This window comes from Ceratotherium simum, chromosome 37, assembly GCF_057802395.1.
Source record: "Ceratotherium simum simum isolate JZ-2026a chromosome 37, ASM5780239v1, whole genome shotgun sequence".
Lineage (NCBI taxonomy): Eukaryota > Metazoa > Chordata > Mammalia > Perissodactyla > Rhinocerotidae > Ceratotherium > Ceratotherium simum.
Window position 1 is genome coordinate 16,619,266 of NC_141936.1, and position 144,179 is coordinate 16,763,444.

Sequence of the window (144,179 nt, forward strand, 5' to 3'; positions counted from 1 at the left end):
CACACAGATAATGTTGTTTCCCTTCTGAACTTCACTGTCTGAGTTTGAGATACTGAATCATGAAATTCCATGGGACAACTGTAAGATGGAGACAAGAGACAAAGCTGGAGAGTAGAGAGATTCAGCCTTGCTTCCTCAAAGATCCTGGGTGAGGTGGGTGAATAAGAGGTGAGTGTCTGAACATTCCTTTAGAACTCACTAGGTCAATTGCCAATATAGATGGAGTGTGCGTGCTAATAGGAAATAATTAGAAAGCAAAAAACAACTCCTCTGATAAAACTGCTGTTTCAAGTCTCTTTACAAAGGGAGAATTCTTTTCATTTCTTAATTACAAATGTGTTCTACTGCAAATGTTTCTGAAACAGGTCATACCTCGTCGTATAGTGAAACTAAGGGGCAAACATCTGGATGTCAGATTCTTCACAAAAGCAAATTTGGTAGGAGAGGTCCCTGCAATGCTGGGGAAAAGAAAGATTAACGGGAGCCTCGGTGGGTTGCTTTAGTATTTCAGAGAGTAGCCCCTGCTTGCAAAATAGGGCTAACAATAGAACTTGACTGTAATGGGCAGAATAATGCCCCTTCAAAAAAGATGTGCACACCCTAATCCCCAGAATTTGGGAATATGTTACCTCAGATGTCAAAAGGGACTTTACAGCTGTGATTTGAGAAGAGAAGATTATCCTGGATTATCTGGGTGGACCCAGTTTAATCACAGGAGTCTTTAAAAGTGGAAGAGGAAGGCAGAAGTGTAGGGCAGAGAGATGCAATGGCTGAAGACACAGGACAGAGTAAAAGCCTGAAGATAGAGGAAGAGGGCAAGAACCAAAGAATGTGGGTGGCCTCTAGAAACTGGGAACAGTCCTAAACCAATAGCCAACAAGGACATGGAGACCTCAGTCCTACAACTTAAGACATTCAATTCTGCCAAAACCCGAACGAGCAAGGAAATGTATTCTCCCCTAGAGCCTGCAGAAAAGAACGCAACTCTGCAGACACTGTGATTTTAGCCCCATGAGATCTGACTCAGGCTTCTGACCTGCAGAACCATAAGATGATAAATCTGTGTTGTTTAAGCTAAGTTTGTGGTAATTCATCATGGCTGTAATAGAAAACTAATATCCTTACTCATAGGATTATTATAAGGATTCAGTTCATTAATATATGTTGAGAGGACTGGAAATGCATCTGGTACACAGTAAATAAGCCCTGTGCATGTGTTTGCTATTTTTGCACCCCTACAATCTGGGAATTCTTCATTTATAGATGGAAAAACATGGCCCAGCTGAAAAAAATGGCTTAAGGAATGTCTCCACATATTGTTTATTTCCAAATAAATCCCTTTTAATGATCACATGTGCCATATAATAAGCTACAGGTTCCTGATGCCAGAGCGCCAAAGGAAGGTGATAAATGAACAATATTTTTAACACCATCTGGAAAACTGAACAAAATGCCCATTGACCTTTGAAAATCTAACATTCTATTTTTTTCATTCCAGTAAAGTAATTTCTTCTGGACTTACTTTAGTACATTTAGCATCGAAATAAGATTTGATCCATATGCCAACCCCCCAGAACAAATCTATTTCATGATAAGTATTCATGTTACTGTTGCCAGGATATCTTTTCCCCCTCCTTTTCTGTTTATTAACACTGCATGCCGAGCACTTGCATTGCCAACACCCAACCAGCACTAGCACAAGAGTTGCCAAGTGTTTGCTGATTGAGGTGGAATCACTGTAAGAAATATCAGGATTTTTTTTACCCTACTTATCTTTGTAATCAGCTCCCATATTTATTAACTAAACTTTAGGATCAAGAAACTTGCAGGTAGTAAGGGAAACCAAGATCTTTAGTATCAGACTGTAGTATCAGTCCTATCAGTAGGGAGATTAATAAAACACATGCCTAAACATAACTGGCAATATAGGGCAATATATTATAAGATGGGAGTCTCAAGGTGTGGGATATATACTCTGTGGCATGCAGGTGATTTCAGGCTGTCCAAGAACAGAGCGCTAAATAACATTGAATTAGAAAGCCACTTTTTTTCCCATCCTTCTGACTACCTTCAGAAGAAAGCCTCAGTTTCATACTAGGGTGCCCTTAACATCCTTCTCATACTTGGCTTGTCTCTCTCTGCAGCCTCAAGAGAAGGAGCCCCAGGCTGAGAGACCCCAGCCTGCCCCGTGTCTAGCTAGAACTTAATTACATTGTTTAGCTCCTGTTGTGTTTATTTCCATGGATACCTTCTGTTTATGGCAAGTGAGATGCTTTTCTATTTTCAGTAATGGTATAAAATCTTCTTTTAAAATTACTTCTTTTAAATTTTTAAAAAGTGAGTCTAATTTAAACTTTTTAAAAAAGTAAATGCGGCCCCAGATGGTTCATGGATATGGCAACAATTACAAAACTGTTACAAGAATAACAAGTTTAGGAAATACCGAAATAAAATGGAGTGTGTGGTAGAGGCATAAATATAATATTTGAGAGGAAGGAGACACAATTGTCAACCAATTGGTCAACTTCTGAGAGGCCATCATAGAGGAAGTGGAATTTGGCGCTGAGCAGTGAGAGAGGAATAGAGTTTACCATGGTTGAGAATATGGCGGGTAGACACAGGGGTGGGAAGCTTGAACCAAAGCAGATATGGCCTCAGAAGGCAGTGAGCAGAGCACTCCCACTGAAGTAAATGTGTGTGTAGGGAAGTAGTGACAGATGCACCTTGATGAGGTTATGGAAAACATTTCAAGTTGATTCCTCCTTTGGATCAAGTCCAAAAGTCAAGAGTTTCTTGCTTCTCTCCAGGAGCTGACCCAGAGCTGGCTCCCAGGTGCCCCTTGACAACACCATATAAGGAAGCCCTTCCTATACTTTGGGATCTTATGTCACTACGCTGCTGTGGTTGTCACAATTGCTAGGGGCTCTCCTACACCCCCTAGAGCTTCTGCTGCATAGCTCATCAACAAAGGCCACATAGCCTCTGATGTGTTAATATCAATACTCTATTTATATACCATTTTGAGCAATTGCAATGTGATGCAGCAGGTAGCTCACTCCCTCATGTTCAAGAGCCCACAACTCTGGAAGATGCTGTCCACTGAGTTCAACGTGAGTACTCATGGTCTGTTTAAAATTTGTGAGTTAAAACAAAAATCCTCTTCTATACCTAGGAACCCCCAAATAGCCATTCTAAAGTTAATCATATATGCTCCTCTGCCTCTACCTAACAGTAACAGGAGGGCTGAAGTTCATGAGGTAGAGACATGGAGACAGCTGGTGGTTTTAGGAGACATTAAGTTTCATAGATTTTAAATTTCCTCAGTTTAAAGAATATACTCCTGAACGCAAGCATTAAAACTTAGATCTGATCTTTTTAGCTTACAACATTAATGATGGGACTTCCTCTGTCCACCTGCAGAGCCACCTGCAGTTTTTCTGATTATCATAGGCATGAATACTCCATTTCCTAATGCTGAGAAGGGGTCAGAGTAACCCCAGCAGGGAAGAAATGGGAGGTGAGCTGGTTTAGTGTCCTGGAAAAGTAGGACCTTGCTGACTGGGTTGATTGGAAGGACAAGAGGAAGTTTTTGAAACCAAAGAAGTATTTCTTGTCACCTGCTGTTGTGCCTGACACCATCACCTGTCATTGGTGACTAAAGTCTTTGGATTCAGGCATTACATCTACACCATTAGTTTCCTTGGTAAAGTATCACAACGGGTCATTGACATCTTAGGATGAATCAGAAACCCCTTAGACTCATAATGAGGGACAAGGTACATGAGGTTTGATAGAAAAGAGACTTAAGAGAGAATCAGTACAAGAGAAAAGCAGATTTTAGTGGGCTGATTTTGAGTGCTTGGTGAAGAAGACGCAGGAGTGATGTACAAAATATTGTATAATAGTATATTATGGACACTGAAAATATTCCAACCCAATCAGAATAGACACAGACCTTGAACAAGTGGTAGGGCTACAGTGGTACATTCTGACTGAGCATCAGTAATGAGAAGAAGGGCTATCATCTAGGAGGGCACCCCGAGGACAAACTCTGAGAGCTCATGTAATATTCACTCATTCAACATAGAGAACACTTATTGAGTTCCTACTGTGTGTAATGTGCTGTAGCAAGTGTGGGGAGGATTTTAGAAAGGACTGCCTTTTATATGTAGCCATTGTGCATTGCCATAACAAATAATGGTTAGGGTGCTTTTGTTTAACCCCATATTCCATAGTGTATTTTAACAGTAAAAAAAAGAAGCAGTAATGTGATATCACTGTAGGAATCTGGCAACAGTTCGTGGATCCACTGCATCCTGTCTCAGCAGTATGCACATTTGCGGTCGGTAACAGTAGTAACTCATTCTCTCTGGGGTTTTATTTTGCCTGAGCTGCCTGACACTCAGCCCATTAAGTCATGAGCCTTGTGGAGATCCAGTAAGCAGAAAGACTCATCTGACCTCACACGATGAAAAAAGTGATAACCTGGCCTCCTCAGACAAATTCTTTTGTCTTAAGCTCTCATCTTTCCATCTATTTATTGAAAGTTGTAAAATTAACAGGCAAATGCCCTTTGAGGCTGTCATTTGGGGCTAGTGGCTTCAGAAAAGCTGGTGTAGAAATGTGACAAATAACACGAAGGTTAAAAATTATCAACCATGGTGGAATGATACACGAGAATTGTCATTAAAATGTCACATTTTTCCCAATGGATGATTAAAAGCATGTTGTCCTTTTGGAACACTGGAGAAATGATGAGATGTGGAATTTTCTGCTCAGCCACTGCTCAGTCAGCTGAGAAAAAAATCATTTCAATTGAGCCACTAGGTTGCAGAAGGCGAAGGAGGAATCTTTTAGGCCACAAGGTTATGTAGTGGATATCCACTATTTTTGCATGTCTAGCATCTGCTACCGATTCTTTTGGTAAAGGCATCTAGTTTTCCTTGGGACTATCCCTTCCCTGCTCTCACATCCAAGGTCCTTTATCTCCTGACTCCAAAGATGGGCATATGATTCAGGCCATTTCTTCAAAAGGTTGCATTCGCTTGGGCACAGGGATGGCTATAGAGATGGGCAATGAGTCAAGTGAGATCTATAAGAAGCAATAAGACTCAACTTTGAGTCTTTCTTTAGAACAGTAGAAGGGGAGTCTTCCTTCTGCTGGGGTTACTCAGTGGATAGGATGGCAGCCTAGCATCATTGCCAAACATTCTGCCACCACAAGGAGAACCCAAAGTTTGGGTGAATATGAAGAAGCCCTAAAGACAACTTTTGAATACCTGGACTGAACCCTTGGAGTTAGTCACTTGAACTAAACACCCTTTTTACTTAAACTAATTTGAAAGGATTTTCTAAATGATTCAGGTTATTTCTCCCATGGGCCTTTGTATGTGGTTACTCTGGGTAACAGATTGAAAGTCTTCGTTCCTTGGTAAAGGAATTTCAGATTTCAAAATCTGAGGGATGGGTGCATTCCCAATGGCCCTGAAGTTTCTCCTTAGGCAATAGCCAATTGTTCTGGTCCTGAGCAGGATTCAGTGCCACGAGGAGGAAGACAAGCAGACTGAAATGCCAGTCATAAGAGTGGCCCATCCTGAAGAAGGAAAGTCTAACTATTCACACAGAAACAGCAAGACTAATTCAGCAAAGCCATCGGTGGTTTTTTCCAGTCTTTGGAGCAGCGCACAACAGTCAACTATTTTGAAGATTACTCCTTATCATATTGTCTTTCCAATTTAATTTCATATCCTACCCTTTTCATGGCCAAACTCTATCCTGAAGAGCAAGAAATAAGACCATCACTATCCATCAAATTATCTGGTATTTTGAGAAATCTTTAAAAGCATGAAAGAAAATTAGAGATACGAGAGAAAGAATGTATTGTCCTAGAGCTGTTAATTGAGTGTCTGACTGAAAGGAAAAAGTTTCCATGTAAACATGGTCTTTTTAAAGACTAATTTCTATCAAGATGATGAGTGACCATAAGAAGTTGAAATATCCATTCTGATGGACTGGAGGGCCATCAGTTACAAATTTAAATCTCTCTATGGTATCAACTCTCTGCTAAAATAAAAACAACATCCGAATGTTTTCTATTGTTGTTTTCTTTTCAATTTATCTGGCTTTAGGATTAGACCATCACAGAATTAGAGATGAGACCACTGGGATGACCAAGGAAGCAGTAAAACAGTAAAGTGTGAATTCTGGAGGTAGGTTAACTGAACTTGGCCTAGCCAATTACCAATTGTGTGGACTTAGGGCTCAATAAATGCTTATCAGTACTGCTTCTATTATTGTTATCAGTTCAAATCCCTCACACAGGAAGCTGATATCCCAAGGTGGTTTAAGAGTCTTAGCTCAGAGTTATCCTGATGAGTTATGGATCCAAGTCTGGAACTCAGGCACCTAGACTCAAAGACCTGTGCATTTCTCACCTTCAAACTGTCAAGTGATAGTTCTAGTTGTATCATATCTTTAAACTACAGTAAAGGAAGCTTCAAATAGTCCTTAAAAAGAAAAGGTTAATTTTAAAAGTTGTGAGAAATAAAAATACGGGTGGTAATTTAAATCTGTTACATTGTAGAGTCAACAGATAAGAATGTTTAAATCTACAATTAGTATAATAAAAAACTCCATGCCGTGCACCAAGGAGATAATCCAAATTTTGAATTCCCTCAGAATATTTGGGAAAACTGTCTCAGGCTGACTGATAAGAAAAACTCCTTTGCTAAAATTATGAAGGCAAATTTCCCTGGAACAAAGAAATTACAGAAAGGATAACAATACAGAAGGCAGGTAAAAATCTTAATTAAGCCAAGTTTTTACACGCTGTTCTAGATGTGGCTTTGTTATCTAATTTGGTTTCTTAGGAGCTCTCCACCAAGGCTTACCTTCCCCACAGAGAACTTTATTCTCACATTTCCCACTTTTTCTCTTCCTCATTCCTCTCCGCCATTCCTTGCACCAAACCTACAAATGAGGTGTCCTATTTTCTCTGGACTCTGTTGAGTGATAACTGTTCAAGCTGATCTACTGCTCTAGGTTAATTGTGTGACAAGGAGCTGGTGGCTCAGCATGTCATCCTCTCGTGCATATCTACCTTGTACATAAATCTTTGAGAAGCTCAAGGTCTTAACCTAAAGGAAGGAGAGATGAGATAAACTCTAGATAGGTATGAAGGGGAGGATGAAGACACAGTAGCTGGTGGCAAAGCTCTTGAACAGTAAAAATCTGTCACCCAGATAAAGTGGACAGCTGCTTGGAGCTTGGAGCTTGCTTGGAAGTTGGGCAAGATAGTTCTACCTTCAAGTTAATCCCAGAACTTATATATTCTTTCTTATATCCACAAACCGAGTTCAATTTAAAACTAGGCTTCTATTTATAAAAGATATTCTTACATGGAGCCTAATTACTCTCAGCAAAAATTACACCAAGCTCAGCTGATTGGCTACGAGTATGTATAACATTTTTATTCTTTTCCAAAACAGATGAATATTTTCTTTAAAATCTCTCAGATTTGTTTAAAAGTGTTCAGAAGCAACAGTGAATGTTCTCTTCCAACACTGTCATTGGGATTCAGATATATGAATGCACGTCAGAAACCAGTCAGCTGAGGACCAGAAGTGTGTGGATCCCTGCCCCATCATACTTACATGGAATTAAGGAAAGTTTATATAAAAGAACAATAGTTTAGTTTGCCTAATTTTAGCGTATTTGCAAACGTGCATTGAAAATTAAGTTCCCAGTTTTGGCAAGTGCATCCAAGGTTAAAATTGGACAATGACATTTAGTATAGACTTTCAAGCTGGTGCATGATGGTATTTTTTTAATAACTTCTTTTATAAGCAGATTAATAAAATGAAAACTTTATAGTTAAATGAAGATCCAATTTTCCCCTTTCACATTATTGGGATCTTTAACACACAGAAAAACCAGTCTGCCCCACCAAGATAAGGACAATGCTGTCTTGAGAAGTTACGAATGAACTTGGAAAATATTTTCTATGCTCACGAGAGGGACACACACAGCAAGACTAATTCGTAAAGTATAACTTAGATGTTAACTCACCATGGAACACTGGCTGTGGATCCATTGCCAAGGGAATGCTTTAGTATGTTGGCTCAGAAAAACTATTTAATTCCCCAATTTAACCAATAGGCATAATAGCTCTGAGAAAATCCCTGCTCTGTATAAAAAGATGGTAACAAGGAATTAATTGGATTTTGTGAAATATGTAAGAAATATCCATTTAAGTTAGCATTCTGGGGGCCAAAACTCTCAGACATGGCCAGACAATTATATTTGTTGGAGTTAGATGGAAACTCAAGTTTATTTAAGAGAAAATACTAGTGTCCTAAAGAGGATTCTCCTCTCTCTTGGGCTAATGGAAAACCTTTCATTCCTGAGTAAATATTTCTCTTGTATGCCTATTAGGGTCTCGTAAATATTTATGATCAATTCCTTTGGTTGTTTAAACACAATGATAGTTTATTTCAGAAATCTAGAACTGTATATGGGTTTCTATAAAAACTTTTGATCAGAGAAGTTTTGTAGCATGCTTTCAATGATTGAGACGTCAAATTTAGTTCTAAAAAAGAATTGTAGGAAAGTAAAATTATAATTTATAATTTCCCACTCAACTCTATATGTGCCTAGCTATAGAGAGCAAGAATTCAATCCAATGAGGAGATGCTCCAGATGATCTGAGCCCCATCCTGGGTAATTTGTGGGTCTTTAGACCTGGAAAGACTTGGTTAATTCTGGGGTTGAATAAAAGGTATGGATCTGCTCCAAAGATAACCAGATGACTTGGAACATCTAGCTCAGTGTGAGTCCATGGGCCCCGCTCATGTGAGAAAAATCCAGCCACCCAGTTCGGCACCATTGGCCAGAACAAGGCTGGCCTCCCCTGGGTTTGATCTGGGTTAGAACCTCAGGAGTTTGCTCAGAATTTAACCATCCATGTAAGTAAGGCAGAGTTTCAGCTCCTCTGAGTCCTCAGTGTCAGCTCACACCATGGGTACTGTGCATGGCAGGCACCTTCTGGTCTTATTTGTTTGAAATCTCCAGCATTTAAAGCATACACACAGATGGGGCTACTCTTCTGAGGAAACACAGATTCATCCTCAGTGGCAAAATTGCCTAATCATCTTCCACACACACCTGTGAATATCTATGAACATGTGCCCTCAGCTTGTGTTTCAGTCAGAATTTGTTTTTCCCCATTTGTCCCTCTCTTAAGATCCATTCTCTTAAAATCACTTCTCTTTCATCTCTGGCTCTAAAGCAGCTGACCCCTATGAGCTACATCACTATTCTCTTGTTGGGTTGGCTTCCAATTGGGGTTCACCCCAAGGGGAGGGAGATTTTAAAGCAGGAGAAAGAGGGGTCAGGGCTGAAACAACCCCTGTTTCAGCACTGTGGTTCAGGAGAGTGGTGGTTCACAACTCCACTCCTACTGGGCTCAGGCCCAGGGATGGTAATGGCCTCCCTCTGTTGCCAGCCTCTGAGAACTCATCATCCTTTGCTTGTTTATTTAACCTTACTCTCACCTGTTAAAAAATACCTGCATGTAAGTCTCTTCAGTTGAAGAACCATCTGAATGGAATTTTTTTTCTCCTGACAGGAATCTGTTACACTTACTGAAGTAGATTCTTTCATTTCATGCAAGGATCATCAAACAAATGACTTCGGAACCACAATTATGTGAAATAGCCAAGAATAATGTAAAAGAAAACGGTAGGTTTTATGAAAATAGGAGAGTGCATGCTCCCTAAAATCCGTTCACAGTCAACTTTTTTCTAAAGGAATATAAATCTGGCCGGCCCAGTGGTGTAGTGGTTAAGTGTGCTTGCTCCGCTTCATCGGCCCGGGGTTCGCCGGTTCGGATCCCGGGTGTGCGGACACACCGCTTGTCAAGCCATGCTGTGGTGGCGTCCCATATAAAATAGAGGAAGATGGGCATGGATGTTAGCCTAGGGCCAATCTTCCTAAGCAAAAAGAGGAGGATTGGCATCGGATGTTAGGTCAGGGCTAGTCTTCCTCACAAAAATAAATAAATAAATAAATAAATAAATAAATAAATAAATAAATAAATAAATAAATAAATAAAATAAAAGAAGATAAATCTGAGTGGATACAGCTTGAGACCATGGAATTGAGACGTGTGAAAGCTACATTAAGGGATTTGCTCTCGTATTAATACGGAGTTTTAGAAGCCCAAAATTATTTAAAACATGAGGTGAGGTTAGAGATAGTTTACCATTAAAACCAAATTCTAGCTTAATTAATATTGAACTTTTCTGTTCTATAAGCCTTGCAATAAAAAACATCAATTAATTTTACTCTAGAGAAGAAAGAATAGAAAGAAAAAATACATGTAGAAGAAATGGAAGTATCAGTCTCTTATAAGTGGCCAACAGCATTGCTTTAAATCACCCCCATGCATATCTACCTCATCAGCATAAAGATTATTTTGGGTTCTCAGGAAAATGAGGACCATTATTGATCAATTGTAGCTACATTCACCAAATTAAAAATGATTAATTATCCAGCAGTCGCATGCGTTAAAGAGACATGAAATGATGGAGCACAGCTCATAAAATGTATTAAAGTTGACCCCTCAAGTCTCCACTAGTGGCTGTACTGAATTCGTTAAACAACAGCATCAGGCTCTAACATCCCTGGATCCGTAGATGTAGTTTTCTGCAGATAGGATAGGATTTAGTCTGCAGATTAGTTGGATTTAGGCTGTAGTATCCATTGGAGGAACTCCTACAATAAGCCTTGTGGGGCCAAGGTAAAACGAAGTGGCCTTCTCAAGTACTGTGACTCACCCATCAGTATTTCTCTCTAGTGGATCATTTCTATCATCACACAAACACCTTGTAATATCTCCCATCTTAAAAAAAAAATCTTCCTTGACCTAAAATTCCCCTTCAATTACTGCCCAACTCTCTATTCCCTTTCATAACAAAATTTCTTAAAAGAACATCTCTGTATGATATCACCACCTTTCCTGCACTTCTCTTTGAACCAACACTAATCACGGTTTTATCCCCACAACTACACTGAAATCACTCTTGTCAAGTTTACTGTTATAGCCATGTCACCAAATCCAACAGTTCATTTTCCAGTTATTTCGTTCAGCCTAAGAAGCAACCACTGATATAGTTTATCTGTCCCTCCTTCTTGCAGCTTTCTTTACTCGGTTTCTAGGCTTCTTTCATCTTCACTGTATGTACCTCCTGAAAATCCTTTGTTGAATATTCCTCATCTTCCCAATTTCCACATGTTGGAGTGCCCTAGGAAGCACTTCTCTAATTTATACTCATTCTTTACATAATTTTATCCAGTCTGATGGCTCTAAATATCATCAAGATGCTCCCAATTATCTATTCCCAACTCCAAATGCTCCCCATAACCAATTAGTATCCACTCCCAGTTGGATGGGTAATGGACATCTCAAACTTAACATGACCAAAGCAGAGTTCTTGATTGTTCCCCCAAAAACTTCCATTCTATCTCAGCACACCCTACTTCAAAAATTGACATATCCACTCACCCACTAGTTTAAGCCCCAAACCTTAAAGACATCATTCTCTCTCACTCACCTCACAAAAAATTGTGTTGTGCACTGCTATAGAACCAGTACCTAGAATATAGCCTGACATGTTGTAGTGTCATAATAACTGAGTTCTAGCTTCTAAATCTGTCCTTTTTTACTGCGTTTACATGGGTAGTTCACTTCTCTTTTGGTCTCAGCCTGATCACCTGTGAAATGAGAAAGACACTTGAGAAATTTTAGTATTATATATTAGTAGCATTAGTAGTATGAGAATGTATTAGTAGCATTTCTCTTGGTTACAAATAACAGGTAACAAATCAACATGCTTAAGAAAAAGAGACGACTTTACTGGAATAATATGGTATCTCATGAACCCAATATTAGTTTAAGGCTGAAAAAAGGACCTAGAAAGCCATCCAGAAGACAAGTCATCTTCTGTGTCTCAACTGTGCTTCTCTACACAGGTCTGCTTCAATCTTTTCCTTCTGCAGACCAGCTTGTCTGCTTCTCCTTCCTTCAAGAAACTGGGCAAGAATGGCTATTTCAGTACCAAATATAGTTAGTAGGATACCTAATCTAATTGTAATCCATCTTTCATTCCGTCAATTGACAGAGAAAGAGCTTCATGTAATACAAATGTAACTATGGTGTTGAATGAGTTGGACTTCGACGCTATAAGCAGAAAGGAACTTTATGCTATCTCACCACGGCTACCTTTAGCCCACTTTATAAACCATGCTTTCCCGCCACCCCGGAAGAAAACTAGAACTGGGCACTTTCAGATGTTAAAAAGCTCAACCTAATCTAACATGAAAACTTAAATCTCACCTCTAATTAAAGTTTTCCCCTGCTCTTACTTAGGATTGACTCAGGCTTGAAAACCTGCTCTAATGTGGAAGTAGAGGACTGGCTGGCTTCTTCTCTCCTCCTGTCTTTCCTTCCTCTCTTGTCTCTTAGCCGCTATTTCTTGTTTCCAGCTCCAGAAGTGAGAAAGAATTAGTGGAAAAGAGAACAATCTTCTTGATCTTGTAGTATGGCTTTGAAGGTGCTGTGTGTCCTTTCTCTCACAGGGTGCTTTCTGGGTTCTTTAATTATCTGACCTACCCCCAGCGTAGGAACTACCCACAGCCTTCCCCTCAGATTCTGGATCCTAGTGGTCCAGCCATCCAGGTGCCCACCTAGATTAGTCATTGTTATCCAGAGAAACAAAATCAACAGGCTATGTTTGTTTTATATAGACACATATATAGACATATAGATATTTCTTATAAGGAATTGGCTTGTGCAATAATGGAGGCTGAGAAGTCCCAAGATCTGCATTCAGTAAGCTGGAGACCCAGGAGAGGCAGTGGTGTAACTCTAATCTGAGTGTGAAGGCCTGAGAACTAGGAAAGACTATGGTGTAAGTTCCAGTCTGAAGGCCAGCAGCCTTGAGACCCAAGAAGAGCCAGTTTTTCGCTTCAAGTCTGAAAGCAGAAAAAGACTGATGTCCAGCTCAAGAAGTCAGGCAGAAGGAGTTCTGTCTTATTCAGTCTTTTTGCTCTATTCAGGTCTTCAAGACCCACCCACATTGGGTAGGACAACTGCTTACCTTAGCCTGCCAATTAAAACGTTAATCTCACCCAGAAACACCTTTACACATACACTCAGAATAACGTTTGACCAAATGTCTAAGCTCCTCATGGCCCAGACACACAAAATTAACCAATACAGCCTCTTAGGTGGAGACTCCTTAATGATAACTAAGGTCCTGCTTTCATCATTGGTCCATGTGTTTGAAAGAAAACTCCTATGTCCTTGGCTTTGTTGTTGATGACTCTGCAGCTTGCACCCACTGAATCCCTTTCCACATGCCATGTATTGAGGTAGTTCCAGAAAGTCTTTCCTGCTCAGATGTCTCCAGATGAGACCAGGCACCTATCCCTGGACCCACCCTTAGGGACACATGTTTTTCTAAGTAGTTCTGCTGATGCACCCTTCATTTGAGGAGGAGAGAAGAAACACACAGCGCGTCAATAAGAACTCTCTTCAGTGATGTTTCCATCATCAATCTTCTTTTGAAATGAATCTTACACTTTTCTTTTAGTAAAGCCTGGAGCTGAATGATGGGCTAATGGTTACAGAACCAGTTTTAGGTGACCCTCTTGAAAAGTGCTGCATTGACAATCTAGTACCCAATTTTAGAATATAGGGATTAGCCTGTTACCATAGTTCTCCACTTTGGTTCCACAGCCGAAACTCTAAGACCCAAAGGATCTCGTTTTAATATCCTGTTACAGACGTGGCTTTTCCTTTGGGCTAGATGTTCCATTCTTATTGAAAGAGAATTATGAGTTGGAAATTCACTCTAAAAATTTCCTTCTGTCCCTGTTTGCTTACATTATGGGGTTCTTGTGAGGATACAATGGGATAAATGACGTAGACTGTAAAAAAGAAAACACCTTTTACTCTGGTTCAAAACTAGTTTCCAAGTTCCAAATACAAAACTAAGAGTAATCTTCTTCCCTCTAAGTGAGCCCTTACACAGAATATATAGATCATAGATAACAGAATGAAAGAGAACAATCTCTAATGCCACCAGTGTTGCTCCAGAAGTCAGAGAGAGGCAGAATTGTAGTTTTCACCACTCTGGGGAGAAAACACATGGCTTAATGAGAAGGAGTGGGAGCTACTAGTTATCACCCCAGAAGTCTGCGGGTTCAGCAGAGGCAACAGCAATGTCATAGACTGCAACCTAAATTCTATGACTCCGGGCTGCTGCCTGAGTAAGGAGCCAATTTCTCTTTCCTTTTTGGAGTAACTGAGTATAGCCTTGGCTCATATAAAGGGCAACTACACTTGCATAAACTAAGAAATACAACCCCCTCATTTTATACCACCATAACCAATTATACCCTTACAGTTCAATCATGGTATTTTCATTTATATTCCAGTCACCACACTATAGCAAAGTTGTATCACATTCCTGATAATATGAGGTCTATAGTCTTCAGGGAACTTAGGGGACAACTTGGTGTCTAAAGGAAGAAAGTTTCATTCCAAAGTAGCATCTTCTTAGAGACCTAGTCTTCAAAAAAGGAGATTTTCCAGAGAACCCTACCAAGCTGACATGTAGATAGTTAATATTACTGCGGCACATTTTTAGTTACTAGGTTGTCTTATCCATAAGTAGCTAATCCTAATTCCTCAGAGTCAGTAGGTTCAGTGTTCAGCTTAACAATTGAAAGCAGATACTTTCCATACTTCCATGCCTTCATATGGGTTACTCATTTTTCCTGAAATACCCTTCCTTCCACCCATTGCATACTCCCTGTTCTTTGTACATTTTGCTGCTATTTGTCCTTTTGTAGATTCCTATGAAGATTCCTGTTCAAAGAAGCCCTCCTTGACGACCTCTCTTTCATATGAATTTGGTGCGTCTGCTGGGTACTCCTAGACCAGCTTGTGCATATACCTTTCATAGTGCTTACCACTCTGTACTTTTACCAATGGTTTGTCTAACTCCTTTATGCTTGTTCTGCTCAGGTAGAATCATCTTCTTCATCTCTGATTCCATAGTGATTAACACAGGGCCCAGCAAACATAAAGCAGTCATGTTTGTTGACGAATGAATGAATGAGCTATGCAGAAGAACTGAAATCAGAATCCAGCATTTCTCAGAAGTCCAATGCTCTTTTAATTCTTTTATGATAAACTATCTCAAAAATTACATATTTTCTTAAGCATCAGTATAGTCAAAATATATCTTGATTATTAAAAAGACAATTCTGGGAAATGTTGCATTTTTTAGTTCCTAGGTGTACATGCCCATGCTCTTCAAGTGTTCTCTCTGTGGGTTGAACATAGAATCGTAATCTAAAAATATCTCAACAGGCTGGAGTAAGGGCTGAATCTAAGAGGATGAAATTTGATGGAGATAAATTTAAGCTTTTGTACAAGTACATGATGGAGGAGGGACATAACTCAGCAAGCGCACAGCTGAAAAAAACTTAAAAGTTTCTTTAAAGGTAACTTTGGGCTTTGTGTAAATCTGGAGTATGATTTGGCCCCTAAAACATCTATTGCGATCTTCAGTTGTATTAATAAAAATGTTGTTTCTAAAATGAGGAAGATAAAATTTCTATTCTACTGTGTTCTGATTAGACTACATCTTGGAGTAATGGTCCTCAGACTGGAATATAATTACCCCTGGAAATATGCAAAGACTTGAAAGGGAACAAGCACATGGATATTTTAAATGGAATCTGTTTCCAGATTGTCATCACCCCTATTTATTCTTTTCTAAACCTGATCTCCCTGAGAAGGTGACTATGGTCAAGATTTTTCTCTACTGCCCCCACCCTCCATCATCATTTGCCCATGGTATAAAAGGAAGACCTAGCTCTCACTCACCTACAGTCTTGGTGTGTTGCCCAAAGGTTTCAACCATTTCAGAGAAAGAAAAAAGCAAGATATGAAAAGGACAATTAGGCAAATAACTCAATAAAGGGTAGTTCATTCAAATACCCTCCCCATCTAACTCATTTAAACAGTACTTATAATAAATGTTTACCTTTTTGTTTGTCAATCGTTTATCAAAATTTGTAATAATATGTTTATGCTTTGATAAGTGGTATACCGATATTATTATTGTACTGTATATTCATAAAAATTTTTAACACATAAATCCTTATCATCACAAGAAATGAAAAATTAAATTGATTTTATTATTACAGAGAAAAATTGGTGTTGTTAATGTATGACATTAGGTAAAACAGTATACTACATTAGGATAAAATTCTTTGGTGGAAATTAAATAAAATTATGACTTCAAGGAGAAATGAGTGAGTCTAAATCATCAACAATATACAAATGTATGTGTGTATTTTCAAAATGGATAATGGTGGGTATTAAATCATTTTGATGTTTATATTCCTTTGGATACATTAAAAAGAATGATGTAACACTTTTATTTCTAAAATCATTGTCTCCAATATACTGGAAATTGCATCCACTGCAACTATTTATACTTATGATGAAAAAGTTTTAGATGCCCACCTAAAAATGTTCAAAAGAGTACATAGTTTTCAAAGTTCATTTAGGGAGTACATGAGCAAAACTAACCATTGCCCTGGTGAATCACATTTAATCCTGAGCATAGCACTTCAAAACAGGTAGAGCAAAACTAAAAGATGTTCAAGGAAGAATCACAGGATGCCAGAAGGGCTTGAAATCATCTCTATGAGATGATTTCAAAAAAACCCCGCAAAATAATAAGTACTTATCTATGGGAAGAAAATAATCTATAGGCAAATAACAATGATCTTTAGCTCCTTGAGAAGCTGTGTTCACAGCTGGCAGGGAAGGTCAAGCACTAATGGGTGAAAAATACAAATGTTTCAGCTCCTATTTTAATTTCCTTTAGAGTAGAGGGCCTTCTGTTTACCACTGTATACACACTGCCCTGATGCAATCCTTGGCAAATAATAGGTACATGATTCATCATTAAATGAATGAGTGAACCTAGTATGAGAAACAATTTTTCAGCATTAAATATGCCCAAATATTAAATGGTCTGCCACAGGAGTTCCCTTCAGGGGAGGTGTTCAATTTTAAGTTTAAATGGAATTAACACAATAGAGTGCTGTTTGCTGAGATAGATCCTTAGAGCCACTTCCAACTTTCCTCTTCTGGGATTCATGATATGATTTCTTCTATATTAGGAAGAACTCTATGTTGGGAACCTAAATCATTACCAGAAAAAAGAATTTTACTTTTACCTATATACATTTAAGAGACAGAGATTTTTTTCTCTGCCCAACATTAATAAGAATAATTTTTGTGTAAATAAAAGTGACTTTAATATTGCTTGGGAATGTTGAGTTTGAGATGGACATTGCTAATTTAATTGGGACAACTTCAATAGCCAGAATCAATTAGAACCTTAACGAGAATCAGGTGGCTGTGTTAATTTCTTTCTAATCATGTCTGTGACTTACTAATTCAATAATTATGGCCAATATACTGAATTTTCCATCAGGGCTATCTTAACCGGATCCAATTTTGGAAGGCATCTGGATGCATCTTGAAATAAGCAGCAAAAATTAAATCAAAAGAGGACTGCCAGTGCTATTTATTTCCAGAGGATTTAGAAATTCTTCTTTCATTTTTATACTGGAAAATTCTCCTAAACCTGTTTATTAATAAATTGTTTTATTTTCTCTAGTGAACAACAAGGTGAGACAAATATTTAGGTGATATAGTTCAAGGTGATAAAGTCCACACAACAACCCCGATCCTTCGAAATTTCAGTTGCCTCTATCCATCCTTGTCCATCCACTCTGATTTCTTCCCATCTATTTTTAACCTTGGCTCACTGCGTCCCTGAACTTCTATAACCCAAGGTGGGGAACCTGCATGCGGGTAAAGTGATGATTATTCATCTGATACCACGGACAGCTCCTCCTCCTTTCCTGGATAAAGAACCAACAATAAAATTCATTTTGTTGCTCCCTCTTCTAAAAAGCTTCTAACAAGTAAAGTTAGGTCTTCAACCAAGCCAAGGTAGAACCTGGATCTTCAAGAGTCCTGTATCTTTAGTGAACACTTCAATAGGAGGCCACAAGAACTCTATAAAAAGCTTTGGCAGCTGCAGACGAGTTGGCAATCTCTCCAGGTATCTTTCTGAAGGCTCCATTTCGAAAGTCAGTACTTCAATACATGTCATAATTTCTCTCACTCTATGATATATTGCCATTAATACTTTTTTTCATTTAAAAGAAGAGATATTGGAGCTCTTCCTACTCTGCCTTTGTAAAAAAGCGACGTATTGTGAATCTAGAAGTCTAGGTCCATGACCTAGTTTTACTGCTGACATATTATATTTCTCTGACTTTTCTGGACCTCAGTTCTATACAACTTTTATAACAGAATAATAGCCATTATGTACTTTCTACACAGAAATATTATATCCCTGATACCTATAATAATATGAATAATATAATGCAAAGTCACAGAAAAGGAATGGCCAACTAATTTTATTTTCTTGACCTCTTCTCTCCTTTTTCTTTTCCATCTTTCCACTCTTTTCAGCAAATCCTGCCATTTAAAGTTTATATTTAAAATTGTCTTTTTATTTTTTTCTCCACAAAGATTATTAGTGGTCTCTTAACTTAGTCAATTGTTCCTTCCCCATAGCAGGGCAAAACTATAGAGTTCCTTTGTTTTATCCCTTAAACCTACTGATAATTCCCCTGCCACAATCATCCTCTGTTCTGAGTATCTACTTGCCCACCTGTCTTGTAGCTCTTCTTTTCATACTCTTTTTTGAACTTTCCTGCCATATCAGCACAAAATGAGACAGGGAACAAAAACCCTGAAGCCCAGATCACCATGGCCCCACATTCCAATCTCTGAGAGCACAAGAGCTGTTACGCTCCTCTTGAAGATTGTTTGGTCAGTTTGTTGTTGTTTAATTATTTCATGTGCTTATCTGGATCAAAGTCAAGTTGTTGAAATGTGTGGTCACTTTTCTATCTCAATACTGGCTTTGTTCTCATCTCTCTCCCTTCCCTGTTCTGTCTTCCATTATCCTTTCTTGAAAGGGAGCGTGTTGAAGGTGAAAGGACACAGCTAGTGTAGAGCCAGAACAACAGTATTTGAACCCTGTCTCCACTGCTTACCTGATAAGTGACCTTGGACAAGCTATTTACCTTTCCTGAGCCTGTTTCCTTATCTGTATAATGGTGATAATAATAGCTAACTTAAAATAAAATAGCATGAGTGAAGACATCTATAGAAATTAGAAGTTGACTAATAAATGACAGTTAGCTTTGAGCCAAGTATTATTCTGTTTTGTCAAGTAGAGCGTTATGGAACAATATGATGTCTAGTAAAAATAATCATTTCTATTATAGAGGCTATGTGGTTATAATGTCTCTAAACACTCTCCTTATAGATGGTATCTCATGGGTAAAACATGAAACAATGGTATGTGACAATATAATAAAACAAGAGAGTAAATCCGGAAAAACATTTGATGCTTTACTACATAATTTTCACTACTTATGTTCCAAAAAAGAAAAATATTATTTAAAAAGAAAGTAATTTTGAAATACATAGTAAACAATACCGATAATTTACCCATATTTTAAAAGATATTAATCCTCAGGATTTTTCTCTTTCGTTAGCACTTACAAAAATATATTACCATAGAAGATATTCTGGACATATTAGTACTCAACTATTCTGAGTTAATTGCCAGTATTATCCTTTGAGAAATAAAATGGGATGTGTGTAATCAGACTGCAATGCTATTAGTTAATTAAATTTCCCCTTTCTTTGTAGAATAGTCAGCATTAATAGTATTCAATGACCATTTCCACTAAGTAACACATTTATTAATAACATAAGTTTATGCATTTTTTAAAATCAGTACTCTGAGACTTCTGGACATAAGATATTTACTATACACTTATACAAAATGTTTCCACGGAGCAGAGCTTCTTGAAAATTTGCTCCTATTCAGTAAAACAATTTTCACCATTTAATGTTACATGATTACAGTTTGAAGTACACCCACATTTCACACACACTTTACAAATAATTGGATTATCAGTCTGTGAACAGCATATGCAATTCCAGATGTGGGCAAAAGCAGTTACGCATTTATCACAAGAGAATATGTGTGTATGTGTGTACCACACATATGATTTCTGGAGGAATAATGCAGAAGACAAATAAATAGATGGAGAAGAGAAATCCTCTCAAATGAAGGGAGATACAATGTTGAATTTGGATGTTCATATAAGTCTATTGCAGCTGTCTAGGTCAAAATTATACATCCTTATAAAGATACTTAAAGAAAGAAGAACGAGTTCATTCATTCATCCATTCATTCATTATTTGCCACCAACAGCCAACGCATGCATAATCATTCCGCATTATCATTCATCATTCGGTCCTCAAAATACCACACTGTGGTAAGTTACAAAGGCACTATCACCTCCACCTAAATAAATTTACAAAGAAGAAAACTCAGAATTCTGGAATGATAAAAACTTTAACAATAGAGCAGGAAAATTTTCCCACCATATCATGCCTCCTGAGTTGCCTCCAAGATAAACAGAGCAGAAATATACAACTCAACATTTTCAAGTATAAGGACAATGTTGGGAAATATTCTGCTCTTCTATTTTTATTTTAGTTATGGACACTTAGGGAAGCATTTAATAACCTTTGCCTGGAAGATCTTACAAAATTTTATTTAAAAAAATAAAGAAAAATCAATGGAAAATGAGTCAGATCCAGAAAAAGTGGAAAAGATGTGTATATTCTCAACTGGAAAAAAGTAGAGGAAATTGGTGCCAAGGATTCCCTCGGCTTCCTTGTGAAGGGAATGAGCCCTTTCGTTCATGGCAGGAATAGATGCGATGATCTACCTAGAGAAAAATGACGCAATATATCCGCCACTGCCTATGAGGAGTCTTCCATAAAAACCTAATGGGATCCCTTGGAAGAGTCCCACTGAATAATTACCAATATATTCCCTTTTCTGAAATATCCACCACAACTTAAAAACAGTCCAAAAAAAATCTCTGTACCGCCAAAGTTGCCCTCAACTCTCACTTTGTCTCCGCTGCTGTACACACTTTCAGAATCATTTTTTCATTCTCATTTGCCCATAAACTTCTTAACTGCATAGTTTCACATTAAAGTACCCCAATTGTTCAACTTATTCCTTTAATTGTCCTTATTACAAAAATAATAGATATTAATTATGGAGAATTTGGAAATTAGGGAAACGTACAAAGAATAAAATTAAAAAAACCCACAATCCTACCACGTATATAAACTACTATTAACTGTCGATGGGTTTAAGTTATATTTTTCTGCCACCTTAGAAGGCAGCCATAATAAAACACAAAAAACTTGATTTGGACTTCAAATTTGTCTCATTTCTCAATAGAATAGTATACTTTTATAAAGTACATAAATGAATGAATCTAATCTACGTGTATAAGCAGGAATATATCAAAAACGTTTTGTTGAGGATAAAAAGCAAGTTCAGACAAGATCAGGCGCGTTCAGGGTGGTATGGGGCCAGCCTGGTGGTGTAGTGGTTAAGTTCGCATGCTCCGCTTCGGCAGCCCAGGGCTTGCAGATTCAGATCCCAGGTGCGGACCTACACATCATTCATCAGGCCATGCTGTGGCAGCATCCCACACACAAAAAAAATAGAAGAAGGTTGCCACAGATGTTAGCTCAGCGACAAGCTTCCTCAAGCAAATAAAAAGAGGAAGATTGGCAACAGATGTTAGCTCAGGGCCAATCTTCCTCACCAAAAAAATAAAAAAAGAAGAAGAAAGCAAGTTCAAAAAATATATTCAGTATGATGCCATTTATGTAAAATATTAAAAAGGATATTACTTAATATCACTGCATATTATCTATGGACACATAATAAGTTAAAAAATAAAAAGACAAACACATAGGAAGATAATGATGGCCTCTGGGGAAGAATGGATGAGAACAGAGGGTTGAGGCTTGAACTGTATTGGAAATATTTCACTTCTTTAACAAGTGATGGAAGTGCTTGTTATCTTGATGGTGGTGATGGTTTCATTGGCGTCTATGTGTGTCAAAACTTAACAAATGGTACACTTTAAATATGTACAGTTATATGTAATATCTGTCAACTATAACTCAATAAAGCTGTCCAAAAACAAAACTGAAAAATGATATAAAGAAAACATGGTAAAAGATAATATAATAGATCTCCATTGTGATGCGTGGTTGTCTGCGATACCTTTCTCAATACTTCTTGGTATGTCTTAAATATTTTGTAAATAAGTAGAAAAAATACTATTTTGTCTAGAAAGCAGAAATAAGTATAAAATGATAAAAGCGTCTTCATTTTTTTAATCTAAAAGAACTACCACTTTACAAAATGTTGAATTTGCACATAGCGGGTGATGGCAGATAAAAATGCTATTTCTAAAAGGAAAACTACGGGACAATGTCAGGAAGCCTGAAGAAAAGTAGTGTTTGTGCTTCTCTGTCAACATCATAAGAAATCCTTTTGAGGTCCCATTTTATTCTATAAAAGAGAATCTTTGCCTATTTTTGTCAAGGAAAGAGGTACCTTATACATATGTTTCTATATACATTAAATATTTAACTTGGAAATTTCCCTTGACATTCAACAAAACTTGTCAGATATCATCTAAACTCAGCGGCTTGTTACCTTTGTCTGGCAGTCTTACTGGCTCCTCCCTTGATATCCCTTCCTTCGCATCTTTTCCCCATCTGATCTTTTATGTCTATCCGCACCAGAGAAATCTCCCTACAGATTCCTATTTCCCATCTGTGAAATGGAATATTGTGAATAACTACTGCTAGGATTGTTGTATGATTAAATAAATTAATACATGTGAAGAACTTAGAGCAGTGCCCATGACATAGCAAGCACATGATAAATGCTATTTATTATACATATTATCATTTTTTGAAAAATAATACTATATATAAATATATAAAAATATTATTATTGTGTTAAATTAAATATCTCCCATATCACATTCCCCTTCCTTCCTCTGAAGAAACATTCAGTAGATGCTCAATGTCTTGAAGATCAAGTCCAACCTTCGGATTCCTCCATCCCGTCCACTGCTTTAGTGGTTTTTACCACTCTTCTTAGCAAAGATTGCTATAGCCAAGTCTATTCTATTTTCCTTCTACTTTTTCTCATCTAACCTTTCTAAAACCTCGTCCATCAACCTTCTCAGGCCACCACAGGCCTTAGGATCACTTTATCTCCTACCTCTAAAATCCACTTGCTTCTAATATCTGAACTTCTCGCATTGACATTTGGGACACACATATAAAAGAGAGAAGCGAAATAATTCTAAATTCTAATTTAGCAATTCTAAATCCAGTCTTAGAAAATTATCTTGTTTCAACGTTGTTCTCAAAAGTTTGGATATCATTGTGAGTGGAAATTATTTTTTCCAAATCAACTTGCCAAATTCAATGGCTTAGATATTTCACTACTACAAATACAATGAAAATCGTGAGTTCCTGACAGTTAGCTGGAAAGGAAGAAGAAGTCATTATCTCCCCCTCACACCTCAGAGGGCTGTGAGGTGGGCTACTGGGATTCGGGTCACAAGCCTGCAGAGGCTGTGGATTCTCTTCCGTCTCCTGGTTGTTTACGTGCCGTTAAACAGCTGTGCTTCCAAAAAGGGGTCCGTTTTGCCAAATCCTCTTGGGCTCCCAGCAGAGGGGCACCACAGTATTGAGAAGAGCGTACCTTTCATCTCACTTGTACTTCAAAAACCAAACACAAAACCTAAACAAATATGCTTAAATATTTAACAGTGACACTGAGGATGCTTAGGAAGGCAATACTGACCGATCAATATCCATGGTTCTCAAAACCAAAATAAAAGGCACAAAAAATAAAATAAAAACGCCCACTAGAATCATCTGGGAGCTTTATAAAAATATCAGTGTCTGAGACCCACCTCCACAACATCTCTGATCTAGATAGCAGAGGAAAAATAAACCCTGAGCTTCCTTACAATAACTTTACTATCAATTAAAAAAATTAAAACCTGAGTTTATTTACAGTAACTTTACTACCAAGCTTATCAGTTAAAAATCATAGCTTAAAAGACCCCTGGTTTTTACTTGAACAATGTAGAATTCGCCACACCCAGAATTTCTTAATCTGGAATTGTAATGTCTGCAGAGCATGCCAGCGCTTCCAGCCACTTTGGCCACATAAGCGTTTCCCAGTGGCCTCTCTGGCCAGCATCATCCTAGCTCCCGAGGTTTTCTCTATTAATCATACCAGACCCAAAAGAAAAATGGATGTGCTAGGAGGAGAGATGCATGGCTTTCTAAAAGCTCCAAGAGGGAAAGAGGGTTTTATTGGGCCAAGCGAAAAGAAGAAAAGTTTATACCTACACACTCCAGACACGTCACGAGTCTGAAACAGTAAGACAATCTTTATCCAATGATTAGGAAACTAATAACTGCCAAATGTTTATCACGTGCCATGCAGTGGCACATATTAAAATCTTCATATAACCTTCATAAAAGCTATGTGAAGTACATATTCTTAACTCTCACTTTATAAATGAAAAAAATACTGAAAATCAGAGAATTTGTCACTCATTCAAGGTTCCATAGATAGAAATTGGTAGTCAGGAAGAAAAAGAGTACTGCCTGATTTAGATGTCCCTTCTATTTTTTTAACACTGTGTTTTATTCCCAAAGAAAAGACAATTTTCCCCTTAATTATACTCTTGGAAGCCCAGGATTACATCTAGGATTGAATTTACACTTAGTGTTTTCTGTGCACCATCCATCCATTATGAAAGCCAGAAAGCATTTCCATCTGTGATGCCATGGATGTGTGAAGCTCTGGTCTTTTAAGAGAACCTACCTTGAGGAGGGCGTGTTGTTGACTGAGCCCCAGCTGCCACCCAACTGTATCCACCACTGGCTTTACATCAAGGCCGTGTTTCCCCCCAAGCTACATCCAGCCAATGACTGAGCATGATGGGGACATTAGTGCTGGCTCATTCCTGTCTAAAGTGAGACTTCCAACGGGCAATGCTTACTCAGGGACTACACATCAATATGACCCAAACTTCCTCAGAACTATGCTGCAGTCTGGAAGTCCCGCTATCTGATCCACCTTCTTTCTCTCCTTTCACAGAACTGCACCATGGTCTGCCTACTCGTGCTCCTCAGCCTTTATTCCATACAGGCATTTCTCCTAACAAAGCCCTTGGCATTTAATTCCATCATGGAGGCTGCTTCTCAGAGGACCTGAACCAACACTTCCTCTCTTTCAATATCTCTCTCTCTCTCCTTATCCCTCTCCCTCCTCTTCTCCATCTCCCTCTCTCTCTATCTCTCTTCCACTAATTGAGCTCTACGTTTTTCAGTTCAAACTGTGTTCTTCTCTATATCTTCATTTCAGCCTCTCCGGTCCAGGCCCTGAACTATTCTAATAGGCTCCTGCCTGGTCTTCTGCCACTAATGTCCCTCAACATTAGTGTGTAGCCAGTTATTTTTCTCAAATGAAAAACTGGTCCTATTGCATTAATACATAAGCCCCTTTGATGGCTTCTCATCTTCTCAGGATAAGACTAAAGTCTTTGCACGACTTCTAAGTCTCTTCTTCACCTGGCCCTGCCTTCCTCACCACCAGTCTCTTGGCACCTAAGCTCCAATCAGACTGAATTACTGTTTCCTGTTGCTTCATGCCTCTGGATGTGGAATATGGGTTTTCCCTCTGCCTAAAATCCCCACATCCATCCACGTGCCATAGAACATAACTTGGCTTTTAAATAGTGAGAGTAAGTGATTTTGTCATAGCCTGTTTCCGTGATGTTATTTTTTTAAAGTTTGCATAGTAAGGCTAAGAAATTGTTTTCCTGATTCGTACTAACTGAACCAATGCTTCTTTAAGAAATTTATCCCATGGTCACAATCAAAGATGTGCAAGAGGGGGGCCAGCCTGGTGGCACAAGCGGTTAAGTGTGCACGCTCCGCTGCAGCGGCCCTGCGGTTCGCCGGTTTGGATCCCGGGCGTGCACCAACACACCGCTTGTCAAGACATGCTGTGGCGGGGTCCCATATAAAGTGGAGAAAGATGGGCATGGATGTTAGCCCAGGGCCAGTCTTCCCCAGCAAAAAGAGGAGGACTGGCAGATGTTAGCTCAGGGCCGATCTTCCTCACAAAAAAAGAAAAAATAAATAAATAAAAATTTAAAAAAAATTGTGCAAGAGGATTTATACACAAGGCCCACTCACCATAGTGTTAATTACAATAAAAAAATTGTGAAATAACCTAAAAATTCAACAAAAGGAGATTGATAAAATAAATAACCGGCCACCCACAAAATGGAAATATATGTAGCTGCTAAATATGAAACCGAAAAAGAATAATGTTTTAGAAAACTGTTTACATTATATTAAGTGAAAATATAGATTTTAAACACTCCATGCCCTTGATGGTCCAATTTTAAAGAACCTAGGTATCCATATCTGTGGATGTATATGTAACAACTGAATGGATTTACATCTTCCAAGGAAAGGAGAAAGTACAAGTATCTCTGCTTTCTTTTTTAAATTTTTCTATATTTTTCAATTTCTCTCTCATAAATGTGTTCTAGTTTATAGTCAGAAAAAAATAGCCAAGCTAAATATTATTTTCAAAACTTCTTAAAGAAATTTTCTGCTAATGATCACAGCAACATGCCATTAATAGCATTCATCATAAACCTTTTAGCAAAATTCATTTTTATACAGAGGAGAATTTTCTCAACAGAAAAAGGAAAAAATATCCCCAAACATTCTCAGACTAAAGAATAAGCTATGAAAGCACCTGGAACGATTGGAGGTGTGCAGTAGAGGAGAAGATATTTTTTAGGTTTTATAACACTAGTAAAATTCAAAAACTACCCACACGCTAAAGAATAAATGTGTAATAATAATACCTGAAGAACAAAACAAATATTGCTTTATAAATTAAAAACAAGTCTTTGAGTTTAAGCTTATATATTATCTAAGTTTGACATTAGATAACACATTATGAATAATTATTCACAGGTAATCACATTTAATTAATAAATGAATATTTATTGAGAAAATCAGTATTCTTTCCTATGATCAAATTGATAGTCTTTCCCCTTTCAGGGAGAAATAACAACAAAAATATATTGTTAACTGGTAACACAACTTATTGGAAAAGTAATTTTCATTTTCTTTTTGTTGTGGATTATTTTCCCTTACTCTGAGCAAACTAAAGCAATTGCTTAGATTTTGCTTTTCTTTCTTTTGCATGATTGACAAAAGCATGGTTTTTTCATTTTCAAAGTAATAAAACAGGATCCATAAAGTAAACTTCCTCACAGCACAGTAATGTCTCTAAGATGTGAACAGCTTTTTACATGTCTGGATCCAATTTAATCCCAACATCTAGCCAAGGTGCACTTCGCAGAATCTCAGAAGTAAATGTATGGTTAAAAAGAAGTGGAAATTATCTAGACCTGTGGTTCCTAATCTTTGTGGGGCTTCATTGTTGAGTCATTGGGTTTCTTGGCACTCTTCTCTGACCTGTGTTTCCTCTCTCACTCCCTTCTGCAAAATGGTATAGGAATGTCATTCCTTTAATCAATGGAAATTAAATACATTGGAATATCAGATGCCCCTTGTGTTAGAGCAGAATTAGCTAACATCCCCTGATCAGATGCCAATATCAACCAGGGGAGGCTCGCAGCATCGCACGCAGAGGGTGCTGGCTCCCTGGCTATGACGCTAGAAAGAGCTGACTTTGGAAGAACCCCTTAGACACAAAACTAAGCCAAGTCATATTTAAAAATCCTGTGAGAAGATTGGAAAATAATGTTATGACAAGGGGCTGCCTCTCAGAAACTTCCCAAGCCATGGAAATTTATCATCACTTTGACGATGCTGATTAAATCAGCAAAAATTTCTCTTTTCTTCCTTCCACAATGGACCATCAACACTGGACTGCTGAGAAAGCCCCATTTTATTGTTCCTTCCCCCTACAAATTCTGCTAGTGTGCTTGAGAACAGCAGCTTGAGTCTCTTAAAAATCACAGGTCGTTTTTGTATCTATACTGCTGAACAAAATGTATAAGGCTCCTGATTTCACACTTGCTTGCAGTTTCCAACTCCTCAAAATAGAAGCAGAAGATGGAAGGAGTGGACAGAGGAACTTGATATGCTCTGGAGTTCTGGGATTTCAGAGGAATATTGAAAAGGCTTTTACACTTTTCTTTGGAAAATAAAGAATTTTCTATTTCATTGAAAATAAATGAACAAACAAATAACTACAATTAAACCTATGGTATTCGAAAACTGCAAGGCTCCTAGGATAGTATTTAAAGGTAATAAAATATTACTGCCAAGGCTTTATCAGTGGGGTATTTAATTTTATATTAACCCTTTTAATAAAGACAGAAAAACATGTGTAGATCTATTTACAAAGTATATATACAACGTTTTATATATATATTTACATACACACACACACACGCACACGTATAACTTTTTACTAAGCCTGATCATAGTTTGCAAAGGGTAAACTTCAGATGTCCAAGGTTCTCAATGTTGTCCTCCTGTAATAATACGTCAGAATGGTTTCAGTTGTCTGTTGCTACATAGCAAAACACTCCAAAATTTAGTGGCTCAAAATTATAGCCATGTTATTTGCTGATGATCTTGTGGGTTAGGCAATTGGGCAAGGATCCACGGGGAAGCATGCCTGTACTCCACAATATCTGGGGCTTCTGCCAGGATGGATCTGACGGCTAGTAGCTGGCTGGGAGGGCTGGATCTCTCTCTTCTTGTGGTATTGGCTGGAATGGCTCAACTGGTGCTGGAGGATCCAAGATGGTCTCACTCACAGATTGATGCCTTGGTGTTGACAGTCACGTAGGGTAACTCAGTTATCCCCCATATGTCTTTTCTCTCTTTCTGTGGACAGTTATCATTCAATAATCTAACCAGGTGACTGTCATCTAAGAGGACAAAAATGGAAACTTTCAAGATCTCTTAAGGTCTAAATCTGGATCTGGTAAAATATTACTTCCATCATATTCTACTAGCCAAACAAATCAAAGACCAGCCAAGTTTGAGGGATGGAAGGAATTGTTGGTGGTCATTATTTTTTTCCCCTTGAAATGGAGAGCAGAGAAAAAAATTAGTGTGAGGTTCTGTTGAGATATACTTTCTGTTGTTTTTTTAGGATACTTAGCTTATCATTGACCAATTCATCGGTGTATAAAATATATCATGATATATGACCAGGATAAAACAGAGGAGACTCGGATCTAGTCACTAGGTGACACTTCTGAAAATTAACGTTGCTGCTTTGAGTCAGCAATTTCAGCCACCTTTCTTTTCGTTTTGTGTGATTTGCATTTCTTCCCAAAGAGTGAAATATAACAAGGCGATATTAAAATAGCAGGAGACAAAAATCATTAGCAGGAGAAATGACCAAGAAAGTAGCCACTGAAAGCACCTAATACCTTGGTCTCGTTTCATAAGGCAACAGCGTATTACCTGCCATCCTTGAGGAAGAAAAATTGAGGGAGGAAAATTGGCCAGAACTCCTATCAGGCTCTCCTTGAGGTAACAATACATTATCCCTTTCTTCTAATACTCCTCGGCTGCTGAGAAATACCCTGGTGACACTTGGCTAGGGCTCAGCATTGTAATTTTCACAGTGGGAACAACATTGCTTGCTTTCTTGGATATCTGCAGTGGTCTCTTCCCTGTGGAGATGCTGGCTACTTCACGGGTCTGCTGATAAGCCCTGTACTCTCTCATTGAAGAAAGTTCTCCCATTATAATTTTTACCACCTGCCTCTGATAGTCAAGCTGAGACTGGCTCAGTAGGGAGCCTGACACAATATTTAAACAGCTCAGCCAAACTGCCCCCACCTACCTTGCTGACCGCCACTTGCCTTGTTCCCATCCTCAAAGCCAAGTCCAATCCCCTATCTCAGCCCTCAGTGAGAGAATTACCCAGGAGATAAGAATAACGGTGAAATTTGACTAATTTAACAGAAATACATTTTCTGTAAGGTCAGACATGTATATTTTCATTGGTAGCATTGATCCAAGCAAAATGGAGAACCGGCTAATGCACTTAAGAAATGAGGGAAGATTTCGATTCAGATTTCTACATGTGTTTAGCTTTTCCTGAGAACTACCAATGCACAAAGTCTGGATTGGTACAATTTCTGTTTCGCTAAAACAGCTCTGTGATGCATACTTGACAATATTATAAAATCATTTATTCAGCACTTGCTTTGTGCAGAGGACTGTGCTAGATATTATGTGGGTAGATGTATGCAGTCTAGTTAGAGAGTGTTTCACTGCTGTAATAAATTACACACATTGAGTGGCTTAAAACAACTCAAATTTATTATCCTGCAATTCTGGAAATCAGAAAATCAACACAGGTCTCACGGGGCTAAAATCAAGGTGTTGGCAGCAGGGCTGTGTTCCTATCTGGATGTTCTGGAAGAGAATTTGTTCTTCTGCCTTTTTCAACTTCTAGAGGCTGCCTACACTCTGTGGCTCTTAGCCCCCTTCCTCCATCTTTAAAGTCAGCAACATTGCATCTTCTTTCAACCTGTCTTCCTTAGTTACATCTCCCTCTCACTTCAGCTGCAAAAGGTTTTCCACTTTTAAAGACTCATGTGATTAGGTTGAACTCACCTGAATAATTCAAAACAATCACCCCATTTCAAGATCCTTAACCTTAATCACATCTACAAACTCCCTTTTGCCATATAAGGTAACATATTCTCAGGTTCCCATAATTTGGGTATGGACATCTTTAGAAGGCTGTTATTCTGCCTTCCACAGAGACATGTGATAGAGAGAGACCAGAGACTAATCTTCATATGAAATAGTGTTGAGTCCTCATATTTCTTTGAAGTTATTAATATTGAATGGGAATGAAAAAGCATCAATTTTTTTTAGCATTTCTAAATCTGACATCCATAGTTTGCCACTTAATATTTGATCTGAGAGGATGAAAAAATGTCATGAGTTTGTTTTATTCAAACCCATTTCAATATACCCAAGAAATCAGTTTGTTCAACTTTCTAATTTTCCCATGAACCCATCTAGTATGAGTTGAATTGTGTCCCCTCAAAGTTCATATGTTGAAGTCCTAACCCCTAGTACCCCAGAATGTGACCTTATTTGAAACAGAGTCATAACAGATGTAATTAGCTAAACTAAAATGAGGTCATCCTGGAGTAGGGTGAGCCTCTAATCCAATATGACTAATGTCATTATGAAAAGGAGATATGTGGACACAGACACACACAGGGAGAGTGCCATATGAGCATGAAGGCAGAGATCAGGGCGATGCATCTGCAAGTCAAGAAATGCTAAAGATTGCCAGTAAACCACCAGATGCTAGGGGAGAGGCATGCAACAGATTCTCCCTCACAGTCCTCAGAAGGAACCAACACTGCTGACATCTTGATCTCAAACTTCCAGCCTCCAGATCTGTGAGACAATAGATTTCTGTTGTTAAGGCCACCCAGTTTGTGGTATTTTGTTACGGCAGCCCTAGCAAATTAAGATACCATCCAACTCAGACAAACCACTCAGGAGGTGCATGCCCAGCCGGTCTTTGTTGGACTGTGCTAGGGTTGACAAATTGCCTCCCCCAGAAAAGAATATGAGCAAATGGGCCCAAGGTAAAGTTATCTTTTGTCTGTGTGCGTGTGTGTGTGTGTATATGTGTGTGTGTGTATATATATGTGTAGGTATATATATGCAAGTTAATATTTTCAATATTTCAAATATTAAAACCTGCACTTGACTAGAAGTTAAAAAATGTATGTAACAAAGACCAAGGGATTTACTAAAGTCGATAAACCCAAAATTTGAAAATCTCTTGTCTGTTGGCCCTTCAACTTCAATAATGAAATGAAATTCAATCAATGACCTCATATTGACTGTGAATTGGGCTCTTACACTAACTAAAATGTAATTAAGTTAGGGTTTTATATATGTATGTACATATACACACACGTACACATATATGTACACACATATATATGATGAATCTTTATCTTAACATTTTTATTGTCTACCCACACATGTATTAGGACATGTATCTGATTCATATCTGTATGCCCAAGGATTCGTTTGCGAGAGTACCAATTAATACTTCTATCAAAGATAATGTGATGTGAAACTTTTTTATCCTTAGCAATGGCAGGTGTAAAGAATTCATCCCAATTTCTTGTCAAGAAAATCAATTCATTTTTTAAGAAATTTGGAGTTAATGTGTTTCATAGACCTTTAGTTAAAAAGAATAGTCATTTTAAATAAATATATATATATATATAAAGAACTTTATATATATAGAATTGTTTCATAAGGCCTTACATGGGAAAAATAAAATGGGGCAGGGATAATAAGCCAAGGACCCAGCTAAGGCATGCTCAGAATCCTGACCCACAGACACTAGGAGATGATAATTTTTTTTAAAAATGACTAAGTTTGTGGTAATTTGTTACACAGCAATAGATAATTAACACAAGCAGTAAGCCTTTTGAGTAGGATGACCGTACATGTTTTTTTCTCACCTTTGATCTGCAGTATACAGTCTGTTACTTGGCACACAGTTAATATTAGTAGAAAGGGAGCAAGTAAGGGCATATTATGTGCTATGATCAAGAAAAGTTATAATCTAGCTGAGGAGATGTGACTGAAATATATGAAGCAATTTGGAAATAATTCTATGCTAATTTGTGGCCTTGGGTGTTTGAAGTTGGAGCCTGAGCTACACCTGGAAGTTGTGAGGGAAATGCAGGGGGATGAAAGGGAGGTGGAAAACCTTCTGAAGCTGAGATGGGGAGCAATGAACCTGCCATGCCCAGAACTAATAATGAGCCTGGCCCGAGAGAAGGACATGGTTGGGTTGGGAGTTGGTGTGAAAAAGCCACCTTGAAGAACTCAAAGGTGGTGGCTGTGAGGGCTGGAATATGTCTGTTATTCAGGGAAAAGAGACTCAGGTGGTCAAGACTGCAGGGCCCAGGGTGGTCTACGTGCACACAGTGAGTGGGATAGTGAAGAAGGTTGCTGTGGAAACCAGCTGCCCATCCCTGGGGGATATAGCACTGATGGACACCTTCCTATTGCCATCTGTTCTTCACACAGCAGCCAGTCATCCTTTTAGAATGTGAGTCAGAGATTGTCACACTCCTCAGAGCATGTCACTCTCCTCTTTCAGAACCTTGTGCTGGCTCCATATTTAATTAACTGAAAAGTCAAGAGCATAAATCACCTGTGAGATCCTGTCACGTCTGCCCCATCCCTACCCTCTCCAACCTCATCACCTGCCACTCTCCCTCTTACTTTGCTCCTGGCATGCAAATCTCCTTTCTGCTCCTCAGACATGCCAGACACACCCCGTTTTAGGGCCTCCAGTGTCTAGAATGCTCTTGCCGCAGAAAACCACTGGCCTAACTTTCCCACCTCTATAAAATATTAGCTCTTATGTCATCTTCTCATGGAAGTTTATCAGGACCACCCTATTTAACACTGCAAACTGCCCAATGTCTTGCATTCCCTATCGCTCTTACCCTTTCTATTTGTTAAAGTTATTGATTACATTTATTGTCTGGACATTCCACTAGAAAGTAAGCTCCATGAAGGCAAGATTTGTTTTGTTTTTTGCTTTATTCTCAGATACATCCAAACTGCCAAGAAAAGAGCCTGACATGGAGTGAGTGCTCAATAAACATTTGTGGAATTGAATTAAATTGAATCCCTAAAGGGTGAGTTTAAGAAAGGCCATGGTATACTCTGTGTCTAAGGGGATGGAGCCGTGAAGAAGGCTCTAGGCCATTTGAGTGCAGAGCTCATTTGTCCTGGCTGACTTCTGCAAGACCTTGTTCCTGGTGAGAGGTGTCAGGAGGCTGTAACACTGGGCTGTGAGAAAGAGAGAGAGAGTTTGAAAATTACTAGGCTCTCTCCAGAGCAGGCAGACTCCACAGTGCAAATGATGGTTCTCCTGTGCCAGTGCTGTCTTACCTCCTCCACAGAGGGCTGGCTAGACAAGAAAGGAGATCTCAGGTGGTGGATGGATGGTCTTTCCAGCACACTGCTTTCAGCAGCAGTGCAGACTCCTGAAGTCCCTCAGAGTCCACCCAAAAGAGGCCCCCAACAAGGCACAGCATCAGGCTAACTTCATTCTTTTCCCTTTTATTTCATAACTCTCTTTAAGTCCCCTTTTCTTGAGCTTAATGTGGCAAAGGAAAGGGTGAGCATCACTGAGGCTCTATGGGGGCACCATGAGTTCTGGGGAAAGGAAGAGAACACCTTTACTATTCCACCTTTTTTTTCCAACATAATCTCCAGTACAACATATATTTATATCCAATTCTTGCCTTTTTTATATTTCACTTTTTTATCTCACACACAGCCCCCTCCTTTCACAAGGCTGCAACTAAGATTGTGGTCAGCCTGAGTTCTCATCTGAAGACTCGAGTGGATAAGGATCCACTTCCAAGCTTATTGAAGTGGTTGTTAGCAGGATTCAGTTCTCTGTAGGTTTTTGGACTGGGGGCCTCAGTTCCTTACTGGCTGTCAGCTGGAGGCCATCTCTGTCTCTTGTCATGTAGTCCTATCTATGAGGTAATTCACTACATGGCAGCTTGTTTTAGCAAAGCCAGCAATGGAGAAAGTTTGCTAACAAGACAGAAATTAACAACTGTGTATAATGTAATTATGGAAGTGACATTCCATCACCTTTGCCACATTTTATTGGTTAGAATCAAGCCATAGGTCCAGCCCACACTCTGGGTGAAGGGACTAGACAAGAGCGTGAATACCAAGAGGCAGGAGTCATTAGTCCATCTCAGAGTCTGTTTGCCATACAGTCTAGACTGAGATAGAGACTGACTTTACTCAACAAGACACTCAAATAGGGTGAAACTGCAAGTGTGACAAGGCTCATGAAGAAGAAGTCCATGGTGCTATGGTATTTTCTTAGAGGGGGATGTGAATTGGATAAATTAGAAGAAAAGCTTTTTCTGAGAAAGAAACAATTGAACAAGGAACTGAAGTTGGAGTAGGAGTTAAGTAGTTATTTTTCAAATTGTGTCTTCTTTTTGCTCCCTTCCTCTCTGCCTCTGAGTCACTCACTTAAATCATAAAGTTATTCAGGGAACCAAAGGTATGAGGAACATTGTATTGTACATCAGATGAGCTCACTCTGGAAATGCGAAGAGCATACATCATCTCCTTAACAGTAATCAACTGTTCCTTCAGAAGGAAAGGGAGCTAAACAGCTACCATTTCCAACATTCTCATTTGTGAAAACATCACCTTGGTGATAACAAAGCAGAAAAGAAGCTTTAAATAGAACGTATTGATTGAAAAATTCTTGAAAGCAAAAAAGTTCATGACTTTTTTTACAGTTGCAGTAAAGAATTAACTAAATACTGGGATGAGGGACCTGCCCAAATTGAGCAGTCCTGGCCACTGAACTCAAGTATTTTGCCTTTTTCTTCCTGTTTTCCCCTTACACACTGGCCTGAAAAATGTAACTAAACAATACCTCATTTAATTCATCTAACACTGAATTGAGAAATTCAGGTTACATGAATTTATATACATATAAAAATGTAAAATATTCTTTAGTAAATGGAGCCTATAAAACATAATTTCACTGTTTTATGAAGCTATGAGGACATGTTAGGAAAACCATTTATTATTCTTTTTTACCATTTATTATTCTCTTAAACTGTTTATCATGTCTTTTATAAGACAGTGAGGGAGCAGTTGCCCAATTTGCTCTTGTTTGTTATGTGTCCTTTCCTGACATCAGCTATCCTCTCTCCATGTTGCTTCTACAAATCTTCCTTCCACTTTCCTCCGACCTCTCTCAATTTATTGCAATCTAAGAAGATCAGAAGTTCCCTAAGAAGAAACTAGACAGCTCAGTTTATGGAGTTGGTAGCTAATATCATGCAAATACTAAGTCAATACTATGGTTCTCAAGAGGATTTCATTCCTCTCTGGGAGAAAATTTTACGGGCTATGTTATAGATCTGGTCACTTCTCACAACAGCCTTCATTTATTTTTGTCTTTAAAACTATATTTCAGATAGATGAAACTGACAAAGATTAACCACGAAAAGAACAAATCATTACATCATTGTATTTAAAGTTGAGGTGATAGACATTCCCGCTCTCTGAAGCAAACTGCATGGATTTTATGATGGTCATTTTTTTTTTCTCTCTCTCAAAGACTTTCATATTTCCAAATATGCATATAATCCAGAAGGTAAGAAGTCTGTCAACCGGATCTTGTGCAATATAGTAACTTGAGATTTTGATTTCCATTATAGATGATATCAAAGGTTCACAAGATAATTTCATTCTAATTATTCCTAATTTTGATGGAACTAGAAACAGTGAATGTAAGAACTTGCTATTATTTTAAAAGTAAAAATTTTTCTTGCCTTGATTGCTCATAATTGAGAGTAATGTTTGAGATTGTATGTATAGATGTTTTAAAACATTCATTTTGTTCACTTTTTGCTTTTGGGCAGGATGGTGTAATTTGCAGTAATACAATGCTATATAGAAAAACTAGAAAAGCCAGATAAAATACAAAAATTTTTGCAGTAGAGACATCAGAGAGCTGATAAATCAATGATGAATAGAGGGGCTAAGATTCTGGAGAAGGAGAACCACAAACAAGTAAGCTGCTTTTTCTCTGGTTCTATTTGCTGACTCTGGACCCAGACAAGAGTCTGAGAATTCAGATTTGTTATGGGCAAGGGATCAGAGAACCCAGAATAGCTTTTGACAGTCACATGAGGCTGAGTGACAAAATTAGAAGTTTGATAAACCTGACAGAGATGATTTCCCTTTCAAGACATTTGTTGAATTCCAAAGTTTTATCTGATGGGATGCTAAAAAGCTAAGCCAAAATCCAGGAAAAGCAGGACACATTTTTTGGGGTCTTATGGGGCTTAGAAGATTAAGACTAGAGTTCAGGATCTACCAGGGGTAAAGAGAGTTCACTGAGCACACCAGACTCTCCATGAAAACCCCGGAGGAACAGGAACAAACCAGAGGTAGACTAGACTCACCAAAATGGCAATTCAGTCTTGAGTCAACTCAGATCCAAAATGAGTTAAAGTGGTCAGCCCCATACTATCTCCCTAGCAGGAGAAGGTGTAAACCCTTCAGGGAGGGAATATACCATGATCTGGAGCCTCTACAACATATCATACAAAATATTTGGATTTTAATAGGAAGTTACTAGGTATGCAAAAAGATAGTATCTTATAACAAAAATATAGAGAAAAACCCAGAAAACAGAAATGACTCCCCAGACCCAGATGACCATGATATTAGAATTTCAGACAAATATCTTAAAATAAATGTGAATAATTTGTTTGTGAAAACAGATGAAGGGATGGAGAACATAGATTAAAATGATGAAGAATTTCACTAGAGAAGTGGAATCTATTAATCATATAGAAATTCCAGAACTAAAGAAAAATGAAATAGTTGAAATTAGAACTTCAGTATATGAGTTTAACACAGATTAGACATAGCAGAATATAGAGTCAATAAACTGGAAAATATGTCAATAGAAAATATCTAACTGAAACATGAAGATAAAAAGTAATGAAAATACAAAAAAGAGTGTTAAGATACATGTGAACATAGCAAAACAGCCTAAAATTTATGTAACTAGAAGGAGAGAGGAGAAATATGGGACATATTTGAAGATGTAATGGCCAAGAATTATCCAAAACTGATTTAAAACATCAACCAACAACTCAAGAAGTTCTGAAAGCCCCAGGCAGGATAAATAAAAACAAATCATATCTAATCAAATTATAACAAAACTACTGAAAATCCAAGAAAAAAAGAATGTTTTAAAGTCAGCCAAGAAAAGAAAATTACCTTCAAAGAAGCAAGAATTAACTTGACTGATAACTTTTCACCAGAAAATATTGAGGTAAGGAAACAATGGAATTATGTTCACAAAGAGCTTAAAGAAAATAAGTACCAATCTGGAGTTCTATACCCAATGAAACTATCCTATAAAAATGGAGACACCAAAAGCATAGACAATAAAAGAAAAAAAGATAAACTGGATTTCATCAAAATTAAAAAGTTTTCTGCATCAAAGGACACTCTCAAGAGAGTGAAAACGCAATCCACAAAATGTGATAAAATGTTTGCAAATTATGTATCTGATAAGGGATTAATATAAAGGCTATATAAAGAACTCAACAACTGAAAAAACAAACAACCCTATTAAAAAGTGGGCAACACACTTGAATAGACATTTTTATGGAGGAGATATACAAATAGCCAATAAGTACATGAAAAGATGCTCAACATTATTATCATCAGGGAAATGCAAATCAAAACCACAATGAGATACCGTTTCATATCCACTAGGATGGCAGTTATTGAAAAATTAACAAATAAGTGCTGATGAGGATGTGGAGACATTGAAACACTTGTGCATTGCTGATGGGAATGTAAAATGGTTCAGCCACTAAGAAAAACAATATGGCAGCTCCTCAAACACATTAAACATAGAATTACTCTATGATCTAATAATTTCATTTCTGGGTATATACACCCAAAAGAATTGAAAGCAGGAACTCAAACAGGTATCTGTACACCAATGTGCATAGCGGCATTATTCCCAATAGTCAAACAGTGGAAACAACCCAAATATAAATTGATGGATGACTAGATAAACAAAATGTGGTATATCCTTACAATGGAATCATATTCAGCCTTAAAAGAAATGAAATTCTGATATATGTTACAAAATGAATGAACCTTGAAGACATTATAATAAGTAAAATAAGCCAGACACAAAAGGACAAATATTGTGTGATTCCACTTATATGTCAAATTCATAGGTTTGGAAAGTAGAATAACGGTTACCAGGGGCTGGGGGAGGGAGAATGGAGATTTATTGTTTAATGAGTACAGAGTTTTAGTTTGAGATGATTAAAGACAAACTAGACAGACAGTAACTCTTAGCAAAGTAGAAATATAACTTCAAGTTATATTTATATTTAAGGAATTAACTTCCTTAATCTGATAAAATTTATTTACAAATCAGCTATTGTAAACATCATCCTTAATGCTAAATATTGGGAGTTTCCTCTCTAAGTTCAGAAACAAACAGATCAAAGGCATTTGCTATCACTACATGTACACGGCACTGTGTTGAAGGTCTAGTGTGATAAAGCAAGAAAAGAAAATACATATATAAATATATGAACAAAAAAAGTAAGAAATAAAGCTATCACTATTAGTTTTAATAAGGAATTTAGTGAGATTATTGAATATGGGGTCAGTATAAAAAAAAGCATTTTTATAACTCAGAAAAAAAAACAAAATCTAAATTCCTAAAGAGATATTCAGAATAGCATCAACTGGCATCAAACACCAAGGAATAAATCTAACAAAATGTGTAGATCCTCTACCCTGAAAACTACAAAACATTGATGAGAGAAATTTCAAAAGATTTAAACAAATAGAGTGATACACCACATTCTTATATAGGAAAGCTCAATATTCTAAAGATATCAATAACCACCAAAGTGATCTATGAACTCAATGCAATGTCAATCAAAACCCCAACAGTTTATTCTGGAAAATTGACATGATATTAAGATTTATATGAAATACAGAAGACCAAGATTAGCCAAGGAAATGATTGTAGATTAATTCAAGTCCCAATTCTTTACTCTCCATAGTACTATTATATATCTACACTCTTCTGCTAACCTCACATGGACAGAATGTACTTTCTGGACTTTTGATTTTGGTGCTTGACTATGTGACTTGCATAAGACAATGAGATATTAGGGGTTGTCATGCAAACAGAAACATGAACTGAGTTTGTGTGGATGAGTTTGATCTCTAGCACCTTGCTATTACCATGAAAACAAACTTTAGGCAGCTTCTACCCCTTCAGCCTGGGTTCCTATGGAGCAGGGCCATCCTAGCCCACCTACCTACCTGCAGCCTGAAGGAAAGCCATCATATCCAAACCACAGACCCAAGAGCATGAGAATAAATGCTTATTGTTGAATACCACAGAATGTTAGGGTGGTTTGTTATTCAGTACTGTTGTGGAAATAGCTGACTAAAACACACCAAAAAAAAAAATTAAAGAACAAAACTAAAGGCCTCACACCACCAAATATCAAGACCTAATAACATTCGTAGTAATTAAGACAGATAGGTTGGCACAAGGAGAGACAAATAGACTAATGAAAGAAAGTAATTTAGAGAAAGAACCATATGTAAATAATCAACTAATTTGTGACAAAGATGGCACTGAAGTGCAGTGGGGAAAGAATAGTCTCTTCTGTATATCAGACGTCCATACAGAAAATAACGGATCTTGGCCTCTGTTTCAAACCATAGACAAAGAAATTTCAAGTGGATTTAATATCTAAATGTGAAAGGAAAAGCAAATATCTTGAAAGAAAACACAAAAATATATCAACATAAATTTTGGTAAGAAAAGATTTCTTAAACAATACACACAAATTTCTAACTATGGAGGAAACAATTGATAAGTTGAACTGCATTAAAAGCAAGAACTTCTGATTATCAAAAGATACCACTAAGAAAAGGTAAAGACAAGACACAGAGTAGGAGAATATACTTGCAATACATATAGCTAACAAAAACTTTTATCCAGAGTATATAAAGCACTAAAAATTAATAAGAAAACAGATGTCCAATATAAAATGAGTAAAAGGTTTGAACAATCACTTTAAAAGTAAGATATCCAAATCACCAGTAAATATACGAAAAAATACTTAACTTCTTTAATCATCCAGGGAAAGGAAATTTTAAGGCCAGAATGCAACCCATTCAAAAGAATAGCTAAAATTAAAAAGGCAAAGAGCCAGGAGCCAGCCCAGTGGCATACTGGTTAAGTCCACACGGTCCGCTTCAGTGGCCCAGGGTTCACAGATTCAGATCCCGGGTGCAGAGTGACACACTGCTTATGAAGCCATGCTGTGGGAGGCATCCCACATATAAAGTAAAGGAAGCTCAGGGCCAATCTTCCTCAGCAAGAAAAAAAAAGGCAAAGAACCAGAGCCATGCTAGAGCTGGACATCAGCATCTTTTCCCAACTCTGCATTTAGTGACATCATGTTGGTAGCTGTAAATCAGTCATGGTGGGAGTATTTACACCACAACAATTGGCAAACACTACAAATCAGGGCTTTTTTTCTCTCCGAAGAGCTGATTTATCAGCACACCACTGTGTAGTGTTTCCAAGGATATAGACAGATTCAAACTTTCCTATGGTGCTGATGTATGTGTAAATTAATAATTATTTTGGAAAACCAGCAGTATCTCCCCAACGTGAACATGTGCAGTGCCACTCCTAGGTCTATATCCAACAGAAATGCACATGTAGGTTCACAAAAGGACGTGAACAAGAGTATTCGTAGCAGCACTGTTTATAACAGTGCCAAAATGGGAACAATCTCAGTGCGTCCCAAAAAAATGGATTTTTTTTAAATGGTAGTATATTCACACAATGGAATACTAAACAGAAATTAAAAAAAAAACACACCTGTATGCGTTAACATAGAGGAATCTGCCAAATATAGTTTTGAGTGAAAAAAGCCAAACACAGAAGTGTATATATTCTATGATTCCACTCATATAAAGTTCAAAAACAGGAACAACTAGTCTGTGGTCTTAGAAGTCAGGAAAGTGGTTAGCCTGCACACTGAAAAACTGACTAGAAGGGGCACGATGTGGGATCCTGGAGTGCTAGTAATATGTTATTCTTGATTCTGGGTGCTGGTCACTTAGATAGATTCACTTAGTAAAAATTCAACGAGCACTTTACTGCACATTATAATTCAATTAGAAATTTGACCTTAAAAAGTAAGAAGCCAGACACCAAGGAATAGATACCGTGTGATTCCCTTTATTTAAAGTCCACAGATGAACAAAATGAATCTATGGTGAAAGAAGTCAAAATGGTGCTGATTGGAAGGCGAGTATTGCCTGGAAGGTGGAAGAAGGGAGTGTCTGGTGCTGGAAATGATCTACGTCTTGACCTTAGTGGTTCCATGGGTGTGTACATTTGTGAAAAATCATTGTGTCATAAAGTGAAGATTGTGTACTTCGCTGTTCTAAGTTGTAATTCAATAAAAGATGTTGAGTTACTCTGGGGAATTAGCCTGGTCAGTCTCATTTATCTTATTGAAAAGGCATTGCTTCCTGCTTTGCACATTCTTCCTGCTCAAGAACTAAAAATTTCTGGTTCATTTCTCTGCTCACTGATTGGGACTCAAAATGATGGGAATTCAATGAAAAAATATAAACGGATTGTGTTTACAGGTAAAAATAGTGAGTGACAGTTTATTGACTACACAGTCAATAAATATAGGGACTAAATAAATATGATAACTATACTAAAATCTACGAAGTAATACTAACATGATAAAAAGCCCTCAAAGAGTTTACAATCTAGTCTGAGAAACAATGCACTGAAATGTATAAAACATTTAGAAAACAGCGTAAGAGCAAATTAATACAGTGCCATGAAACTAGCTTTTTCTGAAGTACAGCCAACTCTAAAATATGATTTTCAGTCATGAAGAACATACATCTCTCTTACTCCTCCCACTTTCATTTCTACTATGAATTCTACCTTCTTTGAGGAATATATAAAGGTACCTGTAATAAACATGTTAAAATCCAAGTGCATTTCTGCTTTTTAGAGTGATTTTTCAATCACATGACTTAAATGTCTTTTTGAGTATAAAAAATCTTTAAAAGGCTGAGTTAAAGCTATCATAAAACCTGTAAAGCAAAGCTCTAAATCATTAAGCTGGGAAGAAGCTGGGTTTTATTGCTCATAAAAAGCTAAGGGAAAAAGAAAAGGAGCCAAGAAACTCCTCTTAAAATGAAAAAGCATTTAGGAGAAGTGGAGAAACGGGATAATGGGAGCCAGAGGGGAGCAAGAGAGTTGCATGGATAAAATCAGTTATGTCTACCATGGCCACATGTCCTGGTTGCCTGACACAGCCCTGGTTACCTACTGCTGTCCCAAAGTCCTGTCATGTTTAGCATTTTTCCTTGATGTTTTTGTTTGTATTGCAATAAACTAGGATGAGTTTCAAGTTTTGAGTTTGAACTAGAGTTCAAAGTAGAGCTCTATTTTAAATTTGTAGCTTCTGCTAAGGTCTCGTCCAGCAGTGTGTGAGAGACGTGTGCGATGAGAAGGATGTTCACTTGAACGTGTGGTTAAATCTGAAAGACAACCAGAGATAAGCCATCTCTCCTCTCCTGTCCCCACCCAGACACAATATGACTAACACCTCCCACTCAAGGATGCTCACTGGTGCAATGAGGTTTTCCCAGATGACATCAACTGGTGATGGATGGTAGTGGGACAGGTATTGGATGCTGCTTTCTCTGCCAGTCCTTGGTTGTACCAGTCGGCTATGCTGAGGCCTGTTCTGTAAACTGTGAAATTCAAGAAACTACCAGGCTGCCAGTTAGTGAGGTTGGGGGTTCAGTGGGCAATGTGGGAAATTACAGCTTAAGTGAACACAAAATAAATGTAGGAAGTAGAGCCTGGGTACATCTGCCATAGAGTGTACACCATTGTCTGTTCTTCTGGGTTAGTTTTTTTAGTTTGCTTTATGGTATAAATCAACAACTATTTTATTGTTTGATTTTCTTTCAGTATTTTGCATTAAACCCTTTTAGCAGTTAATGAACTCAAAAAAAGTGCATGTTTAATGAATTAAACCACTTTCCATTTCTTAAGTAAGGTTATGGTGAATGTGTAACTTGTATAAAATGTTTTCCAATATTGACCACCCATCTTGGTGGCCACACAGATAGCATGGGCCACATAACCACTACAAGACTCAAATCTGTTATATGTCAGCATCTACTCAGAAAGCTATTTGTATTCATTTAAGAAAAGTCTGCCCCAAAATGATGACTTAATAAATGTATTTGTAGATACTGGAATATATCACTCTGTGAAGCATGACTTTTCCTTTAAATCAAATGACAGTGCTTTCTAAGCTAATTTCACTTATTTTCAATATCAGATTTTCTTTGCATCTAAAAGACAGCAAAGTGATAGCTGCTAATGTCTTGGCTCCATTGACAGAAGAACGTTGCAAACAATGAAATGGAGTCAGTTTTATATAACGTCATTGGATGCTTCAAATGGAAAATCAATGAAGTCAACTCCAATAATGTCCAATTTTTTTCCATCTAATTCATGGAATCAAAGTTAAAGTTTTGGAAGTTGAGTCAAAGATAAAACATCCAGCACTATTGTGAATGCTATCATAAATTTAGTTTAAAAATTCAACATTGAAGGCAAAGTTTTATAAGTGATATACTTTTTAGAGTGTGTGATTTATTTTTTTATAGTGATAATATACATACAATTTTGGTGGAGCATGATGTCATGGTAAATATGGTATTCTTATTAAATTAAGAAATCTATAGAGCAGAAATGTGTTTGGAATTGGTTGTGTGATACACAGAAATGTTAACTTGAGTCAAACAAGCTACAGTATTCTACCAATAGGAACGGAAGCTATAGATGTCAAAATATACAAATATTTTTCCATATAAACAGTTAAAGCAACTGACTTCCAAATATTTTGTGATGAAATATGCTGAATTTTAAAAATATTTCTCTTTTTTAATCAATCATAATTTGGATTTTAAAAGTTTGAACATTGGAAGAATTTCTTTGTAAATCAACCTATCTTACAATGATATTGAGCATTTTCTAAATGAGTTATGTAAATTTTGGTTGTATTTTGTTCAAAATAAGTTGTAAATCTTTAATCAAACCATCCAAAGAATCGTCCACGAAAAAAGCTCAGCTTCCAGAGAATTTCAATTTTTGAAAACAAAGCTTATAAACAGGAAGTCATTGACATTTATCCTGACAAAATTTGAACGGATTAAACAACGATAACTCAAAGAGTGGTCAAAATTAAAGATTAAAGATTAAGTAACTATGCTTTGAAATATCTCAACCAACAGGAAACTCTTTTGATGGAGCTACTTGTAATTTAACATATTTATTTCCTGAACCACAATGGAATAAAATTCAGAAGGCCTCTGTTTTGTAACATCTAAATTTGACAAAACCTCAGAAAAAATCATAAATAGAGAATCTATTTAATGACTTCTGTCTTGTAAAAATATTTGCTGAAGAAAAGCCATCTAACTAGAGTCAAAATGACAGTATCATATGTGCAAATGTTTGAGTGGAAATATTTACACATTTTAATACAAAAAATTACAATTGAGAATAACCTCCATTTAACAGGATTTTCTCTGTACTTACCAGATACTTTAGCAACTGTGGACAGTTTTTTTCTCATTTGAAAATTGAGTTAATTATGGTATCAGCAAATAACATTTATTAACCATAAGGTGAAACTTCAAAGTTTCAATCTTATGAAAAAAATAGAAACAAAACATATTGAAAAAAATACATTCTTCAGAAAATACAAGTAACACAAATGGTAGAAACAGATAAAGCTAATAAATTATTAAAGTACATAAAAATTTACCAAGAAAAATTATTCTGCTTATGTTGTTTTTTAATGTGCAGATAATCGATGTGTAGAGTTTTTAAAAAATTTTTCTCTAACGTGCACAAATATCTATTTTACTTTTTAAAAGAATTTTATTTTTGAAAATAAGTTTTGAATAGACTATTTTATTAGTCAATAGCAAAATTAATTTTGGGGTCCATAAATAAGTAAGCCAAAAATTATATAATTTCAATTATTTTTAGCACATCTTTTCACTCTTAAAAGTGAAGGCTGCTATGGAGAATCACCAGCCACCATTAATGGATAAAGTCCTGTTCTAGCTCATTACCTAGAGTTGCCCAGGTGTGAAGCAGTTTGACAGCAAATCAATACCGGCAGTTAAGGGCTTCTGGGTTTTTTTTTTTTTTTTTTTTTGACAGGGGCTTGTATTTAAAACCCTCTGATACATAACAGACCAAAAAATGGAAACATAATTTTTATTATACAGAGTTGAAGACTGTTACTTGCCACAAAGCTGTAATGGGCCTAATTTGATTGAGCTATAAAAGCTAGCTTTGCAAGCAGAGTTTAGGAGTTTGACAGGGGAAGAGAAGGTCGTTGACCACAGAATCCTTTAGAACAATAATAACTAACATATATGGAGCATTTCTTCTGTGCTCTATGCTTTATAAGCATTATTTCATTTTTCCCTTGCCACAACACTATTAGATAGGAACTATTATTAATCCCATTTGATTTATGAGGAAAACAGAGGCTCAAAGAGCAGGAGATGACACAGCTGTAACTGGCAAAGCTTAGATTCCAAGGCCTGCAGCCCTTCTGAGGACCTTGGACTGTAATTACTACTGACAGGAGGCCACACATACAAGTTGTTCAAAACAGACATGGCCTCTGAGTAGAATCGTTTTTACTTTGCTCTAGATAGTTACTTTTCATTATACTTGATTGCTCTTATTTAAAAAGAAATTTACAGGGGCCGGCCCATGGCTTAGCGGTTAAGTGCGTGCCCCCGGCTACTGGTGGCCTGGGTTCGGATCCTGGGCACGCACCTACTCACCGCTTGTCCGGCCACTCTGAGGCAGCGTCCCACATACAGCAACTGGAAGGATGTGCAGCTATGACATACAACTATCTCCTGGGGCTTTGGGGAGAAAAAGGAGGAAAAAAAGGAGGAGGATTAGCAATAGATGTTAGCTCAGGGCCTGTCTCTCAGCAAAAAGAGGAGGATTAGCACGGATGTTAGCTCAGGGCTGATCTTCCTCAAAAAAAAAAAAAAAGAAATTTACAAAACAAAACATCTTGCAGTTATAAGTGTGAACTGTTTAGACAACTAGATTTCCACCATATTGCTTCCCACCAGCACTCTTCCCCCCTCTCGCTGCATCACTCTGCCCCCATCTGGTGGCAGCATACGTGCACAGCAGGGAAGAAAAAGATTTTTAAAAACTACATTTGATGATAAACTTGTGAAATATCTGTCCTTTTCATTATTAATTAGGACACTAAGGACTCCCCACAGTTTAAAATATCATATTTTGACATAAAAGATTTTAAGAAACTAAGTCCATTAAAATAAATAAATGCAGCCTGTTTCACTTTAGTAAAAGCAAGTTTATCAACTTAAATTGTGCTACATCTAAAGAAAACATTATTAAGAAAATATGGGCCAAGTTGAATCACTGAGAAGATGATTCATAGTATTATAACCAATTCTAATCATTAAACATAGATTCTTTATAAAAAATTAAGATTCAGATCCAAAATTGAGCTAACTGTTTTGATACTTAATGTTGTACTTACATCGTAAAAAAAAGAATAAAAGAGAAAACAAAGAAACAAACTGTGGTAAAAACAAAAATGCCCAATTTGAAAAATATTCTATTTTATATGAATACAGATGGGGAAGAACATGTCTCAGCTCTCTTATAATAAGGTGCTTTAGGTCTATACACACGAGAATTAGGGTCAGCTGCTTACAAAGCAGGACAAAAGTAGGATAGGGTTGAAAGTTCCTTCCAATGATGGAAGGAACCACGAAAACTCTGGAGTACACTAACAGATCAAACATGAGGATTTCCAAATGAAACATAGAAACTGAATCAGACTGCAATATGAGTATAATAGAAAACTACAAACAATATTGTTAATAAAAATATGTGCCTCTCACCTCCGCCAACACCTGGCACCTTGTACTTTATGCAGATATTTAGAGCCTCCTCTAATGCTCCACATTCTCTCTTACTTCTGGTCTCCCCTAATGTGTTTTCTTATCTTTCATCTCCAGAGTTTTGTGCATGCCATCCATGTGCCTGAAACACTGCTGCTTCCAACTCTTGACCTGCTAGGTATAGCTCATCCTTTAGTGTAAGCTTAGCCATCCTGTTTCACAAGCCCTCCTTAATCACCTAAGACAGAGTGAGATACTTCAGCGATGAGCTTCCCTAGCATCTGTGCATACCCTATCAGAGCATAAAAAGATCACACGGTAATGTTTGTTTACCTGAGAGTATCTCCCACTAGGTTAAGGATTTCTTGAAAGCAGAGCATGCAATGTGTTCGTGAGTAATCAGAGCACCCAGCATGGCATCTCATCTAAAATAGTATATAATCATGCTTCATATTGACTGAGCACCTACTAGGTGTCAAGTTCTATGCATTTTCCAAACATTAAGAGATTTAATCCTCACAACAGCTCTGTGAAGTTATTATCCCCAAAGACATAGAGGGCTTTGACAAGTGGCCCAAGGATCCACAGATGGCAAAGGGGTAGGGCTGGGATTCAGAGCCCGCAGTCTTCGTCACTGCAGGATACTGCCCGCTCCCTGTGCGTCCATTCAGATGTTCATCATCATCTTTGAAGGACGATTATTGTGATCCCTCTTCATGAAAGAGAGAAACACGCAGGACAACAGTTAACTTTAGGGATATCAGGCAATTATTTAGAATGAAGTATAATGCAACCTCAAGGATGAGCCAGGGATAATCCAAAGCAAGACCTTTGTTCCCTTAGTGGCCCAATGAGACTTTATTTGCGTGGGGGTGGCAGTTAGAAAAAGTGACTATGGAATCGTAGCTCCAAATCCAAAGAGGATGTGGGGATCAAATTCAGCATCAATTCGTCTAGGAGATCCTGGAATCCCCTTTGCAACACTCCATCAGAATATATCCAGGGCCAGAGCACTCACCATCACCCAGAGAAGTCTAGAATTTTTTCATAGTTTGTTAGAAGTCTTGCTAGATTCATCTTGCCTTTGTTGAGTTGAAATCTATCTTCATGTTGGTCTTATTTATTTCCTGAGGTGAATAGAACAAGCCATAACTGTCTTCCACACAACTTCTCTTCCAATGTCTGAAGGTAGCTGTGATGGCCATTTCTATACCTTCTCTCCAAGCTGAATATCCTCAATGCCTTCAACTGCTCCTCATGTGATATGATTGTCAGGATCCTCATTATCCTTAATTCTCCTCTGGACATAGCTATTAGGAGTTAGAATTAAGGTGAAACATAGAGCCAAGCTCAACCGACTAATGAAAAGCCAGTTCCCACTAATTCACCTAATATTTCTTGATCTCTAGGTAGAGACTCCTTCACTGCATTAAGAAGGACCAAGCATTGCTAGAATGAAGTAGTAATGACAAGAAAATGTCCATACCATTCTCGTGTGCATTCACCATGAAATTACTCAGGACTTCTTGTATTTGAGGATGACCTTGAGATCAGTCATAGCAAGCCCATCTTACACAGCCACCAACAGGGATTTAGGAAGAAATTAAAAATGTATTCAATGACATGAAAAATTCTCATGATGTAACATTAAAAAGGGATGCAAAATTATAGATAATGGATGATAATTATATATGTGTGTGTTTCATGTATAGACAAATATTTTAAAAAAATCTTATAGAAGGATATGAAGACCCATCATTTCATAATTTTCTGCATTTTCTAAGTTCTCTAGAGTGACGATGTGTTGCTCCTAATATCAGCTTAGGGAAAAAAACTTTAAAAATTCTTAAATTAAATGTTATTGCCTAAATTCTAAGATAATCTGAATAAAGTTTACTATAAAGCAGAGATAATTAAGTGTGTGTGAGACACAGAGAGAGAAACAGAGACAGAGATGGCAATTTAAATGGGCAAAGTCCTTTACTAGGATTTTTTATAAAAATATTTTTATATAAAAATATACATTTTTTTTTTTGCTGAGGAAGATTGTCCCTGAGCTACCATCTGTGCCCATCTTCCTCCCTTTAGTATGTGGCGCGCTGCCACAGCATGGCTTGATGTGCAGTGTATCCATAAGTGCCCGGGATTTGAACCTGCGAACTCTGCACCACTGAAGCGGAACACGCGGACTTAACCACTACACCACCCGGCTCGCCCCCTAAAAATATTTTTATATAAGGTAATTTGATGTATCTGCCAAATGAGGAAAGTCTAGAGGCAAGGAGCATATCTAAGGGTCCTCAGCAACATTTAAGCTCATAACAGAGGGTACAGGAATGAAAACGAAGAGGTGAATGAGTAGCAGTTTGAGGAAGAAGACTGCATAGATACTCTGTTTGGGTGTGGAAAACAAATTCAAGAAAAAAAATTTTAATGAGCCCATGCTTTAAAACCTGCAGGGCTGAGTGATTAAGAACACTAGAGGGAAGAAAAGACGGGGAGGGAAACTGATGGAGGAGAGTAGGAGAAAGTTTATTTTTAGATACATTTAACGACAAAACGCTCAAATGAAAATGTCCACCAGACACATGGGGCTGTGGGAACAGACGTCAAGAGAGGTCAGGATTAGAGATGCAGTTTGGGAAGGCAACAGTTGATGCTGCCAAGGAGGTGCAGAGAGCTCGGGGCACTGGGCTTCAGGTTCTGTCCGAGCTCAGGGAGCGGAAGAAAAAGGTGCTGTGGAGAGAATGGGAGAGGCCAGCCTCCGAGTAGAGGGAAAACCATAAAACAACCCAGAGGAGAAATTGCACATGTGAAATGTGCCAAGAAATCAGGGTAGAGGGTCCTGAGTTGAGCCATCAATGTGTCACTGCGCTTGGCGCTTGGCAAAAATAGCTTCAGTAGGGGGTGTAGCCGTCAGTCCTAGGGCAGAAAGGAATGAGGGAATGTGGGGAGGAGACAGAGGGACTGACATCTCCTCTGGCTCCCAACCTTATAAAAGTTTTTAATGTCATTGAAGTAAAATAAATAGAGCAAAGATCAGACCTGCTACATTTTAACTGGGTCAACTTAATTGCTAACAAAAATTTTAAAAGCAAATTAAAAGCTGCATAAGAGAATAGTGGTAAAGTTGAGTCACAAATGGAGAATCCTAGAGTGATGGAAAGGCCTTTTTACCTTTGCTTTTGGGTTGTCTGATTATTTTTAGATACGTATATGGGTTGATTCAAATAGTTGTCAGTGAACCCACTTTATCAAAATGATTTTTTAATTATTTTAAGTAAAATTCAATTACTGATAAAATCCCAAACAGGTTATAAAGAAGCATTTAGGCATGTCAGATTTTTTGTAGTGCATTAAAAGTAAGTCTTAACAAATGAGTCTCGTGGTACAGTCTGAACTGCCCTTTCATTCAATAAATAATTACTGCGAGCTTGCTGTGTGCCAAGCATTGGGGATATAACACTGAACTACTGAAGAAAACAAGCTCTTGTTCTAGTGAGCTTTAGACTTGAGGCTGGGGGTGAGGGCAGCTGTGAATAAACAATAAACAAGTAACATGCCAGGTCGTAATCACCGCTCTGAAGAAGATCAAGCTGAGTGAGGAGGACAGAGAGTGATGGGGCTATATTTTTAGGGAAGTCAGAGAAAGCCTCAAGTGAGATTTGAGCAGAGATACGAAGAGAGTGAAGAGGTGGGCAAACCATGCAAAACACTCCAGGCAGAAGGCACAGCTGCTGGAAAAGCCCTGAGATGACAAGCAAAGAGACCAGTGTAATTGGAGCAGAGTGTGTGTGGGAGTCAGGGCAGAGGTGGGGAGAAGAGAGTTGTAGAGAATGAGCTGAGTGGCACTGGGAGGTGGGAGATCGTGGAGAAGTTGGCAGGATCTTTGTCTTTAACCCCGAGTGAGATAGACATCCATCCCATAAAAGATTTTGAGAGGAAGAGTGGCTGGACTTAGCTCTAAAAGGATCTTCCTGGCTGCTGTATGAACAATCCACTGTATGTAAGGGAGGGGCAAGGATGGGACCAGGAAGACCAGCTAGGAGGCTACAGCTGAGATCTGGGCAAAGGAGGACGGTGTCTTGGGCCAGGGTTATAGTAGCTGTGGTGATGAGAAGTAGTTGGATTTTGGCTACCGTAGGAAGGTAAAACCAACTGGATTAGCTAATAAACTGGATTGTAGATGTGAGACAGAGAGCAGTCATGGATGCCTTCAACATTTGAAAATGGAGTTGTTATTCACCTGAATTTGGAAGATTGAGGAATAACAGGTTTTGGAAAGCGTGGTGTATTAGTGTCCTGTGACCACTGTAACAAAAGATCAGAAACCAGGTGGCTTAAAAACATCGGAAATTTATTCTTTCATAGTTTTGGAAGGCAGAAGGCTGAAATCAAGGTGTTGGTAGGGCCACGCTCTCTCCAGAGGCTTTAGGGGAGAATCCTTCCTTGCTTCTGGCAGCTTCTGATGGCTCCTGTTGGTCCTTGGCTTGTGGCAGCATCACTCCAATACCTACTTTCATCTTCCCATGGCCTTTTCCCTGTGCCTCTTCTCTTCTGTCTCTTATAAGGACACCTGTCATTGGATCTAGTGCCCATCCTAATCCAGGATGATGTCATCTTGAAGTCTTTACTTTAATTACATTTTTAAAGTCTTTTATTCCAAATGAGGTGACTTTCTGAGGTTCTGGATAGTTATAACTTTGGGGAGGGGGCACCAATAAACTCCTACAGATGGGAAATAGAGTTCTACTTAGACATGCAACATCTAGGATACCTCTTATATATCCTAGTAGAGAAGCAAAGTGGGTTGTTGAATTTATGTTTCCAGTTCAAAAGAAAAGTCTAGAATGGGAAAAAAATTAGGAGTCACCACTGTATAAGGGTTATATTATGATAAATTGTTACCAAAATATCTAGAACATGTATTTACCAGCCTGAAATACAAGTCAGAAGTCCATTTTTCTAACATCTCAATATAAAAATATTTTCTTAGAAAGGGCCTGAAAAATAGAAGCAAAACAAATTTATAATAAATAAGAAATATGATATTTGAAAGCCTCTATACTTGAGGATAACACTTTATGAAACTAGATTCTTTGCGTCTTTGTTTGGAGCCATTAAAGAAGGAAAAGGACACTGTGAAATCAGCAATGTACATACTCTTGTGCCAAGAATCGCATATTACATAGCGTAATAAATTCTCTGATACTCCATTGCCATCAAGTCGTGTTCTAGATTCATATTGTTCACATTTCATCTCCTGTCACTGATCTCTTAAGAGAAACAAATTAAAGCTGAGAGACAATCTCAAATCTCAGCCCTTCAGGCACAAAAATTGTCTCTACTAAGAATATCTAGGAAGTTGAAAAACAAAACCTTCTCTCTTTAATAGGAAAACTGTCAGAGAATAAAAGAGGAAAAGCATGTTTGTATAAGAATCAAAATAAACACAATTATTATCAGCTTGAATTTTAACTGCTGAGTTTTGCAAAATGTAATGTCATGCAGAAAAACTTTTTGAAATGTATTCTATGCTATTATGTAAGGTTTAGACTAACTCCACTTGACCTAACATAGAAATAACCAGTAAATTCTTTCAACCAGTCTTGTCAACTATTCTGATTAATCAAATAACCTAGTTTTCATCATGTTACCATGGAAATCACCCATGAGTTTACATTTCAAAGTATCTGAACGGTATAATGTCAGACAACACTAAAGCTTATGCTAGTGTAATTTGACTCTCTTTAGTAATATTGTTAAGTCTTTTAGTATCTTATAGTGGCTCAAGAGTACCACTGTGAACATCATTCATCGTTGTGTTAATGAAATATGAGAACAGATAATGATTATAGTTCAGAGGATGCCAATTCAATACAGCTTTCTGCATGTTGTGTGAGACACACATCATGATCTCAAAATGAATCGTCTCACTGAAAGAGGTTTGTTCTGTTTCTGGAGAAAGGGATTCTGGAAAGAGTAGCTGACTCCTTCCCATGCTTCTTGAGCCTAATTACAGCTCCAACCCATCTTCTTTTCCTGCTGGGACCAAAAAGTAGATGGGCTAGTTGAAAACCTGATGGAATAGAAGAGGTCCCGAGGATCTGAATGCCATGAAACTAGAAGAACTTGGCCCCAGAAGATCCCTGGACTTTGCAGTGGAGGTGAACATTCACAGAATAAAGGTGCCAGGTCATCCTTTCCAATGAACAACTGCCTTGAATTTTCTCTATTCCCAGTACTAAGAGAAGGAGGAGTCTAGGAAACAGAGAAAACAGGCTTCCTTTTGATGCCTCTACAGGAAGCCAGACAGTCACTGTAGAGGTGCCTCTCTTCTGATATCTGATACATTGAATCTTTTTAGTTCGAATTGAACCTGGACTATCAACTAAGAGTCATACACCTGAAGGATCTTGGCAGCCATGAAGAAGAAGAACAAATAAAACAGTTGAACTTGAAACACTTCAAATAGAGCTGTTGGAGGAGACAGACAATGACTTAAATAACAACATAATAAGAATAATTGAGACAAATTGAGATAAGAACAAAGTGATTTTTCTGTAATATAAAAAACAAACAAAAAAACATGATTTTGAAATTTGGAATTTTTTTAAATCAATAAATAAATTGAAGGAGATGGTTGCTGTAAGACTTGAATCTTTTGTTTCAAAGATCAAATGGTGCAAAACTATGGAGACAAGAAAAAGATTAGTGATTGCCAGGGATAAGGGAATGAAATAACAGAGCACAAACGATGTTTAGGGCAATGCAAACACTCTGCTTATTATAATGATGGATATATGTCATTATACATTTGCCCAAATCCATAGAATTTACAACACCAAGAGTGAACTATGGGGTAAACTATGGACTTTGGGTGATTATGATGTGTCAATGTAGGTTCATCCTTGTTAAAAAGTGTAATATTCTGGTAAGCGATGTTGATAATGGGCAAGGCTGTGCATGTGGGGGGGAGGCAGAGGGTACATGGAAAATCCACGTCCCTTCCTCTCAATTTTGTTGTAAACCTAAAACTGCTCTAAAAAACTTGTCTTAAAGAAATCAAATGAAAGACAGATACAGATATAAATCATTAAGGAATATTTAAGTGACCTTGAGGAGAGATCCAAGAGACCTATTATATGAGCAACTCTGATCTCAAAAGGAGAAAAAGGAACAGATGTAAGAAACACAGTAATTAACAACAGAAGTATATTCTCTCATCTGAAGAAAGATATATTTTCTTCATTTTCTCAAACATAAAATAATCTTGGTTTTCAGCAGAGTTTGCAGGTTCTAAAACATGAGCTCTCACAAGGAAACCAGAACTGTAGGTGCTAGTTCTGGACATATATTAATTATTTATGTGGGACACAGTAGAGACGTTGATACTATGGATTTCATTCTTAGATTTGGTGAAAATCCGAGGGTATCTAGTGTAGAGATGGGAGAGAAGTCTGGGCCTCGTTTTGACAGTGACCTCAAAGTTTCTCAGTGGTCCAGAAAGGGCAAGGCCAGCGAAAGGCAACTTCTTGCGAAGATTCTGCAGATTTGAAAGAAAATATGCAATATTCATGTTCAAAATTTATGTTGTTCTTTACGTTCATTCTTCCAATGTTCAGGTACTCCACAGCTGCGGATGACTATATTAAGTTAAATTTATAAAAGCAATATATTTTAGCCTTTTTGTATTGCCTACAGCATATATATCTTATCTGATATAGAATTTTTTAAAAATGAAATTGTATCTTGCTGTTGAAATACATACAGAAAATAGATTTTATCTTTTTCTCTAATACAGTTTAAACCGTATTATGCTTGACCTAGCTACATTAAAAAAAATCATATTGTATTGATGCTGCATAAAGGATTAAACAGTGGATCATTTTTCTTGAGTGAACACTGATCAGGTTTTGAGGGAGTGTTTTTTTCTCTCTGTTCTGTATTATCGTGGAGAGACTTTTTCAAGATAAACAGTTTCATAAAACTTTCCATCTAAGGAAAAAAAAGACTTCCAAAATGCCTTTGAAAAATAATGTTGTGGAGATTAAGCCATGTGTTTCAGGAAAAGAAATCTTTACTAATCCTTTGAACAAGGAGAAAATATAAATTAAAAATAATTAAAAACTGCCCTATGAATCAGAATTTAGAATTAGGACTAGATGAAGGTTCTCAGGCCTGGTGAGTTTCTCAGCACAGTTAGTGTTTTCTCACCTGGTTTTGAAAGGCAACTGTTCCAGATTAACTCTATTCTTTTTCTTGTCACCTAAGGGAAATATACTGCACTAGGGAAAGAGAACATTCCAGAGCTCCATTCTTAGTCAACTAGGTATGCTAGTGACCACTGGAGTTTCTTCTGCACCCCCGGGGAGGCACCCATGACACAATTGTGCACCAAAGTCACAGAATTCATGATGGGGCTCCTGGGCTCCTGAGGTCTGGTCACTATGGTCTGGTTGCTATAAGCAAGAAAGGCCACACCAACTGGCCAGTGAACTTTTGGACGAATTACTTAACTTATCACCAAAATCTCACTTTTTAAAAAACTTTTTAAAAGAAATTACAACATTTAAACCTACTTATTGCAGAAGATTAAAAACTACTTAAAAGCACAAAGGAGAAAATATATACAACTTCTAATCCTATTCTCCAAAGACAATCGCTTTGAACGTTCTGGTAATATATACTTCTAGTATTTTTATACAGATAACTATAGGTTTTATTAACAAAATTGAGGTCACACTGTACATATTATCCTGTAACCTTGTTCTTCTCATTTGCCAATAAATCTTAAACATTCTTCCATGTCGTTTACTTTTCAACAACACACCATTTTAAGTTGCTGTGGAGCGTAATTTTTGGCGAAGTGTTTTAAGCAGCTATCTATAAAATATATATTTTGAAGCAACTCCCCGTTTTGCTATTATAAATAACGCTAAAGTGAATATCCTTGTAGGTATATTTCACGTCATATTCATGACAACTCTGCTATTTGACCAAACCACTCCCCTCTTCAGCCCCTTAATGTGGTCCTCACATCACATATTTCTTAGTTCCTTTGACGTTCACACCATCAGATTTTACCATACCGTTATTAGTCAGGATTCTTAGTTGCCAGCAGAGGAAGTAAAATCTGGCTAACTTAGGCCACAAAGTGAATTTATAAATAGCTTACAGAATTCCCAAGAAGACAAGGGAACTTCTCAGAGGCACAGTTCTGGCCCACGAACCTACTGCTGCCCCGACCACTAAACACAGAACCCACAGCTTCCTCCCCCAGCCTCACCGAGACTGGGAACTGGACACTGGTGCCACTGGAGACTAGAAGTATGTGCTGTCATCACCGTTTCTAGAATGGATGCAGCATCCCCGTGCTTCTTCATTTCACCAACTTGCAATGCAAAGTCTCTAGCAGGTGTGTCTGATGATCAGGGCATAGGCTATGGGCACATATTCCAGTTTGTAGGAAAGCTGGACAGCAGGTATCTTGGAGGTAGACTCTACCTTATAATTGGGAGAGCACCCAAGCTAACAAGGGGCCTCATATACTGGTCAGCCTTGTTACTGTCTTCTACTGAGCCCCCAGCCACTATTCCTCACCAATTGACTGACTTAAGATTTCGCACAGTCTTCTTTTCCACTTCTTTTCCTGTCACTACTTTTGGTGTTATCAGTATCCACATGGATCTAACACCTTGACTGCTAGGTTTCTTGGTCGTCTAACTTCCAAAGATCTATTCCTCCACCACACCTCAGCCACCACTTCTGCAGCCATTCCCTTGATCCTGTCATTATTGCTGTCATCTCTGAAACCCTGACCCCTTCTTGCTGTGTCTTTACATGGTGGAAGGGGTAAGGGAACTCTCTGGGGTCTCTTTTACAAGGGCACTGATCTCATTCATGAGGGCTTTGCCTCATGACCTAATCACCTCCCAAAGTCCCCATCTCCAAATACTATCACGTTGGGGATTAGGTTTCAACATATGAATTTTGGGGGGACACACAAACATTCAGTCTATAGCACCAACTAGCTTAAAAAAAATAAAACCTCTCTCCAAGGATCTGACCTAGTCATTCTTCTCTCTTCTGTCTACATATTCTACAACATTTGTCACATATCTTTAAACAACATTTATATAACAATGACTTCTAACTTTGTATCTCCAGGCCAGAATTCTTCCTATAATTCTTGAGTCATATATTCAATTTCTCTTCAATATCTACGCATGTATGTCTAGTAGACATTTCAAATGTAATAGGGCCAAAACAAAACTCTTAATCCTCTCTCTCCTGCCTCTGCAACCTGCTCTTCCTCTAAAATTGCCATCACACAGCTGCTCAAGTTAAATATTTAGTGTTATCCTAAATTCCTTTAGTTTCCTCCATTACAGTAGTCCACTCTCCATTGGCCTAGTACTATTGTAATAGCTTCCTAGCTGATGTCTCTGCTTCCTCTCTTGCTCCCCCTATGATGCATTCTGTACGCAATATCAAAAATAATCTTTTAAAAGTGAAAGTCAAATAATGTCATTCTCATGCTCAAAAATTATCAATGGTTTTTCAATGTATTTTTAATAAGCTTCAAGTTGCTGATCCTGGCTTAAAAAATCCTACATGATCTAGGCCCTACCTACCTCCCAACCCTTGTCTCACAACACTCTTCTTGTTCGCCACACATTGACCATCCTTCTTCTTACACTTGGGCCTTTTTCTAGCTGTTCCCTCTTCCTAAAATGCTACTTCCATATCTGCACAAGGCTGGTGCTCTCTGATCATTCAGATCTCTGCTTTAAGTAGAGCTGTTTTGGATGTCATCTCACTCAGAAGGATTCCCCGATATATTTCATCTAAAGCAGTCTCTTAGCAGTCCCTTCCAACCACACTATTTACATTACTGCATAGCATGGACTATTGTTTGATATTTTCCTTTTTGTTTGTTTGTTTATTGTGTGTCTCCTGCTCCCACTAGACTATAACATCCATGAGAGGAGGTTCTTGTTTGTTTCACTTACCACTGGGTCCCCAGGGCCCAGAACAGTATTTGGCACGGATGAAGGACTCAGCAAATGTCTACTGAATAAATGACCATTTTCTCAAGAAAATTTCTCAATAAGTAGAATTAAAAGGTCAAAGACAATAATAGCGCCTCTTAGGAAATCTTCATTTCAGAGAATCTGGTCGCTTTCAGCAAACCAGAATTTTGTCTGAACTTCCAACAGGAGTGTTGGGCAATGTGAGGAAGGAAGATGATGATGAATGTCCCTGATACACAAAGCACTACCACAACATGCCATTACCTAATGCACACGTTCTCTCCCTTCTAATGCCTAAGCATGACTCTTGGCTAGAAGATTGATGGGACCCCAACCACTTGTTTTAAAACATCCAGGGAAGATGCCTTCCAGCTTGCTCTGCAGCGTCCTTTTCCATGGCCCTTTAGTTCCTGAATTAAATGCAATATGTTTCTCCCTTATAGGCACAGAAAATGAAGGTAAGCATAAAAAGTTAGAAATATTCTTACATGAAAAAAAAAATCACCAAAAAGAAAGAAAAGGGGAAGAATTCTACAGCAATCATTCTTGCATTCATTCTACTAACATTTTTGAAGACCTACTCTGTGTCAGATGCTGGTCTAGAACTTGGCAGTAAAGAAAACAAAGTCAACTGCTCTCATATCATTTACTTGACTTTAAACACTGGATTTTGACAAATCATGCCTTTTCAACCTAAATTACATAGTTCCTTCCTCCAGAGAAGGACTTCCTCTTCCCGTAATCTGTAACACCCTTGTCCTACTGAGGCAACAAGACCTAAAGCTATCATTGACTGTCTACATTACCCATTAGACATGTGCTGCGGATTAAGAAATGAGATCTAAACCTTCAATGACTTTAAAATGCTTTTGTTCTATTCCCTGAGGACAGAGAGATTTCTCATGCTCTACTGTATTCTGTACCACACGGCCTAGTGTCATGTGGAGTTAGCGTTCACCATATTGCACTGAATTGTTAGGTGCACATTTTTAAAGCACACTAGGATCTTTGATATAAATATATCTCTTAGAATTGATGGTGTCATAAATACAAATTGTGTTCTTTTCTTTCTTAGTGGTACATAAAATAAATAGTGCATCTTACAACCAATGATGTCTTAGATTCAATGAAATGCTGTAATAATGCTGAGTGATTCGCATTTTAAAAGTCCCGGCAACTGGATGCTAACAGAGTGAATAGGTGATACTCTTGAGCTAAGGGGCAGGAAAGTGAGCATGAGAAATCTCTCTTGCTATAGTTAGTTCTGCTCTCTGCACCTGAATGTCGACATAACGTGTTCCAACAGGCTTCCTCCCTTTCGTGCTTTCTTCCGGGAAACGACACATCTGTATGAGTCCAAGCCATGGATCCATACTAGCGCCATGACCTTGGCATAACTTTATGGTGCCTTTATTTTCCTCTTATATGAAATGTGGCAACTACTCCATAGAACTGCACTTAAAATTAAATGAAGTAAATCCTGTAAAGTACTTATCAGCGCTTGGCAGAGGAAATTGTCAATAATTCATTTTTTGTTCCCTTTTTCGTTCCTGGAGCTTATCAAGTTCTGCCCTCATCTTTTCTACATCCCCTCTTAGAAATAGAAGATATGCTGTGAGAAACCATCTCTTCTGCACCATGTAATGGAAAGGCTGGGCTCCAAAGTCAGAGAAACTGAATCCAAATAGAGGCTCTAGTCTCGGGTTTCTCATGCCTCGCAGTATTGACATTTTGGGCCGGATAAATCTTTGTCGTAGGGAAACTGTTGACATGGCAGGATTTTTAGCAGCATTCCTGGCCTCTACCCATAAAATACCAGTAGCCCTGTGACAACCAAATATGTCTCCATAATTGCCAAATGCCTCCTGGGAGCAAAATTGCCCCCCTCCCTCCATTGCCAGCCACTGTTCTAGCATTTGTCAGCTGGTCGCTTGGGTATTTCTCCTGCCTTTAAAACAGAAATGATAATGTTACATCAAACAATTCCGAGGACAGGCAGGGAAATCTATTTCAGTTCTCTAAGGCTGCTGTAAACCTAATGGGGATTCTGTTTCTAATTTTCTAACTGCAAGTGTAGTTGTGTATTTTGAGGGATAGTTAGTGCTTCCATGAAGGAGAAATGAAGCATAGCTAAAAAAAATTATCACACTGCAGGCATCTGGGAGCAAGTTGTCCTTAACAAGGAGTGTGGGGTCTTCTAGCAGATACTGAGTAACCCAGTTGGTGAAGCAAACACCTTCCAAAGGTCAGGCTCAGAGCCACACCAGCACAAGATTGTGTTGAGGGCAGATCTGAAAATCTATAAGCCCTAAATTTGCTACCTCGAAGGTTACAAATCGGCAGTGTTGAAGGACAATCATAGAATGGTAATTTTGTCATATTTGCCTATAGAGGGATAGGTAGATACATACATATATATTATGTATATTTATGTGTGCATATATATATTATGTACAAAGACGTGTGAATAGGGCTGATTTGGGCAAAATGGTGGCCATCAGCCTTCTTCTATCTCTCCTTCGAGGATTCCTCTCCCCACTGGGATGCCTCCTCCCTGCCTCTGGAGCCCACTGTCTCTGCTCACCTTGACTCCAATGCCCTCTTTCTCTGCACACTTCACCACAGAACTTCCTGTGGTACTTCTATTAGATCAACCTCCTATCTCAAAAGGATCTGATAAGGCTCAATGAGTTGCCCTGTACCCTTCCCCAAGCAGTAAACTCCTCTTAAAATCACACCGTTATTCAACCAACAGAAGAGAGCTTTTCATATATGATTTGTTCCAGAGTGGAAAGGAAATTACTTTGAAAATCAAAAGACCAGGATTTACCAATACTTCTCTATAATTCTTGTGTGTGAAATGTTGAAGAAGCGAAGATACTCTGTAAAGGCTCTTCTAGCTCAAGAACTAAGAGAGAAACTTGCACTTCCTCCTGAAAGGATTAAGCCATTACCAGAGCTATGATTAACTCTTATCTCTGAATTCACGCACACATAATATGGGGATTCATTTTAAAGCGACACTTTTTTTTTTAATCCAGCTATGTTGTCTGGTTAAAGCTGTGAAACTGCAATAAACCTGTGAAACTTCAATAAACCTATGTCTTCTAGGCCAAATAGCTGGAAGGATGAATATTTCCAGTCTTTCTCTGGATGTTTTTGACATTAGAACAACTCCTGACTTTGTACGTAATAATACACATTGGACACATTTACTAAGCACTCGACTCTGTCTCAGACATGGAGCTAAGAGTTTTAAATGCATTGTCTCATCTAACTCTCATTTGACTGTAAATGCCACTGCCTGACATCCTTTACAAAGAAATTATTCTATTTATATTTGTTTCTAAATTTCAGAATTTGCTTTTGCCCTGACATTACTTTTATCAAATCATCCATTTATTACACTATATAAAAACAAAGAGTAGGCAATTTGATGAACACTGATTAGTTTAAAGAATGCTTCATCTGTACCCTCCCTAACCTTTCCTCTGCTGATGTATTGTAATCTATGGCCTTTATAAATATTGCAATTACCATATGCAGATTTCTCATTCATATTTGTTTGGGGAAAATAAGAAGAATTTAACAGGATATATTTTTGCTGGAAATAGAAAATAAAAGATTGAGGTTTAAATCTGGCTTTGTCACTTTTCTTTAAGTGTTTTTGCTCCAAGAGGTTTAAAGAGGTTGACAACCCATTAATTTCATAAGATAATAAAGGAGTAACACACCCCAGACCAGTCTTACAAGAAATGAAGGTAGGAGAAGACAGATGATGGCCTGTCATGTGGTATGATAGGATGAGGGGCAGAAAGAAGGTTCCCCACCCCACATGACAATGTCTACTATTCTTTCTTACGCACCCATCAAAGGCTTAAATCCCTCCATTAAAATCCAATTTTCCTAGCAAGAGCAATAACATATTTTATCCATTCTAAGATATTTTTTGTATTTTCCCGTTTCTAAAATCTGAATATATTTTATAATCAAAGTCAATGTGTACATTTAATAGGAGTAATCCACCACCCTCTGCCCCAATAAAAAGCTATAAAATCAGTGACACTTTTTATAATTAATGGCATTTTAGTATCAAGGAAATATGGAATTTAAAGTGCATTGGATACTAGTTTAACAGAGAGAGCAAGATTGATCCACACCTTCAGGATAGGTTACAGGAGCAGAGGCTGGGGTTTACAGGAAAAAAAAAAAGGAAAATAGCGGAATGATATCACACTTTACCTGTGCTTCAGTGAATAGAATCTTAATCTAAAAATTTCTTGAAATTCTACATCTCTCATTGGCATATAGGTAAGTTTGGCCTTCTGGCACATTTTAGTGATTTGATGTAAAACATCTAAATGCTGTCTTCAGACACTGTGAAATGTAGAGAAGAGGAAAAGAGAGAAAGCAAAAAACAAAATAGGGCAGAGACTCAACTGACATTACCCAAGGAATCTTTAAAACTTGTAGTAAAACCAGCTGCTTCTTAATATGTGTCTCCCTTTCTCGAACCTTATCTCCCAATTTCCAAAAATTTCATTGTTCCTGAGTGGACTGATAGGGAAGTTTTCTTAACCTTTTGTAGACTGAGAACCCTATAGAGTCCCTCCTCACCTCCAAAGCTAAGACACGAGCTCAGGATGCATTTCTAACCTGGGGTCCATGGAGGAGCTTCCAGAAGGTTTGTGAACCAGGGAACACTCATAAATAACCTTTAAAACTTTCTTTCTATTACTTTGGAAATTATCTTCATAGGTAAGAGAGCTTAATGTCATTTTTTGCAACTGTGTTATTATTTTCTAAGAAGAATTAAAATGTGATAATGATGCTGAATGAGGAAATGTATAGCTGCCATCCTTTCCGTAGAGTAGGAATTTTTAAAAATCTCATCATTCTGATTTTGACACGTGTCTGTTTGCCTTGATGCTAGACAATGTCAAAGAAAAAAGATACGACAAAGCTTATGTATATTAAGGTTTATTTTCATTCTGAAATATCATGAGTGGAAGGGGTCTTACCTTTCCACAAAGCATAAAGCCAGTAAAGTCAAAGGAATATCATATGTCTTCCAATCTGGAAATACATCTGGCCATGTGGCTCTTTCTTGGGAGAAGACTCAGTTTTCAGCAAAGCCTGGATATGTCCCAACGTAGAGCTTTATATATTCAGGATGGAAGAAAGGGCTGGTGTAAAGCCCAACTATTCTTCTAACCAAGAGGCTACTCTGAGAGAGGGGGTTGGAGATGACAAACCTATTGATGGAGCAAGAGCCTGTAGAGGCTGAAGTCAAAGGGCTGTAGAGAGCTGCAGATATCCAAAAAACCGAAAGACTCTTGAAAGTCCTTCAGTTCAGACATCAGTAAATGTGAAATAAGGATTCACAATCTTTGTCCAGCTGACATAAATTCAAGAAATGAGGACTTTGCAGAGACAACCTCACAGACTTCTGGACAAAGGAAATCCATGCATTTACTCAAATGTTTACTGAGTACTTACCATGTGCCTGGTACCACTCTAGGCACTAGGGATATAGCATTGAACAATTTAGATAGGATTCTTCCTGATGGCACTTGCATTCTAGTCGAGGATCTGACGTGATGACAAATATTTAAAATTTTGTTCTTCTTCCCTTCCTATTCTCTGTTGACAAAGCAAGCTTGGGGGCATTATTTCCTGTCCTTGATTTTCATAGAAATGGAATCATTTAGCAAATACTCTAGCTTCTTCCATTTATCATTATGTCTGGGACAGTTGTCCAGTGGATGTTACAATAGTTTGTTCTCTTTTATTGTTGTGTAGTTTCCTATTATGTGAATACACCACCATTTATGTATCTATTATATTATTGTGGACATCTGGGTTATTTCAATTTTTCACTTTACTGAATAAGGCTGCTATGAACATTCTTTTGGTTCTCACTAGAATTTAATAGTAATGTTTTGGCTTCATTGTATTCTTTATAGTTATTTTTTATTTAAGGCAAGTAGTGCTGGTTTTCTATTTGAAATAGTGATAAAACTTTTCCTTTTAAATTTAATTAATTTGCAAAAAGACTAAATCTATAGAAAAATATTAAATAAATATTTATACTTTAAGGGATGTATTTGTTCAACTTCATGAGGGAAGCAGCCAAAAGACTGAAGTTTGAGGAACTGTTCTAAGACAATAATAATTGGTAGCTAGAAACAGAAAGGTTTAGGGAATAAATACTAAGGGAATTTAGCAAACAACAGGATTACAAGGGGTTGGTGTGAACACGAGGCGTTCAGATTTCACCAGAGTGTGAATACCTCAAGGAAAAGAATGATGCCTTGTTCACATTGATGCACCCAACACCTGGAAAAAGTAGCTGGACCCAAAACTTTTTCCATAAGCACTGGCACCTAAGGAACAGATTTCTTTAGGGAGAAATCATGGAGTCTACTCCAGGTAGGGGGAGCATTGTGAAAAAGGGAACACGGCAGAAAAGAACAAGTAATGTTCACAGAACAGGAAAGAGAACAAACCAACACGAGAAGATCCTTATAGGGTAATAGAAAAGGATAAAAGTGAGAAGGGAGGGGTGGGTCCAGACTCGGGACTGGGGAGGCAGGAAGTTGAGTGGAGACCCCACCTCCGTGGACTTCAGTCAGACAGTTAATTTTGTAGACTACACACATGAATGTTTTCCTCACTATGGGAACTTGAAAAACATGAAGTAGCTTATCAGTGGAAAGCAACTCAAAGGAAGCCTCTGAAATTTCCATAGCGAGTGGGGGCCTCCTCAGCTTATCACGTTCCTCTTTATCAGAAGGGATTTCTGCAGAGTCCCAGACTGCAGTTTGCACTCTGTTCTTCAGGAGCGGGAATGTTTTCAAAATGAAGTACAAACTCGTCGCCTGACTCACATGTTCCAGACAAGAAATTTAGTCTCTGTGTTCTCTTTTTTATAGCCCATGCACATTTCATATTTCATCTAAATGGGAAAGTTCTCCAAGAAGAGGCCCCCTCCCGTGACACAGCTGACATTGGTTTAGAAGGGACTAATTAAGTTTAAAGTTAGTCAGAAGTATCTGAGGCTTTGGACCGTGAAATATCTTTTCATCAAAAACATATTGTACAAAACCAGAGAAGCTGCGAAATTCTGCATCTCTTATTAGGAGTGTGCTTCATGGTGTAAACAGAAATCTTCATCTCCCAGCAGTGAGTGTTCTTAAGGGCCTTACAAGTCATAACCAGCTCTGTCATCTCTGTGAAGTGTAAACTTGAAAATATAACACATAACTATAGTAATAAGCCCTGTAACCTAATAAGACGACAGCTCATAAACGCATCAATGTTTAGGAGCAGCCCAGTCTAACACTCTGATTCAGGGTGTGCTCAGAGCAAGGTATTGCCTCACAGGTAGGCTGTGTATTAGAACCGTGGCCCAAAGCAGCTGCAGGTAACAGCTGTAAGGCAGAGCCTGCAGGGTTTCGATTTCGGAATGCTAAGTTTCTCCCACTCTGAATTATACGACCCCAGGCGAGACATTTCACTTACCCACAACTTTCGTTGTACAGATAAGGAAACTGAGGCGCAGGAGACGCTCCAAGTATCCTAGTTTTAATACAGTAGTCCCCCCTTATCCATGAGGGGTGCGTTTCAAGACCCCCAGTGGATGCCTGAAACCATGGATAGTACTGAACCCTGCAGATACTATATCTTTTCCTATACACACATGCCTATGATAAAGTTTAATTTATAAATTAAGCACAGTAAGAAATTAACAACAACAATAAAATAGAACAATTATAACAATACACTGTAATAAAAGTCACCATAGATCTTAGCAACCTCAGCATATGATTTTTTTTCATTCCTTATTAAGTCAAGAACTTCCACATTTCACTTAAAGGAAGGACTGGATGACTTCTCTTTGGCATATCGGAATTGCCAGAAGTGCTACTCTTGCACTTTGGAGCCATTATTACGCAAAATAGAGTTATTTGAACATAAACACTGCGATACCCTGACAGTCGATCTGATAACCCAGGCAGCTACTAAGTGATTAATAGGTGGGTAGGTTATATAGAGCATGGATCTGCTGGACAAAGGCATGAGTTCATGTCCCAAGAGGAATGGAGCAGGTAGTCTTGAGAGTTCATCAGGCTACTCAGAACAGTGAGCAATCCAAAATTTCTGAATTGTTTATTTCTGGGATTTTTCGATTTAATATTTTCAGACCATGGATAAGAGGGGACTACTGTATTTCAGTTTCTAGACCTTCTGGTGTAGTGAGGAAGTAGTCATCTCTGAGGGTATCTCCTTTTACTCAGCAAACATAAATCTTGCAGAGGTATATTTATGAGTAACAATAATTATCACTGTCATTTCATATTTCACACAGAACGATGGTGTTCCCTGCACATGAGTAGTGAGACATGCATTTGGAGCTGATTTTTCAAACAGTGCATAAAAGCTGTGCACAGGTCCAGCCTTACTCTTTGCCACCATTCATCTGTAAATAGTACAAATGTAAATAAGTGAAAAAATTATCCTAGGATAAAAATAAGTTTGGGGAAATTTGCATATTATTTTCTGCTTCTTGAAGATTTTTCTCTGGGTATCCGTATAGTAAAAGCTCCAAAAAATACTAAAGTAAAAAACGGTTTAATTCCACGTCCCCTCAATTTCTTTGACCAGGACCCTTTCTTCTCTTTTGCTGTAGTCCTTGCTCCATCCCCAAAAAGATTAATTATTAGGGAAAATTCCGGATTGAATCACACAGGCAAAAATATTCTGGATTCTTCCTCAGAACTGTGAAGTAACTAAATGCAGAAATTGCAAAAGAAGAAATGCAAACAACTGATAAAGATATGAAAATGTATTCGACCTTCCTGGTACTCTGAGTAGCACATATTACAAGAATATTGAGACACCATTATTTATTCTATTGGCAAAGATTTAAGAAAATGCTAAGGATCATGATTAAGGAGAGTGTAAACTGATATTACCTCAAAGATGGGCCAATTTGGGCATACAAATAAATGCCTCCAAAAATGCATGTTTCATTTAACTTAGAAATTCCACTTTTTGGAATGCATCCTAAGGAACTAATTAGGCAAATACACAAAGATGTACATACAAGTTGTTTATCGTAGTGTAATTTATAACAGTGAGAAACGGAAATAGTGAAAAATAGAAAACCATTTAAATGTTCATTTAAAGACAATTAATGATATGGACCATATGTTCCATTAAAAGTTACTATAGAGATACATATTTACTGGAGGGAAAGTGTTTAGGATGCATTATTTTTTTTTTTTTAATTTTATTTGTTTATTTTTTCCCCCCAAAGCCCCAGTAGATAGTTGTATGTCATAGCTGCACATCCTTCTAGTTGCTGTATGTGGGATGCGGCCTCAGCATGGCCAGAGAAGCGGTGGGTCAGTGCGCGCCTGGGATCCGAACCTGGGCCACCAGCAGCAGAGCGCGCGCACTTAACCGCTAAGCCAGGGGCCTGGCCCAGGATGCATTATTTAATAACAGGAAGCAGATTCAAAACATTATGAGTGCTTTGATAATATTTTTGTAAATGTGTGTGATGATGTACACTCTACCATTAACAGTAGTTATTTCTGGGTGCTAGAATTACAGCTGACTCTTGCTTAAATTATGTGACTCTTCTAATTTTCCTAAAGTAAAAGGTATTACTTATGTAGTAAAATAGAAATGAAATTTTTATAAGAGAGGCAAATCCTATCTGGAAGTAGGAGCAATACTGAAAGATTCCTTAAGAGTTTTTCAGCTCAAAGTCGTTGAAAATTTTCTGTGACCCTCTGAATTGTACCACATAGAATAAAAGCAGTAAAATTATTTTTTTTTAATTTTTTGTTACAAGTTTCTTGAGATTTCTTTTGAAAATATCACTACAAAATAAATTTAAGAAGCTTTTTAGAAACTAGCTAGAGCTTGAAGAATCCTTGGACCGACTCTCTTATTTTACACAAGAGGAAGGCTCCAAGATAGAGAAATTATCACAAAGCTAGTTAATTGCAGGACCGGAGTGAAAACTGCCCAAGTATCCTCAACTACATCCCTGCAGACCAAAGCAATTCATATATATAATAAAACACACTCAATGTTAAAAGAAGTATTCTTATGAGAACCATTCAGAACAAGAATTGAATAGGCTTGCAATGAAAATGTCTTAAGATATCAATAACAGCGTCAATTTCTGCTCACCTCTAAGTCATTTCAGCTATATATTGTCTTGTTTTGTTTTTTAAGACAACTTTCTTTTCAAGAGTAAAAGATAGCATTGCTCATTGTATAGAATTTTAAAAATACAGTTAAACATCAAAAAAGAACATTAAAATTACTCAAAATTCCATTTGAGGTTTTTCTATGTATTATAGTATATATATTTATTTTAGAAAAATAGGATTATATTCCACCAACTGTTTGTAACTTGACTAATTTACTAATTTACTATTGGTAAGTTCATCTTTTTGGTTTTGATTTATAAGAACTCTTTACATCTAATGAGAGTGACACTTGGTCATGTTGTGAATGTTTTTCCCAGTTTATTGTTTAGCTTTCTACTTTATTGTGGTTTTTTTTTCCACTTTATTTTTATGTAGTAAAATCTCTCATTCTTTTCCTTTAGAGTTTCTGCCTGTTTTCTCAAGGCCATTATCAATATACTTTACATTGAACTCCATGCTTCTTTGTATTTTCTGATATTATCATTAATGTCAACCAAAATCACTCAAACAATTTGAGGTTCAGATATCACAATGGCCCTGATCTTATAATGGGAATGATCAATAGTTTTTCAAATATAAAGTGAAAACTTTCCAGTCTAGTGATTGTGAGGGGACTGGGGACTGAGGGATGAAGTGAGCTGGAGTTAAGAAATACAGTCAAAGTCTAGATAATCAGTGAAAAATAACTAACGCACAAATATATGCTGTATTATGTGTGATACTAAGCATCGAGAGTGATACTAAGACATTTAGTTAAAAAATCTAATACTTTCAACTATTCAAATGTTTTTTTCAATATAAACAATAACTCTATTTACATGTTCAGTTTTTTTCAATTTTATTTTGCCTCTTGGCACTTTATAAACACAGGGGGTTACGTCCATTAACTTAGGAATACTTGTCAGCGATCAACATGTAAACTGGGCCTGGGTTTATACATCTGTCTTCAACTCATAGTTGGACTGAGTCATATGTGTGCCCCAGGAAGTCTAATTGAAATGATTAAAATATGTGTTCAGCATTTAGGGAAGGAGGTTGGGTGGTGTCTCAAGTAAGGACAGAGAAGGAGAGTCACAGGAGGCATCTCTGCTGTTTCCACCCTCCTCTACTGTCCAGAACAATTATGATTTGGCCCCACACTTGCATCACCCAGTGCAGTTCACTATATCCAACCTCCTTGACTAGCAATTTATTCTGTTTGCTCTTTGTAGAGTCTACCTCCCACACTAAGTGTGTAAACTACTCCATCTGAGAGAAGTTCTGCTAAACACAATTTTCTCCAGGGATTTTCGGAACCCTTATAAACCAGAGCTATTTGATCAACCCATTTGAATGAAAAAGAATTTAATTTAATTCTATTTCAAGCTAGAACAATATTTCAATTTGTTAATTTCATGGAGACTGATACATTCATTAGGAGCCGTTAGCACTTCATAGCTTGTTTTCTTACCCGATAGAAGGATAATACGCTTTAGAGATCTTTTTGTTTCTAGCACTTTAAACACCTTTTGAGTTGTATCACGTCCTAAAATAGTCAGTTAGCTAGACCATTAAAAAAAAGGAAGGAAAAAACATTTTCACGGACACTAATTTGCTGAAGGTTTATGTACATCATCCTTTTCGGGTTAGTTGCTCCCCTCTCTTCCCGTCTTTGTGTATTTGTGTCTCCTATGGAGGGGAAATGGGGGAGCAACGTTCAGGGCTCTTTCTTCATTGACTCTTGCTGGTTTCCAGAGCTACTTTCTGATTCGGCTTCCTCCAGAGACAGGAATCAATTCCCCTTGCTCAAAGTTACACAACTCTTTCTTAACTCACTTTCTCTCTCAGCGACGTTCAAATATGATTATTTTAGCTGTGTCTTATGTGGTTACAAAAAAATGTGCTCTCAATGTTTGTAGAGAAAGTTTTCAATAACAAAGGAAGTAGTTTCTTTTACTCCACATGTGATTTTAATCCTCTCAGAGTGTGGCTTTTAAGAGGAAAATGAGTTTAGTGAATCAGAATCAGTGAATGCGCCATCCTGGGTAGGTCAAGTTTGACTCATTAATCTCACAATGGTCCTGTCACTAGGATATTTTCATCCTTATTCACACCTTCTACATCATTCAGAGTCTCCAAAATACTCTTTGCATTGCTGTAACAGCTGAATCATTGAAAAGCAATTAATATTTTACAAATAGAGATTTCACATTTCTTTCACTGGATTATGCCTACTCCTATGACATATCTCTGTCCCATATTAACTCCAAAAGCTCAGAAAGATAACTTATAAGACACAGACATTCCATCAAAACCAAAACACGGAAGAAAAATAAAGTAGAAATATTCTAGGACAGAACATCCTGGTTACTGAAACTTTCTTGCTGTTTTTTTAAATGAAACCTTTCATAACTCTTCTATCGGTAAGACCAACTTAACCATATCATCTGGCTGATCTTGTATTTTTCAGGGCTGAATGTAACCTTGCCCTTCCATTTCTGAAGCCTGTGGGGTTTTCTAGAAATCTGGCCCAAAAAAATCAGTCAAGAAAAGAAAAAACATCCAGCCAAAGGAGATAATGCCCAAGATCACCTCTCTGGCTAGCTTTACCCAAAAGGAAAGTAAGTAATACTTGGATTAAAATAATTAATCTCAGGGCCGGCCTGGTGGTGCAGCGGTTAAGTGTGTGTGCTCTGCTGTGGCGACCTGAGGGTTCGCAGGTTCGGATCCCAGGCACGCACCAAGGCACTGCTTATCAAGCCATGCTGTGGTGGGGTCCCATATAAAGTAGGGGAAGATGGGCACGGATGTTAGCCCAGGGCCAATCTTCAGCGGCAAAAAGAGGAGGATTGGCATCAGATGCTAGCTCAGGGCTGGTCTTCCTCACACACACAAAAAATAATAACAATAAAATAAAATAAGATAATCTTTACTCAGAAAGAAAAAATGAATTTTAAATCTTCCAAAATTAGATTTAATGTTTAACCAAAAGACTATGAGTTTACAAGTCAGCAGACCTGTGTCCTCTCAATTGTTTAGCTGTATGACCTTCAACAAGAAATTCAATCTTTCTGGGTCTCAGTTTCCTTCTTTGTAAAAGAGGAAAATTAATGAATACTCCATAGGGTTAGTATGAGGTATCTGTTACCTGTCAGATAGATAACAGTATCTATGTAACACCACGTAACAAACCATCCCAACATCATTTCTCACAAATCTTTGGGATGGTTGGGTGGTCTCACATGGGCTTGTTCTTGTGGCTGTATTCATCTGGTGAGACAGCTGGAGCTGGAGAGTCTGGGATGGCTTCATCCAGATGTCTAAGGCCCTGACGGGGATGGTTGGAAGGCTGGACCTCTTTCTTCACATGGCCTCTCATGAATCAGTAGATTAGCCCATCTTTCTTTAACATGGCATCTAAGTCCCAAGAAAGTGGAGGCAGAAGCTTCAAGGCATCTTGAGGCTTAGGATCTGGAGCTCTCACAACATCATATCAGCCACATTCTATTGGTCAAAGCAAGTTACACAGCCAGCCAGGATTCAAGACAGAGAAATAGTATCTACCTCTCAATGGGAAGAATGACAGCATCCTACTGCAAAGAGTGTGAACACAAGGAATTGTTATTCATTGGAGCCATTATTATAATGACCTACCTCGTGCCTTGTGGTCTAGAAGCCCTATTTTCAAATTGTGTAAAGTTTAACAGAGTCTTTTTTAATCCTGTTGATTGGAAGCTGTGGTAAATTATTACAGTAATGGCACCCTACAAATCACAGCTCCCCGTATCCATGCCTTTGTGTATTCCCCTTCCTTGTTGACTCTGAGCATGGCCATATGACTTGTTTTGGCCACAGGCATATCAGCAAATAGAACACAAGCAGAAATTTGATAAAGGTTTGCTTATCAAGTCTTGTTCTCTTGGGCTACCACCATGAGACTGCCATGCCATAAAGAAATGAGGGATGAAAGATCATGTAGCAAGAGGAGTTCAGCTGAGCCCGGGTTGCAAAAGTTCCACCAGCTGAAAGCAGCTACAGGAGTGAATCCAGGTACGACCAGAAGGACCACCAGTCAACCCACAGCACCATAAAAATAATAAAATTTACTTGTTTTAAGCCATTGAGTTTGGAGATATCTTGTAACACAACAACAGATAACTGAAACACAAACCAAAAATATTCTAGCTATGGGCCAGCCTGGTGTCATAGCAGTTAAGTTTGTGTGCTTCACTTTGGTGGCCCGGGGTTTGGATCCCGGCTGCGGACCGATGCACTGCTTGTCAAGCCATGCTGTGGCGGCATCTCATATAAAGTAGAGGAAGATGGGCATGGATGTTAGCCCAGGGCCAATCTTCCTCAGCAAAAAGAGGATTGGCAACGGATGTTAGCTCAGGGCTAATCTTCCTCACCAAAAAAAAAAAGTTTTAGCTAAAGGGTAGCCTATAATCACTGATAAACGCTAGCATTACTACAAAATCACTACTCATTTCATGATTTTAAACATATCGTAGAATCATATAACTTCAGCACTTGACACATTTAGAGATAATATAATCTAGTGGTCTTCAAAATATCTTTTAACTATAGAACTCTTTTTGAAAACTTCTTACTCAGGCATTTAAAATAAAGAACTGTCTGGGGCTGGCCTGGTGGTGCAAGCAGTTAAGTGTGCACACTCCGCTGCGGCAGCCCGGGGTTCGCAGGTTCGGATCCTGGGCACGCACCGACGCACCACTTGTCAAGCCATGCTGTGGTGGCGTCCCACATAAAGTGGAGGAAGACAGGCATGGACGTTAGCCCAGGGCTAGTCTTCCTCAGCAAAAGAGGAGGATTGTCAGATGTTAGCCCAGGGCTGATCTTCCTCAAAAAATAATAATAATAATAATAAATAATAATAAAATAAAGAGGTATCTTGTTAGGTTAAATTCAATTTACTGGTTCAGGTTTATAGTATGTGCTTATAAAACCATTTAATGAAAACACAATTTCCTTTTCTTTAACACAAAAATATAAATCCAGTTTTATAGATGACAGTAAAAGAATTCTTGCAGTTTAAGCTTACAATTAACTGACATTTGTTCTTTTGGCAGTATGGTATAAAGAAAATCCTTATTCAAGACAGGTAAGTAGTTGTTAACATTAAAGGTCATTTCATTATTTTCCTTGCAAGCTCAAGATATTGAGCAGTCAGGAGAAGCATTATAACTTGTTCCTACTCAGAAAAACATGAACCCATCAGGACAAGTGAATCCTTGACTGATGGCCTCCCTGAGTTTATATTTAAAATATATTACATTTGGCTATGTAAAGATTGCCATCTTTAAAGAGTTTAAAACCTATGTAAAAATAAAATTCAAATCAAATATTTGTGGAGCCCTTGAAGAACCTCGATGGTTCATTTGGAATTCATTTTGGTAACTACTGTAACACTTGCAAACTGGTTTTGCTTTGTTGCTGATTTTGTTCAAAACCAAGGGAAGCTGATTAGACATTTTAAAAGAATGATTTCTTCCATGTTTCAGGTGTCAGTGCATCCTCTAAACTATTTGTTGGGCTATTTAAATAATGTTTCTGCTATTTTCCTTTTTTATTTTTCAAGAATTAAAAAAATAAAAACAGGAAAGGAACTGTCTAGCAAAAGAAATGTCAATGTTAAAACTGAATTACAGGGCCGGCCCCGTGGCTTAGCGGTTAAGTGCGGGCGCTCCGCTGCTGGCGGCCCGGGTTCGGACCCCGGCACGTACCAGCCCACCGCTTCTCCGGCCATGCTGAGGCCGCGTCCCACATACAGCAACTAGAAGGATGTGCAGCTATGACATACAACTATCTACTCGGGCTTTGGGGGAAAAAATAAATAAATAAAAGGTTTAAAAAAAAATAAACTGAATTGCATTTTTCAGCTCCTTTGTGTGAACTGGTGACATACTTGAGGTTTCAGCGGGGTGTCTGGCCTTCATCAGTCCAACCAGTGAGAACGTGCTCCGTTGAAGCCTTCGGCTTACCGTCACCACTGTTTTTGCCAGGGCTGACGGTTTAGCAACAGGAAGCTATGTGCTCTTCATCCAATTTTAATGAACCCTTTACTTCCAAAAGGGAAGCCTAACAACAGAGAAGTCTTCAAGGAAGCCAGGTAATTCAACCATTTGACTAGCTTTTGGAAGGAATGAAAGTGTTCCGCTAAGGGCGTGGAATAATCAATGTGATCATTGCTCTGCTGCTGCAATACAGGGCCCAGAGCACAACGGGAAGAACTAGATCAATTTCCACTCCAAGACACATTCAACAGTGAGATACATGACAAAAAGTATGGAAGAAATGTGCATCCAGAATCTAAGAAATCTGGAATTTTTAAATTACTCCTGCCTGGGTAGTTGGGAGGGTAGAAGGAAAGGCAGAATGGAAGATGTCAGGAGTTGTTCATTGATTCATTCATTCATTTAGTCATTCAACAAATATTTACTGGGCTTCCATCTGTGTGCAGCCATGGGGCTCAGCACTGAGGACACAGCTGTGTATAAGACAGACATGGTCCCCAACCTCTTGGGGAGCTACATACACAAAAGGACAAGAAGTGGCAAGAGCAAGAAGGAAACATCTAGAAGAGAACTGTCAAAACTCTGAGACCAGCCCTGGATGACATCTGGACCTGACTAATTGAGACACATTTCTAATTCCTATTTCATTCCTTTCTCATATTTACAGTGTATTGGAAGTTGAATGGAAGTAGTGAGGTGAGGTCATGATGTCCTCGAGCTACAGCTCTCTGGCCTTCTGGACAGAGCACCCCCCACAGGGTGGCATCACCTTGGTGAATCATCATCATGATTCAGGTATGACTTGCAGGCTAATAACCTTGAATTGTTAGCACTCTGAGAAGGAAATCTGTCCCAAAGGACAGATTACAGGGCTGGTGTATAAACCAGAATGCCAATTTATTAATTTACACTAAGAAATATAACTATTGGATAAACCAGCACCAATAATGCCTTATCTTGCAGCAGGCCAAGCTACATGAGAAACCAAATCATGAACAGAAAGGTGATTCTAGACAGCATTCTCCACTAAGATAGCATGCACCCGCGTCCTTTCTACAAACCAGTCTTGCCTATGAGACTATGTGGAAGCTCTTGGTTTGGGTTGTCTATGATGTTTCTATTATCAGCCCACCTCCAATCTGGGGACAGAAAACACTGCCCTTGCCATAGGGGTGGGCATAACCAGGCTTAGCTAATCAGGGCACTCCCACCCCCTGAGCCAAAGTGATTGGTTCAGGAGTGGGCACATGATCCAAACCAAGCCAATCAAGGTTCGTTTCCAGGATGTCCTCACTAAGGCTAGAAGCAAAGACTTCTGGCTTCTGGGGAACAAGTCATTGTTGCCTTCCGCACTTGCTCTTCTCTCTGAGCAACTCTTAAAGTCCTTTAATATAATAACATTAAGGAACACGGCTCTTCAGAGACACTTTGTAATATCCTATATACCTCTATACTATTTGTTTTCTGTTCTTTTTTATGAATGATTCCTTCAAAAACAACGGGAATCTTGTTCCTGTTGCAGGATATTTTGCATAGTCATTTGAGTGAAAAAATTCCAAAAGCATTCTGTTACTAAGTACCTGCTCTACTCCAGGCAGAGTGCTAGATACCTGCAATTCAATGGTAAGCAAACACATGTGCCAAAACGTCCTTGCCCTCTCAGACCAGGAGGTCCAGTGGAAAGGCAGACATTAATTTTTTAAAGTTTACAAAAATAAATACGTAATTATGAATCCTAATGAGCACTATAAAGAAAAGCTTCATGGTGCAATAAAAGTGTATAAACAAAATTGCTATGGTTTCTTGGTCAAGTTATTTAACTCCTTTTGCCTTGGTTTCCTCATCTGTAAAATCAGAACACTAGAATACACCTCAAAGTGTTGTTGTGGATTAAATATAAAATGCTTAAAAGAGATCCCTGGTTGGTGGTCAATCAATTTTAGTCATTATTAATCCCATCGTCAACAACAGCAACATCATTACTATTAGAGGGGGGACTAGGCCTCGTCTGGAGGTAGGGAAGCCTTCTCTGAGGAAGAAACTTTTAATTTGAGTTGTGAAGGGTTAGCAAGAGTTTTCTCAGCAAAGAGGCGGAGAAACATCACCATTAGGCATAGGGAAAGCCCAATGGTGATAGGACATATGGAACTTAGAAAAATGGAGAGAAAGCCAATAAGGTTAGAGCCTAGTATGTGATGAGGAGAGGGTCCTGAGGCTGGGTCATGGGTCATGTAGGATAGTGAGGTGGATAGCAAATGATATGATAAAATTTGCATATTTAAAGACCACTGTTAAGAACTGAATATTTGTGTCTCTCCAAAATTCATATGATAACGTCCTAACCCCCAATGTGATGGTATTAGGAGGTAAGGCCTTTGTGAGGTAATTAGGTTTAGATGATGTCATAACGGTAGGGCCCCCATGGTGGGATTAGTGCCCTTATAAGAAGAGGAAGAGACACCAGAGCTCTCTCTCCACCGTGAGAGGACACAGTCAAAAGGCATGTTGGTCCTAGACTTCCAGCCTCTAGAACTGTGAGAAATAAATGTCTGCCATTTAAGCCACCCTGTCTATGGTATTTTGTTATGGCAGCCCAAGCTGGGCTGTGTGGGTAAAAAAAACCTTGACAAGAAATAATGGTCACCTGCACAGGGCAGTGGCAGTGGGTCTGAGAGAGAGATTCAAGAGCTAGTTGGGGGTCAAATCCCAGGCCTCGAGAAGGGTTGGCTACAGGAGCCAAGGGCAAGGGATGTCAGGGGAGGCTGCTAGTGTTGGTGGAACTGAGTGGAGAGTGATGCCATTGACTGAGAGGAAACTGGAAGAGGACTGGGTGGGGGAAGGAACAGGAAGCAGGGAAGTTTCTGGTAAAGAGACAACAGACTCAAGGTGGCTGTGAGTTCAGGCTCAAGAAGGCATAGAAACAATGGTCCCTGAAACACTGGTCCTGCTAATGCATCACAGATGAGCTCAAGTTTCATTGTGACCCTTCCTACAGACCAGCTCTGGGTCCTCAAAGTAACCTCCCGTGAAGAATGCTTCCTGTCTCTGCCTCCCTGTGGCTTCACTTACATAACAAGCCATTCCTTCAAGAAAACTGGCGTCCCAGATTCCACGGAGCAGCTGGAGATTGTGTGAAAGGTCCTGCCCCTGGGAAAATGATACAGAGTAAGATGCTGTTGACTTAAAGGGAACTTTCACTGGCCAACCCCCCGCTTGACCTGTCCATGTTCTCCCAGCAGCCCTCATGCACCCAATGCCTCTGAAAGCAGAGTCAGACACCCCTAATTCTCACTCAGGGGGAAAACTGAGGCCAACCTAGTACTAAGATGTCTCAATATAAAATGTTACTTGAAGAAATGCAATGTTATTATGTTTAAGTATAAACCATTTATTCTTTTACGAGAATGAGTTAATAAAGTGTTGCATGGTGGAAACCCAGAAAGAAGGCTTTAAGGAGTGGAAAAATAATTATTTGAGTTTAGCATGTCAAGCTTTTAATGAAGTGGAAATTACGTACAACATCAGTATCAAACTGGCAACGTTAGATAGTTTTGCCCCCCAAAGTGTTTTTTGTTTAACAATTTGACTTAGTTGCCGACATTTAAAAATCTGTAAATTTCAGGTGAATATAAGCTTTTTAGCTTTTTTTGAGAATGGAAAGTTCTGGCAAAACTGAGCCCACATTCACGCATGATGACAATGAACTGAAGCTCCTTATTATAGGTGTGAGCTCCTTGGTTCATCCGAGTGCTTGTCACTCTCTGGACGGTCCCAGACACTGAGACTGAGTCACTCTGCTTCTTTTTACCGTGCTTGCACCATTGTTTTTCTTTAAGTTAACAGAAAAATGAATATTTCTTTTACCTTTGTCTCTACCAAAAGTGAGAAAATTAAAACTAGATCAAGATGGCCATCTATTTTAGAAAAATTGATTAACATATTCCTTTACAAAAGCTGAAATGATTTCTGTGTGTTTGTTGTGCAATTGTGTCTGTATAGACATGTAACTGGTGCTCTTCAACATTTTTCATCTGCTGATCCCTGTAGCCATTTGAGTTGCTGCCTTAGTTTGAGTCCTTAACAGCAGAGCCTCAGACTAGGACTCAAGTACAGGCAGTTTGTCTGAGAGGTGGTTCCAGGAAGCAGGAGTGAAGGAGTGGGGAAAATAGGAGAAAAGAAAGCAGGAAAGACCACTGGAAAGGTATACTATCGACGTCACCACTGTAGATAACAGGTCTTTGAGAGGTGAACAGAATGCCTCCCGGAACGGGATCATGGGGTACAGGAGGATGGTTCCTGGACCCATTGGTTGAAGGCTGCCCAAGGGTCATCAAACCCCCTGCTCTTATAGGCTGCCCTTGCTCCCATGCCTGGCAGGCACTGGACAAGCCCTGGATGGCAAAGTCAAGCAATGCTCAGAGCACACCTGAGGCGGGACGGAGCAGTACAAGGTGCATCTGAGCTGGCATGGAACCATCCAGTTGCTGGAGTCAGAGGTTGGCCTAGGGAAATGATGCAATGCATCTAAGACATCCACAACAGTTGCAAGCTCTGAAACTAGAATTTCCACGACTCTTGGGATTCCTCTGATAGGACCTTAAAAAGTTTAGACTCCCACAGCTGAGAAACAGCATGATACAGTAGTTCTGAAAAGACGGGCCCAGCTTCTCTGGATTTGAATCCTGGCTCTAACACCTCCTGGCTGGGTTACTTTGGGCAAAGTACTTAACCACTATGACCCTCAGTCACCTCATCTGTAAATCAGCAATAAGTATAGTACCTACCTCAAAGGGTAGTTACCATATACTGGGAAAATAATAATATTATAATTATCATATTAATTATAATAATTAAAGTTAAGATAATAATAAGCACTCTATAGGTGTTATTGTTATTGTGTCTATTTTCTCTTGGAAACATTTTCTTTGCCAGCAATATAAAGCTAATTTTATACCCCAGCTAATTTACAACCAACTCTCCAGAGTAGTCCCTGAATTAATGGGATTTTTTTCTGTACCTAGAATCACCTAACAATCTCTTCTGCAAATTCCAGAAAATGATACTAAGTGAAAAATATATGTATATTTCTCAAATAATGTTCTAAATTCCAATTCCTAAAATAGTGGTTAAAAACAATGTGTTTTTTTAAGCCAGTGAGTGACTGAAAGTGTCAAAAAATATCTGATATTGGGTTTCTCCATCTTTCAAAGAAACTAACAACATTTCAAAAATCTGAAAATTAATGCAAAAATCTGCATTCTGGAAGATTTTCATTTATAGCAGTGCTTCTGCATGGTCATCCTGTAGACACTACCTGGGGATCTTGTTCAAAAGCAGCCTCTTCTCAGTAGGTCCACAATGGGGCCTGAGTTTCAACATTTTCAACAAGTTCCCAGGTCGATACTGCTGGTCTTTGGACCAAACTTGGGATGACAAGGACCTCCAAATATGAGTCAGAGAAAAAGAAAACCTCAGACTAAGACAGAGGCGGGGGCACATGGATCTGGGAAACCAGGCTGGCATCTGGTAGGCAGAGTGGCGATAGGCTCAACAGAATCTCTGAGAAGGGCCCAGCATTGTGAAAATCCACCTGCCCTATTTTCAAAAGGTTATCCAGTTCTGTCAACAAAACTGCTAAAAGAACTTGAAATCGGGCTTCATGAAGTCCCAGCAAAACCAAGAAAGATGGCTGGATGATCTCCTGAAGTCCTCTTCCTATACACAAGGAACATTCTTCTAGTAGTTTATGATGCAAAGGCAGACCACTTACCACCTGCCTACAATACTGCAGGGGCGCTTACTGATGTTGCAATCTGGCCTCAAGTTTTTCATGGTCTCCTCATCACCATCAGTTTGGTTTGGAAAATCAAAGACTCCAAGGAAACAGGCAGGAAGGACCACTGGAGAGAAGTCAAAGTCATCCACTGCCATGGAAAGAAAATCTTGGATTTGGCCATCTTTTCCTCTCAAGCTTCCTGACTTGAGTTTTCAATCAAAGACCTAAACAATCATGGATTGCCCCCACGCCACAATGGGACCCACCCTGCTTATGCCTCTGTGTTCTAAATTAAGATGGTCCAAGAAAATAGCTGAAGATCCCGTTTGTTCTACATATGCCCTGGTAAGGAAATGCATTATAAAAGTTTGGGTAAATAATTTTTTCTTTTTGTTATGGAATCGGCTCTGTAGCAGAGAAAGTATGTTTTCTAACTTCACAAGGAAACAAATCCTATCAGTTTTCAGGGAAGACACAAAGCTTGTCTGGTTCTCTTTAATGATAAACATGTTTATTATAAGTGATATATTATTTTAATAAGTTCTACCACAGTTGGCTGGTTCAGAAGTGATTGGCAATGAAGACATAATTGTAAATAGAGAAAATGAGCTTTCATTTGCCTATAATTTATAGTATAAGATTGGAAAAAATAAGCAAAGAATTATCTGAAAGAAAAAAATTCTGGGATAATTATTAAATCTAAAAACTACAGATGGTGGCAAGAATTCAAACTTTGCACCTCTCCCTCTTATCCCCAAGGCAGAGTATGAGATAAGAAGTTTGGGAACTAAGGTAGTTAAATTTTGACATTTCTCAGGGTGCCTTCAAAATAAATCTTCCCCTGGGAAATTAAAAAGCCCTTAAATTTTTCAAAAGTAAACTATAACATACACTCATAAAAAATGCACAAATCATACGCCTACAGCTCAATGAATTACTACATCGTGAACATTCTCATGTACCCACCATCTAGATCAAGAAATAGAACACTAACTCCTTCCTCCTCCCAAACACAACTACTCACCTGACTTTTAACTCCTTAGATTTCTCTTTTAACTCACACCTGGTTTTTGAAGTCCCAATGAAGTCTCATAGACTGTGTCCTTAAGTGTATGGCATCTTTTGCTAGATATTATGTTTGGCAGATTTGTGAGTGTTGTTATGCGTATCTTCACTGCTGTATAGTATTCCAATTCATAAGTATACCACAGCTTATTTATTCATTTTAATATTGGTGGACCTTCAGGCTTTTCCCAACTTGGGGCTATTACGAATAATGCTACTACAGACATCCTTAGACAAGTCTCTTGCTGTAAATGTGCACGCATATCTGTTGAGAGCAGATCTGCTATGTTATAACATTTGTATTTGTTCAGCAGTAATAGATAATGCACAGTTTTCCAGTGTTGTTCTACCAGATGTGTGAGAGTGTTCCCACTGCTCCACTCTTGGTAGTGTCATTCTGTTTGATTTGACCTGTTCTGGTGGTTCTATAGTGGTATCTCATCATGGTTTTCATTTGTATTTCCTTGATTGTTAATGACCTTGAGAATCTTTTCAAATATGTATTGGCTGTTTTGATACCCTCCTTTGTGAAGTGGCTGTTCACATCTCTTGCCTCTCCCTGTTCCTTTTTTTTAACTTAGGTTGTCTCTTTTTTTATGAATTTGTAGGAAATCTTTATACATTCTACATAAAAGCCCATTGTCAGTTTTATGTGTAGCAATTATTTTCTCCCACACTGGAATTTACCTTCTCACTCTCTCAGTGATGTTTTTTAAAGAATTAAAAAAAAATCTTAATTTTAAATTAATTTATTAGATTTTTCCTTTATATTAGTAGTTTTATATCCTGTTTAAGAAATCTTTTCCTGTCTCAAACTACGGAAATATTCTCCTGTATTATCCTTTACAAGCTCTATTGTTTTTCTTTTCATAATTAGATTTAAATGCATCTGGAATTGATTTTGTGTGTGGTGTAGGGTTCAAATTTCTTTTTTTACATAAGGATATCCAATTAACTCAGCATAATTTATTGAAAAGACCATCTTTTTCCCACCATTCTGTAGCACCACATTTGTCATAAGTTAAACGTGGATTAATCTTAATTACTCTAGCTTATATTGCGTCTTAATACCAGTAAATACTCTCAATGTTTTCTTCTTCCAGTTTATCTTGTATTCCTTTTCTGTGTGTGTGTGTGTGTGTGTGTGTGTGTGTGTGTGTGTTGAGGAACATTGTCCCCGAGCTAACATCTGTGCCAATGTTCCTCTATTTTTTATGTGGGTCACCACCACAGCATGGCTTGAGGAGTGGTGTAGGTCCACACCCAGGATCCAAGCCCATGAACCCAGACCACCGAAGCACAGTGCACCACACTTAACAGCTATGCCACTGGCCCAACCCCCCAAGTTTATCTTGTATTCTTGTTTTTTTCCACTTCCTTCTATATTTAAAAATTAGTTTGTCATTTTGCAAGCATACGTACACATATTAAAAACATACACACTCACAATCTGCTGGGATTTTGATTCTGATTGAACTGAATATATAGATTTGGGGAGAATTGACATTTTTATGATTGATGTTTTTATTCTATTGCATATAGTATTTTTTTTTTAGAGAAATTTTCTGGCTGCAGAGGTATGCTATTTTTTTTTTATTTTTTTTTAATTTTTTTTTCCCCCAAAGCCCCAGTAGATAGTTGTATGTCATAGCTGCACATCCTTCTAGTTGCTGCATGTGGGACGTGGCCTCAGCACAGCCGGAGAAGCGGTGCGTTGGTGCGCGCCTGGGATCCGAACCCAGGCCGCCAGCAGCAGAGCACGAGCACTTAGCTGCTAAGCCACGGGGTCGGCTCTTGCATACAGTATTTTAAAATTTTATTTTCTAACTCTTTGTGGCTAGTATACATAAATATAACTGACTCTTTATATTGATTGTGTGTCCAACAAAATTGTTGAAACACATATTAACTCTAATAATGTATCTGTAGATTCTTTTAGACTTCCTACTTATGCAATCATGTAGTCTGCAAATTGTGATGGTCTCATTTCTTCCTTTCCACTCCTTATGATTCTTGCTTTATTGCCCTGGCTTGGACCTTCCACACTACGTTAACTAAAAGTGTCGATAGTGACCATCTGTTCCTCATTACCATCTCAGAAGGAGAGTTATCACTATTTCACCGTTAAGAATGATGGGCACTCTAGTTTTTTGATAGATATTCTTTATCAGAATAGGGAAGATCCCTTCTATAGCTAGTTTGCTAAGGGTGTTTTTTCTTTTTACAACGAATGTGTGTTGAATTTTTTTCAAACGCTTATCTGTACTTATTGAACTAATGTAGTTATTTTGCTTTGCTAATGTAGTGAAATACATTGATTGATATTCAAATTATAAGCCAACCTTGTGTTCCTGGAATAAACATTTGGTTATGATGTATTATTTTTTTATATCATGAGATTTGGATGACTAAATTATAGGATATTTTCAATCTATATTCACAAGCAATATTGGCTTATCATTTTCCTTTCTTATCATGTCATGTTGCCTTTCTTATCATACCTTTGTCAGGTACTGGTGTCAAAGTTATGCTGGCCTCATAAAAGAGGTTGAGAAGTATTTCTCTTTTTCTGTTCTCTATAAGAGTTTGCATAAGATTGATGTTATTTGTTTATGTGCCTGGAGTTTTCTTTGTGGGAAAGTCTCTAAGTACAGACATACTTATATTAAGATTTTCTATGTCTTCTGTGTCAGCTTTACTAAGTGGTGTTTTCTAGGAATTTATCAATTTCTTCTAAAATTTCAAATATATTGGCATAAAGTTGGTTATAATATCCTCTTAAATCTTTTGAATGTCTATAGGATCTGAAGTGATGCCCTCGTTTTTATTCCTAAAGTTGGTTTTCTGTGCCTTCTCTCATTTTTACTTTTCAATCTCATCAGATATTGATTCATTTTATTCTTTTGAAAGAATTGACTCTGAGCTTTGTTGATCCTCTGTCTTTTACGATTGTTTCCAAATTCATTAATTTCTGATCTCATAATTAGCATCCCCTTCCTTCTCTTTACTATGCGTTTTATTTACTGGTATTTTCTCATTAGCTTCTTGAGCTGGAAGCCTTTTTGTTCCTCTTTAGCAGAAATATATCTTTCTCAGAGTTCTTTAAAAATTTTCTATTTAAATCTGGTTTTCAGCAGTTTTACTAAAAGTGCTTTGGGTAGATTTCTTTTTACCTACTTTTTGGAGGGTGTCTCTTGAATATGTCTTGATATTTTTCTTCAGTTTTATAAAACTCTCAACTGTTATCTCTACAAAAATTTATTTTGCTTTATTCTTTCCCTCATCTCCTTTTTACAATTTTAGTTATGCATATATTTGAGAAGGAAAGAAATGGGTGTGCCCCAGAACTTGATCATCTTGATTTGTATCCTGCATTGTGCACAAGAAGCCATTGTCAGGACAGAATATGGAGACACAGAATGGTTTCGTATAAGCAAAGGTGTCAGACAAGGATGTATGTTATCTCACTGATCTGTTTGATCTCTATGCAGAACACAGCATAGAAAAAACTGGGCTACATTCAGATGAAGGAGAAGTGAAAACTGGTGAAGAAATACCAACAACCTAAGATATGTGGATGACACCATCTTATCGGCAGAAAGCAGCAATGACTTGAAATGACTTCTGACAAAAGTGAAAGAAGAAAGTGCCAAACCAGGCCTGCATTTGAACATCAAAAAGACAAAACTCATGACTACAGGAGAACTACACAACTTTAACATAGACAATGAAAACATTGAAATTGTTAAAGACTTTGTCTTGGTTCAGTCATCAATTTAAATGGAGACTGCAGCCAAGAAATGAAGAGAAGACTGAAACTCGGAAGGGTAGTAATGAAAGAATTAGGAAAGATCATCAAGTGTACAGAAGTGTCATTAGAGACTAAGGCCAAGATTATCCACACCCTCGTATCCCCAATTACTATGTGTGGGTGTGAAAGCCGGACTGTGCAGAAGGCTGATGGGGAAAAAAATTATTCATTTGAAATATGGTGTTAGAGGAAAGTTCTACGGATACCCTGGACTGAGAGAAAGATGAACAAGTGGGTCTTAGAGCAAATTAAGCCTGAACTATTGCTGGAGGCAAAAATGATAAAACTGGGGCTGTCTTACTTTGGGCACATCATGAGAAGGCAGGATTCTTTGGAAAAGACAATAATGCGGGGAAAAGTGGAAGGAAACAGGAAAAGAGGAAGATGAAATATGAGATGGATTGACTCCATTAAGGAAGCCATAGGCAAGAGTCTACAGAAGCTGAGAAGGGCTGTTGAGGACGGGATATTGTGTACATCACTCATTCATAGGGTTGCCAAGAGGTGAAGTTGATTTGACGGCACATAACAACAATATATTAGATATTTTCACTATATTTCATATATCTCTTACTTTGTATTCTGTATTTTCCATCTTTTTGTCTCTCTGCACTGCAGTCTACATATTTTATTTTGATTTCTCTTTCAGTTCACTAATTCACTTTTCAGCTGTGATTAATCTGCTATTAAATTCATCCATTGAATTATTAATTTCTGTTCTGTATTTTTTAGTTCAAAAACTTCCATTTCATTCTTTTTTACAGTTTCATGTTCTCTGTCAACACTCTCTACCTTTTCTTTTATTTCCTTGACATATCAAACATAGCTATTTTAATGTTTGTGTGTGTGTCCATTATCTGGATGTCCTGTGGGTCATTTTCTACTGTCTGTTGTTTCTGGTGATTTGAGGTCACATTTTAATTTCTGTTTGTATAGCCGGTTATTTTTATTTGAGTGATAGACATTGTGTATGAAAAATTGGGGAGATAATTTGAGGCTCTGGATGTTATCATCCACTGGAGTTTATTATTAGCAATTCCAGATCACCTTCATCTAATCAGAGGTTAGGATGATGTAAAGCTTACTCCAGCCCCTACAAGAATTAGTTTCTGTCCAGCTCATTCCTATTCCAAATATATATCTCTTTAAAGTCCCAACAAAAGCTCTTATGATGTATTAGGACTTTTTCTCCTTGGAAGGCCCTAGCCTCCAATCGTTGCCCCTCATTCTTTTGAATCTCAAAAGTTATTCTCAATTTTCCAATTTTTCTATCATCTTCACTACAATTGTCAGGTACCTTTAGGGAAAAAAAAAGCGTCTTGTTTTGGGGCCAGCATGGTGGCATAGTGGTTAAGTTCGCAGGCTCTGCTTCAGTGGCCTGTGGTTCACAGGTTAGGATCCTGGGCACGGACCTTCACACCACTTGTCAAGCCATGCTGAGGCAGGCGTCCCATATAAAGTAGAGGAAGATGGGCACCGATGTTAACCCAGGGCCAATCTTCCTCAGCAAAAAAGGAGGAAGATTGGCAACAGATGTTAGCTCAGAGCTAATCTTCCTCACCAAAAAAAAAAAAAAAAAACACCTTGTTTTGCCTCTCTGGGATTTCTTCCTCTCTCATGTCTTGGCACTTCACTTCTTTGGAAGGTCTCCTGTGCTTTCAGCCAGATACTTAAAAGAAACATTTTGTTCTACTTGTCTGCTTATTCTTATCAAGAAGGTTGTTCTGAACTACTAATCTGGACATTACAGGAGCCAGAAGTATGTTTGCAAAAGCAAATATTTTGTATAAATATACATGTCCGATCCACCAGTGCTGCAAAAATATGTCCTCAAGGACCTCCTCTATCTATTAGACCTTAAACTCTTCTCTTAATATTAATGGGTCCTTGGAGTGAAGGAGTGGGGCCTATAGATTCATATGATTACATTATGGCTATAAAGATTCATATTTGGACTATTATATAGGTAGTATGCCAAGACATAATTAAAAAATAAAACAATACATGTACATATTATTTATTTGTTTACATGTTCTTCATCTGTTTTTTCCTACAAGGATGTAGACTGAATAGGGCATGTACCTTATGTGTCTTGTTTATCTCTCTATTCCCAACAGCCTTTAGCTACGCAACAAGTATCTGTTAAGTAATGAATTAAGAAAAATAGAAAACCTGTATGTCTTCTATAATGTTCCGTAGCCAAGGATTAAGGATAGTCTTTTTAAAGACATATATTGATAATACTTTCTATGAGATATCAAAGACCTGAGATAGTCAGCAATGGTAAATATAGCTGTTGCTACCTGGTAGCAAATTGTCCATGGTAAGGGAAACAAACCAACACCACCTTTCTATTCTCACTGCCACCGTATTATTTCTAACTCTCTTCGTCATTTATCTGGATTATTCAAACATTCTCCAATTAGTTTCCATACCTTTGGTCTTGCTTCTCTCCAAATCTATCCACCAAGACTTCCGCCAAGTCCATTCTCTATTACACAGATAGGATTGAGTCACTGTTGTTGAACTTTAACATGAAAGCAATGGGAATATCCTCCAAATCCTTAGTATGGTATTCAAGGCCCTCATAATCTTGGATAGAAACAGGGCTGCTAGGAAGTATTCAATATGTATTTGCTGAGTAGCCAGCTTCAACCTACCTACCTAATCTTTCCTACTTCACTCTGCCAAGTACCATCATTGCAAGACAACTCATTCTTCCCCAAACAATTCATGCCCTTTCAACTCTGTTTTTGTTGCTTATGTCCAGAAATTCCTAAGCCAGCATTTCCAGCCTCTCAATCTTTAAGACTTCGTTATGTGATCTGCCAATTCATCCCCAGCTCCCCAGTTGAGATTAACCATTGCTTTATTTGAACTCTCTTTGGACTTTTTAACTATCCTATGTCATTACATCACATCCTATGTTACACTTATTTGTTCAAGATTTCTCCCATTTTATTTCCAAATTATTTCAGAATTTTTACCTTAGAATTTCTAGAATACTTAGAATTTATGGATCTACTCCCTATATTATTAACTCTCTGTATATATTCATAGTAGGCACTTAATAAATAGTTGTTGAATAAGTAAATCAAAGGAAGACTCCACACAGCTATTCTCAAACTTATTCAGGCAGTGGAGCCCCTGAAAATTATGCTATTCTGTGCTGAACACCACAAACTACAGTTCATAAAATTTTAAATGACAAAATATATCACATTGTGATAAGTTGGAATTATTAGCTTGAGATTCCTGAGTAAAAGAAACAGAAACATTTAAAAGGAAAAAATTCTGAGAGAAAATGTTAGTGGAGAAAATTTTTTCCAGTACTTTCATCTTTCTCTGGTCAGGAAGTGGCTCTCATTGTAGTATAAGGAGTAGGATGCTCAGGTCCCATATTCCGAGAGATTGTAGGTTGAGAGTCACAGATCCCATCTATATGACTTTTCTGACTGCTGCTATTCTGAAGTGAGGGAAAATGTTAGTGAGATGAGAGATTTAGCATCCACACCTATCTACAAGATAGATAAACTTTAGGGAATGATCACCCTCTGGAAAGAGCTGTTATTTTTCTACTTGCCTTTTAGCTTCAAGCTCTTTCATGCCACTGCACATCACAGTGAACAAGCTATCAAACCATATCAAACCAACGTGGGCAACTAAAGGTCTTTGAAAACTCATGTAATTAACATCCCTCTGAAATCAGTCTTAACTTCGCAGACAAAAGTCAGGCAGAAAATGGTCCCGACGCAGATCAGAGAAGCGCAAATACTGAAAATCTGTTTCAAACACCAGCTCACTTCAACTTCCACCACTGTAAAGTTGGCTTCCAGAAACAACCGGTTCAGTCAGGCATCAAGGGAATAAGGGCTTTATTGTGCCGTGTCAAATAATCGCCCAAGGATCCCAAAGCGCTCCAGAGCCACACATACATCATGCATTTAGTTGGAGGCAGGACTATGGGAATGAATAAACTCAGAGTTCGTATTGATTTTAGAGAATTTCCAGTTGGCTCTTATCAGATGCACCTAATTCAGCCTCTGTTTGAATAGTCCCAGTAAGGAGGACATGATCACGTTCCTGAAACCCACAGAATTTTCAAAGCACTCTAAATGGCAGGATATCCTTTAATTTTACCCCAATATTTGCCCACATTAACTTCCACTTGTTGGTCTCTATATTTATGTAGATTGGCCCATCAGTCTCTCTCTAATGACTGTCTAATGGCTTGACTTCTCCATCTCAGTCTGGGTCAGTGCCTGATTTATTAGCAATCACTTACTAAATGTTAATGAATGAATGAATGAATGAATGAACAAAAAAGTGAATTTCAAAGCCCTTTCGTCTCTTGGCAATTAGTCCATCTCCCCACCAAAGCCTTTAGCTGTCATCCCTCTGGGCATGAGGCAAGTCAAGATATTTAATTTTCAAAACATAGATCCACGAGGGCAGGCATCTTTGTCTATGTTGCTCACTGATGTATCCCAAATGTCTAGAACTGTGCCAGACATAGTGTAGCTACTCAAGAAATACTTTACATGATAAATAACAAAATCCCATTTGACCCCATGCATATTCTTTGTTTACTAATAGCACAATAGACCAAAACTCTCAATACTTTGCAGAGAGTTTAATCTCAAATGAAATATTATCCAGCACCTTCCAAAAACCTCATTGAGATAATTTATATTTGAGGGTAAAAGACGTGCTAACCACTTATTCCTCCTCTGAAGTTGCTAAGTTCTCTCCCAGTACAAATTGAGCAGCAGAAAACTACTAAACTATGTTATTTTTACTCCTCATATAAATGTCTTCTCAGAACAAGAATTAACATAATACCATCTGCTTCTAAGTAGATTTGCAATATGAAATGATAACAGGAAAAATGTGTTTAAAACTTGTGTAAAATTGCTATGGAAAATATTTTCAATTAAGTTGTTAATTGTAAACAAACCCACAAAATATATTTCTCCTAGAATAATGTGCTAAAGTAATCTCTGACTCACCTAGAAAATGGTATGCTTCGTTTACCAGACAATAAAAGTTATGTAAGCCATTATGTTTTGTTTTGTGTGCTTGCTTGCCTGGCTGCCAAAAAACCCAGAGCACAAGTCAATGTCCAATTGCGTAAATTATTATCAGTGTGGTTTCTGGTATAAATACCCACATTGTGTCTCAAATACAGGACTCCTGATCTTCTACTCTTGTTTTAAAGATCCTGTTGTGTATGAGTCTCTGTCAATAGTCATGGTTAATTCATTTCTTAAAGGGAGATGATTTCCTGCTACTTTTTGATTAAACTTCTTCCTTCATTATACATAAAGTCCTACACTAAATCACAAAGAAGGGCCCCTTTCCTTTCCCTTCTGTACCCTTTCTCTCCTGTTTTGTGTTCTACTTCAGGAATTTGGTTTTCTTTCTTGGCCCTGTTCCATCCACTCTTCTAGGAAACCACCATATAAACTGATTCACAACAGTGTTAATGGTTTACTATCTACCCTTTCCTGAGTCAAAAGTCAATCTCTCAATTTCCAAGGTGATTATTTCACATTTTCTGTTTCTCATGAAACCTATGAGAGCCCCTCCCCATTTTTCACTATCATCTAGTGATCTTGCTTCTTATTTCACTGAGGAAATAGATTCCCTGAGAAAAGAATGACAACCTTCGGCCCCCAAATCTGGCCATTTACCTGCATTGGCACATTCACTCTCTGCCTTCCTTCCTGTTGAAGGTATGAACTGACCCTCTTCTGATCTAAGACACCCATTTACTTTATCTAGAATCCCACCCCTCTTGTTTACTCAAAGACTTTCCGACTGTCATTGTTAGCTTTCTCTAACACGTCACCAATTTTTCTCTCTCTCTTCTGGGTATTTCCATACCTATGCAAACATGCTGAAATATCTCCCATGTTAAAAAATACATATATTTAAACCCTTCACATTTCTCTTTTAGTCCTGCTCCATTTCTCTGATTCTTTTTATAGCAAAATTCTTTAATAGTTGTCTACACTTGATTTATCCATTTTTTTTTACCTTCCATTCTCTCCCTAACCCTCTTCAATCAGACTTTTGTCCCAACTACTCCCCGTCATTGGATCCAATGGATCTCATCTTCTTAGACCTCTCAGCAGCATTTACATACTTGATCACTTCTTTCTTCTTCTTCTTCTTCTTTTTTTTTTTTGGTGAGGAAGATTGGCCCTGAGCTAACATCTGTGCCCATCTTCCCCTACTTTATATGTGGGACGCCGCCACAGCAGGGCTTGATGAGCAGTGTGTCGGTCCACTCCCAGGATTCAAACCTGCAAATCCCAGGCCATCAAAGCAGAGCATGTGAACTTAACCACTATGCCACTGCGCCAGCCCCCTGATCACTTCTTTTTTGAAACAAGGTAGTCATTTGGCTTTAGGAAGGCCAGATTCTCTTGATGTGCTCCTATCTCTTTGTCCACTCCTTCTCCACCTCCTCCTTTGATTTTTATTTATTTATTTATTTTTTCCCCCAAAGCCCCAGTAGATAGTTGTATGTCATAGCTGCACATCCTTCCAGTTGCTGTACGTGGGACGTGGCCTCAGCATGGCCAGAGAAGTGGTGCGTCAGTGCACGCCCGGGATCCGAACCCGGGCTGCCAGCAGCGAAGCGCGCGCACTCAACAGCCAAGCCACGGGGCCGGCCTCCATCTCCTCTTTTGGATCTTCCTTCTCTTCTCAGATGTAAGTGTTGCAGTGCCCCTAGACTCAGCCTCCAGGCTTCTTTTATCCCCTATTTACATGCTCTCCTTGAGCGATCTCATCCTGTCCCATGGGTTTAAATTCTATCTACACACTAGTAAGTCCAGTTTTATATCTGAGCCCTCTCTCTTCTAAACTCCAGACTAGCATATCCTACTGCCCACCAATCATCTTCTTAGATGTCTAATAGACATCTCAAGCTTAACTTAATGTTCAACCAAACTCTTGCTACCCTTCCCCAAAACAGCTTACTACCTCTCATCTCTGTAAATAACAACTCTACACCCCCATTTTCCAAGACAAAACACTTTGGAGACATCCTTGACCTCTCTCTTTTTTTCATATGCTGTATGAAATCCTTCAGCAGACATTGCTATATCTACCACCAAAATAGCTCTTGGACCCAACCACTTTCTTCCCACCTCCACTTGACAACCCAAATATAAGGCACCATTATCACTCGCCTGGGTCTCTACAGTGGCCACCTGACTGGTCTCTCTGCTTCACTTTTGCTCCCCTACAGCCCATGCTCCATACAGTAGTCAAAGAGATTCTTTTAAAATTTAGATCATAAAATGTCACACTCCTGCACTCAACTTTCTAATGGCTACCCGTTGTTCTTAGAATAAAATTTTATTATGCTCTGAGCAGCCTTTCACGATCCAACACCTGGATATTACTCTGACTTATTTCCTAAAGCCTCTCCCTTCCTTCACGTCTTTCTGGCCACATGCCTCCGCTCTGGTTCCTGTGACGATGCACGCATACTGCACCAGAGTGCTTTTGCCCTTGCTGTCCTCTGCCCATAACAGTCAACTGCTAAGCACTTGCTTGATTCTATTTCTCACTTCCTTCAGGTTTCTGTTCAAATATCATCTCCTCCAAGAAAGCTTTCCTGACCACTCTCTCCACACTAGAACACCAGTAATTCTCTCCTCTTTCTGCTTTAGTTGTATGTGAAGAATTTGCCCCCTGACATCTTATCTTATATTTGTTTGTTCATTGGTTAGTTTCCTGTCCACCCAAATAAACAGTGAGCTCCATGAGTTGAAGGCTTTCATGCTTTGTTTCTTGCTGCGACAAGACCCCAACACACTCAAACTAAATACTGTGGAAGTATAAAATTATCCAGTAACATGAAATTTAGTGACTTTTTCTTAGCCCCCATTCTCCTTGACTTCTCTCCCTACTTGTCAATACAACTAACACCTCCTTCTTGAGAAACCTTCCTTTCCTCTTTGGGCTGCCCTCACCTCTCTGTATTCTTTCCTTCAAGACTCTTCGTGACAGACACTGATACACTGATAAATGCCTCCCAATACCCACTTTGTCCCCTTTTTCCTTAGTAATGAAACTTCCCATTTTTAATGGATCATTCAGATTTCTTATTATTACCCAGCCAAAACACTACATTTGCCAGCCTTCCCTGCAGTGTTCCAACTTACTAAGTTTGGGGCAATAAGAGGTAAGATGAAATGTTGTGAAACGTTCTGGAAATCTCCTTAAAGCAAATATGTGTGCCTTTCCTGCTCCCAGGAACTCAGATGTGATGGCCAGAGCTCTAGCAATCATCTTAGATCATAAAGACAAATGATGGCCACAGCTTAGTGATAAGGAGCCATAAGCTGGAAGGACTCTGGTCACTGCTTTGTAGGGCCACCATATCAGGCCTGGACTACCAACCACCAGCCCTTTGTGACATGAGAGATATAATCTTCTATTTTGTTTAGGCAATGATTTTATTTTTTCCCCAATGATACATCTCTCATGGCACTTAAGGCATTAGCATTTCCCCTCAGCAGAATGACTCTTAACTGTCTTGGCCCATCCCCAGACATCTCCTGAGTTCTAGTCCTGCATATCCAGAGCCCATTGACTAGAACTTAAGACAAAGTGCAACTCATTATCTTCACCCTCAACCAGAAGTCCTCCCAGATTTCAGTATTTCCCTAGATAATACCAAAAAGCCCTAATCAACAACATGCTAGCCAGCCAAGCCCAATTGCTTTTATTATTTATATGATTCAAGTACTGATATGCCTAAAACGGTGGAAATGTAAAATGCTTTGAGGGATTTTGGGTAAACAATTCATAACCAGAGATGATTTTCCTATATCCAAAAACTGAGCTTACAACATCAGTGGAGTTGGGGGAACACGGGAGTTTCAGAAAGAGTGAAGTCTATGCTAAGCTGAAATCCCATTAAGCCCACTGATGAGATGCTAACATCTGTTGCCAATCCTCTTCTTTTTGCTGAGGAAGATTGTCCCTGGGCTAACATCCATGCCCATCTTCCTCTGATTTATATATGGGATGCCACCACAGCATGGCTTGATAAGCAGCATGTGGGTCGACACCCAGGATCCAAACCTGTGAACCCCAGGCCACCGAAGTGGAGTGCGCGAGCTTAACTGCTACGCCACCGGGTGGCCCCTCCAGTATTTATTCTTCATAAGCCAATAATAAAACACGATTTGCTTAGCACAGCAACCAAGACTTAAAATGGACTATTACAAATAACAGAGCTGCCATGAACTGTTGGCTTAATACACAAATGCCCTTAAAAAAGCTTGGAAAACATGCTTAAAATTAGTGCTGGCTAGAGGCCCAGAGGCTTTATAATCCGGTAATCCTATTTGTAAGGTTGTATCAGGCATAATGGTGTAGTACATGAGGTGCACTCCTTGCTCTACCTCTATCTTTCCTCTGGACATTCTACCATCACACTTGCCATTCCCTCAAGCACCTGACCTGTGAGCCTATGTTCCAGTTGCCTTCTTACTGAAAATGCCACCATGGAGCACCCTTCCTCAGAGTCAGTCTTCACAGGTTGCCAGGAGGTCACCAAAGTCTGGTCTCTGCTCGCCTCTCCCCTTCCTGACCTCTGTGCCTCCCCAAGTCATAAGCAAAATGATCATCTCAGTAGGTTTCATGGGAAAAAAAAAGATTCCTCAGATCTTCCGTTGGCTTCCAGACAGCATTTGTACTTTTTACCATGGCCTTCTGGAGACAGTGTTCCTGCCTTTCCTGTCTAACTCAGGGAAAGGAGGGGTGGGCAGCCACGGGAGAAGAAAGGCATATAACACCCGTCAGAATAATCACTTGAGTTGGCAAGGGCAAAGGGACTCTACATAAGCCTCCAGCCTGATGTTTAAAGAAAGCAAAGACACCAAGAATGATTCCAATCAGTGACGACAACCAAAAGTTAAGACTAAGATAGAAATAATAGCATCAAGTCCTCTGGAAACAATGCACTCTAAAAGTCACTGCAAGGTCTAGGGGCTTCACCGACTTTAAAACCCCTATGCAGCCTGAGTCTAAGGGACTTGATAGCACTGATTTACGCACTCCAAAGGATCACTGCCTTATACCCACATAAGCAGAGTCATAAAACGACAGCGTTCCTGAATCCTGAATGCCCTGTCTGAATTGTTATCTGTGGAATATATCAACCACCCAAGCACAAAATAATAAATCTTATTAAGATGTTTCCAGAGGTCAGAATGAGGGGAACATGAATTTAAGAGCAATTTTTTTTGCTACTTAGCGTTTCTCAAAACTACTATAAATTATCCAAGGCTCCTATAATTAATCGGCTTTCTTAGAGTTTTATGAGCTCCCAACATGGCCTTTTAAGTTCTTATTAAAGAAGAGTTGACTTCTGAGAGATAATAAATTAATTAACCATCTTTAAAGGTGTGGTAGCTTAAGGGTGTTTCTTTGTGTTTCCACAGATTTTTTTTTTTTTTTTTTTTTTTGCAGAGAAAGATTTGCCCTGAGCTAACATCTGTTGCCAATCTTCCTCTTGTTTTTTTCTTTCTCCCCAAAGCCCCAGTGCGTGGTTGTATATCCTAGTTGTAAGTCCCTCCAGTTCCTTTATGTGAGCCAGTACCACAGCATGGCAACTGGTGGATGGGTGGTGTGGTTCCATGACCAGGATACAAACCTGGGCCACCGAAGTAGAGAGCGTGGAACTTGAACCACTAGGCCATCAGGCTGGCTCCGTAGATTCTTGAAGAACAAAAATAACTAATAAAAAATGCTCAACAGAAATTTTTGTTTTAGACACTTGTTATTAACGGAGCAAATTCTGACAACAGTTTTAACACAAAGAATAAGAAAGATATTTAAATGAATGTGTAGAATTATAGCTATCCTTATGATGCTTGCCCCTCCCTGATGCTGACATCCATACTGTAGGCTATTGTCGCTGTTTGTTGTTGTGTTGTTGTTGCTTCATTGCTGTTGTTGTGTTGTTGGTGTCGTTTTAGCACAGCTGTCTAATTCTTGATGTTGGCTTTGGGAATAGTTGTCCCCAAGTCTAGAGACGTACAAACGATGGGAAAAATATTTTAAGGAATAAGTATAACCACTCAAATGGCCTATAAAAGCTACCAGTAATTTTTGGCCCATCTAAAATATTTACACAGGAGATCCTGGTAGACATGGGAAAAATCCATCTTTTAATAATATCCAAAAAGTATATAAAATGTTCATGTAGAAAGTCTTAAGATTCTGATTGGGAAATATGAGTATTTTACTGTGTGTAAATGGTTTAGCTTGGGAATCCAGAGTTGCTATGGATGGAAAGATATGGGTGGAATGCTAGGAATGCTCTCATTAGTACTTCTGTACATTCCGGCTAATGTTGTACATTTGCCTGAAGGATTTATATTTATATGGAATACCAATATAAACCAAAACAATTTTTCTCCCAGCAACCGATGTGAAAAGTTTCTCCTAACAAGATCCCCAGAAAAACTAAACTAATTGTATTACAGGTATGTTCTTTCTTCCATTGCTTCCTCCCTCAGACTGAGCATGGCCCAGTCAGTTCTCTGTTCCATGTGATGGTCCAGGTGTGGTAAGAGGGAAATGGCTCAGTGACCAGTACTTGCAGTTTAAATAATTATCTAAACTGCCAGCTAAGTTCGATCCTTACTGGTCTATCAAAGCAGATGAATTTGGAAGTGTGCAAACGATCCAGGGAGACACTAGCCAAAGCAGGGCTTGGTTGGCTCATTTAAGGCACCAATCATTCAGGGAACTTTTAGAAAACCCAGAGATTTGCTCTTCTGTCCTTTGCCCAGAGTCTCATTGCACCTGACATTTCAGTAGATTTAAAAGCCTTGAGGGAGACTGAATGCTTATTCTAGCTGATATTTACATCCAAAAAGTCAGAGCTGTGTTTATACTCCCTTATTGCTGCACACTAAATAATAGCCTTGTGAAAAGCAGTGAAATTAGGTAGGAAAATATGACACTTAGTCAATGCCGTGTCAGGGACCCAGCTACCCAGCAGCCCAGAGCTGCCAAAACACATCTGCTTTGCTTTGTGACACATGGTAGGCCGGAGGGAGGCGCCAGTTCTCTGGGATCATCTCCTGGGGTTAGAGCCAAGTCCACACAGGCCTGACGATTGTCATGACCACGAGGGATGGGTCGATGGCACTTAGGTCCTGCCACATGCAGGAAGCTCATTACCTCAGTCTCTGAAATCAAATGACCTGGTCTTTAGATCTTGGCTCCAATTCTCGCTGCTTTGTGACCCTGCACAAGTTACTTAGGCTCTCTAAGCCTCAATTTTTTAATATTCATTGGAATATCAGTGCTTACCTGTAGAATTATTATGAAAGCTGAATGAGAAATATGTGTACAGAAATATGTGTACTCAAAACTGTTTATTATTCAGTTTTACATCAAAATGAATATAAAAATTTTGTATAAATTTTCACTGCTAGGCTTATAGCAATAATTAAGGAAAAGTAGAGGTGAAATCGTAGCACTTCCTTCAACCTTTGAGGTCTAAGCCGTGGAGATGAACCATTCTCATTCCCAGCAGTTCACTTAGCCTCACAGAGAAAACATTCAGCTTAATGGCCTGTGGGTCTAAAATGTTACATTATAAAAATATTTTCATTTGTGTTTGCTTTTCCAAAAAGAAAACAATCCCATCCCAATGAATAGGAAGTGCAGCACTTCGTTTGAGATTAATCAAGGAAACCACGAGTGGATAGCGCTGCAGTCTAGACTCTGCTTCACTGGAGGTTCTTGGCCAGTCGTTCTCATCATTCTCATCATTAACACTGGCCTGTAGGTACCACTGGGAGTCGAAAAGACACCTGTTGGTAATGAGTAAACCTGTATCTGAATCATTTGAGCAATTTATTAACCCAACCTCAGCTCTTGCATCAGTAGATTGGGATAACCATGCTTCCTCTATCTATCTCCTAGAGACTATGTGTGGCACTCTGTCAAGTGAGACAGTATATAATTGAAAGTCCTTTGGAAATTGCAGGGCATACTGATCATCTAAAACCTTATCATCAATGCAATAAGAATGCAGAGAATAGAGAGATCCATTCAAGACCAAATCAATCCCTTAACTCTAACATTTTCTCCTTGTTTAACCTAGATCATAATAAACGTAGCATGTATCGCGTTTGACAACATTTGAGGCATACCTTGGAAATTATCAAGGCTTGAATTCGTTTCCTAGTGCTACCATGACAAATGGCTTAAAACAACAGAAATGTATTCTTTCACATTCTTGGAGGCCAGAAATCCAAGATCAAGGTTTTTGTTGGGTTGCCTATGAAGGCTCTTTAAGGAGAATCAATTTCTTGCTTTTTCCAGCCTATGGTGTCTCCCAGCACTCTTGGCTTATGGTCATGTCACTCCAAATCACTAACTCTGTGGTTACATTGTTTGCTCTTCTGAGTATCTCCTCTGTGTGTTTCTTATAAGAGCACTTGTCATTGGGTTTAGGGCCCTCTCTGATAGTCCAGGATGATCTCATCTCAAGATCCTTAACTTAATTAAATCTGCAAAGACTCTTTTTCCAAATAAGCTCATATTCACATGTTCCAGGAATTAGGACCTGGACATATCTTTTAGGGGCCACCATTCGGCCCACTACAAGGTTCAAGGTTTAAAAGTATTAAGTTGCTTAGGTGCCATCTTCTTAACCAGTGAAATGGCCACAGTGCAGCCAGTTTTTACCCTGTTCTATTTTGTCAAGGTCAGAGGTAACTATGGCTCCTCATAGGACAAAACAAACAGGAAACAGAAGTTCTGTTACCAGAAAATGAGTGAAGAGATATTAACTACAAGGCTGGCATTGAAAAACACCAGAAAACAAAAAGGACTTTCTATGGGTCTGTGTATTAGTTTGCTACAGCTGTCATAACAAAGTACTACAGACTGGGTGGCTTAAACAAGAGAAATTTATTTTCTCACAGTTCTGGATTCTAGAAGTCCAGGATCAAGGTGTCAGCAGGGTTATTTCTTTGGAGGCCTCTCTCCCTGGTTTGTAGATGGCTGTCTTCTCTCTCTGTCTTCACATGGTCTTCCTTCCTTGTATCTGTGTCCAAATTTCCTCTTCTCATAAGCACACCAGTCATACTAAGTTAGAGCCCACCCTAATTACCTCATTTCAGCTTAATTACCTCTTTAAAGACCCTATCTTCAAGTACAGTCACATCCTGAGGTCCTGGGAGTTAGGACTTCAACATACGAATTTTAGAGGGACACATTCAGGCCATAAGTCAGCAAACTTTTTCTTAAAACACCAGATAGTAAATATTTTCAGCTCTGTAGGCCATTTGATCTCTGTCATAACTACTTAACTCCGCCATTGTAATGTGAAAGCAGCCAGAGACAATACAAACAAATGTGTGTCTGTGTTCCAATTAAGAAAGCAAAAATGAGAGGATGAGGTTCAAGAAACAAAGAATTGAATGACCTTCCGCTTTAGTATTCCACCCCTCAGATGGGATTTCTGACTCGGTGACACTGGAGCTCCCAGGCATGTGTGCTTCATGAAGACAATGAAGTGAGTACTCCAGTGTTGCTTTGTGTTTTCTGTTTTTAAAAACTTTTTTTTATTGTGGTAAAAAACACATAACACAATTTACCATCTTAACCATTTTTAAGTGGACAGTAAATTAGTGTCAACTACATGTACATCATTGTGCAGCAGATCTCTAGAACTTTTTTATTTTGCAAAACTGAAATTCTGCACCCATTAACCAACAACTCTGCATTTCCCCCTCCCTCAGCTCCTAACAACCACCATTCCACTTTCTTTTATTATGACTTTGACTATTTTAGATACTTAATATAAGTGGAATCATGCAGTATTTGCCTTTTTGTGACTGGAATATTTCACTTAGCATAATGTCCTCAAGTTTCATCCATGTTGTGGCATATAACAGGATTTCCATCATTTTTAAGGCTGAATGACATTCCGTTGTATGTATATAACAAATTTTCTTTATCCATCCATCTGTTAATGGACAGTTGGGTTGCTTCCACTTCGTGGCCACTGTGAATAATACTGCAACAGACATGGGTGTGCAAATATCCCTTTGAGATCTTGTTTTCCATTGTTTTGGATATATGCCAAGGAGTGGAATTGCTCCAGTGTTGTTTTTTGTATACCCTTGATTTTTATCAACAAGGGGAAGATGTTTTCATACTGTTATTTTAGAGACAGGGTTGTTTCTGTACATTCTTGAGTAATAGATGTGTGGCATTGATGATATATGATGCTGGAAAAGAAAGAGAGAGGACAAAGTGGGAAAAAAGCAAAGAGAAACATCCTCCTTTTCCTCTTGACTTCTTCTAAATGCCCATTAACATTAACAGCTTTTAGACATGGAGCAAATTTACCTCTTACGCAGAAAAAAATAGTATTTTAGGGAAAGCAAGAGACTATGAAGGAATTAGATTTCTAGAACTTTCTGTATTGAGCTTGAAATTTTGCATCTAGGCCTAATTTAATTTTCCAAAGTCTTTGGGGATCTTTACAATAATTAAACTGGAACTAAGGATACGTAAGTTAGAGAAGAAAATAAGAGCTTCCATTTGCCGATAAGAGAATTCCAACCAGCAATAGTATACAGTGTGAGGTATACAAGAAGTCCTCACATAATAATCACAGAAGGCCTGTTAACCAAAGGCCTAGCCATGTGACCCCTGAATCCCATAGTAATTAGGGAGCAATGGGAATCATTATTACTTGTTGAAAAGGAGAGTAGAAACTAGAACGATACCTGCTTTATTAAGACTCTTTTCTCTTTCAAGGGAGAGTAACTCAACAAACCAGTGTAATCATGGCGCCTATAACTACAAAATCCAAAGCACCAGAGGCTTAGGCACTGCAGGATCAAGGTCTCATACGATGTCACCAGGCCTCGGTCTCTCTCACTACCTCTTACAGAAGCTTTTTCCACATGGCGAACACTGTGGTCACTGATAACCCAACACACACTTAGCACCTCCACCAGAGAGGGAGCACCTTCCTTGTTGGCTGTAGCGTAAAAGTTCCAGAGACAAACTCCAGTTAGTGCAACGTAGACCCCGTGTCTATCCCCAAACCTACCACTGGGACAACGGCCAGTGGAGGAAATAGCTTTTTTTCAGCAAATGAGTAAAGAAATATTAACCATCAGAAAACAGAGAGCTTTCAACGGTTTAAACTGAGAGGATAAGATGGGCTGTTCTCTACGGCCTCTTTCAGCTCAGACCTACCTTCCTTTGTCAAACTACTTAAGGTCTGAGCTCATGGTCACCATTACTGTATCACTGAAAGGGAGCATCTATGCAGCTTAGACCTTCCATTTGGTAGGAAAGAAAAAAGTAAGTTCCTTGTTAGAAGGAGGGGATTTTTTTTAAAATGAAGTCACTGGTTTTTGCACGATACATGGATTTACTTATTGTTGACAGTTATAATTTCATAAGCTAAAGTAGAGCAATGTGGGGGGGACCAGGGTGATGAGAAAAGGTGTTTCTTAGGAGGTGGCATTAAAACTGAGAACTGCATAAAGAAAAGGGGGAGCCACACCATGATCTGGGGGAAAAACATTCCACATTCAGAAACAGCATGTCCAAAGTCTGAGATGACCCTGGTGTATTCGGTGTCAGAAAGAAGATGCAAACCCGGAGCACCGGTCAAAGGAGACCTCACTGTGCCTCGCATGGTCCCGGCTGATCTGATCCCCTTTCCTCTCGGACCTCACCACTTACTACTCTGCCCTGCATCCTCCACGTAAGCCACTCTTGCCTCCTTACAGTCCTTCCAATATTCCAGGCATCCTTAAGCCTCAGGACCATTCCTCTGACTCTTCGATCTGCCTAGAATAGCAGGCTCTTCTCTTCCATTCAGATGCACCTGCCCAACTCCCTCACTCTTTCAATCTTCGCTCAAATTTTACCTTTCAACAAGGCCTACCCTGACTATCCTATTTAAAACTACATCACACTCTCCCACCGGCTCATCTCCACACCCCCAATAGCTTTTCTCTGCTCTGTTTTTTCTTTTCCACTTATCTTCGTCTAATACAGTATATGACATATATTTATTTATTGTTTATTGACTCTTCCTCTAATAATATATAAGCTCCATGAGAGAAGATTTTGTTCTGCTCACTGACGTATCCCAAGTATCCAGGACTGTACTTGGCCTATAATAGATGTTCAAATAAATGTTTTTAGAGTAGAAGAGTAGAGGGAGAAGGGAAGAAAGATTTGTCTCCTCAATGCTATTTTCTTACCATAGAACTATAGCATACACTTTTGTCCTGCAGTTACATTTCCCCCTCCAATCCCTGAAGTCTGGTAAGTATGTTAGAGCCTCATGCCCTGAATATTAGACTTGAATATAATTGCAATAGAGTGCCCTGAGAAGAGGCCAAATCCCGTTGTAACCACTTTCAGGGACTGTCTCATTTCTTTTACTGCCCTAGAATTGTAATATGCAGAATGCTACAAGAAAAATTAGGCCATTGGCCAAGGATTGGAAAAACTTCTGCTGTTGGTGTTAAGCTGGGATGTTTCATTGTGATACTATTGATTGTGAGAGGATTTGAAATAGTTTTCTTTTACTTAAAAAATTATTTGGGGATAACTATTCCTAGCATCCTACTGCAGATCCTAGCATCTGTCAAAATTTAAATAAAATCTGAACACTGAAGTCCCAAGTTTATGAGCAAGCCATTGCTGTGTTCATTCCTTCTTATACCTCCACATGGCTTACCTCTTTGACTTTTCCTAACTTACAGGATAGGTATTCCCTAGAAGAATAGGACGGTTTTCATCTGCCCATCACATCAATGTGGTAAGGTAAATCAGGAAGGTAGATCCTTCATTATTCTAAGATTTAACACTAAGATCAATCTTTATAATATTTTACCCAAAATTCCCTGAGGAAGCCAAAAAGAAAATTCTACAGATTTTTTATGTGTATTGGGGTTGGTGCAGGGGTTAGCGGAAAGTACATTTATAAAAGCTTACTGCTAGTTTTGGAGTCAAGATGGCGGCGTAGGCAGACTCTGAACTCACCTCCTCCCGTGGACACAGCCAATTTACAACTACTCGTGGAAAAATTACCCCTGAGACAGAACTGAAAACTGGATAAGAGGAACTCCTGCAACAACGGACAATCCTAACTGGGGTGGAAGAGGCAGAGACTCCCTTCCGGAGAGGAAAAATGCCGCCTTCACAAGCCGCCAGTGTCACGGCCGCCGGGAGCAGCTCACAGGTGCGCAGCCTCCCTGGAGGCGCGGGGTCCTGAGCCGGGGAGCGCTCCCGCTGTGGGCATTTTGTGGACCCAGCACAATCGAGACCAGCGGCATAATATCTGACTCTGCCTGCTACTAAAACATTGGGGAGCACCCCCAGAAAACCCGGTTCACAAAGAAACTAAAACTGGCTCTTAAAGGGCCCGCGCACAAACTCACCCGTTCCAGAAAGCATCCTAAAATCACCAGAAAGAAAGGTGCACAGTGCTTTGGTGACAAGAGACTCACCTAATAGGCCCTGAGTGCATCTCGGTGAGGGGTGAGACCTCTCCAGGGACTGGGACATTGGCGGCGGCCATTGTTGTGGCCTGGTGTGAGCGTGCTGACACAGACGCCATTGGAGTTCTCCCTGAGGCCTGCTAGCCCAGGGTCTGCTCCACCCACTAGAGCACCGATTTAATCCAGCTCAGCCAGGGCAGGCAGCCAACCCTAGAGACTGGCCCCACCCAACAACAAGCCCTCAGGCAACGTGTGGGCCTGCATAGATTGGTGACTGGATTCTCTGCAGCCTGGCAACTGAGCCGACTTGAGCAGGGCAGGGTGTGCACAAGGAGCGGGTGGAGAGTGTGGGGTGGTGGCGGAGAGTGTGGGGTGGTGGCGGAGTGTGTGGGGCTCCCACCATGGTGAGACTGGGTCCGCTTGGGGAGGTCGGGGCGCTCACACAGGGCAGGACTGTGTTGACTGTGTGTGTGGACCTGTGGGCAACAGGGCTTGTCAGCTGCAGAAGACTTGTGCTTCTCAAAGACCCACATAGGAGGTTTGCCCGACCTTCCAAAGCCTGAAACAATTGGGTGCTCCTGTGCCTGAGGCCAGCCCCACCCAGCTGCAATCCTCAGAGAGCTGACAAGAGACCTAATAGGCTAGAGGCTTACAGCAATTGTAAGGCCCTGAGCCTAACAACCTGCCACGCTGGGGGCCTACTCACTTAAAAGAAATACTGCAACACAAATGTGGTATTAGAACTTACAGCCAACTGTGCTGGGGCTCCCCACACCTGATAAAGAGACCGAAGGGCCCACAACAACTACAAGCAGCTGAGCATTACAACAGCTGGCCAGGAGCATAACTCAGCCTCCCTGGGTGCCTATAGGGAGAACTAACAGGCCACAATAGAAGGACACACGTAGCCCACATAGGGGCCACCCCTGGAACATTGAGAACTGAGGGAAGCACACTGGAAGCCTCCTAAGGCATCACTTACATAAGGTCACCTATCCAAGAGCAGGAGACGTAGCTGACCTACCTAATACGTAGACACAAGCACAGGGAAAGAGGCAAAATGAGGAGGCAAAAGAATACATTCCAAGTAAGGGAACAGGACAAAACCCCAGAAAAGGAACTAAGTGAAACAGAAATGAGCAACCTACCCGACAGAGAGTTCAAACTAAGAGTGTTAAGGATGCTCACTGATCTGGGGAGAAGAATAGATGAACTCAGTGAGAATGTCAATAAAGAAATGGAAGATATAAAAAAGAACCAATCAGAAATGACGAATACAATACTGGAAATGAAAAATTCATTAGAGGGACTCAAAAGCAGAGTAGAGGATACAGAAGAACGGATCTGTGAGCTGGAAGAAAGACTAGAAGAAATTACCCAAAGTGAACAGGTAAAAGAGAAAAGAATTCAAAAGAGTGAGGACAGTCTAAGGGACCTCTGGGACAACATCAAGCACACTAACATCCGTGTTATAGGTGTCCCGGAAGGAGAAGAGCGAGACAAGGGGGCAGAGAATCTATTTCAAGAAATAATAGATGAAAACTTCCCTAACCTAAGGAAGGAAGCAGACATCCAGATACAGGAAGCACAGAGAGCCCCAAACAAGATAAACCCAAAGAGGCCCACACCAAGACACATCATAATCAAAATGTCCAGAATTAAAGATAAAGAGAGAACCCTAAAAGCCGCAAGAGAATGTCAAGTTACATACAAAGGGAACCCCATAAGGCTATCAGCTGACTTCTCAGCAGAAACCTTACAGGCTAGAAGAGAATGGCACGATATATTTAAAGTGCTAAAAGGAAAAAACTTACAGTCAAGGATACTCTATCCAGCAAGGTTATCATTCAAAATGGAAGGAGAGATCAAAATTTTCCCAGGTAAGCAAAAATTAAAGGAGTTTGTCACCAAGAAACCAGTGCTACAAGAAATGTTAAAGAGACTCATTTAAGGGGAAAAGAGAAGACCAAAAATAGGAAAAATTATCTATTTCCATGATTAGAACGTAATGGATACAAATACACAACAAAGAGGTTAGACATGATATCAAAAACATAAAAGGAGGGAGGAGGGGAGTTAAAGAGTACAGCTTTCAGACAGAGGTCAAACTAAAGTGACCATCAGTTCTGTATAGAAGAAGAAAGGAACAGAGAAGGACTACTAAAACACTGAGAAAAAAAAAAAAGCTAGAAAATGGCAGTAAGTACATACTTATCAATAGCTACTTGAAACGTCAATGGACTAAATGCTCCAATTAAAAGGCATAGGGTGGCTGAATGGATAAAAAAACAAGACCCATATATATGCTGCATACAAGAGACACACTTCAGACCTAAAGATACTCACAAACTGAAAATGAAGGGATGGAAAAAGATACTCCACGCAAATGGCAATGAAAAGAAAGCTGGGGTAGCAGTACTCATATCAGACAAAATAGACTTTAAAACAAAAACTGTAAAAAGAGACAAAGAAGGGCATTACATAATGATCAAGGGAACAATCCAACAAGAGGATATAACACTTGTAAATATCTACGCACCCAATGTAGGTGCACCTAAATATATAAAGCAATTATTAACAGACATAAAAACAGAAATAGACAGTAACACAATAATAGTAGGGGACTTTAACACTCCACTTACACCAACGCATAGATCATCCAAACAGAAGATCAATAAGGAAACATTGGCCTTAAACGACACACTAGAACAGATGGACCTAGTAGATATAGACAGAGCATTCCATCCAAAAACCGAAGAATACACGTTCTTTTCAAATTCATATGGAACATTCTCCAGGATTGATCACATATTAGGCCACAAAACAAGTCTCCATAAATTTAAGAAGATTGAAATAATACCAAGCATCTTTTCTGACCACAACGGTATGAAACTAGAAATCAACTATAGGAAGAAAATCAGAAAAGCCACAAATACATGGAGATTAAACAAAATGCTACTGAACAACGACTGGGTTAATGAAGAAATCAAAGAAGAAATCAAAAAATACCTGGAGACAAATGAAAATGAAAATACGACATGCCAGAATTTATGGGATACAGCAAAAGGGGTTCTAAGAGGGAAGTTTATAGCGATACAGGCCTATCTCAACAAACAAGAAAAATCTCAAATAAACAATCTAACAATGCACCTAAAGGAACTGGAAAAAGAAGAACAAACAAAGCGCAAAATCAGTAGAAGAAGGGAAATAATAAAAATCAGAGCAGAAATAAATGAAATAGAGACCAAAAAAACTATAGAAAAAATTAATAAAACCAAGAGCTGATTCTTTGAAAAGATCAATAAAATTGACAAACCTTTAGCTAGACTCACCAAGAAAAAAAGAGAGAAGGCACAAATAAGTAAAATCAGAAATGAAAGAGGAGAGGTTACAACAGACACCTCAGAAATACAAGATTATAAGACAATACTATGAAAAGCTATATGCCAACCAATTCGACAATCTGGAAGAAATGGATAAATTCTTAGAATCATACAACCTTCCAAAACTGGATCAAGAAGTAGAGAATTTGAATAGACCAATCACCAGTAAGGAGATCGAAACAGTAATCACAAACCTCCCCAAAAATAAAAGTCCGGGACCAGACGGCTTCCCTGGTGAATTCTACCAAACATTCAAAGAAGAATTAATACCTATCCTTCTCAAACTCTTCCAAAAAATTGAGGAGGGGGGGAAGCTCCCTAACTCATTCTACGAAGCTGACATTACCCTGATACCAAAACCAGACAAGGACAACACAAAAAAAAGAAAATTACAGGCCAATATCACTGATGAACATCGATGCGAAAATCCTCAACAAAATACTAGCAAATCGCATACAACAATACGTTAAAAAGATTATACACCATGATCAAGTGGGATTTACTCCAGGTATGCAGGGATGGTTTAACATTCGCAAATCAATCAACGTAATACACCACATTAATAAAATGAAGAACAAAAATCACATGATCATCTCAATAGATGCAGAGAAAGCATTTGACAAGATACAGCATGCATTTATGATAAAAACTCTGAATAAAATGGGTATAGAAGGAAAGCACCTCAACATAATAAAGACCATATATGAGAAACCCACAGCTAATATCATCCTCAATGGTGAAAAACTGAAAGCTATCCCTCTAAGAACAGGAACCAGACAAGGATGCCCACTGTCACCACTCCTATTTAACATAGTATTGGAAGTCCTAGCCAGAGCAATCAGGCAAGAGAAAGAAATAAAAGGGATCCAAATTGGAAAGAAAGAAGTGAAACTGTCACTATTTGCAGATGACATGATTTTATATATAGAAAACCCTAAAGAATCCACCAGAAAACTTTTAGAAGTAATAAACGAATATGGTAAAGTTGCAGGGTACAAAATCAACATACAAAAATCAGTTGCATTTCTGTACACTAACAACGAAGTAGCAGAAAGAGAAATTAAGAATACCATCCCATTTACAATTGCAACAAAAAGAATAAAATACCTAGGAATAAACTTAACCAAAGAGGTGAAAGATCGGTACACCGAAAACTATAAAACATTTCTGAAAGAAATTGAAGAAGACACAAAGAAATGGAAAGATATTGCATGCTCTTGGATTGGAAGAATTAACATAGTTAAGATGTCCATACTTCCTAAAGCCATCTATAGATTCAATGCAATCCCTATCAAAGTTCCAACAACATTTTTCACAGAAATAGAACAAAGAATCCTAAAATTTATATGGAACAACAAAAGACCCCGAATAGCTAAAGGAATCCTGAGAAAAAAGAACAAAGCTGGAGGTATCACACTCCCTGATTTCAAAATATACTACAAAGCTATAGTAACCAAAACAGCATGGTACTGGCACAAAAACAGACACACAGATCAATGGAATAGAATCGAAAGCCCAGAAATAAACCCACACATCTATGGACAGCTAATCTTTGACAAAGGAGCCAAGAACATACAATGGGGAAATGAAAGTCTCTTCAACAAATGGTGTTGGGAAAACTGGATAGCCACATGCAAAAAAATGAAAGTAGACCCTTACCTTACACCATGCACAAAAATTAACTCCAAATGGATTAAAGACTTGAATGTAAGACCTGAAACTATGAAAATTCTAGAAGAAAACATAGGCAGTACGCTCTTCCACATCGGTCTTAGCAACATCTTTTCAAACACCACATCTGACCGGGCAAGAGAAACAATAGAAAAAATAAACAAATGGGACTACATCAAACTAAAAAGCTTCTGCACAGCAAAGGAAACCATCAACAAAACGAAAAGACAACCTAACAATTGGGAGAAGATATTTGCAAACCATACTTCTGATAAAGGCTTAATCTCCAAAATATATAAAGAACTCATGCATCTCAACAACAAAAAAACTAACAACCCAATTAAAAAATGGGCAAAAGACCTGAACAGACATTTCTCCAAAGAAGATATACAGATGGCCAACAGACACATGAAAAGATGTTCAAAATCACTAACTATCAGGGAAATGCAAATCAAAACTACAATGAGATATCACCTCACGCCCGTCAGAATGGCTATGATTAACAAGACAGGAAACAACATGTGTTGGAGAGGATGTGGAGAGAAGGGAACTCTCATACACTGCTGGTGGGAGTGCAAACTGGTGCAGCCACTATGGAAAACAGTATGGAGATTCCTCAAAAAATCAAGGATAGAACTACCATATGATCCAGCTATTCCACTGTTGGGTATTTATCCAAAGAACTTGAAAACACCAATTTGCAAAGGTACATGTACCCCTGTGTTCATTGCAGCGTTATTCACAATAGCCAAGACTTGGAAGCAACCTAAGTGCCCATCAAGGGATGAATGGATAAAGAAGCTGTGGTATATATACACAATGGAATACTACTCAGCCATAAGAAACGATGAAATCCAGGCATTTGTGACAACATGGATGGATATTGAGGGTATAATGCAAAGTGAAATAAGTCAGAGGGAGAAGGTCAAATACCGTATGATTTCCTTCATTAAGTAGTAGATAATAACAACAATAAACAAACACATAGGGACAGAGATTGGATTGGTGGTTACCAGAGGGGAAGGGGCGAGGGAGGAGGGTGAAAGGGATAATTCGGTACATGTGTGGTGATGGGTTGTAATTAGTATTTTGGTGGTGAACATGATGTAATCTATGCAGAAATAGAAGTACAATGATGTACACCTGAAATTTTTACAACGTTATAAACCAATGTTACTGCAATAAACAAAAAATTTATTTAAAAAAAAAAAAAAAAGCTTACTGCTGTGTATATGTTGATCATGGGGGGAACCGGAAAACAGATTCCCATGATCTTTAAGCACCAGAATAAAATGCAGGCACATGGGCTTCCTCATTCTCCAAATTGGAAACATCTGTGTTGTCCAAGTTCTCACTTTTTCCCATGATCAAAGGGGCAGTTCCTGAAACAGTGGGGTCTTTCAAAAGTACACCAGGCTTTTTGAAACAACAACGCAGGATGCCCTGAATTTAGGATGTCCTAAGTATTTTTGACTCTTTGGGGATATGAATAGTTTTCCATCATAGGCGGCCCCAACAATTTTGGTTGTAGAGATTGAATCAATATATAAGTGCCATATTTTGCTTAAAATATGACACCATAAATTATTATTTTGTATACTTTTTTAAATCTGTTAATTAAATTATGACCAATGTTTTCTCATTACTTAGGATATTTACTTTATACTTATAAGTATAAATGTTTATCATATATCATTCTTATGCACATATATGTATATAGGTGAAATAAAATGTGAGTAAAATAAATTGGTTAAAGTATTCCTAAAACTTCCCATTCAGAGTTCAACTTTCTGAATAAATTTTCAGAGTGTTGATGACACGACACTCTCAAAGAGTTCTCCAGTACTATCTCTGGATTTTCTCCCAGTCCTCTGTCATCTATCCTGAAAGCTTTGTTACTGCTACTTTCGTCATCTTACCAAGTTACCACCTGAAAGTTTTCAGACCACAACTAGGATTTGATGCTCTGTCAAATGGCGTATAAACAGTTTGTTGATGGCAGCCTCCAGGACTACAGTTGTTTTTACACCCCACTGGGAATTATAACCAAGTTTGCTCATATGCAAGTTGTGAAAATTATATCCCTTGACTGACAGCAATTGTAAGACACTACCAACCATAAGATGCATCTTGATTTCAAAGATGCTAAAAAGTAAAAAAAGAAATGTACCAATGAAATGCAATAATTCTCCTATCACTCCTAATCACTATCTGCTGTCTATCCTAACCACTTAAATGGTAAGATGGGAATAAAAGAACCCAGAAAAAATTCCAGCCCCTTTTCCATTGCTTCTCCATAAAATCAACATTTTGGGAGATCTTTACTGAATTTTTAAAATTTAAATAACATAGCATGGCCATATTCATACAACTAGACTCTTCATGGTACATGAATTCAACACTAATGCTTTGGAATCTGCTTTCTCAAAATTGCAGGTCTCAAAAGCACTTGCATTCGTAGTCTGAACCATCAATATTGATGAAAACTATGTGAAAATAAAAGAACATAAAAGAACTTATAAATCCCCACCAAATCATGACAGTTTTAGCCCATTAAACTTCCATTAACCAAATCACCTTCAGCGCAGCAAATAATGAGGAATTTCAATTGTAGCTCAAATTTCTTAGTAATTTAGTCACCTCAAATCCATTTTAGAAGTAGTTGGGAATAAATTTTAGTAAATTAAAAGGCTTATCATATTTCTTGATAACATTCTTCCAAAGTTTAAGATTATATTTTGCATTTACTACAATCCAGCCTGCTTTTCTATTAGATGTGGTCAGTTTTAGGAGATAAGTACTAAAATTTTCATCACAATTCTTGACCTCAACTGAATTGGCAAATGAAATTTTGGAACAAGGGACATATTATCCAAACAGAAAAATTTTCTTGAACCCTGAAGTGTTGTACCACTTATTGGAGTCTTGGAAACAAATGCAAAATATTTACCAGCCCATAATTTTTAGTAGCCTTCCTTCCCCAAAGGAGTAGGCACATAGTAATGAAATAAACCCATATTCCTTTCCACTCAGTCTGGCACAAAATGTGCTGGTATTTAAATGAGCAATAATATTCAAGGATCTCCTCCTTCAAACATGTTGTAAATTATGAAGGAAACCAAGTGTCAAACAAAATATCAGAGCCGCATGGGAGTGGAGGAGTTCTCTGTCAATACAAGGCTGGCACTTGTTTTCAAATCACTATAGGTACCTTATTCTCTTGTTAATCCTTCCACAGCTTCTCAGTGAGTGAAGAATGGTTTTGTTTGTTTATTTTTTTGTTTGTTGTTGTTCATTGCAAGTGCCAATGAGCCATATTACTATGTCATTAACCAAAGCAACTAAGGAATATTGAAATTTCGTAGAAAATGAAACTGAGGTGGTAGTAATTACGAGGCCTAATAAACCCACACATACTTTTATGTACTGAATATTTAATAGTTACAGGGCACAATATTGATTCAGAAAGCATTGTGCATTAGTTTCCTCTTTCCTACGGATAAGAATTTTAAAATCTCTTGAACTACAGAGGCCCAGAGGAAAGCCAAGCTAAGCTTGGACACGGACTTCAAAGCTACGAGTAACTAAAAGATCTGGTCCATTTCTCTTACTTTACAGATAAGGAAACTGAAGCTCCAGGAGGCTGAATGTTGCCCAAGATGACACAGTTGGATAACTGAAACCGAAAGCAGGTTTCTGGCCTCCCACGCCAGTACTCCTGCCCCTTCACCATATGTTATATGTGATGGCAGAAACTCACAGATATATGCATTGCTGAAGACTTCAGTTTCCTTAAAGGCCTAACTTGATTCAGCTAGAAAAAGCCTGGAATTGAAATTATAAGGACATTGGATACCTAAACACTGAGAGTCACAATGCATTTGAATCAAATTATTTCTAATAAACAATTAACATTAATTCAGCTCTCAAGGAGCTGCAAAGCTCATTACTGACATTAATTAGCAATCCTGTACAATATCCCTTTGAGGTGAGCTAAACATTATTAGCTTTGCTGAACAGATGAGAGGCCCAGCTATATGTTTTATGTGCTTATTGTCAAGATCCCTAGCTACCAAAACTCAGAGATGTGCCCCAAATCCAGTAATTTCTAGGACAACAGTGAGAGTCTAAGAGCACTAACTTCCAGATCTGGTTTTCAGTTTACTCTGATGCCAGTGTCCATTTTTCTTGCTTTATTTGAATTTCCTAAAATTCTAGAATTTTAGACCTAAATAAGAAATTAGAAATCATTCCATCCAAGCCTCTCATTTTACAGATGAGAAAACTAGAACAAAGAGGGGTTCAGTATTCCCAATTTGGGAAAACTGTTATTCTTATTAATTTATAGAATTAGTACAAGATTCAAAAATTGATAGTATTGATACATATGAAGGCATATTTTCACAATATTTTAAGCTGTACTGATTTAGTTACTGCTTTGTTAAATCTGTCAAGTGTGATTCTGGAAACGGACCGTATGCCATTTGAATTAAAATATTTACACTTTCCTATTGAAAAAAACTAAAGAACTAAAAAAAATTGTCTACAACTAATTTTAGGCTAATAATCATCTCCAGCTCATTGCCTGCAAAGCCAGTCAGTCAACAGATACTATCCATCCCCTACTGATATCTGTAGTGTTTAGGGTCTGGTCATCTAGGAGGGGACCACACAAACTGAGCCCTGTCTACCTGGAGCTTCCCGTGGAGCCCTGACTCCACCATTTGTCAAACTTTTCTTGGCACTGACTTAAGGGTAAGAGAGATAATAAAGTGGGAAATATGTTTTTATGAGCTATTATTATCTTTTATCTTGACCATAAAATATCCAACCAAGATTTCCCATCCGCCTACTATGTGCATTACCCTGTGCAGTGTACTAGGAATAAAGCAGTGCCTTCCAGGTGGCTGACAGCCTGGTGGCCTGCCTTCTACCAGGAATTTACTTAGGACAGGTCAAAAAAAAAAACAGAAGAGCTGGCTTGCATTGGTGATAGGGGCTCAGAGTTACTACTCACTGTGTCCTTGGATGTCTAAACAGATAATTTTATCTTCACAACTCTATAGGGTAGGTATTATTGACACTATTTTATAAATGGGGAAACTGAGGTACAGAGAGATGAAATAACTTACCCAAGTGGCAGAGCCAGACTTCAAACCCAAACTTGTCTGCTATCAAAGTCCATGCTCTTATCCACTGCTGCTGTGGTCCCAACAACAAAGAAAACAGAAAAGAATAGAGATGCAGCACACCCAACACCCAGCTCCTTTACCAAAATCAGACCAGCTCTCTCTTAGCTAAAGCCAACTAAGAGATGAACAATAACAGAAGCCAGGTCTAGTCTTGCCAACCTAAACAATACAAATGTGATTAATTCTAGAAACTGTTTAAACTGAAGAAGAGAAACCAGATGAAGATTGTGATAATACACTATCATAAAGGCTAAAAAAGATGGGAAAAGAGCTGTTGCCCATAACAATTTTCACAAACCTGCCAAATACTCTAAATGAGGCACTGAACCGCTGCCTATTAGCTCAACATTTGTAAGTAAAAGCCATAGGACTTTAAAATTAACATCACCTTTTTCTAAACTTTGAATTATTAAACAATTTATTGAATGCAGATTATAATTCACATAGAAGTTAAGAGCAGTGGCTTTAGATTCCAACTGTGCCACTTGCCATCTGGGTGGCCTGCTGCAACAGAGTTAACCTCTCTGAACCTCAGTTTTCTCATCTAGAATGGATATTCAATCCTACATCACAGGATTGCTGTGGGGATGAATGAAATGATTTATATAAAGCAATTGGCACATAAACTGCATTAGATAAATGTTACTATGAATGTTAGTCATTGCATGTCCATGTACAAAATGTTATAGAGTGATGCAATAAACTGTAAGAGGTGGTTCTTTCCATCAAGGACCATATAATCTATTTGATAAGACGAGACCAACAGACAAATCAGTTTGTGAACTATACGAGACAATCCACAGGGAAGTGCTAAGCAGTGTAAGTACTGTGGACCAGTGCTTCTCAGATCTTAGCGTGCACACTGACCCCCTGGGGGTCTTATTAAAATGCAGCTGCGGATTCAGTGGGTCTGGGGTGGGGCCTGAGAGTCTGCGTTTCTAACAAGCTGTCACATGATGCTCCATTTACTTGTTCATGGACACACTTTGAATAGCGAGGCTGTAGATGTCCAGAGGTGGGAGGGGGCTGCCCAGTAAGGGTTGGGGCAGTAAGCTTTGGAAGAGGGATGGAAATTGAGCCGGAGTTTGAAAGATGAATGGGACATGGACAACTCAAAAGGAGATAGGTGACATCCTAGGCATGGGGAATGGCATGGTAGAAGGCGGGAAGGCAGGAAGACAAGTAGGACAATGAAGAAACATTCAATTAGTTGACAAAGTCTCTACTCCGGTCCGCTCTGTGGGGTGTAGGGCAGCAGTACCTTACATCTCAGACAGTAGCTCTCAACCCTCACTGGGCACCAGAACCACCTGGACAGCTTACAAAATCAGATATCTGAGCCCCAACCACAGAAATTCTGATTTAGCTGGTCTGAGTTAATTTAACTTCAAGAGTTCATGTTCCAAATATGGAGGGAAAAAATATTGCATGTAACCAATAAGTAACCTTCCATCATGAAAATCACCTGTGCCGCTACCTTTGCAAGTCCCATTAATATCTCAGCATCTCTTAGCTAGCTGATGAGTTATGAGCTATGGGGAAATTAAGGCAGGGTGCATCTTTCTCTGCATGGCTCATTGGTGCAGCTTAAATAACTAAACTTTGGAAAGACTTATTAAGGCCAAAGTTACGTTTTTTGCTTTGTAATCATCTATGGCTCTGCAAGTGATGGCTGATTTATTATTTGATATATTCTTTCAATAACTTTCAAGAGTTAGTACTACACCATTCTATACTAATGGGTTTTTTTATTCCTAAATATAGGCTTACCATTTTCCCTTTGCTTGTCTGGAAAGATGTCCACCCCCTTCCACAACTTCTCAGAAATATTGGCTGGTTGCTCTGAAGTTCTTGGAAAAATCTAGGAAATAGGTCACCAGAGCCTGCTAATTTGAATGCTCCATGTTTTCCAGATATTCCGTAAGAAGTTCATTCCTTCTTCTAATTTGTCATTCCTTCAAAACCAAATCAGTCCCCAAACAATACTTCATCTCTGATCTTTCTGTAGAGGACAAAATGAAGAAGATATTAAATATGTCTACATTTAAATAACCTTCTATAATTAGATTTTCTTTCCTCAATGTGCGAGATGTAAATTTTTATATAATTACTCTCTTCTATTTAATATTCTAAATAACTTTGGAGTCTTTGGTATCCCTTACCAAATGATCTCCTATTTAGCTTGGGCACTCCTAAAATAGCACAATTTCCATGACCCGTGAAAGACATTGAAGACATATTTCCCAATACACTTTCTTGGGGAATGTTTCTCCAAAGTCTTTTTGGTTCTCTAATATTGAGACAATAGGGAAAATGTAGGCAGAGAGCGAGAGATTGAGTATTGAAAGAGAGAGAGGGAGGGAGGAAGGAAGGAAAAAAGAAAGAGCAAAATTCCCACATAAATTGTTTGAGAAGCATGGATTTGGGGAGAAATCCTGAATAAAATATTTCAGCAGAAAAATAAATGTAGACTGCCAAATTGCACCCATATTCTTGTTGGAGTTATTCATTTGCTTTTCTGACTTTAAACAAGGGTAACTAACAGCTACTGAAATATGAATGTGAGTGCACAGGACACTGAATGTTAGAAAATATATTATAGGAGCCACTAAATGGAGAATCTAGATTCTAAACATGACTTCTAATGTACAAAAAGCTCTTCTATGAGAAAATATAATGTTATAGCTCTTGAAAAAACATTTCCACAGAAATGTAAGTACTTAAGTTTGGAGACAGACGCTAACAAATCATTTCATATTGTCTTAGTCCATTCAGACTGCTATAACAAAATATCAAGATTGGGTAGCTGGTAAACAACAGAAATTTATTTCTCACAGTTTTGGAAGCTGGAAGTCTGAGATCTGGGTGCCAGCATGGGTAAGTAAATGCCCTCTTCCAGGTGGAAAACTTCTGTTCGTATCTTCACATGGTGGAAGGGTCAAGCTAGGTCTCTGGGGCCTCTTTTATAAGAGCACTAATCCCATTCATCAGGGCTCAGCCCTCATGGCCTAATCACCTCCAGAAGACCCCACCTCCAAATGCCATCAACTTGGACATTAGTTGTCCAAGTTGTGGCCCCATGAATTTTGAGGCGGCACAAATATTCAGACCATAGCACATATACACAGTATTTTAGGAGATTTGTAAACCTTTCACAACATGGATTTTTCTCCATTTCAAAGGAGAAGAGTTAGAAGAAAATGAGTTCCTTTAACAACAGCAGTAATAGCTAACAGTTACTGAACGCTTACTCTGTGCCAGGCGCTGTGTCCCGTGCTCTACATGTATCATCCCAGTAGACCTTCACAACAGCCTCGTGAGACTGGCGTTATTTTATTCTCATGTTACAGATACAGAAAATGAGGCTTAGTGGAGATGTTGAACAATTTGACCAAGATCAAATATTTCGTTAGTTGTGGAACCAGAATTTGATCCCAGGCTGCTAGACTACAGAGCCCATGATCTTAATCAATCTGTTAAATAAAATATACAGACCAGAGTCACATGCCTTATATTTCACATATGCTCGTGCATGATGCTTATTTCTTTATACTTCTTTCAATAAAATCTATCCAAACGATAGTGCCTATCCATTTGGAAAAGCACTAATCAATGACAAAGGAAAAGCTTTGCTCTTATGAATTCATATCAAAACTATTAGTCAAAACAAAGGCCTAAGGTCATTTTGTTTGAAGTTCACCTTTCTATTAGTTAAAGATTGAAATGTCCTCTAAGACAAATTTAGAATTCCTAGAACAGCCTGACCTTTAATATTCATGTCATAACACAAATGCACTTTGGTGTCATCATCATATTATCAATGGTATCTTTCCGTTATTCATCCTTCTCTGTTCATGAATCAAGCAAACATCCTGTAAACAACTAAATTTATACAGAAATATAAATAGGGTGAAGTTCATTGGTTATTCGTCAAAATATCAAGAGATCCGTGGGGAGAAAATTACGTTACAAAACTGCGACTTGGGGAGTAAACTTTCACAGTTACATCATTTTATCTCAAATTAAAATTTTTTTTCTTAGGTAAACCATAAAATTAAAGGCTTGGAAAGAAAGGTAAAGAGTTCAAAAGAACACTGAATTGCTTCATGATATGCAACAATTAGGAACTTTGGAGATGAAATAGGAGAAGTAAGAGGGTATCTAACAGTAATAATTTTTTGTTGGCTTTGTTTTGTTTTCGAGTGTTTGCCGTGTGCTAAATCCTTTACATGGATTATTCTTCATTTGGGTTCCCCAATAGCAGATTCTAAGACAAGGATTCAAGGGCACGTGGTTCATTTGCAAGTTGTGGGGAAAACCGGTAGGCGGGTAGAGAGATGAGACAGGGAGGGGGGAAGGCAGTCAATAAAGTGTGCATTATCAAGCCAGTTACCACTGTAGGAGACAGAGCTTAATCCTGCAAGAAAAATGCTAGAAAGCACCATAAAACACATGCCTCCCAGTTATTCTGTCTGAGAGGTGAGGGAGCTGAGGTATTTATACACCCATTCCCTTCAGTCATTATTTGCAAGATGCTCCTGGGACATGAATTCCCTAGCACTTCAGAACTGCAGTCTTCCACAGCTTCAGAGAAAGCCTCAGGCAAAGAGACATAGACAGGGACCATTAGAAGTTGACCTGCAGGCATGAAATAGGAAGGCTCAAGAGCTGTAGGCGGTGCCCCTACACATTTGCCACAGATGGTCTAATTTAACTTCTTGCCATAATCCCAAGAACTCTATGAATTTGGCGGCAATTTTATTCCCGTTCTAAAGATGAGGACATTGAAGCTCAGAAGCATTGAGTAACTCACATGGGGCCACACAGCAAGTAAGGGGCAGAGCTTGCTTCAAAGTAGATCGTCTAACTCCAGAGTCTGTAATCTTAGATATTACTCTGTACCATCTTCTAAAAGTTGTCTTCTAAAAACATAACTCCACCAACTCCTCAAGGAAAAGGTATGTCTATATCCTGTTTTCACCAGCCAAGAAGATCTGGTAGAGATTTATATTCAACACGTTCCATCATGAAAATACTGGGTATTTTTTTTCCTAAAACAATTTTCTGGCACTTAGTAAGTGCTGAATAAATGATGAATGAATGAATGACTCTATAAGGTTAGCCATAAATACATGTATGTGTAACCCTTATTTCCAAAGAAACCTACTAGCGTCCAGTATAAAAGGAGGTTGCATAAATTCCATCATTTAACCACATTTTGCTGAGCATTCCTCTCAGTTGCAGGACCACAGCTTTCCACCAAGGACCCCAAGTTTTACTAAAAGCCTCAAGAGAATATCTTACATGGACCCCCAGACCATGCTAGTCACAGACTGTGTGACAACCATCATTTTTTCTTCTGTCCGTCCCTTTTCTGCTGAATCTTCCACATTCACTAGTGCCATTGCTTCTTCCAGGAATTTCACCAGGAATTTCCAGTGCTTCCAGTGGGCACCACCACTGATGCGTGGCAGCCCCACAGTACCAAGCTGCCTGGTGTTTGTCTGGAAGCAGGAGAGGACAGAAGCAGTACTGTTTGCCAATACCTTGTATGGAGTAGTCAGTGGAAAAGATCTCTGGGAATTTACTCTTAGTTTTCTCTTGCTCCAGGAGTCCATTGGGTACTGGGCCTAAAGAGAATTTAGGGATGCTCAGCCAGCCAGTTCACCCTTGTCTAACACCAATGTTACAATAACATTCCAGCTAGGTCCCCCAGTATCTCGTTTATACTTTGTTGAATGCATAGGTTAATATTTTATGCCTTACTTATATATGCAACATTGTATATAAGGTTAGGAACATAGCTTAATAATGTTATTGCTGGCTGATATTTTCCTCAGCTCATCTCTAACCTTCTAACTTGCCATTCACTATATCTACAAATACACTCAGAATGTGTGCATAACAAAGAACAAAAAAATTTTAAGTTTAAAAGTCTATTTTCAAAATTTGCCAAAGATCTATATTACGGAATCTGGCAAACCCACAGAATTTACTTTCTTGACCTAATGATATGATCCCAGAACATTCTAATGAAAGTTACAAAGAGGGATTATCCCTTAGCCCAAGGGAAGGAGTCTTGATGAAATTTCAGGGATCGAGGCAAATACACAGGGTGACATTTTGGGCAGAACAACTTCCCCTGACATTTCTCAAATGCATAGCTAAACTCCAGCTATAAGTAAAGCTTAACGTGAATAAAAAGTCCCATCTTTTTTTTTTTCCTGTGAGGAAAACCAGCCCTGAGCTAACATCTGCCAATCCTCCTCTTTTTCCTGAGGAAGACTGGCCCTGGGCTAACATCCATGCCCATCTTCCTCCACTTTATATGGGACACCACCACAGCATGGCTTGACAAGCGGGGTGCCTTGGTGCACAACGGGATCCAAACCGGTAAACCCTGGGCCGCCGCAGCGGAGCGCGCGTGCACTTAACCGTTTGCGCCGCTGGGCCGGCCCCTAAAAAGCCCCATCTTAAATGTTGACTTTTTCAGGTCAAATGGCAATGTCCTCTTTTGAGTGATGATCTTTAAGTGTCAAAAATTAAAGAACATTAATAAAAAGTTTCCGGTTTCAGAAAGATTAGTCTCCCATAAAGTGTGTATAGATGGGTGAAAACAAATATAAATATAATTGCATTTAACTTTTCATTTATCTTTGAAAAAAAAAGTAAAAATAATTAAGGAAACCAAATGCAAATGCTATTTTAAAAATACAAATCAGACGCCTATAACGTCATGCATATAAAAGTTGTGTAACTCAGTATCATGAGAAAAATGGAGTTTCAAATTATGGCACAAGTTTAATCCGGTGCCCACAAGGCAAATATACAGTGAAGACAAAGTTTTAAAAAAGAAATCTCTGAAATAGTAGGTATCTTATGACCACTATTGGAAAGGCAGCAGTTGTGATGACATTATCATCGCCTGTGCACGCACACCAAACTTCATGGTTTAGAAGAAAGTCCTGAGACAATAACGGAGCATCCTTTCAGAAATACTGCATCACCAACACTCTTGCTGGCAGAGGCAAACTCAGACTTCCACAACCCTGACTTCAAAAGGGTTCCAAGTAGTATGGCTATGGGTATGGAGAAGTTTTAGGTGTGTCTTAGCCAATTTATTTTGCTTATATTTTCCTTTTTGTGGATGAAAAAATTACTTTATATAATAAAAACCTTTGTTTAAATAAGTCAAAAAGCACTCAATATATTTAAATTTAAAAGTCTAAATGATAATGAATCATCTTATCATCATTTGACAGTGCTTATTTCTTTCTTAATGGTACGTAAAATAGTGATGTGTCTTACAATTGATGGCATTTTAGCTTTAGTGAAATACTGAGCTGGACACTTAAAATAGATTATCTCGTGAGATTTCATTCTTGAAACCACTCAATGCTACACAAAGTTACAGAGTCAGTTAGAAATTCTTTGGTTGCAGGACTTAACTAATGGGGTCCTAAATGCATGACAGAAATCCAACTCACATTGGCTTAAATAATAAAGGAAATTTAAAAGTTCATGGAACTCAGAAGTCCAGAAGGAGACCTGGGCTTCCACTAAAGTTTAATCCAGCAGTTAAAATAATGTAATTCAAAGATCTGGTTTCCTCCTGTCATTTGGCGGTATCCACTGTGGGGTGAGCTTCATCCTCAGGCTGGCTCTCCTCGCAGTAGGGAAATGCTGTAGTGATTCCAGACTTTACCTCTTCACATACACTAACCAAGGTGTTGTGGGCTGAACTGTGTCCCTCCAAAATTCATATGTTGAAGCCCTAACCTCCAGGACCTCAGAATGTGACTATATTTGGAGAGAGGGCCTTTAAAGAGGTGATTGGGTTAAAATGAAGCTGTTTTGGGGTAGGCCCTCGTCCAATCTGACTGGTGTCCTTAAAAGAAGAGGAAAATTGGACACACGAAAGGCACCAGGGATGCCTGCACACAGAGGGAAGACCATGAGGACACAGCAAGAATGTGGCCATCTGCAAGCCAAGGAGAGAGGCCTCAGGAGAAACCAAACCTGCTGACACCTTGATCTTGAACTTCCAGCCTCCAGAACTGTGAGAAAATAAATTTCTGTTGTTTAAGCCACACAGTCTGTAGTACTGTGTTATGGCAGCCCTAATACACAAGGCAAGAAAGAGACTCTTAAGATAGCTGCTGCAGAAGGGAAGAAATATCATTTCCCAAGAACACCACCAAGCATCTCCACCATATTACGTTGGTTCTGATTAGTTAACAAAGAGATGAAATAGATCCATTTGCTGTGGCTAATTAAGTTCCACCTCTAGAGCTGGAATAAAGTCAATTTCACCCAAACCATGGCATAAGAATGGTTTCCCCGGGGGGTTCCCCAAATAAATTGGTACTGGGCACAGTTCCCAGAAGGAGGAGGCACAGGTGCTGAACTTTGCAGCTTAACAACACTGAGTATCTGTCCCAGCTCCGTATGAGTCCGTAGCCGTTTCTCAACCCAACTTTGCTTCACTCTATTGTCTAGTGTTTTCCATGCCTTACACTGCCTCTCTCGTGCCAGAGAAGTATCCTCCACTTCTTTCCCCAGCTTAAGAGAGCTTTCTCCATGAGAAACTGGCCTTAGAAGGCAACAGCCTTGTGGATGGAGAAAGGAGAATTGTTTCCCCTAGCAGCACCTACAATTAAAAAAAAAAAACAACATATAAAATTTTAGGAGGAAGAAAAGCAACCTCACTCAGATATCACAATTAAGGGTTTTTCCATCTTTTTTAAAAACTCCATGCCATGCAACGGAATATGATGCATTTTTTTAAATTGCCATCCGAGGAAGTAATGTTTGAGTGGTCCGAGGGTGGATACCGTGTTCCCTTTATGTTTTCTCCATCCTCCTTTCTTCCCGTCAGTACAAGGGAGAGTAAAGTGCTTTGGTCTGTATGTCTGTGAGAGGCAGGTGATTACCTTTCTTCTGACCCATACAGCTCATAAAACCTTGTCAGAACAATTTTTTTTGTCAAGTGGAACTTTTCATCCGATCTCTGTTCATGTTCACTTACCAGGAAGGCTCTTTCATTTCTACCCTGACCAAAGGATACTACAGAAGACAGCCTGGAGTGACTGTTGGACCTTAACATATCAGGAATTCTGAAAAAATAACTCTTCCTTTTCCTACATGCGGATTGTCCAAAAGCTAGCTCAGAAGAACCTGTTACCAATTTCACTTGAATCCAGTGGAACTCCGACCCACAGTCAGAGGAGCTCTGAGGAGGGGCGCATGGGTGGACCTCATACCCACAATCTGTCCTTTCCTCAGAGGGTTCTTTCCTGTTCCGTGTCATGGATTTGAAACGAAACCGAAGCTGAGTGTTCAACAACACAAGCTTTTATTCAATGGCCAAAGAATGGAGAAGTGAGAGCTGTGTTCACAAATCAACTTCTCAGCTCCTGGGGTGATTAGGCAGCTGTTATAAAGGATCTACGTAAGGAAGGGAGGAATATTCATAGTTATTCAGGGAAATGGGCAGGCTTTTCTGGGGAGCAACGGGTGCCACTTCTTTTCTTTCCTTTATTTATAATCCTGCCATTGCCGTGGCAATTGTAAACTGTCATGGCACTGGTGGGTGTGTTATGTAGCACGGTAATGTGTTACAGTGAGCATCTAATGAGCCGCTGGGTCTATATCAGGTCAAGACTGCCACGTTGCCTTCAATCGGTGTTAACTGGTTTTGACTATGTCGCAGTCATCCCCTCCTTCCTCTTGTTGTGATTTCCTGTCAGCTAAAGAGAACATGTTAGGCTTGTTCTGAGCAGGGTGGTGGTTAATGTTTTATGGGGCTAGGAGCCAGGGTAACAAATGTAGAATCCACTCTGAGCCTCAGTAGCTCCCCATCCTAAGGAGGGTAAGCATGTTGTCTCGCTCTGTGGGAAGTGACAACCCCCAGACGCTGTGTGAGTCCCACTGTGCCATAGCTGTTTTTAGATTTCAAAGTGTATGTAGTTCAATGTGTTGGTCTCTAATGAATAGAAGTTTTCTTACCACTGATCACAAAGCTTTGAAACAGGCTGGAGTTGTTCAGTACTGTTTTCAATAACACCAATTCTTTGAACACAGCCATTAACTATCCATCAAGCAGGCCTCAGTAATGGGCATTTTTCTTAGTCTCTGCAACCTCTAACCTTCCCTCAGATCTTTATGAGACAATCTATGAATCCTTTCACTGCTGTAGGGGAAAAAACAAAAAAGCCCTATTGAGGAAATGCGAGGCGAGGCATGTTGTAAATGCCCAGTCTATATGCCGGCAACAGCTCTAACAAGGTCCTTGGCTTTTTCTGTTTAATAGTTATCGACATTTTTGTTGATAGGATAGGGGAAAGCTTTTTGCTATTATCCAAGATAAGTTTTCTCCTAACACTGTAATAGTGCTGAAATATAAAACAGCATGAAACAGTGGCAAGAGATCTAGAATAGAAACCCAGAAATAGGATTCTTACCTGGCTCTGTTCTAACCAGACGGCCTCACATTCTTTATCGTAAAATGAGGGTATCCATTCTGGCTTTCAGTCTATCAAACAAATGTTTATTGAGTCTCTGTTTCACGGCAGGCAGTGTGCAAGGCATCCTGACTGATAAAACACAGGCACTGCTGATCTCAAAGAGCGAACAGCCTCATAGGAGCAGGTAAGTAAGCAGACAACTGTGATACGGAGGCATGAATACTATGATGGAGTTTAGCATAGAGCATTAGGTGATAAACATCATATAGTATTAAAAATCACATTCATATATAAATAAAACTTCATATATGCTATTGATATCCTTATTTTCATCATAGATAATCCTAGTGCAGAATCCCAATTTTGTAGCGACCTTTGGTTAAGCAAAATTACTTATTACCTTAGTGCTACACAAAGTCAGACTTTCTAAAGACAATTAGAAGGTTAGAAAATTTAATCAGAATTTATCAAAATAGAATTCTTATTAAATATAATTCAATATCAAAATAGATTAATAATTAAATTTTTAAAAACAGCAAAATGTATCAGGTGTTATACTTTTAAACCATACCCAAAGGGTGTGAGTAGAAACTTTTTTACAAACTGATATAATTTCCAGGTTGAGTCTTTCTAGAACCATATCATAAAAGACACCAGTTTTTTCAACTATAACATTTTAATTGTAATACATTTTCGCTGAAGTCCTGTTTTGCAAAATATTTACTTAGAGGCTTAGCTATTTAGTTTTAGTGCAGAAATCCAAATTCTGACACGGAATTACGTACGCCATGCCCCTAATTCTCAACTTTTCATTCTGTAGTAACGGTATTTTCCACTCACAGTAGAACACACACACACACACACACACAAATATATTCTTTAGATGTTAGGTAAACAATAATTTTTCCAGTTTTATTTTGCTGTATTTTTTTGTTACTATTAGCTTTTCTAGTTTATTATTATTATTTTTGTGTGTGTGAGAGGAAGATTAGCCCTGAGCTAACATCCGATGCCAATCCTCCTCTTTTTGCTGAGGAAGATTGGCCCTGAGCTAACATCCGTGTCCATCTTCCTCTACTTTATATGGGACACCACCCAGCATGGCTTGATGAGCGGTGCCTCAGTGCGCACCCGGGATCCAAACCTTCGAACCCCGGGTTGCCAAAGCGGAGCGCGAGCACTTAACCACTACGCCACCAGGCCAGCCCTAGCTTTTCTAATTTAAATGCATGCCTCCAACACCCTCCAAAAAAAATCCACAAATCTAGAATAAGTATTTTGGCAGGAAAGAAAAAGATCTTTCTAGATCTAGATCAATGGTCTCATCTTTCTGGAACCTGAGCTCTTGCTATTACACAATATTTTAAACTTTTTTTTAATAGTCTGATGTCTGGCACAAGCCTCTTACCAGTTACTTGGGGTATGGCTTCTTACCCTAAGTTAAATTACTCTCTTTGAGCTTAATGTTCTGCTGGGTGGAAAAATAAGAAGAAAAAGAAGAATAGCTTTAAAACTGTTTGATGTATTTTTAGTTATTCAGTTTACACATTTGGTGTCACTCTGCCTTCTAGCTAAAAAAATAAACAAACCACATTCTATCAAAATCTTCAAATACAAATCAGCCACATTCCATGTCTTTTTACCATCTGTATCTTAATTACTTGTTTGGAAGGCACACTTCCAAATGGATGAGTTTTAATATCATGCATTGAGACATTCCAAGCTAGCTTTTTCTTTTCAGATAATAAAATCCTTTTATCTGCAAACTAGTACAAGTTAAAATGGAGCTGTTTAAATTTCAGCATCTACTCAATGTCTCTTGCTAAATCAAGATTCTTTGTCTGAAACAGCAATAATTCTTCCATTTCTTGGCTCTTTGTAATCTAAGCTTACTGTGAAGAAAGAGACCATCTTGATCAATTTCCAATTGCTCAAAGGTCAAGGATTGGAAAGCAGAGGAGTTAATTTCAGCAAATAAACTTTTCTGGGAAGAAATCTTTGGTCCATTTACTGTAGGTGGGCAGCCACTGCTGGTCATTAATTCTAGGCGAGCGCTGCTCAGGGCTTAGAGACTTTGGTGATAATATTTTGAGAACTTAATCTGATACGGAGGCAGTCTAACCAATGATTCCCTGCCACTCCAGTGGAGAGAAATCTAGTGCTCATGATTGCTTGTTGCAGGGCTGATTCTAAATAGAGAAGCAAACTATGGAATTTTCTGAGGCTTGTTTGAGTAGTCACTTTCCCAGTTGCCAGGGGTCTGTGCGTGTCTGTGTATGTGTGTGTGTGTGTGTGTGTGTGTGTGTGTGTGTGTGTGTGTGTGTGTTTACCATAGTTGCATATTCATGACTGTGGTCCTATGGAGAGACTGGGGCATGCACCTTCTTTAAAGTGTGAGGATTTGGTCTTTAGCTCTTGGGGTATTCTTCTGAATACTTGAGTTTTCTTTTCCCCTTTATGGCCTTTAATGAGTATGTTTTACAACTTCTTCTGAATATCTGTTAATTCTCATAAGAACCCTCCAGGTAGTACTGATTCTATTCCCACTTTACAGGTGAGGAGACTGAGTAATTAACTTTCCCATGGCCCCACAAATGGTAGCGATAGGTTTGCAAATCCAGGAAAACTCCAAAGCTTGTACCCTTAAGAACTAAGAGCAATTCTACACACTGAGTGGAGGGACTGTTCTCGCTATCCTGCTCCCAGTATATCCCAAGATGTATACCCTGCTCACAGCATATCCCAAGACATTCACTCTGCTCCCAAGATATCCACCTTGCTCCCAGTATATACCAGGATATCCATCCTGCTCCCAGTATATACCAGGATATCCATCTTGTTCCCAGTGTATCACAGGATTCCAAGGCAGATGATGGAGGACCCTTCTCTGGAAAACCTGACTGGCCCTAGATAAAAGTGCCCTGTAAAAGGGCAAATTGGCTGATAAATAACCCTGCATCTGGTTAGCCCTGGCCAAGTGCACAGAACTGCAAATCAGTTTTGCAGGCCTCACCCTTAAATATGAACAAATAACCAAAGATCACCAGATATTTGAGGAAATACACAAATGTGAAAGAAAAATATAAAGACCCAGAAAAAACAAAGTTAATATTCCAACTAGAAGAACACTTCAAAAGTATAATTAATATCCTCAGATTTATAATAAAAGATATTGCATCTATAAAGCAAAAACAGGTTGCTATGCAAAAGGAGTAATCACACCAAACAATATGAAACATATATAAAACTCAATAGAAGAGAAAACAAAGACTATAAACCAGCAAATTAAAAAACAAAGTGCGGAAAATATAGATGGCTAAAGTCACTAGTAGTGAGAGAAATGAGAATTAAAACCATTCTGCAATACAACTTCACAATCATTAAATTGGAAAAAATTTAAAAGTATGACAATATTAAGTGTTGACAAGGATATGGGTGACAGAAAGTCTGGTAGTGGGAGAGTAAGTTTTTAAATCATCTTTTGAAAACAGTATCTTGCCAAGTTGGAGGGAGGCATATCCTATGACTAGCAATTCTACTTTTACATATGAACCCTGGAAAATCTCTTGAATACATACACAAAAAGCCTGTCCAAGAATATTCACGGCCACATTGTTTGAAATAGCAAAAAAGAAAAAGAAAAAATGGAAACAACCAAAATGTCCATCGAGAGGAACGTGGATTGGTAAAATGTAACACAGTCATACAACAGGAACCATGAAAATGCATAAATGAGAGCTACATATATCACCATGAGGAAGACTCGCAAACACAATTTTGAGCAAAAAATCAAGTTACATTACATCTTGCAGTATGATGCCATTTGCATAAACTTTTTAGGAATATAAAACAGTGTATAGAGAAAAATGTGACAAAACCATAAAAATATACATGGTAGAGTGAGAAACACCAACACAATTATGTCTGGAAAGGAAAAGAAGGCACTGTAATTTGGAAATTATTTACAAAGGATTTCAACTCTATTTTGTAATGATTTTTTTTTTAACTGGTGGTGTGCGTTATTCATTGTTTTCCTCTATACCACTTTGTGTGCCTAAAAGAGATTTTTTTTAAAAAAATAAACAATTATAAAATGAGAAAAATCTCCTGGAAATTAAAAAAATTGATAAAATTTAAAATTAAATAGAAAGATTGGAAGACAAGGTAAAGATAATTGCCCATAAAGTAGAACAGAAAAATAAAGATAGTAAAAATTTAAAAGTTAAAAAATTTAAAGTGCAGACAATGTCCAACATCTAACTAACAGGAATTCCAGGAAGGAAACAGAGAAACTGAGAGGAGGAAGTTATCAAAGAGATAATATAAAATAAAAAAAAAAAAACAAAAACAAAACTTCCGGAAGTGAAGGACATGGATCTTCAGAGTAAATAGTTTCACCAGTAAAATGAATGAAAAAAATCCACACCAAACTTATTGTTGTGAAATTTAAGTACACTAAGGATAAAAAGAAAATGACTAGAATGTCCAGAAAGGAGGGAGAGGTAACATAGAAGAAGATTCAAAATAGAATTGAAGTTCTCAACAGCAATGCAGCTTGCTGAAAGATAGTTGAGCTTGGTCTTCAAATGATTTTTAATTGAAATTCTATACTACAACTATTACTCAAATGTCAGAGTAAAACTGAAAGAACTCAAAAAATTAAGTTTCATGAGAAAAAAAAATCTCAGTGAAGCAGCAATCACATTAAAAAGGCAAAAGAAGGGACCAGCCCGGTGGCATAGTGGTTAAGCTCGTGGGCTCTGCTTCGGCGGCCCAGGGTTCACAGGTTCGGATCCCAGGCGCGGATATACATGCAGCTCATCAAGCCACGCTGTGGCAGTGTCCCATATGCAAAGTAGAGGAAGACTGGCACAAATGTTAGCTCAGGGACCATCTTCCTCAAGCAAAAAGAGGAAGATTGGTAACAGATGTTAGCTCAGGGCCAATCTTCCTCACCAAAAAAAAAAAAGGCAAAATGATGTAACCAAAAATTGTAATACCTCATGTTGACAAGACGTGAGAAGGTGAACTGGGTATATGGATGGCTTAAACGAAACTAAATCCTTAGCCAACACAACAGAAATCCCAATAGATAATGTCTAAAATTGAAAAATCAAAATCATAAAATATAACATTTAAGCACTTTATTTATAAATTTGGAAGAACATAAAAATTAATTAGCTAAAAGGCTTGCAAACAGTTGCCCTTAGGAGTGGAAGTGGTGGGTTGGAGAGAAGCGAGGGAAAAGATTGCTAATTTTTAAATTATAAGTTTACTAGCATTATCGGATTATTTTATTTAACTACATGCAGACATCACTTGTATACAAATTGTTAGATTTAATTAAATTAAAATGAATTAATACAAAAATGCATATAAAGAAATTCTTGCTTATACTTTTAAGGGGTTTACAAATAACCTAAAACACGTTCATAGATCACATGGAGGACCATGGGCTCCAGGTCAAGGAGAAAGTAAAAAGAGGTGTCAGAAGAGGCTGAAGGAGACGGCATCCAGAACACAGGTGGAAGGTTTGCTTTTAACATAAATGAGCAAAACCTCAGTGGTAACAGATGAAAAGGAAGAGACTGGATACGGGTGCAGCTTAGATGGCAGAAGTCGAGGGAGTCTCCATCAGAAGACAATGTCAGGGAATGAAAGTGACAGATGAGAGGGTGGAGGTCCTCAGAGCATAAAAGGAAATCTTAAAATTAGAATTTTCCTCTCTCTTCTGAAACTGGCTTTGTAGTGACTGCCCCTTATGCTATATTATAACCAGGGCCACACGACAGAGCAGGCTGGTGGGGAGTGAGGTTCCTCGCCATAATCTCTCTCCAAAGTCATCCTAAATAAACATTCAAATAATCATCTGCAAGCAAGCCTTAAAAATTACACTGTCTGTATGTTCAAGACAAGTCCCCTAACCCTCCCTTTCAAAAAGACTCTTGCCCCTAAGCCCATCCTAATCATAAATTTCGAGACTTCAACTGATCAATATAATCAGAAATTGAATATATGTGATCAGGAAGGGAATCTGATCTTTTTCAACATTGGGAATGATGCGAGTTCTAGCTCATGCACAGAGACCACTCTCTCCCAGACTCTCCAGTACCATCAATCCACATCCTGCTGCCAACAACACAAAGATTTTAACTGTGACAAGGGGGCTACCTAGAACTTTACTTGGCCACTCTAGGCAGCAGGAAACGACCTAGAGCATGCCTGGCTTGTACTGACAAAGCCCCTCTTTGCAGAAGAAGGGACGGGTTACCATCAGTCAAGGAGCCTCTGAGTAGATCAATCCATCTGAGGGAGCTGTCCGGAGACACTGTGTCCCTTTGGGGAAAACCCTCGGCCCCTCCTTTAATTGCAAACTCTTCACCCTCCCAGAGGAGAGGAAGTTGAGTGCAGTGTGTTACAAATCTTCATGACACTGATTGAATTAGATAGGAAAATAGCTTCATTGTTGACCTTTGTCGTGATTCTCAGTTGAAATCTTAGATGAATATAAAGTCAACTGAATGGATTAGGAAATACATGTGAAAATACATTCCAGGTCCCGCCATGCTGAGGGTAGAAACCACCCCTTTTTTGATTCTTTACACCCCTCTGTGCCTTGCACAGTGCCCAACATGGAGGCGTGCCCAAGAAGGTCTATCTCATTAATGATAACCACTTGGATAGGCAATTTTCCTTCCTAATGGCTAAAATGCCAAAAAGCTCTGCAAGTCGGATTTGCGGGCAGAACTGGCGGGTGACAAGTGTTGGAGGAGGTGTACTTTTTGAAAATCACTGCCATGGCTGATGGAAATGCTTAAACATAATAAAAACAGCCATGAAAAACGTTTGAACGTTAGGAAGCCAAAACAATCTGTCTACTGCCTTCAGCTTCTAAAGGCAGCCGTCCAATTACGGTTTTGTACTCTTATTTCACAACTCTTCATCTTCCTGTTCTTGTTGTTGGGCCTTTTAAAGAGATGATGAATTTTAATCAGCAAAATAAAAGATGAACGACTTCAATTTGAGGTCTTACAAAATCGTTCTGAACATAAAGGGACTAAGCAGAATTTCAAATGCAGTGAGAGAAAGAATACCAGAACAGGGGAATATAAATTTTTTTCCCAGCATATTCAATCTGTAAATATTTAAGCTCCTACCGAGTTCCAGACACTATATTAGGCACCAGGTAGTGTTAGTTTCTGGGAATATGATAAACACTGAATCTATACTGGAAAACAGGCCAAAAGACTCATAGTGGAAAGATTTAACAAATATTTCTATTCCTTTATGTCTGTCTTTGCAGTGGCTGTATAAACCCGAGCCATACAAAGGAAGCAGCTTAGTGATGTCACAGTAGAGAAAGCACCAGGACCTTCAGACATTCATGAGCAATACCGGCCCTGGAAATTCTTTTGATCTTAATCTCAATTTCTGCTTCGATAAATTCCAAATTGTGACAATTAACTCTTATTAGTCAAACTGGCTTTAGACGTGTTCTCCAGGAAACGCCCAGAGACCCCCTGCTTTCTGATTAGCATCTACTATGCCCATCTCTCAGCCTTCTGCCTTGGTTACGAGACTGAGCCCAGAGGGTACAGAAAATGAACGCTGACTAGGGGACCCCAGGTGCTATTTGTGCCACATGGCTGATTTCCTTCTCCCCCAACCCCAGTCATCTGAGGAACTCCAGCCCTCTCACTGCTTCCCCTCTTTCCCAAAAGATTTCAGGAGGGCCCAGGAGCTGGTCTGACAGCAGCTGCTGGAGTCTGGTCCTGGTGGGTCTTCCTAGGTACTGGAAGAAGAACTGGGGTTTGGAGCGACTCAGGCTTATCTTGAATTCTAGTTCTATTTCTTGCTGGCTGTGTAACTGTAGGTGAGTCAACAGACCTCTCTGACACTCACTGTCCTCAATCATAAAATGTGGATAACAATGCCCATGTCATATGATTGCAGAGAAGACTCAATAAGTGAATGCACATAAAACACCTATCACAGTGCTGAGCTCATAGGGGTGCTCAGATAGATTCTTTCCCTTTTTACCCATTTCTCCTTTCCCCTGATGCTGGCAGCTTCTCTGGGGATCAGAAGCCCTCTTCACCATGAGCCAGGTTCACCCAAGCCCACACCCTCTGTGTCCTTCTTTTAAAACCAGCCTCTTCCATATTTTAATCATTTTTTCCTTTAATATATGCAACAACTTTATTGAGATAGGATTCATATACCATACAATTCAACCATTACACATGTACCATTCAATGGTTTTAGTATATTCAAAGACATATGCAACCATCACCACAGTTATTTTGGAATATTTATACCACTTCAAAAAGAAACCCTTTAGCAGTCCCCATTTCCTCCCAAGTCCCCTTGTCCTAGGTAACCACTAATCTACTTTCTGTCTCTTTATAGACATTTTATAGACATTTCATACGAATAAAATTATTCAATATGTGATCTTGTCAGACTGGCTTCTTTCATTTAACGTGTTTCTAGGTTCATCCAAGTTGTAGCATGTATCAGTACTTCATTACTTTTTATTACCAAAAAATGTTCCATTGTATGGATATATCACATTTTGTTTATCCATTCATTAGTTGATGGACATTGAGTTGTTTCCACTTCTTGGCTATTACGAATAATGCTACTCTGAAGATTCATGGACAAGATTTTGTGTGGAAATATGTATTCATTTCTCTTGGGTATATACCTAAGAGTAGAATAGCTGGGTCATATGCTAACTCTGTTTGATCTTTTTAGGAACAGCCCACTGGTTTTCAAAACAGTTGCATTATTTTACATTCCTGCCCATAGGGTATGAGTGTTAAAATTTCTCCACATCCTTTCCAATACTTATTATTAGCTGTCTTTTTTATTATAGCCATCTTAGCAAGTGAGAAGTGGTATCTCGTGATTTTGATTTGCACTTCTCTAATGAGTAATGATGTTTGAACATCTTTTCATGGATTTATTGGCCATTTGTATATCTTCTTTGGATAAGGTATACTCAGATCCTTTATCCATTTTTTTAATTGGATTTCTTGTCTTTTTTTTTTTTTTTTTTTTTGGTGAGGAAGATCAGCCCTGATCTAACATCTGTTGCCAATCTTCTTCATTTTGCTTGAGGAAGATTGTCCCTGAGCTAACACCTGTGCCAATCTTCCTCTATTTTTTGTATGTGAGATGCTGCCACAGCATGGCTTGATGAGCAGTGTGTAGGTCCATGCCCAGGATCCGAACCTATGAACCCCAAGCTGCCAATGTGGAGTGCACAAACTTAACCACTATGCCACCAGGCCAGCCCCAGGTTTCTTGTCTTTTTGTTATTGAATCATAAATATTCTTTATATATTCTAGATATGTCTCTTATCAAATATATGATTTTCAAATATTTTCTCCTATTCTATGGGTTGCCTTTTCACTTTCTTGATGGTATTTTTTGAAGCACCAAAGTTTTTAATTTTGATGAAATTTTATTTCTCTCTTTTTCTTTTGTCACTTATACTTCTGGTGTCATATTTAAGAAGAGTTTGCCTAACTCAAGGTTATGAAGATTTACTCCTATACTTTCTTTTAAAGAGTTTTGTAGTTTAAGTCTTACATTTAGTCTATGATCCATCTTGAGTTAATTCTTGTGTATCGTGTAAGAAAGAGGTCCTACTTCATTCTTTTGCATGTAGATATCCAGTTATTCCAGCATTTATTGAAAGACTATTTTCCCCCATTAACTTTTGACGTTTGTCAAAAATCAGTTGACCATAAATCTAAGGATTTATTTCTTTTATTCTCAATGTTCTATTTATCTATATCTCCATCCTTCCTCCAGATTGTCTTAATTACTGTAGCTTTTAGTAAGTTTTGAAATCAAAGAGGGTAAGTCCTCCAACTTTGTTCTTTGTTTTCAAGACCGTTTTGGCTATTCTGGGTTCCTTACATTTCCATACGAATTTTAGGATCATCTTGTCAATTTTTTGAAAAAAAAAAAAGCCAGCTGGTATCTTGATAAGGATTGTGTTGACTCTATAGATCAACTTGGAGACTATTGCCATTTTAACAATATTAAGTCTCCCATTTTATGAACATAGGATATCTATTTCCATTTATTTCAGTCTACTTTAATTTATTTCAACAATGTTTTATAGCTTTCAGAGTATAAATTTTATGCTTCTTTTGTTAAATTTATTCCTAAGTATTGTACTCCTTTTAATGCCTTTGTAAATGGATTTGTTTTCTTAATTTCATTTTTGGATTGTTCATTGCTAGGTCTGAGTGAAGGTGTCGTCTCTGGCCTCATCGGACACCTGGTAGCAAAGCAAACTAAACTAAAAGAGAAGGGCCCAGCCAAGCCCAAAGAGGATCATTGAGGGACTTTAAAGGCCCTAAATATGCAGCATCACCAAGAGTTCCAAATACCCAAAGGCAGGATGGTAACAAAGGCTAGGGAAACCTCAGCTTTTAGAATGACGTAAAGCCCTGCTCCCCCCTGACCTTCACACACAACTGTTGCAATGCATTCTATGCACTTTGTTCCCACTAGTTGGGCTTACAGCTGCTGCTGCTTCTCACATTTTCTTTCTCTGACTTCCTGGAGCATCTCCTCCTCTTCCTTTTGTCACAAGCAGTTTCACTGCTGAAACCCTCTCGACAAAGGCCAGTCTCATGGTATCCTCCAATGTCCTACAACCAAAAACTCCCCTTGAAGCTGCAATGAGCAACCCCAGGATTTTCTGGACTCCTACCTCATTCCCGGTCCCAAGGCTCAGCACTGCCAACAGAGGCAGAGGCAGCCTTCAGATTCCAAAGTCAGAAATCCTGACTCAAATGATGATGCTGCAATTTGAAATATGTCTCTGAGGCTGGCCCGGTGACATAGTGGTTAAGTTCCCATGCTCCACTTTGGCTGCCCAGGGTTCGTGGATTCGGATCCTGGGTGGACCTACACACCACTCATCACGTCATGCTGTGGCAGGCATCCCACATATGAAAAATAGAGGAAGATGGGCACAGATGTTTAGCTTAGGGCTAATCTTCCTCACCAAAAACAAACAAAAAAAAGTGTTCCTGAGCAAGTTAAATAACCTTTATAAGCTGTAAAAGCAAGGTTTATGATCTGTAAAAGCAAAGTTAACAATTTTACGGATCTCATTTGCTCAGTTATTGAGAGATTTAAGTGAAATTAAATGACATAAGGCATGTAAAGCTTTGTGCTCAATAGAAATTGGCTATTATAATAATTATTATTATCACTACTATTTAGACTATGTTCTCCTTCTTCTCCTCCTATTCTAGGCATCTTCTGCCTCAAAATATCTCTCCTATGTTTCCCTATGCCACAGTAACCTAAAAAATAAAAAGATTGCCTAGTCCCTCTCAATTATTTCACAGAAACCCAAGGGGGTGCTCATGAATAAGTATTCTCGGTTGTAATGTGGCATCTGCCATTTTCCTTCTCCCCTGTTCAGGCCCTTTTGACTTGTCTGTTCTTCTGTTCTCCAGGCTAATCACCAAGGGTATCCATGCCAAGAGAGCTGTCTTCCTTTGTCCCAAAAGCTGTCAGACCCATCCTCCACGCTCACATTGCTGGCAATCAGATGCCCTATATGCCCCTGTCAGAAACATGAGTGTGGCTGGTGTGCTTAAACTCTTACAAAGCTAATAACACTCCATCCCTCATCATCCTTACCTGCTCATTTCCTATGACTACCCCAACCACTAACTGTCTGGCATCCATTGCCTCTGGGTGGGAGCAGGTATATCCCACAACCAAGAGGTCTTTTTTCAAAGAGATTGGTGGCAAAGCCTACTTCTTAAATCCATTAGCAAGCATATGCCTGAAAGGCAGATTTTCTAAATTTATTTTTCATATCATGAGTAAAACCTACAAACCTGATCATAGAGTTTAATAAAGGTTATCTTGTGCTCAGCAATGAAAAAAAAAGATATAAGAACAGCCAAAAGCCCTTTGTTTACTCAGATGCTGTGCTGTAAAGTGTCTTACACTGTTATGTAAGGGAAGCAGAATTCATGACCTAGTGACTTAAACAAACAGCTTCATGGCTAACTATTTAACTAAGGCCAAGTTCCCAAGTAGTGTTTAATCTGATTATATCCTGGTGTTTATAATGTGGATCAAATTCTTCTGTTGGGTTTTCTTGCCTCTCCTGCTGAACCTCACAGTTTCTTCTTCACTGCCATTTGACATAAAGAGATAAAATTTCATTTGTTGTCAAATTGTTTTACTGCAGAGCCTGTCTTTATCTAAGAGAAACAAAAATTTCTATGTTTGAGTAAATGTCAAGTTTCTGAAGCATATTTAAATAATTGTGAGAAGTCATAAAACATATGATAATCCGTGAATAATTCTTACTGTTTATCACTTCAGATATAACTGAACTGAGAGGGCAAAGACAATTTTTTTTTCTCTTTTCCCATCTTACACTGAATTTTTGTTTCTAATCCACTATAAAAACTCAGTACAACTTCTAATATTTTGAAATATTGGTCAATATTTTCCCATCTCACTACCATAACCGTTTATAACCAAGTTAAACAAAATAAAAGAGATTCTGACAAAATTCTAAACTTAAAAACAGAACTCAGAGCCTTTTTTCTTCCACACAGATTTTTTTTAAGTTTTGAAGATCATTGACCTAAACACTTGAATCAAGAAACTAGAAAAAGAACAGCAAAATAATTCAAAATAAGATAGAAGAGATAAACACATTAGCAGAAATAAATGAAATAGAAAATAAACAAAAAAGATAGTATTTATTTTTCAAAACTAGGATTTTTTTGCAAGATGTAACATAGGAAAACCTTTGGTAAAGCTGAATAAGGGAAAAGAGACAAATAAACAACATCGGAATGAAAAATACGTCAAAACTCAGACACAATTTAAAATAATTGGATTACTATTAAAAAACTATAATTCAGTGCTTTACAAATTTTAATGAAATAAAAATAACTTTAAAATATATCCCAAGAAAATTGACTCAAGAAGAAATAGAATATCCCCCCCAAAAAGCAGAAACAATCAAATAAATTGGATTGGTAGTCAGAGACCAATACCCAGAAGGCATTAAGTCTGGAAGGTTTTGGAGAAGATTTTTCAACAGGAAAGAGAAAATTTCAATCTTACACAAACTATACTAGCAAAGAGAAAGATATACAAAACACATTTAATGTAGCTAGAATATTCCTCAATATAGAAAGGAGGAAGAGAGAGAGAGTAAGAGAATATCCATGAAGGATCTGAGCTGTTAGGGGGACCTTGTGGGGAGGGGGCACAGTTGGCTAGTCATTTGTCAAGGGTTGTGAGACAATAGAGGAAAGTGGAATCTGGATTCCCTTCAATGTTTTTTGAGAGCTCCAAGTAAAACATCCAATTTATTTTCAGTAACTTTTGGCTACTGCAATTTGTTCTTTAAAAATGACTGTACAGAGATTGGATTGGTGGGTACCAGATGGGAAGTGGGGAGGGAAGAGGGTGAAAGGGATGATTAGGCACATGTGTGTGGTGATGGATTGTAATTAGTCTTTGGTTGGTGAACACGATGTAGTCTATGAAGAAATAGAAATATAATGATGTACCCCTGAAAATTATATAATGTTATAAACCAATGTTGCCGCAATAAAAAAAAATGACTGCAAATATATGCTCAGTGAAATGTCAGACAGAGAAAAACAAATACTGTATGATCTCACTTATATGTGGAATCTAAAAAAGCCAAACTCAGGGGGCTGCGGGGTGGGGGAAATGGGGAGGTGTTCGTCAAAGGGTACAAACTTCCAGTTATAAGATTAACAAGTGGTAGCAATCTGATGTACAGCATGGTGATTATAGCAAATCAGACTGTATCATATACTGGAATGTTGCTAAGAGAGTAGATCTTCAATGTTATCACCACAAAAAAGAAATGGTAATAATGTGATAGGATAGAGGTGTTAGCTAATACTATGGTGGTGATCATTTTGCAATTTGTAAATGTATCAAATCAATATGTTGTACACCTTAAACTTACACAATGTTATATGTCAATTACATCTCAATAAAGCTGGGGGCAAAAAATGCCTATATAAAGAGACTGACTGCTTGAAGGGCCAGGAGGATTTATTCAGGTTATATAATGCAATGTTCTGATAGAAATAGATTCCGTCTCCCCTTTGTGAATTACTCTTTACATTGCTAAAGCAGAATTGTCACGTTCCAGTGACCTAAAGACTCATGGTGAAAACTATTTTATCCTCTGAAATTTTTAATTATAAAGTAACTTAATATATGAAGGAATATGTACACACACACACACACACACATACGCAAGAAGTACATACCACCAACTTTTAAGGAAAAAACTGCCAATATCTTGTAAGCGAACTGTGTTTTTCATACCTCTCTACTTCCCCATCTATTCGGAGTTTTCTGCTTATCATATCATGCTTTCCACTATAGTTTACCATTCTCCCAAAACAGTATGCTGACAAAGTTTTCATTTTTGAACTTCATGTAAACTGAATCTCTACCTTGATTTTCAATCACTATGTTTTTTTCAATCATTATGTTATGTTGGTATATGTAGTCATAGTTCACTCATTTTCAATGCTGTATAGTTATTCCGCTGTCTAAATATACAAGTTATTTATACATTCTAATGTTGACGAACATTTGGCATGTTTCCATTTTTAGGTGTACAGAATAATCCTGCTATGAACATTATTATGTATGTATCCAGAAGTGCACGTGCACCAGTTTTTCTTAGGTATAGATCTGAAAAATGAAATTCTGGGTCCAAAATTATGTAAATTTCAATTTTTGTGAAACAATGCTAAATTATTTTCAAAAGGAATTTTACCAGTTTGTGCTCTCACCAGCAATCCATGAGTTTCTGGCTCTTTGTCATCAGATGTTTTAATTATTGTGAATCTGATGGTTATAAAATTGTGATGTTATTTGCATTTCCCTGATAACTAATCAAGTTGGTATATTCTTCGTATGATGTAGTTCAGAAGAATTGCTCTGGAAGAAATTCTTCCCTAGGAATGTGCAGCTGCCCCTCAATGCCCTGCCAAGCAAGGGCATGTTCAAGCCACACTTGAGCACCAGGCTCCAGCCTCCAGCAAAGATTCAGGGAGCTCCTCCAAGTCATGACTTCCCCAAAAACCCTACTTCCCACTCCTACAGAATCTTCTCAACAACCAGCAGAACACCCATGCCAGCGCCAAGAGCTACGGCAGAAACCAACCAGCTGAGGGAAGTCCCTCTGAGGCTATTTCCTGACCCTGAACAACAAATGAAAGTAATTAAACAGATCTTGATGCCATCAGTGTATGCAAGATACACTGTGCTTTCTGCCATGGTCCTACGGAAGACTCTGTGGAGAAGCTTGAGGTCAGGGTTAATGGATAAAACTTGAGCTTGTGTCTGTACATGTTGGGAAGTAGTTCACTGTGAAGACATCTATTTCCCAGTGTAAAGCCCTGTTGTAGCTATAGAAAATGGCACTTTACAGAACTAACATTTTCTGTACAAGGAAAGCCTACACTTTCTGCCTGTTCAAAACTCTACTTAGTAGCAGTTTATTCTCAAAAGCATTTACATTTCTCTACTTTTATTTTTTAAAAACTATTTTCCCTAAAGTTGAAAATCTTGACATTAGGGAAACCAAGACCTCAAAAAAAAAAAAAAAAAGATAATTCTGAAATACTTCCCAAAGTCATTGTATCTATTTTCACTCCCATCATTGGTGGTAAAGTCTGGGCAAGTTACTTAACCACTCTTAGCAGGCGAAGAATATTTCACTGTGGTTTTAATCTTATCTTATTCATTAACAGAAATAATGCTGTGGGATTTAAATTCTGTGAGCTGCAGATTGCTATATGCTTTTTCTGGTAATTGTCCAGATACAGCAGCAACAAGTTAAATAAGAACAAAAGAGATGAGAAGCTTAAAAGAGAAGAGGATGGAAACTAACATTTAGTAAGCATCAACTATGTTTCACTGATCAGGTGCTTTATTTGCAGTATTGAAGGCAATCCTCATAGATCCTTGTGAGATATAGAAATCCCCATTTTTTTTTATAATTTTATTTATTTATTTATTTTTCCCCCAAAGCCCCAGTAGATAGCTGTATGTCATAGTTGCGCATCCTTCTGGTTGCTGCACGTGGGAAGCGGCCTCAGCATGGCCGGAGAAGCGGTGCGTTGGTGCACGCCCAGGATCCGAACCTGGGCCGCCAGCAGCGGAGCGCACGCACTTAACCGCTAAGCCACGGGGCCGGCCCAGAAATCCCCATTTTAACAGAAGAGGAAACTGATATTCAAAAAGCTTAGGAATCTCCCAAGGTCAATTGTTCTCAGTGATTTTCTTTCCACTAGCACACTGGCTCTAACATTAAAGAACATCCTTTTATGATGTTTCCTTCTACAGGAAATCCTTAATACATTACAGCTGGTGTTTGTAAAATGAATTGAGATTTTTACAGTAAAGATGCTAAAATCCAAGTTTTTCTTTTTATCTAGGAACTTAAAGTACAAGAAATAAGAAATTCTTTATAAGAAAAAAACGAATTCAAATTGATTTTTTTCTGGTTAATTTCACTGCAGACAGCAATCACAGAAAAATAAATTAGCATGTGAAGCCATCTTTGATCAGATATTTTGTATGTTTTCTTGTATTTCTGGGTTTTGATCAAGGGTCAGATGCTCAATTTTTAAAGTAATGGCCTCAGGCAGCTCATTTAACCAATTAGAAATGATAGAAGAACATATTCCATAATAAACATTTTCCAAAGTATACAAAATCAAATAAATGAGATAATAGAGCAATAAGCAGAATAAGGCTATACTTAAAGTGCTACATGATTATAGACTTTATAAGAGTACACGAGGTTCTAATCTTACTTTGTAATTCTAATTTTATTATTACTCCAAAAAAGACAAAAATGGAAAAATGTATTTACCAAGGTGAGAGAATTCAGAAACCATCTTTGAGGAAGCTGAGGGTAAACTTGGGAACATTGTGTTATACAGAACGTTGTTCTTCTTAACTATTGATTTGCAAAGTTTGCTCTGCAGCCCTCCTTTCCGAGGATTAATTTCTATTTTAAATGTAAGTGATATGAAGCCACGGTGTTCCTGTTTTAGAGATTAGAATCCAGTTCTGCAGAAATCGCAATTGTAGCTTTAATTTCTTGAAGGTCTTTCTCACATATTTCATTGTTTTAATATATTAGCCTATGTTTTAATACCTCTCTTCTTCATGTAAGATTTTCATTTATCAATTTCTGGAAATGAGAAACTTGAGAGGATCTACTACCAGAACTTCTGACAACTGGCTGGACTCTTTGCTCAAATTTGATACAAAGTTGATAAGATCATTGGAATCTTGGTTTTTTTCTTACTATAAAAGATCTAAACTTTGATATTTCACACACTAGTCTAAAGCTCTCCATGTGAGTAGTTAAGTATTTAAATATAGACTCTCTACTGGAATGTATCAGAAACTAAATGTTAATTAAATATGAAATAATTGAAGATTTATGGCTGGCTTTTACGTATTTATCTTAAATGATCCACAATTAGAAATGAAATTAAAATCCTGTGCAGATCCATCATAACGATTATCAGGAAAACTTTGTGACTGACTATTCCCATGTTCTGCTACAGGAGAGCCCATACAAAGATGTACATGGGTCTGCCCTCAAGTCCCTAAAATAGAAAAGATAGAGTGACATATGGAGCTAATAAAGATGATAAAAGTAATCAAAGTAAACAATCTAATCAACTCATAATTATAGTACTTTTCTTATGTAGAGAAGATGACTATATAATGATAAAACTAATTTTTTAGCTATAAGAAATTTAATTAAAAAAATGGCTGTAATCCTCTACAAAATTTGGACTATGTATAGTTATTTCAGTGATACTGCCATAGCTCAAAGAATTCCACTCTTCAAACTGCCTTAAGGCATGTATGTGCGCAGACGTGTGAGCACACACACATACACACACACACACACAGTTAACCCACTTCTTTATATTGTTACCTCCCTTTTGACCAAAAAGATTATTAGCCAGCTTGATTGTCCAGCTTAGAACCTAGAACCAAGTCCAACATAAGTTTCTAAAAGTCTAATCCATCCTCGAAAAATAAAAATTTACCACTATTTCAAATGTTTTAGAATAGCAATTCCAAAAGAAAAACTCAAAAGTGTTTTCAAGTTTGTAAACAGATTTTGGATTTTAGGTATAAGCTTCCCAAAGTCCTATGTTAAAGGAGTGCTTATTTTATTTAGAGGTTCAGGCAAGTTTGTGAATTTTTTTTAATCAGTTCCAAGGCATACATGTTAAGAGTTGATAACGTCTACCATATCTTCGTGATAGAGAGGGACGGGGAACAGCTCTAGGAATCTTTTCTATGACAAGTTAGGACCAAGGAATCCACTGCCAGTGTGTACAATGAGATCCACTGAGATTTTTAAACTCAAGCAATTCTAAGCATAGTTAGCTGGCGTATGGCTAGCTAGACAATAAAAGGAGAAGGGGGTGTCAGGAATCAAAGGAGATTTTTACGTATAGCTTCTATTGTGTCACTCAACCAAAGGGTGTATGCTATGAACTCTACAAATCTTGTTCATTGCATTGCGTGTAAGGAAGAAATCATGACAGTGAGATTTCATCATGTTTATATCCTTAGTCACCATTGTCCATTTACAGGACTTTTAGATGAAGTTGAAGTGCAGTACAAAATTTTAGTTTATGTTAATCCAATCAGATGGCCAAATTTTGAAATTTTTCAAGAGATTCACTGCCCTACGTATTTCCTTAGATCAAGAGCCCTTTGGCCTCAAAGACTTGGGAAGTAAAGGCCTGCGAAGACCCACCCTGTCAGCCCGTCTAGTAGCTCACATGGTTGATCTTCAAGCATCTACATAGCATTCATTTACCATGTTAAACCACCCTAAGCTTAATGGAGAATCCTGGATTTGAAGCACTGCAGTTCTATCTCACAATTTCAGAAGAGGTTGAGCTAAGCAAATACTTGTTGAACGTGTCACTGTGGATCAGGCTTTAATTTTCTATGGAAAATTCCAAGAACACATCTCAGGATGTGTC